This window comes from Leptopilina heterotoma, unplaced genomic scaffold (assembly GCF_015476425.1).
Source record: "Leptopilina heterotoma isolate Lh14 unplaced genomic scaffold, ASM1547642v1 Lhet_65, whole genome shotgun sequence".
NCBI lineage: Eukaryota > Metazoa > Arthropoda > Insecta > Hymenoptera > Figitidae > Leptopilina > Leptopilina heterotoma.
Window position 1 is genome coordinate 2,911,431 of NW_025111152.1, and position 133,509 is coordinate 3,044,939.

General features: G+C 28.7%; 5 protein-coding genes across 10 annotated transcripts; 1 reads left to right on the top strand and 4 right to left on the bottom strand.

The window, feature by feature from the left end:
* Nucleotides 1-34,960: 34,960 nt before the first annotated feature.
* Nucleotides 34,961-84,785, bottom strand: LOC122510021. 6 transcript variants are annotated; one of them, XR_006302405.1, is made up of 4 exons: nucleotides 84,566-84,785; nucleotides 65,540-67,112; nucleotides 37,145-37,267; nucleotides 34,961-36,309 (listed from the first exon to the last, which is right to left on the bottom strand). XR_006302405.1 is itself a non-coding variant. In XM_043624408.1 (3 exons), exon 2 carries the CDS (start codon nucleotides 67,059-67,061, stop codon nucleotides 65,571-65,573), a length of 1,491 nt encoding a protein of 496 aa, XP_043480343.1. In that variant the 5' UTR covers nucleotides 67,062-67,112; nucleotides 84,566-84,785; the 3' UTR covers nucleotides 37,023-37,267; nucleotides 65,540-65,570. The 6 variants fall into 6 exon arrangements, 2 of the variants coding, with proteins under 2 accessions (XP_043480343.1, XP_043480342.1); XR_006302403.1 differs by having other exon boundaries at nucleotides 34,961-37,012; XR_006302402.1 differs by having other exon boundaries at nucleotides 34,961-37,012; nucleotides 37,084-37,267.
* Nucleotides 67,735-69,697, bottom strand: LOC122510030. Its single transcript, XM_043624417.1, has 2 exons — nucleotides 68,843-69,697; nucleotides 67,735-68,767 (listed from the first exon to the last, which is right to left on the bottom strand). Exons 1-2 carry the CDS (start codon nucleotides 69,212-69,214, stop codon nucleotides 68,372-68,374), a joined length of 768 nt encoding a protein of 255 aa, XP_043480352.1. The 5' UTR covers nucleotides 69,215-69,697; the 3' UTR covers nucleotides 67,735-68,371.
* On the bottom strand, nucleotides 74,562-76,253 carry LOC122510032. The gene is made up of 4 exons (XM_043624419.1): nucleotides 75,661-76,253; nucleotides 75,360-75,546; nucleotides 75,068-75,204; nucleotides 74,562-74,869 (listed from the first exon to the last, which is right to left on the bottom strand). The coding sequence occupies exons 1-4, from the start codon at nucleotides 75,856-75,858 to the stop codon at nucleotides 74,678-74,680; spliced, it is 714 nt and encodes a 237-aa protein (XP_043480354.1). The 5' UTR covers nucleotides 75,859-76,253; the 3' UTR covers nucleotides 74,562-74,677.
* A 13,034-nt stretch (nucleotides 84,786-97,819) lies between the features above and the next one.
* LOC122510020 lies at nucleotides 97,820-101,558 on the bottom strand. Its single transcript, XM_043624406.1, has 2 exons — nucleotides 100,546-101,558; nucleotides 97,820-98,386 (listed from the first exon to the last, which is right to left on the bottom strand). Exons 1-2 carry the CDS (start codon nucleotides 101,491-101,493, stop codon nucleotides 97,820-97,822), a joined length of 1,515 nt encoding a protein of 504 aa, XP_043480341.1. The 5' UTR covers nucleotides 101,494-101,558.
* Nucleotides 101,559-105,779: 4,221 nt separating this feature from the next.
* On the top strand, nucleotides 105,780-113,584 carry LOC122510015. The gene is made up of 2 exons (XM_043624399.1): nucleotides 105,780-105,869; nucleotides 109,178-113,584. Exon 2 carries the CDS (start codon nucleotides 110,519-110,521, stop codon nucleotides 113,501-113,503), a length of 2,985 nt encoding a protein of 994 aa, XP_043480334.1. The 5' UTR covers nucleotides 105,780-105,869; nucleotides 109,178-110,518; the 3' UTR covers nucleotides 113,504-113,584.
* Nucleotides 113,585-133,509: the final 19,925 nt, after the last annotated feature.

A 133,509-nucleotide genomic window follows, 5' to 3' on the forward strand; every position in this document is an offset into this window, starting at 1 on the left:
AAAATCTCATGATGTCAGAGGTAATTCAAATAGAAGCTGAATTAGCAAGACAAATAATGAAGAAATTCCTGAGTTACAATTACTGTTCACGTTGAAAAAAGGCTTTGATAAAAATAGATACAATTATCAAAGTTTTAATGAAGTTGCTGCAATTTTTAATACAAACTCTGAAGGAGAAATACCAGAATCTTATGAAACGGTTTATAATAAATCTACAAAGGAATTAAAATTGGTTAGTAATTTAGATCCGAATGTTTAACCATGGATTTATCCCATATTTTATCCACTTGGAAATAAGGGTTATAATATTAATATGATTCGTAGTGATGGTGATTACAGAATTGAAAATCATATTATTTCTAGGTCTGCCTACATTAAATACAAAATTGCTGTAAGAGATAAAGAATTTAATCAACTTTTATATGGAGGTAGATTGTTTCAACAATTGGTGGTTGAAAATTATGTAAAAATAGAAAAAGATAGATTAAGATTTTGTGCAAATAATCAAGTTCAAGTGAGAAGTGAAAGATATAAAGGACTGATGGATTATTTACACAATCATGTGTTGGAAAATGATGTACACGTGTGAAAAACGCTTATATTGCCTTCTACTTTTATAGGATCACCTCGCAATATGATGCAGCAATATCAGGATTCGATGGCTATTGTTGCTCGTCATGGTAGACCAAATTTATTTATCACAATGACGTGTAATCCAAATTGGAAAGAGATACAGGAAAATTTATTCCCTTATCAAACTGCTGCTGATAGACCTAATATAGTAACTAGGGTTTTCGCATTAAAAGTTAAACATCTACTTAAACCTATTGTTGATAATAAATTATTAAGAGAAGTCAAATCTTATGTTTATGTTATTGAATTTCAAAAGCGAGGATTGCCACAGATTCATTTGTTAGTTATATTGAAAGAAAATTCTAAAATATTAACAGTTGAAAGTGTTGATCGTTATATTTCTGCAGAAATTCCTGATGAAAATATCAACCCTTTTTAACATAAAATAATAATGCAAAATAATATTCACGGACCTTGTGGAGATTGGTGTTTAATTGTTGGGAAATGTTCAAAAAAATTTCCAAAAAGTTACCAAGAAGAAACTACAATTGAAAAAAATTGCTATGTTCATTGTCGTCGAAGAAATAATAATAAAGCGAATGAACGACCAAATGGATTTATTGTTGATAATTCTAATGTTGTTCCGTATTGCACTAAACTTTCAGAAATATTTAATTGACATATTAATGTAGAAATAGCATCTATTGTTATCACAAATGCGAATGGTGAGGTAACTGTTAATCATAATGAAATACATCATTATAAAGAAAATATATATGTTGGTCCAGTTAATGCAGTTTGGAGAATTCTAAGTAAACCTTTAGAGAAAAAGAGTCATAGCGTTAATAGCTTACCCATATATTTGCCAAATGAACAGAATGTTATTATTCGAGAAGAAAAAGATAGTAACGGAATTTCTTTCGATTTAAATACAAAACTTTTGGATTATTTTAAACTTAACCAACGAGATAGTAATGCTCAAAAGTATTATTATTCAGATATACCAGAGCATTATACATGGCACAGTGGGGCAAAATGTAGTAAGAGGCGTCAAAATTCTGTAACCACGTCAATTTTTATTGAAAATGAATGCACCTTAAGGCATGAAGCTTCAAGTATCACATAATTTGAAAACCCTTGCCGCATTTCCAAAATTCAAAATGGCGTCTGTGCTGTAAGTGCCTAAATTTGGTTATTTTCGTATTTTTTAAAAGTTATGAACATTGAAACTGAAACAACTTGCACAAATAAATTCTAGAAATGTTGCTAAAGGTATATTTTGGGACTGAGGCCTATAGTCGTTAAGAATCTGCATTGCAACTTTCAAAATTAAAAATGGCCGATCCAATATGGACGATCAAACGATAAAAATCCTTATAAATGCATATTAAAAGGAATTCTTTTCATGAAAGTCTATACTCCAAGGTTATTTTCGCCGCTGATTACGAATCTGAGGTCAGATTTTTTAAATTCAAAATGGCCGATCTAATATGGCGGTCGCAATTATGAAAATTTAGTCAAATCATTCTGATACTCAGTATTCCAACAGTTTTCAAGTCGCTGAATACGAATCTGAGGTCAGATTTTCAAAATTCAAAATGGCCGATCTAATATGGCGGTCGAAATTATGAAAAATTAGTCAAATCATTCTGATACTCAGTATTCCAACAGTTTTCGAGTCGCTGATTACGAATCTGAGGTCAGATTTTCAAAATTCAAAATGGCCGACCCAATATGTCTGTCGAAATTATGAAAAATTAGGCAACTGATTCTGATACTCAATATTCTAACAGTTTTCGAGTCGCTGATTACGAATCTGAGGTGGGATTTTCAAAATTCAAAATGTCCGATAGAACATGAAGGAAGGATTTGTTGAGTATTGATATTTGTTTCTAAGAATCAGTTTCTGCACTAATGGAGGTTGTCAAGCTGATCTTTGTTACGTTGTTTGAGTACATCATTTTTATTTGTTGCATGAATAACAAAAATTATAGATTCAAAATTCTTAGAGTTGTATACAGATGAATTTATATTCTAATTTTTCCATCAGAATATCTTCCGATATTTTTTATTTTTAATTCAAAAAACAAAATACAAACAATAAAAAGTAAGCAGTAAACATTGAGATGCTTCACTTTGAAAATAAGATAATTCCAAACTTTTTTTTTTTGCTTCGGGACTTTTGGGAAATCTGCCTACAGATACCTCGGATTCCGCACTCCAAGGTTATGTGGGGTTGGTAAAATGAAACAAAAGAAAATATTTAAAAAAAGATAAATAAATAAATGTTATAATAAATTTAATAAACTGGTGACCTACTACCAGCCCGACCCACTAAAACCCGTAACACTAATTAAAGATAGGTTGTAATTAAGAAATAGCATAAATGAGAAAATGGAAAATAAAATTTGAAAACGTAAACAGCATCAACAAAGTCAACTCTAGTTTAACAAAAAAGACTGTCTGAATACATGAAGTTTCATACAAATAAAAAATAGCTATCAAGACATTCTTTTTTTTCACTTAATTTGTTATCATGGTGAAGCCATGATTTTGAATATCCGACCTTAGATTCGTGATCAGCGACTCGAAAACTGTTGGAATATTGAGTATCAGAATCAGTTGCCTAATTTTTCATAATTTCGACAGACATATTGGGTCGGCCATTTTGAATTTTGAAAATCTGACCTTAGATTCGTAATCAGCGACTCGAAAACTGTTGGAATACTGGGTATCAGAATGATTTGACTAATTTTTCATAATTTTGACCGCCATATTAGATCGGCCATTTTGAATTTTGAAAATCTGACCTCAGATTCGTAATCAGCGACTCGAAAACTGTTGGAATACTGAGTATCAGAATGATTTGACTAATTTTTCATCATTTCGACCGCCATATTAGATCGGCCATTTTGAATTTTGAAAATCTGACCTCAGATTCGTAATCAGCGACTTGGAAACTGTTGGAATACTGAGTATCAGAATGATTTGACTAATTTTTCATAATTTCGACAGCCATATTAGATCGGCCATTTTGAATTTTGAAAATCTGACCTCAGATTCGTAATCAGCGGCGAAAATAACTTTGGAGTATAGACTTTTATGGAAATAATTCTTTTTAATATGCATTTATAAGGATTTTTGTCGTTTGATCGTCCATATTGGATCGGCCTTTTTGAATTTTGAAAGTTGCAATGCAGGTTCTTAACGAGTATAGGCCTCAGTCCCAAAATATACCTTTAGCAACATTTCTAGAATTTATTTGTGCAAGACGCCATTTTGAATTTTGGAAATGCGGCAAGGGTTTCAAATTCTGTGATACTTGAAGCTTCATGCCACCAAAGTGCATTCATTTTTATTAAAAATTGACGTGGTTACAGAATTTTGACCCCTCTTAGTACATTTTGCCCCACTGTGCATGGGTAACAAAATCTCTTGAATGGAAACAAAGAATTCGTAAAGTAAAAGTATAGGGAAGAATGTATTCAGTTAATTCACATCAATTGGAGTTATTTCATCTTAGATTATTGTTGCTTACAGTAAAAGGAGCAACTTCTTTTGAAAGTTTGAGAACAGTTAATGGAGTTGTTCATGAATCTTTTACAACTGCTTCTTTGGCATTCGGACTTGTAGAAGATGATAGTGAGTGGATTAGGTCAATCGAAGAAGCTGCATTATGGATGATGCCTCATTCACTTCGCCAATTATTCACAAGAATTTTAATTCAATGTCATCCTGTACATCTGGATAAACTATATATGGGAACAATTTAAGGGTTAAATGTCAGAAGATTATTAAAAAATAAACGACACTGAAGCTGAACAAAGGGCTTGTAGAAATATTAAATCAATATTATTCAACGAAGGATATAATTTAACTGACTTTCAGAGGTTATTAGATATACAAGATGAAATTTTTACTAAACAAGTTAATGATATAAATATTGCAGAACATACTTACATAGGAGAACAAAATTATGCTAAATTAAATGTAAAACAAAAACTTGTAGTTGATTATGTACTTGATGTCCTAAAGGATTCTTCTTTTGATGGTTCTATGGCAATTGTTGAGAAGTAAAGGAATAAATGTTTGCAACATGGCATTTACAGGTATAGCTGCGACTCTGCTTCCTAATGGAAAAACTTTTCATAAAGTTTTAGGCTTACCCGTTCCATTATACAGTGATTCATCTTCATACATTAAAATTCAATCTTTAGAAGGCCTCTTTTTAAAAAATATAGATGTTTTTATTTTGGATGAAGCATCAATGGCTCCAAAATATGCTTTAGAAATTATGGATTATCTATTCCAACGAACCTTTTGGTGGTAAAATTGTAATTCTAGGCGGAGATTTTCGACAAACTTTACCAATTAAAGAACGGGGTACTAAATACAGCCCAGAAACGCGCAGCGGCTGTGAACTGCAGAAGTAAATGTTTATTTTGACCAGTTAAAAGTTCTTGTCCCACGTTTTAACCTACACGTTTTTAGGAAAAAATTTTACCTTTATGAAAAAAATTTTAAAATTAATAAAAATATCCATTTGATTCAAAAATGAAATTTTATTTTTTAATTGAATTTTTCAAGGTCAAAATTTTTTTTTTAAATTTGTTTACACCATTAGAAAGTGCTGAAAACAGCAAGAAAACCCATAATAGAAAACACCTTTCCTTTTTTTTAAAGAAACTACAAATTTTTCAAATATTCCATGTAAGACCAAAAATTTAAACGGTTTTTCAAGAATTTTTTTTGACGAAAATATTGAAGATAAGACATTTTTATTGTTTTTTAATACATATTGTAAGCTATGTAAATGCGAAATAGTTTTTAAAAAAATTAAAAATGTCGGAGATACACGCATTCCAGTGCATCAGTACATTTCTTGGTGGTGGGCATGATTGGCATTTTAATTTTGATCTGAAACAAGTAAAAACACATTTTTACTAAAAAGTGGTAAATTTCGAATAGAGTGACGTAACCGTTTTGAAAAAAAAATTGTTTGTGTAAATGGGAGCACTTTAAAGTTACACTCCCGCTCAATAACTTTTGCCCACCCTACAGCGATTGAAGGCTTTACAAAAAGTTTTGTATTTTGTTTATTATTAAAGATAAAAAGCTCAAAAAGGTCTCTTTTTAAAGCTCTTTTCCTGAGCTTTAACACTGTATAAAACAAAAATTAAAAAAATTAATTTGTTAATGTTTAAAAAATGTTATTGCAACATAAAATTTTTCGTTTTTTTTTGTTTTTTTTTAAAGTGATACAGTTTGATAGGAAATGGTCGCATTTTAATCCCACATATATTTTCTGAAAGCTAGTTTTATCACCTTTAAAATGCATTTTTTAAAAATTTTATACGATAATTTTTAAGAAAAATATGATTTTTTGTTTAAAAAAATAGCCATTTTTTTCAATTGTTAATAACTCAAAAACGGTTACTTTAGGAAACAATTTTTAAGAACATAAATTATTCCTTTTTATGTGCAGAATTAGAAAAAAAATATTAAAAATTTTTTTTTCAAAAAAATTTTTTTGACTTTTTTTGAAAAAAATTTTTTTTTTCAATTATTTATAACTCAAAAACGGTTACTTTAGGAAAAAATTTTTTAGAACATAAATTATTCCTTTTTATGTGCAGAATTTGAAAAAAAATATTAAAAATTTTTTTTTCCAAAAATTTTTTTTGACTTTTTTGGAAAAAAATAATTTTTTTTATTTTTTATATTTTTTAGTTTTAATTGTAGAAACTCGCTTTTTACACTTACTACAACAAGCATTTTTTTTAATTCTGCACATAAAAAGGAATAATTTAAGTTTTTAAAAATTTTTTCCTAAAGTAACCGTTTTTGAGTTATCAACAATGGAAAAAAATTCTTTTTTTCAAAAAAAGTCAAAAAAATTTTTTTGAATAAAAAATTTTTAATATTTTTTTTGTAATTCTGCACATAAAAAGGAATAATTTATGTTCTTAAAAATTTTTTCCTAAAGTAACCGTTTTAGAGTTATCAACAATTGAAAAAAATGGCTATTTTTTTAAACAAAAAATCATATTTTTCTTAAAAATTATCGTATAAAATTTTTAAAAAATGCATTTTAAAGGTGATAAAACTAGCTTTCAGAAAATATATGTGGGATTAAAATGCGACCATTTCCTATCAAACTGTATCACTTTAAAAAAAACAAAAAAAAAACGAAAAATTTAATGTTGCAATAACATTTTTTAAACATTAACAAATTAATTTTTTTAATTTTTGTTTTATACAGTGTTAAAGCTCAGGAAAAGAGCTTTAAAAAGAGACCTTTTTGAGCTTTTTATCTTTAATAATAAACAAAATACAAAACTTTTTGTAAAGCCTTCAATCGCTGTAGGGTGGGCAAAAGTTATTGAGCGGGAGTGTAGATTAAATGTTTTGATAAAATACAATCTAACTTTAAAGTGCTCCCATTTATGTACGTAAAAATTTTTTTTTTAATCAGCTACGTCACTTCATTCAAAATTTATTACTTTTTAGAAAAAATGTGTTTTTACTTGTTTCAGATCAAAATTAAAATGCCAATTATGCCCACCACCAAGGAATGTACTGCTGCACTAGAATGCGTGCATCTCTGTCATTTTTAATTTTTTTCCAAAACTATTTCGTATTGACATAACTTACAATATGTATTAAAAAACAATAAATATAAAAATGTCTTATCTTAAATATTTTCGTCAAAAAAAAATTCTTGAAAAACCGTCAAGTTTACATGCGTTCAGGGTGGCGCACCTTAAGTGCCTATTAGGAGTCCAGTGATATTTTCTACTTACTCTTTTAAAGAAATTGTAGTAAAAATTACAAAGACAATTATTTAAAAATCTTCAGGTACTTTACATAAAAAAATTATGAGACTAGTTTATAATCAAAGGAGGCAAATAACTATTATTAGCACCCCTGCGAAAGATAAAAGGAGAAATTGTTTTTTGACAAAAAAGGTAAAACTAGAATATATTTTTACAGCAAGTGAAAAAATCATTTAGAAATTCTGCTTGTCATTGATAAGTAAACTGAGAAGACAGTTGAGAGATATATAATATTTTTCTGGAAGAAGAACAGTTGTTCTTCTTTGAGGTTATACTCAGAATACGCACATTTTTTAAAAATATTAATTCTAAAAAAATACAATATTTAATGAATCATATGAACCCATTATTATACTATAGAATTAAAAAAATAGATAAAATTATGTTTATGAGAGTTGTTTTATTTTATAAAATTAATATGTTTTGAATGCTTGATATGAAATCCAGCAATACACAAATTTTCAAATTGTTTTTGTTACATTTTTGTTAATCATTAAGGTTATTTTGAAATTCCCATTTTTATTAAAAACTGTTTAAAAACTCAATTAAAAAGAAAATTCTTTTACAAAAATGTGTAAATGGATTCACTTGATTCTTGAATTGAAAAATTTTAATTTAGAAACATTTGTGCTTAAATCCTGTTTTTATGCTGCCCATTAATTCTTCGTGCTTGGATGTAGAAACTGTTTTAACCTCTTAATAATAGCCTTATATTTCGTAAGTTAACTTGCCTATAAAATTAACAAAAAATCACCAGAATCTTGAAGATCTTCTAGTGCTTAATTTCTAATTCTAAAGGTTACATTCCCTGAGAAATTTAACAAGAGATTTTTTCCCGAGATAATCTAGGAAATTTCCTAGGAATAAGTCCCGAGAATTTCCCGAGAACATTTTCACGTCTTTTGTTTAGTTTTCAAAACGAACAAGTTAGGATAGGTCCGATTTAAAAGTAATCTTATTTTAGGACACTAAAGTTCTGAACGTTCAAATGAACGAAATTTTTTTTTTTTAATTTCCCGATTTTTTTTCAATAATCTTATTCAAAATAGTAAATAAAACAAATATCCATTTCAAAATTACAGAAATTTTATTATTAGGGGTGAAAAACATCCCCTATGTAAATAACACATATAAGTAATAATACAAATCGCTATTTACTGTTCGCCTTTTTGGCCAGAAATATTTTTAAAAATTCCCTAAAAATATACCAAGTCATTTCCACTTTGTTAGATGCGGCGCGCGAACCCCCAAAAACCACCCTTAATTAATTAATATTCTCAATGGCCAGAAACAGCTATTTACTGTTCGCCTTTTTGGATAAAAATATTTTTAAAAATTCCCTAAAAATATACCAAGTCATTTTCACTTTGTAAGATGCGGCGCGCGAACCCCCAAAAACCACCCTTAATTAATTAATATTCTCAATGTCCATAAACAGCTATTTACTGTTCGCCTTTTTTTATGAAAATATTTTTAAAAATTCCCTAAAAATAAACCAAGTCATTTCCACTTTGTTAGATGCGGCGCGCGAACCCCCAAAAACCACCCTTAATTAATTAATATTCTCAATGTCCATAAACAGCTATTTACTGTTCGCCTTTTTTTATGAAAATATTTTTAAAAATTCCCTAAAAATAAACCAAGTCATTTCCACTTTGTTAGATGCGGCGCGCGAACCCCCAAAAACCACCCTTAATTAATTAATATTCTCAATGGCCATAAACAGCTATTTACTGTTCGCCTTTTTGGCCAGAAATATTTTTAAAAATTCCCTAAAAATATACCAAGTCATTTCCACTTTGTTAGATGCGGCGCGCGAACCCCCAAAAACCACCCTTAATTAATTAATATTCTCAATGGCCAGAAACAGCTATTTACTGTTCGCCTTTTTGGATAAAAATATTTTTAAAATTTCCCTAAAAATATACCAAGTCATTTCCACTTTGTTAGATGCGGCGCGCGAACCCCCAAAAACCACCCTTAATTAATTAATATTCTCAATGGCCATAAACAGCTATTTACTGTTCGCCTTTTCGGACCGAAATATTTTTAAAAATTCCCTAAAAATATACCAAGTCATTTCCACTTTGTTAGATGCGGCGCGCGAACCCCCAAAAACCACCCTTAATTAATTAATTTTCATTATGGTCATAAACAGCTATTTACTGTTCGCCTTTTCGGACAGAAATATTTTTAAAAATTCCCTAAAAATATACCAAGTCATTTCCACTTTGTTAGATGCGGCGCGCGAACCCCCAAAAACCACCCTTAATTAATTAATATTCTCAATGGCCAGAAACAGCTATTTACTGTTCGCCTTTTTGGATAAAAATATTTTTAAAAATTCCCTAAAAATATACCAAGTCATTTCCACTTTGTAAGATGCGGCGCGCGAACCCCCAAAAACCACCCTTAATTAATTAATATTCTCAATGGCCATAAACAGCTATTTACTGTTCGCCTTTTTTTATGAAAATATTTTTAAAAATTCCCTAAAAATATACCAAGTCATTTCCACTTTGTTAGATGCGGCGCGCGAACCCCCAAAAACCACCCTTAATTAATTAATATTCTCAATGGCCAGAAACAGCTATTTACTGTTCGCCTTTTTGGATAAAAATATTTTTAAAAATTCCCTAAAAATATACCAAGTCATTTCCACTTTGTAAGATGCGGCGCGCGAACCCCCAAAAACCACCCTTAATTAATTAATATTCTCAATGGCCATAAACAGCTATTTACTGTTCGCCTTTTTGGATAAAAATATTTTTAAAATTTCCCTAAAAATATACCAAGTCATTTCCACTTTGTTAGATGCGGCGCGCCAACCCCCAAAAACCACCCTTAATTAATTAATATTCTCAATGGCCATAAACAGCTATTTACTGTTCGCCTTTTCGGACCGAAATATTTTTAAAAATTCCCTAAAAATATACCAAGTCATTTCCACTTTGTTAGATGCGGCGCGCGAACCCCCAAAAACCACCCTTAATTAATTAATTTTCATTATGGTCATAAACAGCTATTTACTGTTCGCCTTTTCGGACAGAAATATTTTTAAAAATTCCCTAAAAATATACCAAGTCATTTCCACTTTGTTAGATGCGGCGCGCGAACCCCCAAAAACCACCCTTAATTAATTAATATTCTCAATGGCCAGAAACAGCTATTTACTGTTCGCCTTTTTGGATAAAAATATTTTTAAAAATTCCCTAAAAATATACCAAGTCATTTCCACTTTGTAAGATGCGGCGCACGAACCCCCAAAAACCACCCTTAATTAATTAATATTCTCAATGGCCATAAACAGCTATTTACTGTTCGCCTTTTTTTATGAAAATATTTTTAAAAATTCCCTAAAAATATACCAAGTCATTTCCACTTTGTTAGATGCGGCGCGCGAACCCCCAAAAACCACCCTTAATTAATTAATATTCTCAATGGCCATAAACAGCTATTTACTGTTCGCCTTTTTGGATAAAAATATTTTTAAAATTTCCCTAAAAATATACCAAGTCATTTCCACTTTGTTAGATGCGGCGCGCGAACCCCCAAAAACCACCCTTAATTAATTAAAATTCTCATTGGCCATATAAAGCTATTTACTGTTCGCCTTTTTTTATGAAAGTATTTTTAAAATTTCCCTAAAAATATACCAAGTCATTTCCACTTTGTTAGATGCGGCGCGCGAACCCCCAAAAACCACCCTTAATTAATTAAAATTCTCATTGGCCATAAAAAGCTATTTACTGTTCGCCTTTTTTTATGAAAGTATTTTTAAAAATTCCCTAAAAATATACCAACTTATTTCCACTTTGTTAGATGCGGTGCGCGAACCCCCAAAAACCACCCTTAATTAATTAATATTCTCAATGGCCATAAACAGCTATTTACTGTTCGCCTTTTTTTATGAAAATATTTTTAAAAATTCCCTAAAAATATACCAAGTCATTTCCACTTTGTGAGATGCGGCGCGCGAACCCCCAAAAACCACCCTTAATTAATTAATATTCTCAATGGCCATAAACAGCTATTTACTGTTCGCCTTTTTTTATGAAAATATTTTTAAAAATTCCCTAAAAATATACCAAGTCATTTCCACTTGGTAAGATGCGGCGCGCGAACCCCCAAAAACCACCCTTAATTAATTAATATTCTCAATGGCCATAAACAGCTATTTACTGTTCGCCTTTTTTTATGAAAATATTTTTAAAAATTCCCTAAAAATATACCAAGTCATTTCCACTTTGTTAGATGCGGCGCGCGAACCCCCAAAAACCACCCTTAATTAATTAATATTCTCAATGGCCATAAATAGCTATTTACTGTTCGCCTTTTTGTCCAGAAATATTTTTAAAAATTCCCTAAAAATGTACCAAGTCATTTCCACTTTGTTAGATGCGGCGCGCGCACCCCCAAAAACCACCCTTAATTAATTAATTTTTCTAATGGTCATAAATTTTAGTACAAAAATTTTAATTTATGACTAAAAAATACACAAGATTAAAATATTTTTCGTCTTCCTGAACTTTATTTTTTAATGCATAATTTTAATAAAAATATAGAAAAATCTTCATAATTTTAAATTTCTGATAAAATACATACTTTTTAACAAATTTTAGTTTTTTATTCAAAGAAATGAATTAAACTAGCATGATTTATATTAGGCAATTACAATGTTTATTACAGAGTATTAGTTTTTTTAAAAAGGAAAAAATTTGGAATAATATATTTTTTCTCAATAATTACATTGTTAACAATTTGTACAATTTTCTTAAATTCAATAAATTTATACTTTACTAATGAACACGATTTATATCTCAATCAAAGGCTTTATACCCGTAAATGCAAGAAAGTAATAATATATTTGACATAGTAATTCTCTGCAAAGTCTGACTTAAATGTAAAAATGCGTCAGAGTGGGGAGGCATTTCCTCCGCCAAACGGCATCTCTGCTAGCGCAGAAAAGCAAAAGAGGCTTAGGAACAAGAGCAAAAGTATGGCTAATGGTTGTATGCCTAATAATGCATGGAAGAAGCAGGGCACGGATTGTGCGACTTTTTCTACTTTTTTCGACTTTTTTGTGAAAAAATGCGACTAATCGACTTTTTTGACTTTTTTTTAGTAAAATGCGAATTAAATTTAAATTTTTTTTGAAATTTAAAGGAAAAAGTTTGCGTCAAAAAAATGTTCTGTTACATTTATTTACAAATTTTTTGAAAACATCAATAACTTTTTTTTAAAATAAATATTTAATTATTATTTTTCCATACACGGAGAGAAGAGAATAGTGAAGGCGACTATCGGTTCAGTTCCGATAACTAAACAGTCTTGTTAATTTTCGACGCACAAATTTAACAGTCGCATCTACTATACTATAGTAGGAGCGACTGTCAGTTTAGTCAGGGAAACTAAACAGGAACTAAACCGCCAGGGGCGCTACAATCGCTCTCCATGTGTTTCTGCTACTAAACGCGTTTTGTTGTCACGACAATAACTCTTCTCTCAGTGTAGGAATTAAAATTCTTCAAAAGATTTAAATTCAAACCTTTTTCAAATTAATCAACTTTAAAAAAATTGTTATTAAACAAGAAGAAATCGATCACTCCGAGTCTTCGACTCGGAGCAATCGATGTCTTCATGTTTTATAATAATTAAAGATGACCGAGTGATAAAATCATTAATTTATATTAAAAGACTTCAAAAAAAAAATTTTTTTAAATTATTTTTTATGCAAATAATTGAATTATTGGGAAGAAATTTATAAAACATTAGTAAGTAATTGAATTTTGCAGAAAAGTGTTGATATTTACAAAGATAATTGAAATTTTGAAGAGAATTAAAAAAATTTTTTGAAAATAATTGAATTTCTGTGAAGAATTTTTTTACTATTGAAGATAATTGAATTTTGCAAAAAAATTTGATCACAACTTTTAAAAATAATTAAATTTCCAGTATGAATTTTATTATTTTTGAAGATAATAAAAATTTTAACGAGAAATTAAAAAAAAATTGAAAATAATTTAATTTCTGCGAAGAATTTTATTACTTTTGAAAATAATTGAATTTATAGGATAAATTATATTATTTAAAAAGATAATTGAAAATTTGACAAGAATTTTATTAAAATTCTTTGCAAATAATTAAATTTTAGAAAAGAATTTTATTACTTTTGAAAATAATTGAATTCATGTGATTAATTTTATTAATTTTGGCAAATAATTGAATTTCTGTGGAGAATTTTATTAAAAGTTATGAGAATAATTGAATTCTTGCAAAGATTTTTATTAATATTTGAAAAAAATTAATTTCCCGTAAAAAATTCAATTTAATTTTGAAAATAATTAAATTTTTGCGAAGAATTTCACTAAAATTCCTTAAAATAATTAAACTTTCGCGAAAAAAATTTTGTATTAAAAACAATTTAATTCTTATCATTAATTTAATTAAAATTTTTCAAAATAATTGAATTTCTTTAGAAGTATTTTAGTAATATAATATTTTATTGAAAATAATTGAATTCTTATGATAAATTTGATGAATTTTCGAAAATAATTGATGTCATGCGAAGAGTTTAATTATTTTTGGAAAATAATTCAATTATTCCTGTGAAGAATTTTATTGATTTATAAAAAAAAAATTACTAACAAGAATTTAAAAGTTTTTAAAAATAATTGAATATTCTTGTCAAGAATTTTATTTTAATTTAAAAAAATAATTGAATTCCTGTGAATAATTTTATTAATTTTGGCAGATAATTGAATTTCTGCGTAAAATTTTTTTAAACGTTTTGAAAATAATTGAATTATTACAAATATTTTTATTAATATTTGAAAATAATTGAATTCATAAGAAGTATTTTATTTCAAATTTGTGAAAATAATTGAATTTTTGCGAAGAATTTTATTACTTTTGAAAATAATTGAATTTCAGAGAAGAATTTTATTATTTATAAAGATAATTGAAACTTTGACAAGAAATTCATTAAAATTTTTGTCAAATAATTGAATTTCGGAGATGAATTTTATTATTTATAAAAATAATTGACATATTAAAGAGAATTTTTTAAAAAAATGTTAAAAATACCTAATTAAAATTTTGCTATGAATTTTATTTAATTTTTAAAAATTTTATTGATCATTATTTGATATTAATGTATCTGTTGTCGAGAAATGTGTTTTTTTTTTACAATATTGACAATTTCGTATTTCCTTTTTGTCGTTTTTCCTAAAATTTCATGCGACTTTTTTCCGACTTTTTTTGGAAATTTTATGTGACTCTTTGTGACTTTTGTTGTAAATTTATGCGACTAAAGCGACTTTTTTTGAGTTTTAAAAACGATCCGAGCCCTGAAGAAGCAATTTGACCGCGAGAGTGGGAGCCGTTTGCCGCCGCTGTCTGTCACAACAGCTGGGAACAGAGCGGAGTGGGGAGACTTGATTTTGTCGAGACTTCGAAAGGCACGATGCTCAAGAAAGTCCCGTGAAGGAATCGAGAGAATGTAGCCTTCCCCACCATGCGGCACACGTTGATTGTTGAAAGCGCTGACGATTCTCCTTTCACTTCGCGGTATATGTGAATGAGTCGAGGCGTTGAAGCCGACAGAAGACGAGATTTGCCGAATATACTCGAAACAGGACACAATATAACTTGAGTGCGTTCGGCAAAGCTTGGCTCAGCTTCAGGTTTTTAAAGTCGCTGCATTCTCTCAGTACCAACTCGGTTCAATAAAATGCTTTTCTAATAAAAATCTTCATAAACTTTTCTTTTATTTAAAAATATATTAAAAATTATTGTTGAAAATTTTTGAAATATATATTATTTGATTAAAAATATTAAAATAATTGACTTAAAATTTATTTAAAAATTTTAGAGTAATAATTAAAAAAAATTTAGGAATTTAAAAACCTAATTAATTTTTTTTAAATTTAAATTGAAAATTATGAAAATAATTATTACAAATGTTAATAACAGGTTTTATAAAAAATTTGAAATTAAAACAATTTTGAAGTAATTATTTAGTGCAGATATTCAAAATTTAGGAAATTTGTTATTTTATTTCATCTCATTTACTTTTAGTAGAGAAATATGTATTAAAGTCCGTTTTCTTTAACATTTAACATATAGGATTCTTTGTAACTTAAGGGGAGGTTCTCATTGCAGAGGCCAAAATAAACACAAACTTTGACAATTTTTTGCAAAGAACGGCTATGACTTAGCGATTTAGTTTTTTTTCTAAATAAAGATACATTCTTGAACTTTTACAACATATATTTCATTTTCAAAAAAATGCAAAATGGCGGCCAATATGGCGCATCTAGAAAATAATGTTTTTTTAAATAAGGAAAACGGTGGGCATTCTACACTGCGCAATTTTTAGTCTAAAACAGAAACTCAAAATTTTTTATAAAGATGACATCCTAAAGAATAGGTTATACCTATAAAATAGTTAAAAAGTTAACAAAATGACAAAATGGCGGACACATTTTTAAAAAAACTGCGTTTTTGCATTATTTTTCCATATTTGACCTCTTGTAAAAATCTGTATTGTTAACAATTTTATCATATTATAGGTATAACCCCTGTAGAATTTAGTTACCTTTAATAAACCACAAACCCGAAGTTGATTGATTAAATAGTTTAGACGCTACGATGCCCACCAGTTTAAAAAATCTTGTTTCGAGAAAAACGCGTTTAGCTTGAAAAACATTTTTGTGCAATAATTGTATTCTTTGCAATTCTTTGTTCAATTTGCGTATATGATAAATATCTATAGGTATTTAGGGTCTCTCTTTACGATTCTGAGGTCAGATTTGCAAAATTTTTAAAAATTGATGTGATTTGCCTGACATTTGTTACTTAGTGCTCGGGACGTCATTTAGTTCAAGACTCTATAAAATCGAAAATATTCTTCGGATCAAAAAATCGGTATACACACATATTCTACATATATATAGCTTTCAAAAAATACAATAAAAAAGAAATCAATTTTTTTGACTCCCGCGATGGGAACCTCCCCTTAATGCATTTCCATGAAGTTGGCTTCGACGCTCGGCGTCGAAAATTTCGTTCTCCTCAAATAACATTGCACGTTATTAAAATAAGGCGAAAAAAGCCACAAAATTATAGAAAACTAAGAATATTCAAAACAGTTAGAAAAAATTACTTCTCAAACTTTTCAACCCCAAAAAAATAGTAAAAAAAAATATTCCAAAGACTAGAAATTTTATCGATACCCAAAATTTTATTACAGTTTTTCAAAGATTATAATACATAAATGCTAGAAAAAAATATAAGCCCTATCGAGATAGGGGAATATAAATTTTTGAGCCCTTAAAATGCCAAAAATCAAAAAAATATTATTAAAAAATTCCAAAGATACAAAATTTTCTCGTACCCAAAATTTTATAACTGTTTTACCAAGATTTTGATCTAAAAAGACAAGAGAAAAATACCAGCCCCATAGCGATAGGGGAACAAGAGTTTTTCATCCCTCAAAATATTAAACTAAAGAAGAAAAAATCAAAAAAAATTCTAAATTCTCTACTTTTGCTCGATACCCAAAATTTTATTGTATATTTTGGATCATTATGATCCAGAAAGACGAGAAAAAAAATATTAACCCCATCGAAATAGGGGAACACGATTTTTTCAACCCTTAAAATGCCAAAAAACATGAAAAAATCGAAAAAAATTCTAAATTCTCAAATTAATCACACAAGCAAATCTGTTTAATAAAAAATAAAATTCAAACTTTTCTAAACACATTTTCTTCGAATCTAATCTTATCTTAATTTTTGAATAATCAAACAGGTTTAGAATTTTTAAATACAATTTATTGATTCAATTATTCAAGTTTAACTGGTTTTTCAGTTATGTTTTACTGAATTCGAAGTCTGTATTTCGAGAGGAGCATTAAATTTTTTGACTTTCTTTCCGCGCTCAGGCATTGCAGCGAGTCTTTAAATTCATTAATAAGCCGAGCTATGCCGAACACACCCGAAGTAAATCTTCTATACAATACACTCAACGTCGCGTCGCCCGTTCTCTCTGCGAACTTGAGTGGCTTTCCTATAGGGTCCTAGCTCGGGTGCGTTCGGCAAAGCTCGGTTCACCTTGAGATTTAAAACCTCGCTGCATGCATTGCCCAGCACAATGAACGAAAATCGGAAGGAGACAGCGAAATTATATTTTGGACAATCAGCCCTCACATCGATAGCGCGACAAACTGCAACTCTTTGAAAAAAATTCTGTTGTAATTATTGGTTCTAAAATTTATATTTTCGTAAATTTTCAATTTTAAAGTATTAATAATAATTTATTTTTATTTAATTATAATAATAAATTTAGAGATATTGATATAGCATTATTCAAAAAAATGTCAATATAATTTTTATTGATATTCATTTGATAGTTTCATTTTTGAACATTTTTTATTTGATAAGGGTGATTCTCTAGAACGATTCACTTTTGTTAGATGAAAATCAAGAAAGGAAATAAATTATTTTTTATTATCGTTGAATCATATTTAAGGTCTGAAATATTAAAAATTTCTCTATCGTTTTCATGCAGTATTAAAAATATTAAAAATTAAGTTTTTTTATTTTAAAGATTAGAAGAAACAAGGGAATCGTTTAGGAATATTACTCTTATTTAGTGAAAAATCATTCTTCAAAAAATAATAATTTCAAAAAAAATAATTTAAATAATTTTGAAAAGTTCTTTGAGAAATGAATTAATTATATACTAACGAAAATTCAATGCTTTATAATAATTTGTAAGTGTTCATGTTTTTTTTGTTGTTTATTAAGGTATAATATTTTCAAAAAACAAAAATAGTCAAATGTTTAAAGAATTCGAATCATAAAAATAACTATAATTTTTCCGAAATTTTAATAAGTCTAAAAATTTTAAATTTTTATTTGCCTTATTCAAAGATAATTAAATTTTTAAAAAATATGTTAAAGAAATTCTAAGAATGAAGTAGTTTTTAAAAATATTTTAATGTAATTTTTCGAAAACAATTGAATTTCTTAAAAGATTTTTTGTATGTTAAAAAAAAAACTAATTTAATTGTTTCATGAATTTTAATGAAATATTTTGAACATGTTCTATGAACAAAAAGTTTTGAACGTTCAAATGAACGAAATATTTTTTGTTAAAAATATTTTCATAGATTATTGATTACAATTCAAATTAAAAACTCAAATTTTACATTTAAAAACATTATAATTAATTTGCCTAATAGTGACGCAAAATTATAGCAAAAAAAATTTAATTTGAAGAAGAAATAAATAAATTTCGTTCATTTGAACGTTCAAAACTTTAACCTCCTCATGTTCTCCAAAATGATTAAAAATAATTCTAAAATGTTATTCCTTTTTTGTAATTTATTTGGATTTACGGAAATATGCGTAATTAAGCACTAAAGATACTGAATTTTAAACAGTTAGAAGCTACACGGAAAGAAAATTATATTAAATTTTGTAAAAGTGCTTCTCAATTTAGGGAAAAAGTGCACCAAACCGAAATTTTGGTATAAAAAATACGAAACAGTAAAAGGAATAATATGAAATTTAGTATAATAATATCAAAAATCAAGAATTGAAGGGCTACATAAAATAAGGGGACGAACGCGTGGTTGAAAGGGATAATATCAGTCAGGTAGCAGCGAGCGGCTCAAGGCTTGTCACTGCTACCCGACTGGTAGTATCCCTTCCAAGCCTCGCGTTCGTCCCCTTATTTAATGTAGCCCTTCAATTTTAATCTAACTTTACTAAATTTCAAATTATTTCTTTCACTGTTTATTATTTTTGATACCAATATTTCGGTTTGGTGCACTTTTTCCCTAAACTGAAAAAACTTTTACAAAATATATATGATATGGGTATATGATATGGTATATTTATGTGTCATAAATTTTCACTCCGTGTAATTTTCATTTTTAAATTTACGTTTAAAGATTTTTCATTAAAATTTTTAATAATTCAATTATTTTGAAAATTTGCAGTTAAAATTCTTCAAAAGTTGACTTTCAAAAATTGTTCTAACAAAATATCTTGAAGCAAATTAATTAGTTTCGATTAAATTTTATAATATTCCAATTATTCAAAATCTTATTAATTGAAGATATATTTCGAAAATTTAAATATGAAAAAAATTTGTTTATAATATGTTTTTCGCAACGTAAAAATAGAAATGAGTTACATTTAATACTAAAATTAGTATATTTCGTAACGAGTGCGAGCAGTTGTCAATTTTTGAACGAGCGAAGCTTCGCTTCGCCTACAGTTTGTTCCAAAAAAGTGCTCGTTCAAAAATTGGCAACTGCTAGCACTAGTTACGAACGATATTTTTCATAACAAGGTGCAAAAAAGGGCACTATTAAAAAAAAAAAAATATGAAAAAAAAAGATATTTTATATTTTTTGTTTTAGATTAAAAATAGAAAAAGTCGCAATTTTTAAGAATAAGACGGAAAAGTCTTAATTTTATAAATTTTCCCCACAAAACTTTTTTCCTGACATTTTCCTGACTTAACTGACATGTGACCACCCTGAATAAAAAATTTAGATAAATCGCATTATTAAAAAATATTTTAATATAATTCTACTGCTCAAAGTAAAAACCCAGTAAGTCGCATTTGCCGTTGAGGCGAAAGTCGCTTGAACGGTAAGCGATTTTGAACCTTATGGCAAATGCGACTTACTATATTTTTACTTTGGGCAGAAGAATTTCTGGATGATAATTTTTATTGACAATTTTTTTGATATTATCATTTTTTGAAAAATGATTTTTCACTAGATAATAGTGATATTCCAGAACGATTCTCTTGTTTTTTCTACATTTTAAAATAAAAAATCTATTTTAATATTTATTATAATATTTATTATACTGCACTGAGAAAACATTGTACTTCATTTAAGTAGAAAAATAATTTTAACTGATTTTGTTTAATTGAAATTAGTTTGTATGCTTAACCCTTTAACGCCCAAATGGACAAAATTTTGGCATAAAGTTTGAGGACTTATTTCGGTACTTAAAAATCAATAGAAAAATTCACGAATCATCATTTCTTATGTTTTTATATGCGCTCCATTGAATGTCCTTAAAAAAAGTCAAAAATTTATAAACAAAAATGTTATTAATGTTTTTTTATAAAAAAAGTCAGATTTTTTTCCAATTTTTGTTTAATTTTCAATTTTTTTTACTATAAAATAGCGGAAAAATATTTCTAAATGTTACAAATAACGTGACATAGATATATAACCTAGAAGATAGAACTATAAAGAAAATTAAAAATTAAAATGGCTGCTCAAAAATGGAGTTTAAAGTTCAAATTTTTTTTCAAAATTAGATTCGAAAGTACGAAATTGTTGACAGTGTTTAGATCAGCTTGAAATTTCATACTCGGAGGTTTTAGAGGTCGCTGATCACGAATCTGAAGTCCAATTTTAAAAATTCAAAATGGCGGATATATAAAATATAGGGGAGACTGGGGCGAAAAGTTAAACTGCCAAAACCGTTAAAATTCATTATCTTTCGAACGGGAATAGTTAGAGCATGGCAATTTTAATTATAGAAGGGTGTTATCACCCTAAATACTTGTCCGGAGTTGTGTGCAATTCTGTTAATTTTTGTGGTGTCTATATTGAATGTTTTTTTTCAACCTACTTTTGAAAATTTTTTCGAAAAAGAAAATATCAACTTTTAAGTATATTTTTTGCATTTATCCTCACCGCGATTTTTTTACTTCATTATTTAGGTCCCCTGAAGAGATACCTGAAGGTATTTGCTAAATATCTCTAGTCAGATTTTTTATATTTGTTTTTAATGCCAAAAACGCACCCTGGGGCGAAAAGTTAAATGTATTTTTACATGTTATTAAAAAATTTTTCTTAATTTTTTTTCATTTTTTGGGTTTATTTGTTTAAAAATTATTTATTTAACATTGGGCAAGTACTCTGTCAAAAAACAAGACCGTTCACATGAAAAAAACCAAAAAAATTTTTTTTTTTTGAAATTTCAATTTTTTAACTTTACAACTATTCTAAAGCTTTTGTTAAATAAACAAAGATCTTTTGTTTACTAAATTACTTGTTTACGTTTACTTTAACTTATCTACTACTTAACACCTATCAGAAAATAGTTTTAGTAGGCTAAAAATAGAATTTAACTTTTCGCCCCAGCATGGGGCGAAAAGTTAAAAAAAACAAAATTTTCATAAAAGGACAAAACATGTATTTTTTGCGAAAATATCAGGAACTTTTTTATTGAAAGTTGTAGGGGACAAGTTGCCCTACAATATTGATATACAAATATTTGCATCTAAGCGGATTATATTGCCAAAAAAAAATCATTTATGCAAAATTTGACTTTTCGCCACAGTCTCCCCTATATATTTGGGGCCTTCATGTATATTAATTAATTAAGAGTGGTTTAAGGAGGTGCGAGCGATGCATTTAACTAATTGGTAATGACATGGTATGTTTTTAGGCAATTTTTAAAAACAGTATTATAAAAAAAGGCAAACATAAAATAGCGATTTGGGGGACTTATGTACATTAATTAATTAAGGGTGGTTATTAGGGGTTCGCGCGCCGCATCTAACAAAGTGGAAATGACTTGGTATATTTTTAGGGAATTTTTAAAAATATTTCTGGCCAAAAAGGCGAACAGTAAATAGCTGTTTATGACCATAATGAAAATTAATTAATTAAGGGTGGTTTTTTGGGGTTCGCGCGCCGCATCTAACAAAGTGGAAATGACTTGGTATATTTTTAGGGAATTTTTAAAAATATTTCGGTCCGAAAAGGCGAACAGTAAATAGCTGTTTATGACCATAATAAAAATTAATTATTTAAGGGTGGTTTTTTGGGGTTCGCGCGCCGCATCTAACAAAGTGGAAATGACTTGGTATATTTTTAGGGAATTTTTAAAAATATTTCGGTCCGAAAAGGCGAACAGTAAATAGCTGTTTATGACCATAATGAAAATTAATTATTTAAGGGTGGTTTTTTGGGGTTCGCGCGCCGCATCTAACAAAGTGGAAATGACTTGGTATATTTTTAGGGAATTTTTAAAAATATTTCGGTCCGAAAAGGCGAACAGTAAATAGCTGTTTATGACCATAATGAAAATTAATTATTTAAGGGTGGTTTTTTGGGGTTCGCGCGCCGCATCTAACAAAGTGGAAATGACTTGGTATATTTTTAGGGAATTTTTAAAAATATTTCGGTCCGAAAAAGCGAACAGTAAATAGCTGTTTATGACCATAATGAAAATTAATTATTTAAGGGTGGTTTTTTGGGGTTCGCGCGCCGCATCTAACAAAGTGGAAATGACTTGGTATATTTTTAGGGAATTTTTAAAAATATTTCTGGCCAAAAAGGCGAACAGTAAATAGATGTTTATGGCCATTAAGAATATTAATTAATTAAGGGTGGTTTTTGGGGGTTCGCGCGCCGCATCTAACAAAGTGGAAATAACTTGGCATATTTTTAGGGAATTTTTAAAAATATTTCTGTCCGAAAAGGCGAACAGTAAATAGCTGTTTATGACCATAATGAAAATTAATTAATTAAGAGTGGTTTTTGGGAGTTCGCGCGCCGCATCTAACAAAGTGGAAATGACTTGGTATATTTTTAGGGAATTTTTAAAAATATTTCTGTCCAAAAAGGCGAACAGTAAATAGCTGTTTATGACCATAATGAAAATTAATTAATTAAGGGTGGTTTTTGGGGGTTCGCGCGCCGCATCTAACAAAGTGGAAATGACTTGGTATATTTTTAGGGAATTTTTAAAAATATTTTTATCCAAAAAGGCGAACAGTAAATAGCTGTTTATGGCCATTGAGAATATTAATTAATTAAGGGTGGTTTTTGGGGGTTCGCGCGCCGCATCTAACAAAGTGGAAATGACTTGGTATATTTTTAGGGAATTTTTAAAAATATTTCGGTCCGAAAAGGCGAACAGTAAATAGCTGTTTATGGCCATTGAGAATATTAATTAATTAAGGGTGGTTTTTGGGGGTTCGCGCGCCGCATCTTACAAAGTGGAAATGACTTGGTATATTTTTAGGGAATTTTTAAAAATATTTCGGTCCGAAAAGGCGAACAGTAAATAGCTGTTTATGACCATAATGAAAATTAATTAATTAAGGGTGGTTTTTTGGGGTTCGCGCGCCGCATCTAACAAAGTGGAAATGACTTGGTATATTTTTAGGGAATTTTTAAAAATATTTCGGTCCGAAAAGGCGAACAGTAAATAGCTGTTTATGACCATAATGAAAATTAATTATTTAAGGGTGGTTTTTTGGGGTTCGCGCGCCGCATCTAACAAAGTGGAAATGACTTGGTATATTTTTAGGGAATTTTTAAAAATATTTCGGTCCGAAAAAGCGAACAGTAAATAGCTGTTTATGACCATAATGAAAATTAATTATTTAAGGGTGGTTTTTTGGGGTTCGCGCGCCGCATCTAACAAAGTGGAAATGACTTGGTATATTTTTAGGGAATTTTTAAAAATATTTCTGGCCAAAAAGGCGAACAGTAAATAGATGTTTATGGCCATTAAGAATATTAATTAATTAAGGGTGGTTTTTGGGGGTTCGCGCGCCGCATCTAACAAAGTGGAAATAACTTGGCATATTTTTAGGGAATTTTTAAAAATATTTCTGTCCGAAAAGGCGAACAGTAAATAGCTGTTTATGACCATAATGAAAATTAATTAATTAAGAGTGGTTTTTGGGAGTTCGCGCGCCGCATCTAACAAAGTGGAAATGACTTGGTATATTTTTAGGGAATTTTTAAAAATATTTCTGTCCAAAAAGGCGAACAGTAAATAGCTGTTTATGACCATAATGAAAATTAATTAATTAAGGGTGGTTTTTGGGGGTTCGCGCGCCGCATCTAACAAAGTGGAAATGACTTGGTATATTTTTAGGGAATTTTTAAAAATATTTTTATCCAAAAAGGCGAACAGTAAATAGCTGTTTATGGCCATTGAGAATATTAATTAATTAAGGGTGGTTTTTGGGGGTTCGCGCGCCGCATCTAACAAAGTGGAAATGACTTGGTATATTTTTAGGGAATTTTTAAAAATATTTCGGTCCGAAAAGGCGAACAGTAAATAGCTGTTTATGGCCATTGAGAATATTAATTAATTAAGGGTGGTTTTTTGGGGTTCGCGCGCCGCATCTAACAAAGTGGAAATGACTTGGTATATTTTTAGGGAATTTTTAAAAATATTTCTGGCCAAAAAGGCGAACAGTAAATAGCTGTTTATGACCATAATGAAAATTAATTAATTAAGGGTGGTTTTTGGGGGTTCGCGCGCCGCATCTTACAAAGTGGAAATGACTTAGTATATTTTTAGGGAATTTTTAAAAATATTTTTATCCAAAAAGGCGAACAGTAAATAGCTGTTTATGGCCATTGAGAATATTAATTAATTAAGGGTGGTTTTTGGGGGTTCGCGCGCCGCATCTTACAAAGTGGAAATGACTTGGTATATTTTTAGGGAATTTTTAAAAATATTTCGGTCCGAAAAGGCGAACAGTAAATAGCTGTTTATGACCATAATGAAAATTAATTAATTAAGGGTGGTTTTTTGGGGTTCGCGCGCCGCATCTAACAAAGTGGAAATGACTTGGTATATTTTTAGGGAATTTTTAAAAATATTTCTGGCCAAAAAGGCGAACAGTAAATAGCTGTTTATGACCATAATGAAAATTAATTAATTAAGGGTGGTTTTTTGGGGTTCGCGCGCCGCATCTAACAAAGTGGAAATGACTTGGTATATTTTTAGGGAATTTTTAAAAATATTTTTATCCAAAAAGGCGAACAGTAAATAGCGATTTGTATTATTACTTATATGTGTTATTTACATAGGGGATGTTTTTCACCCCTAATAATAAAATTTCTGTAATTTTGTAATGGATATTTGTTTTATTTACTATTTTGAATAAGATTGTTGAAAAAAAATCGGGAAATTAAAAAAAAAAAATTTTGTTCATTTGAACGTTCAGAACTTTAGTGTCCTCTTATTTTTTTATTCTTTGTAACACTGTGTTATAAGTAATATTTCCTACTGGTGTTATTCATTACATAAATATTTATTATAAATTGTATCTATATCGCACTTTTTGGATCGTTTGTCGTGAAACAGTTTAGCTTCTGTTACGGAGCCAAGAAAACGAATAAGTCAATGTCACCGAGCAAGTTCGTCGTCGTTTGTGTCACGTTTGTTAAGTCACGAGGTAATCTGCTGTTACTTTTTTCTCCATTCCCCTCTATTATTAACTTTGTCAAAAAGAAAAAATTGTAATAGACGAAGAAAAGACCATTTTGTAAATTTATTATAAAGGACTAAAAATATGGCAAAATTTCACTTACGTACAATTTACACTTTACTTGAATCAATAACATGCATATATATATAGGTATATAATATGGTATGATCAAGAAGACTAGAGACAGGAGGTAAAACTTCGCCGCAATAGACCACATGGACTTCTGCGCATCTAAACACGTAAACACGGGAAAATATATTCTATACAAATACAATATGAAATATAAAAATTTATATTTTTAAACATCTTTTAGTTATTAAAAAAAAGTTTCAAAACCAAAAAAATGTGTAAACTGTAGCATGAAGTGTATTAAAAGTTAACAAAAAGTAATAGTCATAGTGTTGTGTTTATCTTTCTTCTTGTTACAACTTTTCACACAGCACGTTTTCGGAATTTTTAACTATTTGAATAACACTTCATCTAATAGTCACTCACATTATTTCTATATATATATATATATATATCCGTTATGACACACATTGTTTCTCGATTGCACTTTAAAGTTAACCTCAAATTAAAATCATATCATACACATGTGAAACACACGGTATACAAGAATTTGAATGTGTGAGTGATGTGCAGAAGCACCGCGCCGGCGACTTTTCGAAACGAAAAACGCCTGGTTAAAGAAAGGCTCTTGACTCATCCCCACTACCGAAGTTTCACCTCCTGTCTCTAGCCTTCTTGGGTATGATATAAGTATATAAATATATACCTATATCATTTACTGTCTAATTAAAAACTATTTATTACTCAAAGGAAATATTTTTTTCATGTAATTTTATAGAAATAATTTATAATACTAATTATTCACACTCCTTTTATACTTAATTATTAAATTTTTTCTCTAAATTAGAAAATAAATTAATTAAAACATGTTTGGTAAATTATTAATAATTTTGTGTTGTTAAAAATTCCACAAATCAAGCAAATAGCAGATTTGGACGATATTGATCAGACAGAAAGTCAAAACCATGTAGATGCATCACTCTCAATCAGTTGGATTACAAAAGTACAGGATTTATGAAAGCACACGATACCTCTTCATTTTAATTTCAAGTCTCTAATTACCGATGAAAATATTCACAAGACAAAAATTTTGTTTCGCTACCATCGTTATTTCTTTTATTTTTTTCTAGAGGAAATTTTCCGAAAATTTTATTTTATTATCTATATGTTTATAAAAGGAAGTCTATAAATAGCTGCGGAGAAGTGGAGAAAAATTTGTGTGAAACGGTAGAATTTTTTTTGTCAAAATGCAATAGTTGGGAAAATTTAGATTTAGGTATATAACTCCTTTATAAAGATGTTATCAATGTCACTAACAAGATTTTAAATTCAGTAGTAGACCATAACGAAATTTGGAGAATGGTTCTCGGCACGTCATGAACTTCCTTTCTGGAGTAGAAATGTCCTGGAAGACTTATCGAGCTTTTGGGATAACTGGTTCTATTCCCTTTGGCTAACTGCAGTTGGTTTTCGTATATATATGTATATATATACATATATATATTAAAAAGAAGGTTTAGTGCGAGAACGGTATCGTTACAATCACCATGCCAGTATCGTCTTATCGATCTCGAAGAAGCTTGGCACAAAATTCGCTCCAACGAATTTATTCTAGTTCTCTGGCTTAACACTCGGGTCGTTAGAGAGCGTTCACGTGGGAGTCGAATTTATTGGTGAACTTCTTCACGTTTATCAGAGACCACGAAAGGTGCATTGGAAGACGAGTCCGTAAGCTGTGGAACAAGGAATGTATTGATTACAATCTAAAAAGTCGTAATTCATGTACAGATTGAAGAAAATCTTAAAGATTTCGACAAAAATTCTCTTCTCACATAATAGGTTTATAGCGAATTTAATGAAAATAAAGTATCGGAATAGTTCGACGATTAAGGGTGTTTAGAAAGTATTAAATTTACATCGCAAAAAATTAGAATTTCTTTATTCTCTTCCAGAAGAATCATTTAATGAATGTATAGGAAAAATGTAAAGCGCTGATTAGTATATAAGTAGAATTCATTTATTCTTGCTGTTTGGTTGTCATTAGTAGAAAGCCTCGCCACTTATACAAGGTCTACCGAACATACCTATGATGCACATGATTTTGGAAATATTGAAATAATGGGACGCATGAATAATCTCTAAAAATTATTAGTTAGAAGTTTTAAATGATTGAATTTCATTTATTAGAATTTTCTTTTAGCAGAATTTCATTTTTTTCGAATTTTTGTTTAATCGATTTTAAATTGACCCGAATATTTACATTAACAGATTTATAAATACTGGAATTTTTATTTATGAGAATTATCATTTAACACAATTTCCATTAATGGTACTTTCCATTAAAATGAATTCTTATTTATACGAATTTTTATTTACAAGAACTCTTATTTTACATTATTTCTACTTAGTCTAATTTTGAAAATCTAATCTTTATTTGTCCAAATGTTTATTTTCATGAATTATCATTTGACAGAATTCTTAAAAGAATAATGGTTTACTTCATTAAAAATATAAATATTTCTTAACTTATAATGTTCGTTAGAATTAAATGAATAATTTATAGTATTCCCATTTCATTAAGGAGTTCTTTTTTATGATAGTAAATATAAAAAAAAGGAAAAAATTTTGTTTGATGAAAAAAGCTAATTAGCTTTTTTCATCAAACAAAATTATTTAAAAATTTTTTTTAAAACAAAATTATTTGTTAAAAAATGAAAAATTTGTTTATAACAAATGTAATTGTTTAAGCAAATAAATTTTTTAAGTTTTTGAAAGAATGTACATATGATATAAATATTTAAAGTTTGAAAAATGACGAAAATGTTTACAAATACAAAAGGAAGTTGATTATTGTTTATATAATTGTTAATATTAATGATAATTTTTAACTGTAAAATAGTTTTTTACTAAATTAGACATAAATTTTAACTTGTCTGCAAAAAAACCAATTTTTTTTATGAAGAAGGTGCGAAGTAATCTATTTGTTAATTAATATTGTTTGCAACAATTTAAATAAATTGTATTATGCTTTATTAATTGTCCGGTAGTCATACTAGACTAATTTAAATTGATTTCGATCATGTGTAATGGAAAAATAAAAAAACTAACATGATTTTTTCTAAAAATATTGTAATTTGTCAAATTTTTGAGTAACAAGAAAAAAATAAACAATTAAAAATTCAAAAATCGACTTTGATGGATCTCTTAGTAATTTTAAATCAAGAACATCAACATCCGATAAAATTTGTAGTTTCTAGACAATTTTCAATAGTAAGTTGAAAAAAAATCCCACTGTTCATCGCGCTGGAGTGCGCGAGCGGACGGACAAATTTTACTTATTACACTATATCTTTGGCAAATTGTTTCGGCCCATTTTCAGACTTATATCTTCTTTTAGGGGAATTCCCAAGCTTTCATTTGAGATTATTAAAAAGAAAATAAAAACTACCGAACTTGCACAAAATTGCAAAAAACTATTTATTTTAAAAAATTTTTGCAAAAAAAATTTTTTTTTTATTATATAAATAAAATATTTTAAAAGTACACAAAAAAACCTTTCTAAAACACTACTTACTTTTTTTAATTGAATAATTTAAGTAGAAACTACAAATGTTTAAAGAATGCATGTTCGAGTTGAAGCTGAAATTTCAACCCCCCACCCTTTTGATTGGGGTGGGGGGTTGGACCTGTAAATTGGTGTAGTAACTTGTACCTACTAGGGTAACATATTTCCAAAGTATAAAGGAAATCCAAAAACTTTTTTTTATTTTTGGGGCAGTTCAGGAATAATGCCTCGTATACAGTGTAAAAAAAACTTTAATGGGATGAATAGTTTTCTCTCCAGGACTAAAGAATAGTTACGCCCCGCGAATCTGTTATATAAACTGTAAGTAAATAATTTTATCCAAAATATTTATCTTCAATAAAATTCAATTTTTTTTAGTCTTTACTATCGGCTTTTCATTATGAATAAAATTAATAATCATTCATGTAAAATTACTACACATATAAATGGAAAATTTATAAATATAAAAAGAAATCACAGTATATAAATTTTAACAAGATAAACTTTAATCGAAAATTTATATATAAAAAGTTTTTCTAAGACAAACCTGATCTCTCTTATGGAGCGATTTTCTAAAATGTTCTAAAAAAAGTGACAACGAACTAATAGTTATTTTTAAGAATAATTAAATGAAGTTAGTAAAAAAAAGAATAAATGTTAAACTACCGTCAACCGGGGCTATTTTGTGCACCAAATAGCTTTTTTTTACTCAAAGATTTATTAAAATTCATAATTAAATGAGTAAAGAAAATCAACTTTTATATGTTGTGGACATCCTTCTGAAGGTTTCCTATAAATTTGACAAAGAAAAAAATTTTTTTGTCTTAGTTGTAGTCATTGAAACTTGTGCACACAATAGTTCCCGGGATGGGGCTATTTTGTGCATCAAACTTTGTCTTTCTATAATGTTGCGTAAAAATTTTTTTTAATCGTTTCTGCTTCATTAAATCTTTTGTGTATATATATTTGAGAGTAAATTAAAAAAAGAATGACCTAGTAAAATTTTTTTTTGTAGATATTATACAAAAAAATGTAAAATAAAACACTAAGATTTTGCTAAAACCTGGATTTACTAAAAATTAACAATCTTTCTTTAAATTGTATATTACGCAGATATTAAATAACATTTTTTTCTTTTTTAATATATATTTTATAATAATATATTAATATAATTATAAATTGATCGTTTAAACACTTATAAATAACTTTAAAACATCATTTCAATAGGAGCTTTTTTAATGGTTTTGAATGATATTTTTAAAAAACTTGAAATAAATATTATTAAAGTTAAATAGATAACAATTTAATATCTAATATACTTTTCAAGTTATTTTAAGAGAAACGAGAAAATAGTTTTAAAACTAATTTGAAAAACTTATAAATATTAATTAAAGTTCATTTTTTGAGGTTACGTTGCGCACCGGTTGAGGTTTTAATCGTTTTAATGATTTTAATTAACATATTTACAGTCTTTTGACAGAAAAGCAAGACAAAAATATATAAAAATGATACACAGAATCTTCTTTACTTACTAAATAAAACATTTATGAAAAATATTTGATTTTTTTAAGTGCACAAAATAGCCCCATGGAATCCTGGTTTTTCAGTTTTTTCCACTTTTCTCTTAAAATAATGAATAAAAAGTTAGCGCATTACGTATGTATCATCACAACACAATTGACAACAAATATCTAACTCAGTTTATGAGATACATTAAAACTCTAGAAGATCTGGTATAATTTTTCCGAACTTTCAAAATTTTTGACACAAATTTTCCGTTTTTAGGAATTTTTTTCTCTTAATTGACAAAGAATTAAATAATAACATTTAGTGCTCTCTATTACCAAGACGCTTTTAGTGTCTAAGACACCAAAAATGTCTCTAATCAAGACACCTCTTTTTGCAGTGATTGTCATGTAATCAAACTTTAATTGTACAAAATACCAGATTAAAATAATTCATTTTAATAATTTTATTCATTAAAAAACTCGCGTGCACAAAATAGCCCCCGGATGCACAAAATAGCCCCAGTTGACGGTATTTAAAAATGACATCTGCAATGTGGCTCCATATTAGACTCCCTATTCGATACTCGTTATTCGAGGGGTTTGAGGTCGCTGATTATCAATCTAACAAAGAGCTGACATTGAATAACTCCTAATCCTTATTTGTTACTTGTTACATAAAAAACAACAGGTAATCTATAAACATTTTTAGCTTTAACATATCATTTATTATCTTTCATTTTTGTTACATGTGGTCAAAAAGTTACAACCCACATAGCATCGAAACTTTTCAAAAAATTGAAAATACCTTGACTGCAATGTTCAAAATCTTTAATTACGAGGCTCTTTAAAGTTGAAGTAATTCTTTAAATTTCGACTGTTTTTCAATGTTTGACGCGAAAATTGACTGAACATTGAATAACAGCGGACATTTAAAGAACAACTTCAAGTTTCATAAGTTTTCCAACTAAAGATTCCAAAGGTTGCAGTCAAGTTAATTTAAACTTTCAGGAAATTTTCGGTGCTATGTGGGAAAAAACTGCAGAGCATTTAAAAGTAATTTTCAAAAAGTCTCTTTTCGTTTGAGATTTTACAATGTTTTGTACTATTCTTGACAAAAATTTAACTTTCCTTTGAGACGAGACTTTCTCTTTTTTAATTCTTCTTTCATATTCATTCTTAGTTATTCTTTTCATCAGCAGCAAAGATAGTGAATTAATTTTAGTTTTTATATGTGGACGTCCACATGAAAGAAGAAGACTTTGGCACTATTGGACTTATCTATATGGGCGAATTCCTTGCAAAATTTGAAAAATTTTGAGTGGTCTTAGAACCTTTTTGGTAAAAAATTCGATGAAAAGGTTTTGAATTTTTCCGTCCCTCCATTTTGCAACACATCAACAAAGTGGTCCCTTTTTATTTTTTTATCTAATAACGAAGTAAAATACTTAAAGTATCAATAAATTAATTAAAAATGCATGATTCGACGTGTGAGACCCTGTAGATTAAGAAAAAAGAATAAAAAAAGTTTCGATATTTTTTTCAAAATTAGTAAATTGCGATTATCTCCGAATCTCCCGAGTCGAACTTTTAGACCTGCTTACCTCCTGGTAAGTATAATTTAACCCTAACCTGCACCTAACAAACCCTTGGTGTTTTTTTCCTCCTGCGTAAGTTCTATTTAACTCTGACAACTCCTTTTTAAGTCCTAATTGAACCTTAAACCCTGTATTGCTTCTACCACATTCTTACGCAATAGGAAATGTTACGCGCGGTACAAGATATTCAACTTATTATTGTTTTGCAAATTACAAAATTTTTTATTTTGAAAATTTCACGAAAGAATTCAATTATTTTCTAAAATTTTAATAAATCCTTCGAAAAAATTCAATTATTTTTATAAATAGTAAAATTCTTCCGAAGAATTTAATTAATTTTATAAATAGTAAAATTCTTTGCAGGAATTCAATTATTTTCAAAACAATTTTAATTCAATTCCTTAGATGAATTCAAATATTTTAAAAATATTTTCATAAATTGCAATTATTTTCTTAAACTTTAATAAATTCTTCGAAATAATTCAACTATTTTTATAAATACTAAAACTCTTTGCAAGAATTAAATAATTATGAACCCAATTAAAATAAAATTAAACGAAAGAATTTAATTATTTTCAAAAATTCCCATAAAATTTAGTTTCAACAAGAATTTAAAATTTTTGAAAAACAATTTAATTATTCTCAAAATATTTTAAAAAAATTCTATATAAGAATTAAATTACTAGCTCAATACAATTTTTGAATATATTCGTCAAAAGAATTGAAATAATTTTATTATTTTCGAAAAGTAATTAAAATTCTTATGATGAATTCAATTATATTGAATATACTTAATTTTATAATAAAATTCTTTAAAGAAATTCAATTATTTTCGAAACAACTTTAATTGAATTTTTCGAAAAAATTTCATGATTTTTAAATATTTCTATAAAATTCTTCATAAACAATTTAATTATTTCTTAAAATTTTAATAAATTCTTCGCAAGAAATCACTTATTTTGAATACAATGTTAATAAAATTCTTCTTCATAAAATTCAATTGCTTTCGAAATTTCCAATTAAAATTATTAAAGAAACTCCATTAGTTTAAAAAAAAATTCAAAGAAATTTTTCAAAAAAATTTAATTAGGATTTTTAAAAATATTAATAAAATTCTTTGCGAGAATTTAGTTATTTTTCTAAATAAAGAAATTCTTTGAAGGAATATTCTATTATTATCAAATTTTTTGATAAAATTCTTTGCAACAATTCGAAGATTTTCAATACATTAATTTTAAAATTAAAAATATTTGAAAAGAAAAATTAAAAAAAGATTAAGAAACTAAAATGTAAACAACAATTAACTTCAAACTGCGAATAGGTTACCGAAACATGTACTTTTTTATTATTAATTTATAAATATTATTTTTAACTGAAATGTTTTGACATTTTTTTTAAATAATAAAAATATTAATTTATGAATGTTTAATGGTTATTATTATTAAACAATTTATTTATTTGCTGTAGTGTATTAGTGTCAATTAATGCTTAATTAAATCACTCAACAAGTCACTGAAAATAGAGCGCCTGTGTTCAGTTAGGTTCCGTAGCATAGTGGTTAGGGCGTTAGTTTCGTAGTCCGTAGTTCGTAGGTCGTTGGTTCAAGTCTCGCGTGCGTTAGATTTTATTTATTTCGTAGGTTTGCATTTATTCCGATTTTTCTGTATTGTATAGGTATAAGTATGCAATTTAATGATTATATGCACCGTTAAATAATTTAATTAACAAATATTAAATTAAAATTTTTTTTATATATATAAATGGATATGTATTAATCCCCACATATATACTAACATTATTTATGAATTCGCTATTGGTCACGATTAAATTAAAAAAAAAGTAAAAATCATTAAATAATAATGCCATTTATTAATAATTAAAGTTATTATAAAAATTAGTTAAAAATGATCTCAAATATGCTATGAGCAGTTTTTCCAGGGTTTTTGGAGAGGAAAGAATTCTGTAAGTAAGGGTCAAGCAGTATTTAATAAGGTTCTAGGAACACCTGCTTTCCCCCTTTTACCATCTAAATTTGTCGCTAACCAGGGGTTTGCAGGAGGTAATCAGAGTTAACTTGCAATGCAAATAAACTCTGCTTTCATCCTATTACATCCTTACAAACCCTCAGTTTTAAGGAGGTAAGCAGGTCTAAAAGTTCGAATCGGGCTAGAACCGACAAAGTGGTTCCTTTTCATGCGGACGTCCACATATTATTCCTATTACCTCAAATATAACGAATATTTTCGTACATTTTACTGACATAGATTTCAGTTTTATTTAATTTATTTATGTTACGGTCTTCGTCATTCAACAAATCATTTGACTTTTCATTAGAGAATTTCTCTACTCTGTCATTTAATATTTTTATTTCTGTATCTGGAAACAATACGTCTTCGGTATCATGCAAGCAAACTTTTGTTTTTGCTGCAAATGAGAAACCTACAACCTGGAGAGATTTCTTGTTTATGCTGCTAATGTTATTATGGGCAAGAATTTATAAAAAACCAAGTGAAAAACCGAAGATTTCTGAAAAATGCTGTAATGTATTTATTATTGAATTTTGTTAATTTTTGACATGAAAACAGTTAAATAATTATTATGTTTTTAGAAATGAATGTCATTCGTTTTTAGACAGTCGATTCACGGCTTTTAAAACGCAGGAGATGCTTTAATAACGTCTGCATAGTATTAATAGATAATTTCCCCAAAGCCTCTCTTCGTTTCAGATTTTTTAAGGTTTTGTATTTTTTCTGACAAATCTCTAATTTTCTTTCGAGACGAGATGTTGACAACTGTAATTATTTTATCATAAGTATTCTTCGTAATGTTTTTCATCAGCAGCAAACATAATAAAATTAATGTCTTGATCTTTGTATATGCAACATTGACAAGAGCTTCAAATCCGTAATTTAATATTAATATTTTATTTGACTTTAATATAAAAGCACTAAATTTAATTAGTTTTATTTTATTCGCATAATTTTTCTTCACAATTAACTTTTTCAAACTAAAATCAATTCCTTCCAAAATTTTAATTTTAACCTGTATATCAGAATCATTATTATTAACACTAGTACGAATGTTTCTGTGCATGTTTCTAAAATAGAGTTTAGTTTCCTTTAATTTTTCTATGTTACGGCCTCCGATATTCAACAAATCATTTGACTTTTCATTGAAGAATTTCTGTACTCTATCATTTAATATATTTATTTCTGTATTTGAAAACAATACGTCCATGGTACTATACAAGCACACTTCTGTTTTTGCTGACAAGGAGAAACCTACATCCTAGAGAGATGTATTGTTTATGTTTCTGGTGTTTCTAATAGCTTGAATAATATTTTCATCGATAGAAGAATTCACTTTACCTATGACTTCTGCGTTCCTAAAGAAGGCAACTCGATTGTTATGATTTACTACATGTTGTATAAAGTCTTTTGAATCTTTAGATAGATTAAATTCAGTTCTTGATTGTGATAATAAATTGTTTAATTGGTTGTTTATGTATTCATAACGGATTGGAAATCCACGGAGATTGTAAGGTGCTCTTGAGAAAATTACTGATATACTTGGAAAAATTTTGTTAAACTTGCCATTGAAAAACTTTTCCAGATTCTTCAAAAGACTTAGAAAATTTTCTATGATATCACTTTCAATGTCATAGAAGTTAACAACTAAAATGAATTTTACAGATTTCATTCTTCTTGTCAAACGGTACAGATAAAAAGAATTTTTTAAATCTTGAAGTGGGCCTCTAATGTCCTGAAATCCAGAAGTATTCCAGATTGTCAAATTCTGTAATTCTGTCCTTTTTGAGTTCCATTTTGAGGGAATATTAGTCACTGGCAATAATCCACTACTAATTTCTGGTCCTGTAGAATTTACGTCAAATTTTCTTATTATTATTCAATCATATCGACTAGACCCTCTGTAACCTGCCAGTTGATTGCCCATTAAGTAATTAATTAGTGTAGAGGAGAACGGGGCGAGGCAGCCAAGACTTACTTTTATTTTGTTGGTAAACTTCAAAAATTTACATTTGAATTATATTATAATAATAACATTAATTAAATTCAATTTAACATTTTAAGGAAATATAAATTTGTTATTCTTAAAAAATGGTTCCTAAAATTCAATGTTAAGTTTAAAATGTATTGGAGTAGGAAAAAAAGAGAAAACATTTAGAAGAACCAATAAAGTCAACACAAAAAGGCGAAAAATTTAGTGTTGGCTGCCTAACCCTAAGAGTACTTTTTTAAGAAAACATCCACAAAACCCGTAATATTAAAAATATCGCAATTTCATTAACACCATCGTCTTCAGCACTAAATTCTGCATTAAAAATCACTTTACAAGAATTTTATTCGTGTAACTCTATTAACTAAAATCACCAAAATAACTCTTAGAAAAGTTACATCCAAAAAGTCTGTTTTCATAAATGATACTGTCATTGCTAAACTGCTGCAGCAATAATGCCCATCTGTTAGCAACTAAAGTAAACTACCATAAGCAGTGTAAATTATCAATAGCGCACGATTTGAAAAAATTATGCAGAAATAAGAAGCAATTGGCTGCCTCGCCCCGTTCTCCTCTACTTTTTCCACTCATTGCGGTTCCAATGACAATTGCCGCATTTTTCCTTCCACCTCGAGATTCTATTTCCATTTGCTTATCCGCATCAACAAAAGCTTGTTTTAATTCATTCACCTCATCAATACTGAACTCGCATTTTCGGCTTCTGGTCATTGAAATTAATAAGCGGATTATTGCTATTCTGATCATGATTGATAAATGATAAGTTGTAACGCTTTTCTGTTGGTATTCAATGTCCTGAAACGTTGACAAAGATATTAGCTGAGCCGTGTGAAAAAATTTAGCTGTTTGTTAGGTATTAGTCTGTCTTAAAATATTAACCATAACAGATTAAGTGGGGGAAAGGCTTGCAGGTTGCCATATCTAAGAATTGCATTAAAAAAAAGAAAAATTATTTATATTAACATACCATCAGAAAGAGGACCTAAATAGCTACAAATTTGGCCAATAGATAATTTAAGGAGGAACTGGATAAATATTAGAAATTCTCAGAAATTCTTGAAATTTTGAGGTTTTTTTTCTTTTGATATAATAAATAAGTACCAAAAATTTCAGAATTTTTCACTGCATAGTTTAAAAGTTATAAAATTATAAATTTAACACGGTCTCTTATGGAGGAACCAACAAATTGAATCTTAACAAACGAAAAAATACTGTTTAAAAATCTCAACTTTTTTAAATATCTTTATAAATAAGATAAGACTTTTGTCTGTACATTGCATAGAATTTGAAATTTCATGTTTAGTTTTTCTATTCGAGTAGTAAGAATTCCAAAAATGACAATAAAAAAAATTATGTATGTATGTATGTATGTCTGTACGCAATATTTTGTCCGGGATAAACACAAAGACTACTTGACCGATTAAAACGAAACTTTACAGTCTCTTTGGTCTGAGTCTAACTTAAATTTATAGCCATATCCGATTGAAAAATATTAAGCTGAACGAAAGTTATAGCTTTTTTCACAAAATTCAAAAAATCAAAAAAATGCAAATTTTTTAAATTTTTGTCAAATTGATGTGACACTTTTTGTAGCTACTTTTTAATGTAAACACAACTAATTTTTACTATAAAAATGAAATATAAATAATTAATCCGAATTTTTAAGCCAAAATCATATTTTTGATTTTCGACAAAATTTTTAATTAATTTTTTTTGTTGAATATTGTTTAATTTTTTATTAAGTTGGTAGTGATATCGATTGATGTTTTTAAATTTTTAATTACATTCATTACATTTATTTTATTAAAAAGTTTAGAGTCATGAATTTGATGCCGATTACAAATTTTCTAAAATCAATTAACGTGAGAGTTTGCAATCAATTTCTATATTCATATTTTCAGGTTTTAAGTTTGAAAATTTCATAGTATGTATTATCATATTTAACGTAGAAAATAAAATATTTATGTTCAATATAAAGGGTATACAGTAAAAGTATCAATAATACTGAAATTTGACTTCAGCGGGCACTAGGACACAGAAAGTCCTTAAGATTTATGAATTGGGATTTATGAATCAAAATTTTCTTTTTTTGAATTCAAGAAATGTTTTAGAAATGACTTTGAAAATAAATAACAAATTCCTATTTATGAATTAAAATTGTTCTTCTTGAATTTTAGAAATGTTTGGGGTATGGTGTTGCTTTCCAAAATTCTATCCGGGCATTACACAAAAACGGGTAAAATGTAAAATCCCATGTGGAAATTTTTAATAGGGATATGGAAAAATTATACCATACAGTTTTACATAGGAATCAATATGGTTTCCTTTATAAAAGTAGATCCCATGTAGATTTCCCATGTGGGAATCAAAAACGTGTTATAATTTCTACTAATACATTTAACAGAGTGTCTATTAATCGGAAAGGTATCCCGAGAAATAGCCGGGAATTTAATTCGACTAGAAAAATCGGGAATTTTCTTATCTAATTAAAAAAAGTTTTATTATATTAATTCATTTTTAAAAAATTGTTTTTGCTTTAATTTCTATTGATGTAATATTTTTATTTGTCAAAATTTAAGACCTACTTTCAGATTACAATATAGGTCTTATTTTTGATTTTAGCAGTCGTAACGTGGGGACTACTTGCGATACAATTAGTTCGAATTAGACTCTTATATAACTCCAAAAGCTGGTGGAAAATTACTATTAATTATTAATGCATTAATTAAAATACTACGAACGCATAAAGTACTACAAATTGACAAATACTGTTCTGTAAATCTGAATTAGTTGAAAATAGTATTTGATAGAAAAAGTCATTTACTGATTTAAATGGTAATATTTTGATAATGAAATAGTTAATGGTAACTAATTATTAGTTTTTCCCAGTCAAATTAAATTCCCAATTGGTAGACACCTGTTCAATTATATTAGTAGAAACTAAAACCCGTCGAAGACGGGTACGACAGCTAGTAAATATATATGAAAGCTAAAGATGCCAGTTTTAATAAATAATTAATTTTGTGTGTCTTCACAAGCTAGTTTAACAGAAAATAATAAAAATACGAAAAGAAACACAAGTTTCTCAAAAGTTTTAGTAGAAACCAAGAAGACTAGAAACAGGAGGTAAAACTTCGGTAGTAGGGGTATGGCAATGCTGAGTCACTCAGCTGATGTATGGTCAGGCGTTTACTTTCAAAAAAGTTTTCGCCGCAATAGACCACATGGACTTCTGCGCATCTAAACACGTAAACACGGGAAAATATATTCTATAGGGTCAAACCATTTTATTTCAACTAAAGTGGTCGCGACCTATTTTTTAAAAAATTTGGTTTTGAAATATATTAAAAAGTAATGTTTTGAGATTATATTTCTGGTATTAATTTTTAAAAATATTTAATAGTTTATTCAAAAATTAATTTTTTATCTTTGGAGGTTTAGAAAAATGTCAAATTTAAGCACATTTTCACTAGATTAAAACTGTTTAGAATAAGATAAAATTAAATTAAATTTATACTGTATCATTAAAAAATGATTAAATTTTTATTTTTGACTAATCAAAGTGATTCTAATAACGAAATAAATAAAGAAAACTTAAATTAAAGCAGAAGACAAAAGTGTCGATTTAGCCACATTTTGAGAGCTTAATTTAGAGCAATATTTATAATTTTTTAAATTGAATTTTACCTTTTTGGATGTATTATTTATTGAAATTTTAAGATTTCTTGGTTTTATCTTTTAAATTGCAGCTGAAACGAAGAAATTTTCGATAAAAAAGTCACTCATTTGGAGGTTTTGTCAATTTTGAAATCCTTATATCTCTTTTGGAGAAAAATGAAAAATCCAAATTCTCTTGCCATAATTAAATCAATTCTTCGCTTATTCTCTTCTAAAGTTTGACGTTGGTCCCAAAAATAGTTTTTTAAATAAACGCATTTTAAAATTTGTGTTTTGATTCTGCTTTTAACAGGTTAAATTATCACTTGTTTTCAAACTGAAGTTTGCTTTTATATTGTCGTTTTATATTTTCAATAAAATTCAAATTTGTAAGATAATGAAAAGGCCTATTTTACGGTTTGTTTAGATAACATTTATTTTGAAATCCCAACTAGTTTCGAACCATACATGGTTCCTCATCAGGGGATGAATAATTTTCACAAATACATTATCCAAAATTAAGACAAAGCACAAAAGATTTCAAAAAGGATTAAATTATAAAATGATCTGAAAAAGAAAAATTAAAAAATTGTTTCAAATCTAATTGTAATGTATTTTAAGGTTATATTTTAATTTATGAAAAAGAGAAAGTAAAAAAGTTTCTTACCCTTTAGAAAAAAAATAAGCATATAATAAAAAATTTTTCAAAAAATTTTTTATAATCCATATTGATTTTTTTTAATATATAATTAATAAATTTTAAAAATTTTGTAGAAGCACATTTTTTTAGAAATGTGTTTCTATGATTAAAGAGTTTTGACAGAGAGGTTGGGTTATGTAGTAGGGTCCAGGTATTGTTGGTAAAGAAGAAATCTATGTTATTGGACTTTTTAAATTATGTTTTATAAGAAGTAATTAAATTATAATATACTTTATCTAAATTATCAATATCTGTTCTATAATTAATACTATTAGTATTATTTTTTATATAGAACATTTCTAAATTTTTTCTTTTCCAATTATTTGTTTCAATATGTAAAATATTTATATTGTCAAAATCAAAAGAATGTTTATTATCAAAGGTATAATTAGTTAAAGCATTAATATTTTGGTTGTGAGTAACGTAACGTTTATGCTCTTTTATTCTAGTTTTAAGATGTCTTAGAGTTTCTCCGATATAACAACTATTACAATTTTTGCATTGAATTTTATACACACATCCAACCTTCTGAAATTTCTCTGTTGGATCTTTAAAATTTGGAAAGATACCATTTTTTAAATTATTAGAGTTAGTGAAAACTAAATTGAAATTATGTTTTTTGAAAATATTAAAGAGAATTTCATCAAAATTTTGAATATATGAAATGCTTATAATTTTTTCAATTGGAAGATTGTTGTTGTTTATTTTTCTCCTATGTGAGTAATTAGTAAGAGCACTATACCTCTGTGAATCTTTCTATTTAACAAATCAATTGGGTATCCGTTAAGTAGTAAAGTTCTTTTAACAATATCAAGATTTTCGAGATGGAATTGTTGATCTGACAATTTTATAGCCCTATCAACTAGAGTATATATAATGCCAATTTTATAACTTAGAGGATGATGTGAATAGAAATTCATATATCTGCCAGTCCAGATAGATTTACGAAATTAATTTGTTATAACAAAGTTATTACTGTCAATTGAGAGGGAAAGATCTAGAAAATTAATTTTATTATTATTATATAATTCTAAAGTAAATTTTAGGTGTTTATCGATGGAGTTAAATCTACATAATATATCATCCACCTTATTTGAAGGTGCACAAATTAATATATCATCAATATATCGAAAGTAAAAAATAATTTTATATTTAATTTTGCTTAAAATTTTATCCTCAATACCCTCCTTGACAATATTAGCTGCACTTGAGGATATTGGGGAACCCATTGGTAAGCCAAATATTTGTTTATAAAATTCTCCTTGAAATTGACAGTATGCAGAGTTTAAACATAGATTTAAAGCTTCAAGAAAATCACCCTGCGAGAGGTTTGTATGTTTTTCAACTTCTGACCATTTGTTTTTAATAGTGTCATTGATAAGTGTCCAAGATATGTTTGTATACATGGAAACAACATCGAGTGAAAAGATAGTAAAATTTGGTGGAATAAAAATATTGTTAATTTTATTTTTAAAATCCCAGCTGTCTTTAATATAGTGATTATTATCAGTATTTAGGGATTTTTTAAAAATATTTGATAAAAGTTTTGATAAATTATATATTGGATTGCCTAAAAAAGATGTAATTGGTCTCATAGGAATGTTATTTTTATGTAACTTTGGTAGTCCATAAAACTTTGGAGCGACACCGTTTGTGCAATTAAGAAAATTATAAGTACTTTTTTTAAAGTATTCTTTATTTAAAAAGGATTTTAAAAGATTTCGTAAACAATTTTGAATGGAGATTGTAGGATCAGAATTCAATTTTTTGTAAGTATTCGTATCAGTTAAAAGATTAAGTGTTTTCAAAATATAATCATTTTTTGTTATAATGACAGTTTTGTTACATTTATCGGCCGTGGTTACAATAATATTTGTATTTGAGTTCAAAAATTTTTTTGTTTCATTAATATTATTAATTAAATTTTTTTGTGTGCAATTAAGATTAGATTTATTAAAAATTAAGTTTTGTAACCAATAAGAAACATTTCCTCTAATGGTATTTTTAGTATCAGAGGGAATATTTCTCATGCCGTATTCTATATTTGAAATTATATTGGGAACTGGTATTTGCTTCGAAGAGTATGGAAATCCAAAGCTACCTCCCAGAGCCAAAATATTAGAGACATTTTTAGGTATATTTAATGAAGTTAAATTTTCAATCTAATTTGCGTTTGTTTTTATTTTAATAATTTGCTGAATTTTTAATTTTTTCGATTTTAAGTTTTGAAAAATTTTTTAGTTTTAATTGATATTTATTGAGATTCAAATAAACTTGTTTTTTTAGTTCTGTAAAAATGTCATTATTAGTTAATCGTAAAATTTTAATGTTGAAAAAATGTAAATTTTTATATAAATATTTAATTTCACTTGATATAGTGTTTATTAATTAATTAACATTTAATTGTTCGAATTCAAAACGCAAAAATTAATTTTTAATTGAAACATCTTCATATAAAATTGAAGTGGAAACTCTTTTCATTCGAAGAATGGAATCTGATATAGGTGTCAAACTGTGATTGTTTCTCGTTCCTGGAATTGTACGAGCTGAATTAAATCTTCGATTTAGGTGTCTTTCGTTCCTTTTTACTTCCTTTTCATCGGTTTTAATAAAATATATTCCACGAATGTTAGTGTTGCAAAACTCGAACATTTCTTCGACATTTAAAATGCATTTCCCATTAGTCATTTGCAAGCTTGCTTTTCTCACGAGACGTTTAACAGTCCCACCTACCCCATCGCATGGACTTTTACCGTGGGATGTTCCAAAAAAGTTCCATGAAGCTCCAATATTAAAATCTTCTTTATGAAATGCCAGATTAATAAAATTTTTCCTGTTTTTATATTGACTAGCGGCTCCGTCAGAGAAATAGTGAATGAACTGTAAATTTGGAAATGTTGTTTTTAAAATATTTAAAATTTTTGTCTGGAACGTATAAACGGCGCTGGTTGAGTGGTCATTGCAATCTGAAAGAATGCAGAAACTGTCTGTTTTGGTTATATTTTCTTCCTTATAATATATAACAAAAGGATGTAAAGTCGCTTGATCGTTAACCCAGTGTCGTGATTGAATTTAGTCTTGAATAAGAAAAGAATAATTTTGTGCAAAGTCTAAAAGAACAATGATATGATTTTCCTGAAGATTTTCTTTCAGCCATTTAAGATAGGATGTTTGAGATTTTTATACATACTCGTGTTGCTTTAATGAGAGAAGCTGTTGTCTTAAGGACTCGATGAACTCTAGGCGAGATTGAGAAACAGTTACCAAATCAGCCCTATATACGGTAATCCATTGTTTATATTTAAATACCTCTTCGTTACTCATTGACGATTCTATTACACTATAAACATCTTCAAACCCAGGACAAGTTTCACAATTATTAATCATACATTTTTTATTTCCGACATCACATACGCCCAATTTTAATAAATCATGAATCGTAGTTTTTTCTTTCATCGCGATTAACATTAATTTAACGTTTTCATGCTGCACGCAGACGCAAACAGAATGTGTATTACTTGGTCTCAATTCTGCAAATTTCGAAACCCCTATTTTTCCATTTGGCTCTATTTCTTTAAATCGAATATATAACTCCTTTAAATTTAGTCAAATTAAACGCTTCTGTTTCTTCTCTTTTTCTCCCAATTCATTTCGAATAGACACATAGTCTTTTGCACCCGGACAAAGTCTACTATTTTCATCGCTTTGGTAAGATTCAATTGCTTTAGATTTTATTTCTTCCTCTATTCCACTACGTTGTTTATGTAAAACTTCTGGTAACACACCGAGATCTTGCGTCAACTTTCTGGCTTTCTTAGCTTCGTATTCACTAATATTAAATTCCTCGCACAAACGATTAATTGTCCAAAATTTAGGTGTTAAACTCAATATCTTTATTCTTTCTTCCATTCTACTACACAATTTAAATTTCGCTTTTAAATTTTCTATTAAATCTTTGTAACTTTTAGCCAGTAAACTTTCTTCCGAGTCTAGGTTCGACGTTTCTAAATCAAAAGATTCATTTAATTTTTCTCTCATTGATAATGATGCATCATTTATTGCTTTTTCAATAACCCTATTTCTTTTTTCTAAATTCATTTTACGTATTTTAGGTAAACTTATTCCCAACGATATTAACATTTCATCTTGGCCAGTTTTGTCTGATAGTTTGTATGCAGGATCATTTGAAATTTGTAATTCGAAATTTTTTTCACTTACTTGAGAATAAATTTTATTTCTACATCTGGCACATAAACTTTTACCGGGAATTAATTTAATAAAATCAACACTATTTGAAAATGATAATGTTACTTCTCTTAAAGATTTTGTTATAGGTTGAGTATGAGAATCAAAAGGATTGCAACAATTTTTTCCAAAATACTGGTGATATTTTTGGAGATATTTGTATTCGTGTCCATCACAGATTATACTGATAATTTCTTTAGTTCTTAATTTCAATAATAATTTATCATTTTCAGTAAAATCTCTTATTGATTTAGTTAATGGGTTTAATGAACTTTTACAGGGTTCGTTAAAATAAAGACCAATAGAGCACTGCATTTTTTAAGTCGTCAATGAATTAATCTACAGGCATAAATTTATATTTAAAATTTTACAACTGTCACATAAAATAAATGAAAAGCATAAAAATTATTTTTGAAATTAATACTTCTTTTATTTTATGTGATAGTTGTATTGAACGATGCTGAAAAATGGTCAAAATTTGCCCCCAAAGGGGATTGTAAAAGAAGTATATGTTTTTATAGATTTTAACCTGCTGAATCCGAAAATCAACCTAAGAAAGTTCTAAACCTTGGGGAAAGGGTTGAAAAACCACCCTTAACTCAGAGACACAATTTTCAATAAAAAATAGTAAAATATGATAAAATTATTAAATAAGAAATGTTTACACTATAGTTTAATAAACTAAGGTAACAGTAATAATAACCGCATAATTTAAATCACGATTACGACCCTTGCAGTTTAAAAAACTACCCCCTCATACATCAACACTTATGCCAAACCCCCAAAAAGGTATAAAACGGCAATATATTGATACATAACAAAGCAATAATTAATCCTTTAAAAATAAACAACGTTTACCACTACTGCAGGAATATCGGCCACCCTAAATATGTTAAAAAACCACCCCTAAACAACCAAAACCGAAGAAAAACTTAAAATGTTATGGACTAAGTTTCTAATGTTTTTGTTAAAGAGTTATCCCTACCAATGACAAATAAGCCACTATTGTTACATCTACCATTAACTCAACAACCCTTAATCATGATCAGAAACTACCCCTATATCATCTTCAAAAAATAACCTCCGAAGTTACAAATTACAAACCAAATTATTTTGCTATTTATGACACTTAAAATATATTTATTTGATATGATGATAATCAATTTATTGCAATTAATAAAGAAAACACATAAAATATTCAAACCTTGAAGGTACAGTCTTTGGTGGTCCAATCAATGAAGATCAGGGTCATGGGACCCAACCACTGAAGGTAAAAAACATTGTTGACCACTCAATGAAGATCAATGTTATCAGGTTCAACCACTGGAGGTGAGAAACATTGTCCAATCAATGAAGATCAGGGTTAACAGATTCAAACCACTAAAGGTAAGATACATTGTTTTCCAATCAATGAAGATCAGGGTCATGGGATCCAACCACTGAAGGTAAAAAACATTGTTGACCAATCAATGAAGATCAGGGTTATCAGGTCCAACCACTGAAGGTAAGAAACATTGTTGTCCAATCAATCAGTGGTTGGACCTGATAACCCTGATCTTCATTAATTAGTTAACAATGTTTCTTACCTTCAGTTGTTGGATCCCATAACCCTGATCTTCATTGATTGGACAACAATGTTTCTTATCTTCAGTGGTTGGACCTGATAACACTGATCTTCATTGAGTGGTCAACAATGTTTCTTACCTTCAGTGGTTGGACCTGATAACTCTAATCTTTATTAATTGGACTACAATGTTTCTTACCTTCAGTGGTTTTATCTCATAAACTCTGATCTTTATTAATTGGACCACCAAAGACTGTACCTTCAAGGTTTGAATATTTTATGTGTCTTCTTTATTGATTGCAATAAATTGATTATCACCATATCAAATAATTATTTAAAGTGTCATAAATAGCAAAATAATTTGGTTTTTAATTTGTAACTTCGGAGGTAATTTTTTAGGAATGATATAGGGGTAGTTTTTGATCATGATTAAGGGTTATTTGTTATTGGTAGGGATTACTCTTCAACAAAACATTAGAATCTTAGTCCATGACATTTTAAGTTTTTTTTTCGTTTTTGGTTGTTTAGGGGTGGTTTTTTTTAACATATTTAGGGGTGGCCGATATTTCTACAGTAGTGGTAAACGTTGTTTATTTTTAAAGGATTAATTATTGCTTTGTTATGTATCAATATATTGACGTTTTATAACTTTTTGGGGTTTTGGCATAAGTGTTGATGTATGATGGGGTAGTTTTTTAAACTGCAAGGGTCGTAATCGTGATTTAAATTATGCGGTTGTTATTACTGTTACCTTAATTTATTAAATTATAGTGTAAACGTTTCTTATTTACATAATTTTATCATATTTTACTGTTGTTTATTGAAAACGGTGTCTCTGAGTTAAGGGTGGTTTTTCAACCCTTTCCCAAAGGTTTAGAACTTTTTAAGGGTGATTTTCGGATTCAGCAGGTCAAAATCTATAAAAACATATACTTCTTTTACAATCCCCTTCGGGGGCAAATTTTGTCCATTTTTCAGCATCGTTCTTTATTTTAAATATGAATTCATGACTATATATTAATTCACTGTCGACTTAAAAAAATGCAGAGCTATATTAGTATTTATTTTAACGAACCCTGTATAAATTTATCAAACCAATTAACAAAATCAGTAAGATATTTTACTGAAAATGACGATTCATTATTGAAATTGAGAACTAAAGAAAATATTAGTACAATCTGTGATAGACACAAATGCAAATATTTCCAAAAATATCACCAGTATTTTGCAAAAAATTGTAATCCTTTTGATTCTCATACTCGACATATAACAAAATCTTAATTAGAGGTAACGAAGTACGAACTATCAGAGAAAATTGGCCAAGATGAAATGTAACAGAAAATTTAAAAACGAAATTTAAATTGTGTTGTAGAAAGGAAGAAAGAATAAAAATATTAAGTTTAACACCTAAATTTTGGACAATTAATCGTTTGTGAGAGGAATTTAATATTAGTGAATAAGAAGCTAAGAAAGCCAGAAAGTTGACGCAAGATCCCAATGTATTACCAGAATTTTTACATAAACAACGTAGTGGAATAGAGGAAGAAATAAAATCTACAGCAATTGAATTTTACCAAAGCGATGAAAACAGTAGACTTTGTCCAAGGGCAAAAAACTGTGCCTATTCAAAATAAATTTGGAGAGAAAGAGAAATGACAGATCGTTTTGAATTCGAACAATTAAATGTTAATTAATTAATAAACACTGTTCCTTTGTTTAAAAATCGATAATTATTTGTCTTTTAATTAAAAAAAGAATATAATTTGAATACAGAAAAAATTAATTCATAAAATTGTTTAAATATATTTGAAATTACAGTTTGAATGGAATTATAAATACTTGGTTTTAATTTAAAAATCAATAATATGTGATTTATAACTAAAAAGGGGGAAGAATTTAAATAAGAAACTTATTTCTAGAAAATTTTTAAATATCAATTTGAAATTAAACTTTGAATTTTATTGAAAATATAAAACGACTATATAAAAGCTAACTACAGTTTGAAAACAAGTGATAATTTAACCTGTTAAAAGCAGAATCAAAACACAAATTTTAAAATGCGTTTATTTAAAAAACTAATTTCGGGACCAACGTCAAACTTTAGAAGAGAATAAAGGAAGAATTGATTTAATTATGGCAAGAGAATTTGGATTTTTCATTTTTCTCCAAAAGAGATATAAGGATTTCAAAATTGACAAAACCTCCAAATGAGTGACTTTTTTATCGAAATTTTCCTCGTTTCAGCTGCAATTTAAAAGATAAAACTAAGAAATCTTAAAATTTCAATAAATAATACATCCAAAAAGGTAAAATTCAATTTAAAAAATTGGACAAGTGCGAGTTGAACTCGCACTGCAATGGCGGGTTCCGTACACAAATATTAAAACAATACTTGCAACATTTATCGGTAATTGGTAGAATTAAAATAAACAATTAAAAAAATATATTAATATCATTTGATAAAAAAAATAAATTAAAAAATTAAAGTATTGTATATATCTAATATTGTAAACAATAATAAGTAGAGGAACAAAAAAATTTGTTGCTGTTTTTATTGTTTTATTTTTAAAGTTTTCTAAAAAATTTAAAAAAAATGTAAAAAAAAATTTTTTTGTTAAAAAATCTAAAAAAACATTTTTAAAAATTTTTTTTTAGATTTTTAAATATATTTTTTGTGATCAGACTGTAAAAATAGACTAATAAACCCATTTTTAGTTAATTAGATCAAATAATGTTGAAATTAGAAAAAAAAATTTCAAAATTTTTTTTAGTTTTTCCTTGACAACGCTATGGACATTAATACATAGCAAGTTCTCTATATTTTTCCTGTAATATTCGCGATAAAATACACCACTATGCCAAATTTTAGCCCTCCATGTTGAATAGTTTAGAAGTTAAAGGGGGGGGATTGGTCACTTTTTATGCATTTTTGGCCAAAAATCTTGTTATTTTCTTGACAACGCTATGACCATCATCTCCAAACACATTCTCTATATTTTTCCAGTAATCTACGTGTGAAAATACATATCTGTACCAAATTTGAGCTCTCTAGGTCAAATAGTTTACCCGTTGGGGGGGGGACACGATTTGGCTGCGGACAACAGAGTCTCACCAATAGGGTTCCGCCGATACACCGTAGGTGTACGGAACCCTAAAAATTATAAATATTGCTCTAAATTAAGCTCTCAAAATGTGGCTTAATCGACACTTTTGTCTTCTGCTTTAATTTAAGTTTTCTTTATTTATTTTGTTATTAGAATCACTTTGATCAGTCAAAAATAAAAATTTAATCATTTTTTAATGATATAGTATAAATTTAATTTAATTTTATCTTATTCTAAACAGTTTTAATCTAGTGAAAATGTGCTTAAATTTGACATTTTTCTAAACCTCCAAAGATAAAAAATTAATTTTTGAATAAACTATTAAATATTTTTAAAAATTAATACCAGAAATATAATCTCAAAACATTACTTTTTAATATATTTCAAAACCAAATTTTTTAAAAAATAGGTCGCGACCACTTTAGTTGAAATAAAATGGTTTGACCCTATACAAATACAATATGAAATATAAAAATTTATATTTGTAAACATCTTGTAGTTATTAAAAAAAAGTTTTAAAACTAAAAAAATGTGTAAACTGTAGCATGAAGTGTATTAAAAGTTAACAAAAAGTAATAGTCATAGTGTTGTGTTTATCTTTCTTCTTGTTACAACTTTTCACACAGCACGTTTTCGGAATTTTTAACTATTTGAATAACACTTTATTTAATAGTCACTCACATTATTTCTATATATATATATATATATATATATATATATATATATATCCGTTATGACACACATTGTTTCTCGATTGCACTTTAAAGTTAACCTCAAATTAAAATCATATCATACACATGTGAAACACACGGTATACAAGAATTTGAATGTGTGAGTGATGTGCAGAAGCACCGCGCCGGCGACTTTTCGAAACGAAAAATGCCTGGTTAAAGAAAGGCTCTTGACTCATCCCCACTACCGAAGTTTCACCTCCTGTCTCTAGCCTTCTTGGTAGAAACATAGCAACGTCGCAAAAAAATACAGATAGTTGACGATAAAGAAAATCGAACCAATCATAATGATGCGCGTCAAATTTTAAAACAAATCTCTTATGAATAATATTGAAAACGAGAGTTTAATGAATTTATTAATAATAATTGAAATTTAAAATTATTTATTGTACTAATTAAGAATTTAAATAATTAATTAATCAAATTTAAATATTTTTTAATTTTAAATTATTCGAAAATCTAATTATTAGCCATTTTGTTTTAATTTTCGTTTCTTAATGGTGTTCCGCAGTGATCGCCTTTTAAAAATGGCTGCTTAAATGTATACTTGATTTGAAAATGATTTTTCTTCCAATTCGGGCAGTTATTGCAAAATCGGAGAAAATACAAGATATCCTGAATATTTTATCTTTCATTTGCGCGCAAGAAGTAGAAGATTTATTTAGATTTACAACGACAGGAAGTAAAATAGGAAAAAGTTAAACAAATGCGCGATACATAAAATTACCACCAGAGGGCAGCACCTAATGGGCACATCTAATTTTCTCATTTTACTTCCTGAAGTCGTGTATTATATTGGATTTTCAATTTCTTGTGCACAAATGAAAGAACAAAATTTCAGGATAACTGGTATTTTTCCCTATTTTGCAATAATTGTCCAAATTGGGAGAAAAATCCTCTTCAAAATATATATAAACACTATAACTTAGAAAATTGAAAACAAATATCAATTATTTTCATATCTCTCATATTGCGCTTGCGCTTGAAGTTGCTTTCAGTTGAACTGTCGCATCGCCTCACACTTGTGTAAAAATAGTGCTAACTCACTCGCTCATGCAGTTACTAGACTATTCGACAATGCTGCCAACGTTTGCAAAAAAAAGTTTTCAGATTGCAACGTTGCCATGTTTTTCAGTTGATTAAAAAGTTTCTTAATTAAAAAATTACAATAAAAAAAATCATTATATAGCATAATATGCTATATTTTAACTAATTAAACATTTTAAAAACATATTTACAGCCTATTTCCTAATAGATTAGAAATTATTTTTTAGTAACTTTTATTTTCTTAGGTTATAAACTCGTACATTCTCGACCAAAAATTTCATTCAGCATTGTTAAGAAATATGAATTTCTTTAAAAAAACATTTTAATTATTATATAATTGATATTTTTTAGACATATTCAATTACTATTTTATTTATTCGCAACATTTAGACATTCCTATATTGAATACTTTTAGAAATATATATTTTCCCTAAATGTCATAAACTTTTTGCCCGATTCACCGTCCAGTTCCTCCTTAAGTTGTCAAAAAAGAAAATTTTTACATCAATTTTTAAAAATGATGTAAAATCAACGTTTCGAAATTTAGGCTTGCAGGTTGAGCCACCTTGAAAAATTGGTAATAATATGGAACAACTTTAATAAATTTATTAAATATCATTTATATTTAATGTTTCTGAACATAATAATTTGAATTCAAATTTTTTAAACAATTTATTAATAAATAAATTTTTTTTTAAATAAAAAATATTTTTGAACAATAAACAATTTTTTTTCAATTGAAAATTAATCGAAAATCAAGATATGGGAAAAAAGATGAAATTTCGAAAATCGTGTAAAGGTAGTATTCGCGCTGCTGGCTCTGGCCAAAAGTTTACCGGGCCGCTTACCAGAGTGGGGCAGTGAGAGTGAGAGAGACAGTTTAACTCCCTACTCTATTCGTTCGTATGAAAATTCGTATAATTTAGTTATTTTTTTAACTTTCTGTCAATATATTTATAGTTTGGTGCGGTCAAAAAATGTCATGTTTTTTCTATTCATTTGTTTCATCTAATTGAATACTTTGGTAGTTTTATTTCAAAATCTGACGATTAGTTATCATATAAATAATTATTAAACAAAATTAATACATGCATTGAGTGCTCCCTCCATGCAAAATGTATGAACTTTGAATTCATTTTTTTAAGCTTTGAAACGGTCAAAATTAATGAAATTGGTCTCATTCTGTAGATAAATACTTCAGGAATAAGTATGCAAAATTTGAAAAAAATCTGACAAAAACCATTTTACGCGACTAATACCTTAATTTACTCCAAATTATCATTGCGGATTCGCATTTCGAACCTGCAAACCGTTAGGTGAGTCAACCTGCAATTTTGAAATCTATTTTTAAATCGATAAAAAAAATATTAATTCATGATATTTTGAAAATTTTTTTTTGATTATCAAAAGTAATTAAAAAAGCAACTCAAAAAAAAATTGTAACTTAAATTATCCATAAAAATATTTCATTTGTAAACACATGAAAAAGTAACATTTTTAATTTTTCCACAAGTCAATTTCAGAATTTGTTTAATAATAACAATTTTATTTCTTCTTTTTGCTCCAAAAGATGATAAAAAGTAATAACTAATCATTTGACAACAATATCAGTCGCGTTTAGTATATATTATTAAAATAACTATGACATTTATTTTTAAAATTTCTTTTACATCCACTGAGAGACCTTTTGAACTGTAGCGGAACAACATATGCGACAGCATTTCCACTATGGTTTTTGGTGCGCTGCAGTACAATTTTGGGCGCGTGACTGTCCAAAATGTTGGTGAGCAGCTCACCGAAGTAGTAGGGATGCCGCCTTTGGTTTGCAGCTCAACAACTTTTGGACTGTTTACGCGCCCAAAATTGTACCGCAGCAACCCAAAAGTATAGTCCTGTAGCATACCACCAAAATGGTCAGTAGCAGCCTATCGAAAGTCTGCTACTTACCCAAAGGTCTCTCACTGTGTGACAATTTATTTAAGAATATGCAAGAAATTTTTTTTTATTTTTACTTCAAAATGGCGGCGATATACGCCATTTTCAAAAATGTCCATTTTCTATGGTAAGATCTTGGGTAAGATCGATTCTAAACTTTCTAAAACAGATAAAACCAAAAACGAAGTGACATTCTCTTCGTTAGATATTTCTTTAGTGTAAATTATACAACAATCTTGTAAATAGTATAATGTCAAATAATCTGACTGACAACCAGGAAGTTCAAGTTCACAACGTTGATCAACGAAAACGGTTTTTTAATTTATTCAAATATTATATTTTTGTAAAATATACAACAATTATTATAAAACTTTTGAAATGACAACTATTTTATAGAAATACTAAAATTTGTTATACTAATAAATTTTTACTCCATGAGTATACAAGACAGATGTATAGTAACTAAAAAGATTGATACACAAATGAAAAAGAAATATTGAAGCATTTTATATGTCTAATACACTGGAACTCCCAAGAGAGTCCATCGCAGAGTCTTATGTGACTCTCTTGGAGAGTGTCCTTGACCTTTTGAAAATGTAAACATTAAGGGCCGTAGAGTCTATGAAAACAATATTTGTACGTCCATATGAAAAGGGCCCATTTATTCTATTTATATAAATGAATATAAATTTTTATATTTTTTACAATTTTATATTATAAATTAAATAAATTTTATCAATATGAAAAGAAATGTATAATGTTTATTTATAATTTAAAACTTGGAGTACAATATTCTTAAAAAAAACGTGTGTTTCACATATTTAGGATCAGAGAGTATAAAAACAGAATTTTATTATTATTATTATTTAAATTAATTATTCTTCAATTAACAATTTATTTATCTCGTCCAGTTTTTTCAAAATTTTTTTAAATAACAAACAAATTTTAACAAATTTTAACAATTTTAACAAATTTTATGTTCAAATAAAGTATATTATTTGCATTAATTAAATAAACCGTTTTCTCAAAAATATTAAATAAATACAAAATTTGATCAAACTATTACTAAAAATTTGGATTAAATTATAAAAAAAAATGTTTGGTATCAATTCATTGCAATTTGATCAATTTTATTTAACAGTGAAAAAAAGTTTGAAACAAAAAAATCTTAAAAAAATAGGATTTAAATATGTAAATAACCAGGGCCTTGAAGGAACACTTAAAATTTTCACTCCTGCTTTTCGTTAGTTGATTTTGACCCCGTCCATCTGTACCCCCCTGACGTCTCTAAACGCCGCGACCACAGCTGGTGACTCTCTTGGGTCGGACTCTCTTGGGAGTTCCAGTGTATTATAAGCAATAACACTGTAAAAAGAAAGGTTCTAATTTAGTACCAATTTTGGGTACTAAATCGTCATTTGATTCTATTTTAATACCGAAAATCAGCTCTAATTTAGAACCTTTTATTTACAGTGTAAGTAAAGGAACTAATTTTAAAAATTTATTCCTTTACTTATTACATACTTTAACTTACAATATTAGATATATAATACATACTTCAATATTTTACTTTCATTTATGTTTGTGTACCAAAAGATGTTCCTATTGGTGTACGGTAGCCAATTTTTTAGGGTTCTACCTAAACCATGTGGCCGTCGACGAGATTTCAATTATTTGGGTCTAAATCTAAGGTTTCCGTGGTTGCTGATTACAAATCTGACCTCAGTTTTTCAAAATTCAAAATGGCAGACAACAAAACAAAAAATTAACCGGATTGGCTTAAACACCAAGTTTCCAGCAAATTCAATCATTTTAGAAAATTCGTCTGACATATTGGATCCGCCGTTTTGAATTTTGTAAAACTGATGTTAGATAAATACGTCTACAGCTCACAAATAATTTAGAGGTTATGTGAGCGAAAGTACTGAATAAAATGGAAAATTGTGAATATATATTTAAAAATATTCAAGAATGACATAAAAATATTTTCTTCATCCATAAAAAGACATGAAACTATACTTTTGGAAGGTAAATAATTGTTTTTATTTTCGACTATTGATATAGCCGATTTTTTAAACACAATTGTGACTTTTTCTTATTTTTCGGTAAATAAGAAAATTGCGAGTTCCATGTAAATTTAATGAATAATTTTTATTGCAGCGTTTATCGACATAAAGTAAACTTCCTTCCGTAACCGCAGTAACTTCTGAATTTTGTTAAAAAAAATGATAAATATTATTAATAGCTTTTCTAATATTTTCTTTTATTTTATTCAAATATTGCAAATACTATTGACTATTTGTTTAAAAAATATATTATAATAATATTAGGATTATAGCATATTTTCGAGCTGTCAAGGAGACAAAACTACACTCCGTAACCACCGCCAGAACTTCGGCCAGAACATTTTTAAGTTTTTGGTAAAAGCAAATAAAAGAATATAATAATTAATAAGTCTTGAAATAATCTTTTATTTATAAATAAGGAATTGCAAATACTATTAGCTGCTTTTTTAAATTATTTTTTCATTATCAAATTCTATTTCGCATTTTGTCTAAGAAAGCAAAAATGCTATACTCTGAAACAACCAAAATTGTTTTAGTTTCTTAGTAAGTAAATAATTAAATTTGAAACTCGTTGTACAGGGGTTATTGGGGACGCTGAATACGAATCAAGTATTAGTTTTTTAAAATTCGAAATGGAAGATCCAATATGGAGAACAAAATATTTAACATAAACGCCTGTCTATATCCATATCCACAGACACAAAGGTGACACGATTTATTCTGACTTTATATTGGCCATGGACTGTCAAGGAGTTAAATAAAGTGCAGGGAACTCTACAACACTTTTAAAACTACTCAGAACTTATACAAATAAATTTATTTTTACAAAAGAGAGGGATGGCGTAACGTTGTCCCCCAGGAATAAATTGACTTTTCATCATTTTATTATCATTTGTGTAAAGTGCAAGGAGCTATAGAACTATGTAGAGGAAGTTAAAACCCTAAAAAAATTTAATTTTTTGTAAGTGGGGGGCCAATATCACAAGCATTAATCAACCACTATTGTAATTGACACAGGGATTTTATGACCAGAATAGTAAAATGACTATTTATGAATTCAATACCTATGTCAAATTGAAAAATACAAATTTCAGAAAAATTAGGATCTAAAATAATTCTAAAAGATTGTATTCAAAATTTATAGAGAACAGTTAACTATTAACTAGTAGGAATATTTAAATATATAATAATTAGTTTTTTAAAGTAGTAAATGCTTACCGTCTTCCCGTCAAACTTATTTGTGTATTTAATACAAAAGAACAATCAGCTAACTTTAATATATGTTTTAAACGGAATGCTACGTCCTAAGAAAATAATGCAACGAATAAAAATATTTCGTAATTTTGAAACATTATATTACTGTTCACCTTGAATATTATACTTTAAAAATATTTCTAATTCTTATGTACTGTCGACGAATAAAAAAGCTACAGGTGCAACGTGTATAGATTAAAAGAAAGAAATTTTTTTATTAGTTGGTAAAGTGAATCATAAATTGAAAACAATAAAGTTTTTATTTCAAAATTTGAGACTTAGAACTGAAAGTTATAATATTGCTTCCCAAGAAAAATTTTATTTGATAGGAGAGACGGCTAAATGTTAAACGCAGTCAAAACAGTTAGAATTCATTATCTTTCGAACGGAAATAGTTAGAGCATTGCAGTTTCGACTATAGAAGGGTTTTAGCACTCTAAATAAATGTCCATAATGTAAATGTGTTTTAGCCCTACATTTGTAAATTTTTACGTAAAAGAAAATTTTAACTTTTAAGTATATTTTTTGGATTTATTCTCATCGCGAAAAGTATTTTAGCCTATTTGGGTCCCCTGAAGATGTAACTAAAGGTATTTGTTCGCAAGAGTACGGTTTATTGTGGAGTTTTTTCACCATAAATTAAGTTTGAAATCAATACCGTTTTTTATAACTATTGAATCCGTAATTAGTCTGGTTTAGTCCGAAGTTAGTCAGATCATATGCAACTAGTAAATGCAGAAGTAATCCAGTTGGTTTAACCAGTGAATCCGCAGCTAATCCGAAACAGTCTGCTTATGGACAGGTTTTTTCGCTCGGAATATGTCCGGATAAATTCAAACCCAATGCGGTTTGTGTATAACCATCAGTTAATCCGGAGTTAGTCCGATCTAGTCCGAAGTTAGTCTGATAATACACAACTTGCAAATGTGAAATTATTAAATCCGGAATTAATCTGGTTTTGGTCAGGTTTTTGTCATAGAAAATTATAATTATAGTTATAATTCATTTTTTAACTGGATTAAATTCGGATTATTGCGAACTGATTTCGTATTCTTTACATATTGATTCCGGATTATTCCGTATTTATTTTAGATGAGTTTTTTAACGGATATAATTTCGGATTGTTGCGTGATAATTACGGACTTAATTCAGAGACATTTAAGATTACACCAGACTGATTTAGGATTCACAATTTCACTCGGATTAATGTTAGATTAATGCGGATAATTTTCGTACAATTATCGGACTAATCCACACTAATATACCTGGATTTAATCCGGATTAGTCCGACATTTTTAGCAGGGATATAATATGATTCGAGTGGCCGATTATTACCGGATTCTTAGCATACGTATTCGAATGTAGGTTCGAATCCCCAAGCGTTAGAAATTTTAAGTTAATGTAAGTAAAATTGCGATAGGTATATCGAAAAATATGTTGAATCTACCATAAAGTAATAATAATTAATATGTGTAACTTGTATAATTATTTTTCTATTAACATTCATTAAATTGTCCGGTTTAATTTTTGACTATTTCGGACTAATTCCGGATTCACTAGTTGTATACAAACCGTATTGATTTCAGATTTATCTGGACTAATCTCGGGCGACAAAAACCTGACCATAAACCGCCTATTCATTAATATTAAAATAGTTTTATACAGCACTCAGAGCTCTGAGAAAATTAATCATGACTAGAAGCAAAATATTCAATGCTATATTCAGAGCTCTAAATAATTTGTTTTTTTCTTAATGTGCGTAAAAACTCTAATAACTGTCAATGAGAGTAGTGATTAATTTCTTCACAGAAATGAGTAGGGGAGATTAGTCTGGGTTGGACAAAGTTTTGACGGGGCGCATGATTATTCCCCAAATGTCAGTTTTCAGAAATGTCAGTTTTCAGAAATGTCATTTTACCGAACTGCACTTTTGCGAATACTCATTTTTACGAAAAGACATTTTTGTGAAATGTCATTTTTGCGAAAAGCTATTTTTGTGAAATGTCATTTTTACGATTAGTCATTTTTGCGAAAAGTCATTTTTGCGAATTGACATTTTTGCGAATTGTAATTGTTACGTCCCAAAAATAATAAAATTATGGTTCGCAACAGTACTTTGTTTTTAAATTTAAATAAATATTAAATTTTAATTAAATTTAATTATGTTTTATTATTTTAAGCCTAGACTTGCGTTCAATAGCTTGGGAATACTTTCAATTATTACCTCTTTTAATTGATTCAATTAATGAAGAAATGATAACAAAATTAATAGAAATAATTCCATACATTCGCATAAGACGTATGAAACTTTTCTGGAGTTAGGAATGTTTTAAAGAAAGAAGAAAAAGAAAGAACACAGCAAGATTAATTTTGTACTCACTTTTTAATATAATTAAAGTTCAATCGCAGAATTGAACTGGAACTGGAACAGAGATGAAGTCGAGATCCATTGAGTAAATTTTAAACTTTGATAATTTTAAGATTCGAATTGGAACTTGATTTGAAAAGATTTAGAAATTGAAATTGAAGATTTAGAATATTTGAATTTGAAGATTAAGAATATTTTGAACTTGAACTTGAAGAATTAGAATATTTTGAGAGAACTCTTATTTGAGTTGATAGCTTTTCGAGAACTGACTTTTCCTTAAGGAACACGTATATTTATGTCAATGTTCCCACTACCGATTTTCTTAAGGGAGGAAAATTCAGGGAAGGAAAAGTTATAGAAAGGGAAAAAGAGGTTGAGTATTTTTAGGATTGGTTTAAAAAAAGAAAATAGAGGAAAAATGCATTAAGAAATGGGCCTGATAGGCGAATTTTGGGTCTGTCCCATTTTTATCAGTTTTAAGCGTAGGAGGATCTTTGAAAAGGGACTGAGTCTTATCGTTCCTCAACTTCATCTCCCTTCCAACTCCAATTTCTAGAATTTACAGAAATAGCATGTTTCCTTAATTTTAACATATTTCTAAATTTTAAATATTTAACATAATAATATACGGTTGTTTATAATAAATAATTTAACAATTGCAATTATTATTATTAACAATTATGAAATTATTAATTATTTAGTTAATACAAACAATTCGATGAAATTTACGTTATTCAATAATTGTCTAATCAATTTGTTAATTAATACAATATTTAAGTATTGATTGTTAATAATTTGTTTAAACATTCATAATTATTAAAGTTAACAACAATAAAATCAATGATTACAATAATTATTTGTTAATTATAACTAATTCGATAACATTTCGATTATTATTTTATTACTTAATAGTTATAATAATAATTTGTTAATTAACATTTTATTTAACAATAAACTATATATATATATATATATATATATATATATATATATATATATATATATATATATATATATATATTGTACTCTCCCAGCTACAATCATGCAGGGTTCGAGGATCCTTTTTACATTAATTTCTTAACCTAACTTAACCTATTACATCGTCGATATTCTGCTTACTTAAATCTATCATCTTACTATTAACTAATCTTATCTATCTATATTAATCTATATCGACCAGTGCCAGGGCTTCCGTTTCCTGTTCCTTTATGCCCTTTATGGCTTCGTCAATACTTTAACTTTAATTATTTAAAATTACTCAATTTCCTTTTTGCTTCTAATTCCCTCATCCATTCCTCCCCTTGTCCAAATTCATCCAAAATCCATCTCACTCTTTCATCCATTCCCATACACTCTTCTTCTTTCCTTTTGCATCTATCTAACACATGTCCCCAATCTTCCAGTTCAAATGCACACACTCTACACAGTTTCTCCTCTTCATTCATCCAATATCTACATTCACTCATACCCTCACCCATTCTAAACCTTATTACACTTTTCCATTTACTCTCTTTCCAACTTCTCCTCAGGTACTTCTGAATGCCCACTCCCTTTACCATCCGGTACCACCTGTTGTACCTTGACTTCCCGATTTTCTCCCACCGATTTTATCCCTTTTTTCCACCTTAATTCCATTACCCCCTCCACCCCTATTCCATTTTGACCCTTATCTTTTCTCACTTTTCTTCTCATTTTCTCCCATCTCGTCATTTCCTTTGCACCCCTTGCCTCCCTTTCCTCTATTTTCTCTAAACACATTTTTGCCAAATCACTTCCTCCTCCCTGTCTCAACTTCTCTTCAAACCTCCATGCTCTCTTTCTCTGTCTTACAACCATTTTCTCTTTCTCTAACTCCTCTCTCAACATATACCCCGGACAATACATACTCACCCCCATCACCCATCTCAACAATCTTTCATGCATGCTTTCCACTTTCTTTTATTCCTTCCATTCCCACACTTCCGCTCCATAACTCACTATTGACCAAATCAGTACATCAAACAACCACACTCTCCTTTTCCAATTATCCTTAAACCTTCTTTCTCCTATTCCCCATACTTGCCCCATCACTCTACTCGCTCTTTCCACCCTTCTTTTAACATTCAATTCATGCGTTCCATTCCATTCAAACCAAAAACCCAAATAACAAAACTCATCTACCTCTTCTACTTCCCTTTTATTCATTTTCCAATCATACTTTTTCCCCCCTCTCCTCTTTCTAAATCTAACTACTTTCGTTTTTTCCACATTCACACACAAATCTTTCTCATACCGACAGATTAGCTCGGTCGGATAAATGCCTGGCTCGATGGGCGGACCAAGGGTACTTGGTTCGCGCCCGTTAGCCTGGGATTTTTCCGGCACGTGAGATAATCTGAGCGGGAGGTTTGACGTCGAGGTATAATGATGTGCACTGTCGATTATTGTCCAGTACACACCGTTAAAACTCGGCTGTCGATAAACCGGTTGTACTCAGGAGAGGTTTTCTACAGTTTTCCTCTTCTCTGGCGAGAAAACCCATTGACGGGTGGTCCAGGCAAATGCGAGTACTCCTAACCTCAAAAAGTCGTTCTGTAGAAACGCAAAAAGTAGTTGGTATATAAGAGTGTGTGTTCTGACAGTTGGCCTAGCTTCAAGTCATTTAAGAAAAAAAAAAAATCTTTCTCTCTTGCATACTTTCCAAACTCATCCATCAATAGCCTCATAGCCGCCTCGTCATCCGCCATCAGCACCACGTCATCAGCATAAGCCAATGAATACACCCTTCCTGCTCCCAACACTACTCCTCCTTTTCTTCTCCTTTTCAGCTTCTCCAACAATAAACTATGGATAATTTGTTTAAACATTCTATTTATTAATAAAACAAATAATCAAAATTGTTATTTAATAATTTCGGTTTTAAATATTTAAACTGTTTAACAATTAACTCTAATTGTTGTTAATTGTTTATTGTTAATTATTTGTTTATAATATTCAAAACATCAAAATTAATGAATTAATTTATTTCAATTTTATATAGTTAGAAATATTTGTAATTTGTTAAAAACAATTATTTTGTAAATAATTTTTATTGTTAATAATAATAATTAATTAATTTGACATTTTGAATCTTATTAACATTATTCAAATTCAAACATAATATATTTTTAAAGAATGTAATATTATTTTCATGAAAACATATTTTGATGAAGTTGTGTAAAAAGGGACTGTTGTAAAAAAATAAGGTTTATCTTAAAGGAATTTTATCTTCCTTTTAGCGGTATAGACTAAAAGAACATAGTTTCAAGAAATATCTATTTGTGTGTGGAGACGAAGATAGTATACTCTAAGATTAAAACTCCAAATTTCAGAGTATTGATTTTTAGGCTTACAACTATCTTCTCTCAGTTTAGATATTTTCCTGAAAATATGTTTTTGTATAAAATATAGAAATTCGAAATATTTTGAATATGACATCATCGTTACAGTACGTTACATCATTTTTGAGAAATGTCATTTTTGCGAATTGTCACTTTTGCGAATCGCCATTTTTACGAATTGACATTTTTACGAATTGTCATTTTTGCGAATAGTCATTTTTTCGAAAAGTTATTTTTCCGAAAAGTCATTTTTGCGAATTGTCATTTTTACGAATTGTCAAATTTCCGAAAAGTAATTTTTGCGAATTGTCATTTTTGCGAAAATCCCTATAGTGAATCTATATATGCATACAAGTTTACTATAGGAATTTTCGCAAAAATGACAATTCGTAAAAATGACTTTTCGCAAAAATGACTATTTGCAAAAATGACAATTCGTAAAAATGGCGATTCGCAAAAATGACATTTCTCAAAAATGACAATTCGCAAAAATGGCAATTCGTAAAAATGACTTTTCGCAAAAATGACAATTCGCAAAAGTGACATTTCGCAAAATTGGCTTTTCGCAAAAATGACTATTCGCAAAAGTGCAGTTCCGTAAAATGACATTTCGGAAAAATGACATTTGGGGAATAATCATGCGTCCCCAGAGAATACAGACGTTTTTGAATGTCAGCTCGCTATCTGTTTACTAAACGTTTGTTTTAAACTTCTTAAAATTAATTAAATATCTTGTGAACTTACTTTTTACGGCTTTTATGTTAACCACTTCGGCGGCATGGCGTTCCAATTGGCGTTCCATGAGTAAGTGGCAGAAGCGGCACAAAATGCGAAAATGGCGTTCCTACTTGAACTCGATTTTAAAAGTCTGTAGTCAAGTTAAACTTGCCAAAATTGAATATTCTTATTATTTAAGATAAATGAAGATGAATAGACCAAAAAAAATTATTTTTTGGAGGTGTTAAATGGTTTTATAAAGGTTTTAATGTAGCCAATTTTTAACACTTTTTACGAATGGCATTCCAATATTCACCCAAAATAGTTCACAATATTGGATCCGCCTATTTGAATTTTTGAAAATCAATTTAAGATTCATAATATCAAATAATAAAAAACATTTGGTTTGGTAAACTTAATTTGTTTACAGAGTTTAGAAATCAAGTTTAAATTGGAACGCCATTTTCGCATTTTTTGCCGCTTCTGTCACCTACTCACGCGACGCCAATTGGAACGCCATGCCGCTGAAGTGGTTAAAGCAATCTGTCCTAATAAGGATAAAATATTTTTTGTTGTTGTTTGCTTGTGAAAGTGAAAAGTTGAAAAGTGCAATAAATAAAATTTTACTGTTACTGTTTTTGTTTATAAGTGCAGAATGTGAAGTTTTTTCTGTGATGTGTTTGTTTCAAGTGGACCTAACTATATGTTTATGGAATTTCGTACTCGATATTTTATTTAAATTTGTTTTATGGACAAACGGGTCATTTATTTTCTTTTTGAATGATTTTCGCCTGTCTGTAATCTGTGATTCTGGTTGATAAACTTCTATCACTGTCTCTGGTGTTTACATTGTCAACGGCCTTGTCGTTTACTAATTGTGAAAATGACCCAAGATGAAGAGAGATGGGACAAGTTGTTTTCGACTATAACTAAGATTGAAAATAATCTTTCCTCATTTGAATATTAACAGAGACGTGAAAACATTGTTCTTTTTAAATTGGAGGACTCTGTTATCATTAATACACTGTAAAAAAAGGAGTTAAATTTTAACTCCCCAGGGGATTCTATAAAAGTCGCACCCATTAGGGAGTAAATAAAGAGAGTTAAAACTTCACACCCAAATGCTAACTCCCCAAGGAAAAAATAACTCGCGCGGGTGTTGATGAAGGGAGTTAGTAAATTAACTCTCTTTTGGAGTTGATTTTTAACTGAAAAAATTCCACTCCCAACTCCCGTGTCCGTTAACTCCCTAAATTTTTTACAGTGTAATAATCTGTTTACAACTGTTTAAAATATTTTTACAAAAGTGTGATTAATAATCCCTGATGCAGCTTTCGATGAGATCTTTCGCTTAGGTAAATTTCCTGGAAATTGCCTGGTATTGATTAAATTTAATGGGGAGAGATGGGTGAGAAATGTTTTTTCGAAAGTCAACAAAGTCAAAAAATTAAATTACATTATCATCAATGATCGATCGAAGGAGGAGAGGGAGATGCGTCTTCAGCTACACTCAAAAATATAGTTGCGTGATGCTGGTCATAAGGTGTCTCTTAGAGGTAATAAAATTTATCTGAACGATTTAATAATTAATAAAGAGAAATTGGAATCTCTGTTAGACTCTGTAGGACCACCAGCGTCAACTGCTACACCTGGAGCTTCTCATTCCTCGGATTCGACTACTACAACGCTAACTAAGAGAAAAGGTCGTTCTTACAAAGACTTGCTTTTGAGCAATGGAAAATCTCCGATTACTAAGACACTGGAAAATTATTTTTCTCCTGGAGTCTTGACTAGGACTGGGGATGGAAATGCCACAAAACAGCGCACCTAAATGGAAGAGGATTCTTCATCAGAATTGTAGCAGCGATCTTCAGCTTTGCCCCTGGGGTATTCTAGAGCCTTTTCTTCTTCTGCTGAGACTAAGACAGATTCTGGGGAGGCGAGGATAATCTTTTAGAATGTTCATGGTGTTAGGAATATTTCAGACATCGTTAATCAAGTGAATAAGGGTGATATTTGTGAAACGTGGTCTATTAAATCTGACCTTAAGTGCCAACAGCTTTCTGACTTTGTTTCAATTGTTTCACCGGCGATTAAATCAAAAATTCTTGGAAGAGCAAAAGGTGGCCTTTTGCTTTTATTTAACCCTAAAAGATATCAGGTAACAAAGATATCTATTTGTGCAAGTCATATTATTGTTAAAGTACGCTCGTTTAACATGTGCTTTGTGTTAGGTCTAATTTATTTTTCTCCGTCTGATAATTTTGTAGAACTTATTGACAATTTTAAAACTAAATTAAATTTTATCATTCAGACACACCCCGAGCTGCCGCTTAAAACCCAGGTGAAACTTAAATAACGTCTGCACATTGTTGAAAAATAAATTCCCAAAAGCCTTTCTTTGTTTCAGATTTTTCCAGGTTTTGTGTTTTTTCTGATAAATCTCTAATTTTTCTTTGAGACGACTTGTTCACATCTGTAATTACTTTATCATAAGTATTTGTTGTAATGTTTTTCATCAGCAGTAAAGATAATGGAATTAATTTCTTGATTTTTGCATGTGCAACATTGAGAAGAGCATCAAATAAGTAATTTAATATTAATATTTTACTTGATCTTAATATAAAAGCACTAAATTTAATTAGTTTTATTTTATTCGCATAATTTTGCTCCATAATTAATTTTTGCAAACTATAATCAATTCCTTTCAAGCTTTGAATTTTAACCTGTATATCAGAATTTTTATTTAAAGCAGGACTAATATTTTCGCCCATTTTACTTAAATAGATTTTATATTCATTTAATTTATTTATGTCACGGTTTCCGATTTTCAACAAATAATTTGACTTTTCAATGAAGAATTTCTTTATTCTAACATTTAATTTTTTTATATCTGAATTTTGAAACAATAAATCTTCGGTATCACGCAAGCAAACTTCTGCTCCTGCTGAAAATGAGAAAGATACATCCTGGAGAGATTTCTTGTTTATGCTTCTGGTGTTTCTAATAGCTTGAATAATATTTTCATCGATAGAAGAATTCACTTTACCTATGACTTCTGCGTTCCTAAAGAAGGCAACTTGCTTGTTATGATTTACTACATGTTGTATAAAGTCTTTTGAATCATTAGATAGATTAAATTCAGTTCTTGATTGTGATAATAAATTGTTTAATTTGTTGTTTATGTATTCATAACGGATTGGAAATTCACGAAAATTGTAAGGTGCTTTTGAGAAAATTACTGATATACTTGAAAAAAAATTTTTAAACTTGCCATTGAAAAATTTTTCAAGATTATTTAAAAGACTAATAAAATTTTCGTTGATATCACTTTCAATGTCATAGAAGTTAACAACTAAAATAAATTTTACAGATTTCATTCTTCTTGTCAAACGGTACAGATAAAAAGAATTTTTTAAATCTTGAAGTGGGCCTCTAATGTCCTGAAATCCAGGAGTATTCCAGATTGTCAAATTCTGTAATTCTGTCCTTTTTGAGTTCCATTTTGAGGGAATATTAGTCACTGGCAATAATCCACTACTAATTTCTGGTCCTGTAGAATTTACGTCAAATTTTCTTATTATTATTCGATCATATCGACTAGACCCTCTGTAACCTTCCATTTGATTGCCTATTAAGTAATTAATTAGTGTACTTTTTCCACTCATTGCGGTTCCTATGACAATTGCCGCATTTTTCCTTCCACCTCGAGATTCTATTTCCATTTGCTTACCCGCATCAACAAAAGCTTGTTTTAATTCATTCACCTCCTCAATACTGAACTCGCATTTTCGGCTTCTGGTCATTGAAATTAGTAAGCAGATTATTGCTATTCTGATCATGATTGATAAATGATAGGTTGTATTAACTGTTTTCTGTTTTTTTTCAATGTCCTGAAAAGTTGACAAAGATATTAGCTGAGTTGTGGACACAAAACATATCATTTGATGATGAAGTGAAATGTAACATCTAAACAGCAAAGAAGTCTAATTTCGACATGTCAAAAAGATTGTTTTTAAAATATTTGATATTTTAATTAATTTAGGGCATTCTCTGTAAAACGGACTTCCCCCCCTGCCCAAAATGGGTTTAAGAGGGTAGTCTGGATGTTTTGCACGTATTTTAAAGAATTTTTTTATAGTGAAATTTATTTAAACATTTTACAATTTTTACATGTTATTACACATATATTAAACAAAATATAAAAAATTTCTTTCTATATTTTTTGTTGTTAGTAGTAAAGAAATGGCAACTGTAGAAGAAATCTCGAAAATCTGGTGGACATGATATCTCCAGTCAGAGCAGACAGAATCAAAAAATTCAAAAGGATTATTAAAATATAGGTAAGTGGTTACAGCCTGAACTAAAATAAAAAGTTTTCATTGAAAAATAACAAAATAGCGGACTTTTTACTTTTTTAACCATTCTTTTGCAACTAAAATTGTTTAAAAAACAGGTTAAAAATTATTATTTGAGTTCAGGCTGTAACCATTTACCTATATTTTAATATGCCGTTTGAATTTTTTGATTCTGTCTCTTCTGGCTGGAGATATCATGTCAACCAGATTTGCGAGATTTTTTTACAGTCGCCATTTCTTTGCTATTAACCCTCACAGGCTCGAGTTCGATTTTTGAAATGCGCGCACAAGGTGGGTCCGAGGGACCCGGATGTTTCAATGCAATAAAAAATAAAATTTAATAGCAAAGTGCTTCATATTTTCCATATTTAGTACAATTCTAATGATATAATTGCATAAAACATTTTAAATATTAAAAAGTAATCAAGTTATAACTAAAATTACTTATTAAGATTTTTCTAATTTGTATTTTTTGTTCTATTCAATTCACTGATGTATTAAGCATATGTAATCACCCAGGTAGAAATTGACTATAGGCACATTACTGGTTCAGTACGAAAAAATTTTAACAAGTATTGACTTTCATATTGGCCTATTACGTGTCCAACATCGGCAGGTAACGCTTCTGGCTTGGGCTAAGTACTGAAAAGATTGGGGTACAAAAGATCCAATCCGAAAGATCCAAGACGAAAGGTCTAATCCATAAGGTCCAAAAATTTTTTTATCCAAAGTACAAAAAATCCAAGAGTACAAAAAGTCCAAAATTGCAAATTGTCCAAAATATGTAAAATTATTTAAAAATGCAAATGGTGTCCAAGCGCTTTAATGTAATCTATTTCTCGATTTTCATCAACGTAATTTTGATACTGTGATACAATACTAATAACTTTTTCCTCCATCTTTTGAAAGTGCGTTGTAGGTAGTGTTCGTATTTTTTGACCCAGATTGAGCTGATTAATCATGCATTCTGTGTCGCCCTGTTCTTGTTGTAATTCATTTAGAAAAGCATAGAGACTAGGATGATATCGACCAAGAACAACTTGAAATCTGTTATGCCAGCCCTCTGACGCGTTATTAGTTCTTGAAATTCTTTGATTGACAGCTTGATAATGATTCCATAATATAGGGGCATATCGAACGGAAACGGCTTTCCTTCTGCCTCTTGCAGGTTTTCCACGAATATACCACACCTAAAGAAAAATTGCAATGTATTAAATAAAATATTTCTTTAATTTAATTTTTAAAATTCAGATTTAATTTTTAACCTCAAAGTATTCCGCTATAGGTACAAAATCCTCCGGTACTTGATCCAAGAACAAGTCAAAAACTGCAGGCACATCTTCCGGTCGTACAAACGCCAAAGCGCACATGCTTCGTGACGCTTCTCGAATACTATCGTCGTTTGGATTGTTGTACATTTCCTGTAACATTTCTCCTCCAGAAACAAGATTCAATGTATGTCCGGTAGTAATTGTAGTTGCTCTTGCCCCGCACTGACCCTTACTTCTACATCGCCAATAAATTTTTCCTTCAACGCCACTTGAATGTTTTGTATATAAAAAACCATTTACATGTAAATATCGAACTCTACCCTTCATTATTACTTCAACTTCTAAATTTTGACTCGCAGTAGCCATTTTAAAAATAAACTAAAAATTTGGAATATGTAATGTTCAAAAATGCAGACTACAAATTTAATGACATTCAGATTACTTCTGTAACAACTTCATACCAAAATAAAAACAATAGAACATATATTTTTTTTGCAATTTTTAAATTAAAAAAAATAAAATAAAAACAATAGAAAATATTTTTTTTGTTTGGAGTTTTTGTCCTTTTGGATTTTTAATTTTTTGGATCTTTTGGTTTGGATCTTTTGCATTGGACCTTTTGTACCAGAACGACTGAAAATCAATAATGTAATGGTACGGATTTTCTGTTCCGACCAGTAGTAGACCAGTAATAAAGCAACGCTGCGCTGGAGAAACATAACCCCTAAACATTCACTATATAATTTCGAAATCTAAAATTTGGAAAGAAAAATTAGAAATAGACAAATTAGGAAGTTGGAATTTTAATTTGAAATAAGAAATAAAATTTACTTTTAAGGATTTAGTCTGTAATTTGATATTAGTTAACAACAATAATTATGTATTCACATGAACTTGAAATGTGTTAGAATAAATAGTTCTGTTTTACTTTTTTTCATGCGAATTCGTGTTAATCCATTTATTTTGTAATTTGTATATTTATTAAATAATAATTTATCATAATATTTGGAAACGGTAATAGGTAGTAAAGATTTTCTACCGAATTAAATTTACATATAACCTAAATTCTAAACTATGATGGGATTAGAAAAACATTGACATATTTAAAGAATTGAATATAGAATGTTATTAAATAATAAATTAAAGTTAAAGTAAAATTATTTCAATTTGATGTAATCATATCAACTTATCAACGACTGTATTAGTAGTTTAACCTTAAAACAGTCATAATAGCAGCTGTTTTACTACCGCATTGCACGTACTGAGCCAGTAAAATGCCGGAGTTCCTAATAGTACAAGTTACACGGAAAATCAGTACTGTCGAACAGTATTATACACTGAGAGACCTTTGGGTCGGCGGCGGAACTTCATGTTAGACTGCAGCGCAACTACTAGTTTCGGTGCGCTACGTTCCCAAATTTTGTCGCGTGACTGTCAAAAAGTGAAAGTGAGCAGTGCGCCAAAATAGTGAGTGGGCAGCTGTCAAAAATTTTTGCCCAACACTGAACAAAATTTATTTTAATCAGAAAATTTAAATTATTTTTTAAATCTTGTAAAAAAATGTTGTATAACTGAGAGGCATTTAAATATTGTTCTGTACATAAAAGAATGTAAAAATGTCTAGCTAAAGTTAATAACAGATAAATTTTAAATAGAAATATTAGATAAAATATCATAAATTTAGTCAATTAGTTAAAAATATAGTATATTACATTATAAGGGCAGAAAGTTCGAAATTCCTGCACTGCGCGAAATGATGCCCGAGGCGAAGCCGAGGGCATTATCGCGTAGTTTAGGGCTTTCGAATTTCTGCCCGTGTAATGTATACTATTTTTCTTTATATACGGTCGAAAGTACGCTGGGTAATTTATTTTTTAAGAAAATTGCAATCGAGTTTCATTTGACAGCCGGCCATCTTTATTTACTTTTGCTCCTCGCTTCAACGCCTCTAGCGGACACTCGTGAAGCTCTGGTTTTTTCTCTGTCTCACTCTTGCAAACAATATTCGCCTGCCCCGACATTTGATGCACGAGCGAAGCGAGTGCTTCTGGTCGGGGGCAGGCACGAAAAAAAATGTGAAAGATAAATTAATATTATATTTTCAAAAGAATTTTTCTGGTGGTACAAAATTAATTCTATGTTTCTAAAATTCTAAACATTCTAATGAAAACACTTTCATTATTTCTTCAAATTATTACAATTTTATAATAACATTTTGGCACGTATTAAAAAAGAAATTACAAAATTATTAATTATTTTATTTTTGTTTTTAATGTTTATTAAAATAATTTTTGAAAATAATTATATCAGCAAAAGATTTCGTTCATTTCAATATTCAGAGCTTGTGGATAATAAATTTATAAAGTATAAAAACTTTTCTTGATAATTTTTTTTCTCATTTTATATTGCGATAACAATTACTCGTTAAATTGTCATTGAACTCAAAATTTTCTTATTTACCGACAGTGGTGTTTTTACCGACAGAGAATTCTTTTACTCCCGCTGTAATAGAGGTTGGGTATGAAAATCAACCAAAGCACAAATGTTTGACTTTCTGCTGCGAAATCGCAGCGGGAAATACGTACTTTCGACCGAGGTATGAAGAAAAATTTATTTTTCAATAATCCATTTCAATGGTAGTCAATTTGTTATTATACCGTACATATTAAGACTTACAAACACAAAAAACACATGATTTTTACACACACATACTTCAATAACATACATACATACATTTACAAAATATGTTTCGTAGCAATAAAATGAACTTTATTTTGAATAAGAGACAAACAAGGATCTATAAACATTAAACTGTCACATTTTATAAATTTGTTTTGGACATTCGCCTTAGTCACTACGTATGCGTGAAAGTGTTCATCAAACGATATTTCTTTAAAAAATTTTAACTCGAAAAAAGTATAATTATCTTTATTGAAAATTCTTTCAATTTTTCCGAATTCTTTTTTACTATCTGCTATATCTGTGACTAATACAGTTCCAATTTTATAAGAAATACCATTTACATTTACTTTTGCAGTAGACTCATTTTCGCTTTGAAGATCTTAGTTTTCGTATTCTAAGTCAGTTTCGTCAAAAGTGTCAAGATTAATTAGATCTCTAAATTCTAGAGAATGAAGAATTTGACAATTGTAAAATGTCTGCTTAATAGCAACAGTTTTTAATAAATTAATCCTATTATTTGATGATAATGCATTCAATTTTATTTGTCGATGAAATGCCTCAAATCTCATAGACGAAAAATAAATGCACGGTCCATTCTCTAATAATATTCTAGAGTAATGCACGAGATTATGAAATTTAGGTTTTAGAAAACCGAATAGGTTTAAATACATTTTCAGAAGATTTTCTATAAGTGATTTCAAATTATTAATATCCGATTTGATTATACGCGGAGATACTATAATATCAATAATCTGTCGCAGGCATTTGTATAACTCCCAATATTTGTCATCTGTAGGAATTTTGTCACCAATAATTAACCCAAAATACCTAACAAGAGTAAGCATTTCAGACGCTGACATTTTTAAATTTAATTTATTTTTTAAACATGAAACTGAAATTTTTGGAGGCCTATTGGAATTGTCAGATAAATTGAAATTCTGAATTCTAATATTTAAAAACTCTAATGTAAAATATTCACATTTATACACAAAAATATAAATAATTGAATGCATTATATATAAACATACGCCTTCAAAAAGATTGTGCATAACATCAACACTTAAATTTTGTGTTAAATGAAAATTTTTTATCTCATGAAATGCACAAAGTTCCTTTATTCCAGTGGTGGATACATTTTTTGCAAGAACATCTTCTTCATAATTTTTTTCAGTTGTCAAATCCTCTTTTTTTCTATATTATTTATATGTAAATTATCGGAATTGATTTTACAAAATCTACAAACAAAGTTTGCCTTAAAAGACTCTGTGAATCCTAATATGCTGTTCAAACCTAAATTATCGCCTAAAATTAGGACGAGTTGGAATTTGACAGTATGAATTACATTATTTATATTAATTGTAATTCCTACCTCTCGAAGAAAATTAATTTCTTTAATCAAATGTTCAAAAACTTTCGAATTTTCCGTGTTTTTTTATCTTTGACATAAAATAAAGTTGAAAAGAATATTGTATTTAACTTAGAAGCAATGCACTGGGGCAAACAGGCAATGGAGGCATAAACTGCGCTAAATATATTTTTACCTGAATGGCTACCTAATGCATTACCTACTTCTAGATCGTCATAGAACAAGAAAAGGGGTAGTATTATTTCATTATTAAGTTGCATTGAATATCTTTGTTTCCATAAATTACCTTGAACAATATTGCTTAAGGAGGATGATGACTGTCTTTTCGGGGCAGGCGGCGAGAGGGGAATTCACATGCTTTTATATGGGATTAAAACTGCAAATACCAACTGTTTTAATATATATTTTATAAGTGAAATATGCAATACTTAATATATTAGACATAAAAAATAGTATTTTTAATAATTCCAATTCATTATTCTTAAAAAATATTTTAAAAAATAATTATTTAATTAAGTAAAAAAAATTTTGTAAAAATATTTTATGAGCATGGAGATCGTGACAACAGCGCATTCCATATGCATGCTAGAAACAGTGTTGGTAACACTGAATAAGATTTAGAGAGGTTAGAAAATCTGTAATTTTACGTCAGTTTTAATGTTATTTCTAAAAATCAGGACAGTCGGTTTACTCAATTATTTTTTTAAATTATTCCAAAAGTATTAAACTTTAAAAGAGTATGATTTTTAAAAAAAGTTTAACTTTTTTACACAATTTATTATCAAAATAGTGCACTTCACATAACACTCCCCATAAGAGCCCATATAAAAACCTGAAATTTCAACAATTAAATTCTCAAAAACGGGACAGTAAAAAATTAAAAAAAAAATTGTTCTATAATTTAGACATTCTTAACAACGAGTTTTTCCAAATTTCAAAAAATTCTTAACATTTTTATTTGAGTCACCATCCTCCTTAAAACCCGTTCTTCTTTATAAGGAGATTGTATATTTTGTATAATTTTAGGAAATAGACCAGGTATTTCTAGAAACAGTTTCAAGGTTTTCCTCAAAGGAACACAAAATGCATATAAATTTTTTTTTAAGATCATTTGATTTCCAACCAGATCCTCTTTGAAAGTACTTCCAATTGCAACTTTTTCAAAATCTATTAAACCTTTGTCTTTCAAAATGTTGAACCGTTTTTTCTTTGAAGTCACACTTCCAAACATATTAACATATTTTTTAAAGCATTGTTTTATTTCATCTGCAGAAGTTTCAGTGATCTTTTCTTGACTTAAAATTTGTGAAATTTCACTTTCGAGAGAAGGTATATACATATTTTGAAGAAAATTATGGATAAAAGTAATTACCACTTGAACTATCTTACGAGAAAGAGAAGGTTCACCATATAGGAGTAATATAAAAGATATAATTTGATTATATAATAATTGAAACTCCGTGTTTGATTAATATATATTTTTCAAATTATATGAATAAAATGTATATAACAATTATTACAACAAGATTTAAAATTTATGTATTGAAGAGTCTGTTAACAAAATTTTAAAAGACTTTATAGTAAAGCCATTTTAAAATCAATCGTATACAATATTTAAAACGATTAATTTCAAAAAGATTAAACTTTTCCTAGCTGCACTACGAATTTACTAACACTTATTGGGCAATTAGTAGGTTGAAAGAAATTACCATCCGCATAGATTAACTTGTGGATGAAATTCCATATGTGTTCACAAGCATACGGCAATGAATTTAAAGCAACTAAACATTGGAAGCAATTTTCAATCGCCTCCAATGGATCAGGAATAGAATAAGTTTTTTTTTTAAAACAACTAAGGCTTGGTTTATTTGGTCTATTTTACCACAAAAAACTACGTAAGGATAAACAACTTGTTGCTGACATTCAAGCCAAGATTCGTAATTTTCAATCTCACTCAATAAGTTTTTGCCATCCTGAAATAAATTAATAATACAATGATTAATATTTAACATAAAAATTAAAAAATTTAAATGAATAAAGTTTCAGAATTTAAAAATAATTATTATTGAATTTAGATCATATAAATATTAAAAATTCTTTTTTATTTCATTTAATAAAAAAATAGTAATTTTATATTCATAAAATAGAATAAAATAATGCATAAAAATTACCTCAATATGTAATATAAATGTTTTCGAAATGTCATATTTCGAAAAAGAGACAGATTGATTTCTTGCTTGCCTTTTATTTCTTACAACTGTCAGGCATAACGGCAGTAAAAACAGTGCTAGAATTGCATCATGCTTGCCTGTAAAACGACAAAGTTTGAATATTTTAATTTCTTGAATAATTAAATTAAATTTTAATTAATTGAATTTTAATTAAAAAATTTTAATTTAATTAAATTTTAGTTAAATTAAATTTTAATTCTAAAAATAAAAGTAATGTACTTATATTTCTTACCTTCATTAAGTAAATTTTCGTTTTCAAAAAAAAATTCCTTGACCTCTCTTGTTTTTAGACTGCTGCAAATTTTAATTATTTTAGAAGCCCATTTAGGCCACTTTGCAGAAAATAATGTTGTATATTTAGTGGAAAGATTTTGTGTTGGAAATGCTGCTTTTATAATGCGTTTGAAATCAGACTGGAGCTGCAAACAAAATTTTTAAATAATTATAATTTTAAATCTCTGTAGCAATAAATCTTACATTTATTCATCGGAAACATAGAATATCCATAATTATAGAAAAATTAATATTATTACCAAACTGACAACAAGCGGAGCATTCAAGCTTGGAAAACTATTCAGATATGTTTGCAATGAAGCTTTCTGATCTTTTTTATTTTTCGATAATGTTAATTTTTTTTGTCTTTCTTCAAAATCATCTTCCCAATTTTGAATTGATTGAGTTGTAGAACATTCGTTTGAAATAGAAAGTGTAGAGTTTAATGAATTGTACATTTCTAGATAAATATTACAAAAATGTAAATAAATAAAACAATAAAAAATATTTTTCTACAGTTAATTAAAAAACATCTAACCGATATTAGATTCTTTACTACGTCCTGTTAATATACCACTTTTGCGTAAATTGTTTCTAAAAAACTTATACGCATTATACAAGCTTCCCTGTGGACCAACAACTTCCTTTTGACTTTTATAATAAGGAATGTAAAACACATCCCTCTCCTCAGACGGAAATAATTCAATAATTTGATCTGTCAGAGTTTCAAATCACGATGGTTCAATTCTATATATAATTAAAAAAAATAAAGAAATCAATAAATATAATAATGGCAATAATTAACAATAAATATGTAATATTTATACAATGTAAAAAAAATTATTTGATTAAAATAACCGATTGACTATTATCAATTAAATATTTACTTGAATCAAATAATATTTATTGGAGTTAATTAAATGGTATTTGAACTAATAATTTCAGTATTTGATTTAATTAAATATTTAATTCATAATAGTCAAGTAATCGGTTATTTGAATCAAAATAAATTTTTTTTCATTGTCATATATAACAAAAAAAAAATAATAATTTTTGGTTTCAAATTTTAAATTTATAAAATTTTGTATACATATCTTTTTATGTATAGGAAGTCATAACTTACTTGAAATTTATCGGATCTTGTAATAATTCATTAACGAGTATAACTTCTTTAAGGGCAGTTCCTTTTTTAACCCATTAATGGTCATGGGCACAGAAACGCAGGTTTAAAAAGTAACTATTGGGATCCTGGCATATGGTCTAATAATAATTTTTAACGTTAAAAATTAAAAAAAAAATTTTTTTGAACAATTTGTTATAAACAAATGAAGAAAAATTGATTTTCATAAAAAACTGATAGGTCCATTCGATTCGACGCAAAAACTATTACGAGAACGTATATAACACAGGTAATTTTTAAAAAAAGACATATTATTGTAAAAATGTTATAAACAATTAGCCTGCATTTATACTGTATGAGGTAGAAGAATCGTTTTTTAGGTAAAAATTTTGTTTAAAAAATTGTTAACGTCAAAAACTCTCCTAATTAAACTAATTTGGTTTAAAAAAATTTTTAACTTAAAAAACGATCCTTCTATCTCATACAGTATAAATGCAGGCTAATTGTTTATAACATTTTTACAACAGTATGTCTTTTTTTAAAAATTATGAAATATACGATCGCGTAATAGTTTTTTGCGTCGAATGGAATAGCGCTATCAGTTTTTTATGAAAATCAATTTTTCTTCATTTGTTTATAACAAATTGTTCAAAAAAATTTTTTTTTAAATTTTTAACGTTAAAAATTATTATTAGACCATATGCCAGGATCCCAATAGTTACTTTTTATATTATGCGTTCCTGTGCCCATGACCATTAATGGGTTAAAAAAGGAAAATAATGTTTATAAAAAAGTTAAAAATATATTGTTAAACTGTTTATAATAATAATATATACGTATATAATTAATAAATGTATTAGGGGCGAGCAGTAACGGTCAAATCATCTTTTAAAATACACTGATATAGGCGCTGCTTAGTTAGCGCAACGCACAAAAACTCGTAGCGCAAACTTCAAAAATTTTTTCTCAAAAATATCAAAAATCACTTCATTAAAAATTTAACCACTTATTAAGGAAGGTTCAAATTTTGAGAAAATAATTTTTCTAGAAAATTCCATGATGTCCTTTGCTCTTTTTTTAACAATAAAAAATTATTGTTTAAACAAATTATTGAAAAATTAATTTTTCTTATTTTTTTTAATATTATAAAAAATTGACATTTTTTCTACAATTTTGAATAAATGACTTTTTCTTGTAGAATCAACAGTTTTCAAAATTAAAATTTTCAAAAAAAGTCATTTTTTTCAGTTTCCGATTTTTCAAATCTAAATATCTTGCAAAAAAAATTTTTTTTTGCAAAACTGTTTGGCACAGTTCTTTAGTACCCCAAGTACTACAAAGTTACAAACTTTAAGAAAAATCGGTGATCCACCATTTGCTTTTCGTATGGAACTGCCCTTAAGTCTGATATAATCCAAAACTTTCGTTAACTTATATTTTCCTAAGATCATTTTTCCTACTAAATTATTTTCTTTGTTTAAAAATCTAAACAATTCATTATTTACAAACAAAACATCTGTAAATAGTATTTTGTTATTAACAGCGAATATTTATTTCATTTTTTTAATAACCGTTTAATTTACAATACTTAAAACAAAATTAGCTTATTAAATAAATAATTATTTGCTTTATTATTCTTTCGAAATAAAATTAAAAAGAAAAAAATATATAAACAAGAATAATACTATTAAATAAAAAATAATAAAAATAAAATAAAAATATCAGCTAACGTCACATACTTTCATATTCTGTGCATTCGATTGAATTTTCATTCTGTGTGCACAAACGTTTATTATTTTGCACACTTCTTCCATCGTCGTATAAACTTCTTTTGGATCGAAACATTTGTTTTTCCACATTTAATTCTGAGGAAAAGTGTGAATTTTGAGGTGATTTGTTATTATTACAATATTTATCCTCAAAACAATCACCTGAACAACGAAAATACATTTTTAAATATCTACAATTTCAATTTACCGATTTCTAAATTTGATTAAAATCCGATTTTTAAACAATTTTAAAATTCATAATTAAATATGTAATATTTAATAATAAAAAAATGAAATATATAATTATTAATATTAATAATAATTCTTATATTTAAATTTAATTAAATTCCGATTTTTAAACAATTTTAAAATTCATAATTATATATTTAATATTTAATAAAAATAATAAAATATAGAATAATAATATTAATAATAATTATTATATTTAAATTTAATTAAATTCCGATTTTTAAACAATTTTAAAATTCATAATTAAATATGTAATATTTAATAATAAAAAAATGAAATATATAATTATTAATATTAATAATAATTCTTATTATTACTTATAATTATAAATATGTAATAATAATTATTATTATTAAATAATTAGGTGCATTTGAAAAATTAATGTTATTATAGAAAAATAATTATATTAAATTATTATTTTGGTACTTACTTTCATAACTTTCAAACGAATCCATCGAAAAATGCTCACTTTATTTTCTTTCACTAATATTTGACAGTATGGCACAGCTTTCCCAAACGTTTGTTCTGTCACTGTCCCAACTCTATAGTTAGCTATTGCCCCCCACCATTGTTCCGTAGCTGACTAATTTTTGGTCTGTCACGCACCCAAAATTTTACCGCAGCAGTCCAAAAGTATAGTCCTGTAGCGTACCACCAAAATGGTCAGTAGCAGCCTATCGAAAGTCAGCTGCTGACCCAAAGGTCTCTCAGTGTATTAGTAGTGGATCGGACGTTAACTACGGCTGTTTACGAAAATTTCCGCCTGAGCACTTATTATAGCAGTTATTGATAAAAATACCATAAAAAAATCCAATATTGCATAAAAAATGGAAAGAGTGACGCTAAATTTAGCCCATTTTTCGGACCGCGAATTTTTAAATCAAACATATTCTAAAATGCGCCGTATAAAGGGATATTAATTTCATAACCATTTTGAGTGGAGCATATACTTTGTTTTTTGGATATAGTGTTAAAATGGGGGTTTAGAGGGGTTAAAAGGGGTTAAAATACAAAAAATTAAATATGCTCAAATTCGCTGGAAACTGGTTACTCGGGAGTTTTTGGGGTCGCTGATTACGAATCCAATGTCAGTTTTTCAAAATTCAAAATGGCGGATTTAATATGGCGGACAAATTTTTTAAAATTGATCAGATTCGCTTGAAATAAATTACTCAGGGGTTTTCGGGGTCGCTGGTTACGAATCTAATATCAGTTTTTCAAAATTCAACATGGCGGGTCCAATATGGCGGACGACTTTTTTAAAAATCACATCTTATTGCCATTTTGAATTATGAAAAACTGACATCGGATTCGTAATCAGAGATCTCGAAAACCCCTCAATAACAAGTTTCAAGCAATAAGATGTAATTTTTTAAAAAGTCGTCCGCCATATTAGATCCGCCATTCTGAATTTTGAAAAACTGATATTGGATTCGTAATCAGCGACCCCGAAAACCAATGAGTAATTAATTTCAAGCGAATCTGAGCAATTTTAGAAAAAGTCGTCCGCCATATTGGATCCGCCATTTTGAATTTTGAAAAACTGACATTGGATTCGTAATCAGCGACCCCAAAAACCCCCGAGTAACCAGTTTCCAGCGAATCTGAGCATATTTAATTTTTTGTATTTTAACCCCTTTTAACCCCTCTAAACCCCCATTTTAACACTATATCCAAAAAACAAAGGATATGCTCCACTCAAAATGGTTATGAAATTAATATCCCTTTATACGGCGCATTTTAGAATATGTTTGATTGAAAAATTCGCGGTCCGAAAAATGGGCTAAAAAACAGGTGTTTTTAGCGTCACTCTTTAAAAATTCTTTTTCATAGCCCGGCTCCCTCGGACCCGGCTTGAGCCTTTACGTATGTTCCACTCACAAGGTAATTTTACCAGAGTATTTTATAAATAAAAAATTGTTTATACTGGTGAAAAATGTGTGTTTTTACGTCCCCAAGCCTAATGTGAAGTTGATTTTCCAATAATATTTTCTTAACCGGAAGTAGATCAAGAAACTTTCCTCCGGGTCCAAGGGACCCGGCTCGAGCCTGTGAGGGTTAACAACAAAAAATATAGAAAGAAATTTTTTTTATTTAGTTTAATATATGTGTAATAACATGTAAAAATTTTAAAATGTTTAAATAAATTTCACTATGAAAAAAAAAATTATTCAAAATCCGTGCAAAAAACCCAGACTGCCCCCTTAAAAAAGTATTCATTTTTTAGATTCGCCATAGGGAAGAGTGGGGCAAGACGGGGTACCGGCCTTATTTAAGGTACTACTACACTTTAGAAGGCTCTTAAAAGACCAAATTTAAAAAAAAAATTCTTAGGTCTTTTATTACAAATATTTAAAAAACTTTTTTGCCTATATTAGTATACTAGCTCCTCCGACGGCCGCAAGCGGCCGTCTACGGTGCTAGTTTTTATATGTCCATTGTCCAAGTTCATTATTTCATTAATAATAATATTCAAATTTTTTCAGTTAATAATTTTCTTATTTATATTTGAAATGTTGACGTTTTTTTTGACAATGCAAAATAAGATTTATTATGAGTACTTTCTCTTAACAAAAATAAAATTTATATATTCGCGCTCTTTTTAAATAACATACGACTGCAGCGCCACCTTCACATGTACAAACAATTTTAAAAACACCCTTCTATTAAGATTTTACATTCTCATTGCCCATTCTTTACTTCGATACTTTTCGATACATTCGACCTTTCCACTCCATGTCTTTTTTAAGAAAGGATTTAAGAAAGGATATTTGGAGAATGAAAATAATGGTTTGTTTTTAATTTTTATTTAATATCATAATCTGCAGACATCATTCAGATCGAAACTCCAAAAAGTTAGTTGTCCAATTGCGGACAGTTTATCTCAAGATTGACAAATCGGAAACAAAAAATCCAAATTGCTTTTTAAAAAGGAAGGTGTCTTGCATAGAAATCCTCCACCAATAATGAAAAATCGACTAAAATAAAAAAATAGCAGATTTTGCAGTATTTTTCTAGTCTGCAAAAATGTTTTTTTTAAATTTTTTGACCATTTTCTGGTAAATTGTCACACAGGACATGCTAACAAACAAAACAAGTTATCATTTATTAAAATCGGTTCAGTAGATTCAGAGATAAACTGTCCGCAATTTGAGAAAACGTTATTTTGAGAAAAACGCGTTTAAACTTATATGTATCGTTAGAGGCCATCCATAAATTACCTAAAATTCTTTTGCAAATTGAAACCCCACCATTTTTTTATGTCAGACTTTTATTTTTTACAATTGGTTATAAATACTTTAGGAGGTGTTTTCTGAAGTCATAAGGAGTTAAAAAATACAATAAAAAAAATAAAATTTTTTTAAATTCTAAAGTGTAGTAGTACCTTAACAAACGAATTAACCAATCACGATTATATTTTACATAATACTGCACCGAGACAATAGTTTCTTGTTTATAAAACCTAAAAGCCATGAGAACAAATCTTTTATCTGTTTTTTTAAAAATCTGTTTTCGACGATTTTCTTGTCATTTTTTCACTTTTTTTAGGATGTGTTTATTATTTAATAATAACAGTTAATGAACTATATTAAATTTTTTATAACTGTCAAGGGTTACAGAAGAATTAAAGCATGTTTTTTTTCTTTGTTGAATCATAAATTGTAGTAATTAATCTTTTTTTTCAATTTCGTAGGTGCGGGCAAGATGGGGTAGGGGAGAGTGGAGCAAGACGGGGTACACAAATTAAGCAAAAGAAAAGAGAAATAAAAGAAGTTAAGAAAACTACTAAAATCAAGACTGAATAAAATAAGAGTGACCAAAAAGAAAAAAGCTTGTCAGGTTACATCATCAATTAGCGATGGTAGAGTGGAAAATACACCTTGTATCTATTGTAATGGTTATTATTTAGACTCAAATGAAGGCTGGACTGCTTGTTCTGTCTGCGGCCAATGGGTTCACTGCAGTTGTGCTGGTGTCGATGACGAAGATGAAGATGCAACTTTTACTTGTGAAATTTGTCGACAGAAATAGATTGCTTTCTTGAGTACCCCATTTTACCCCTTAGGGTACCCCATCTTGCCCGCCGGTGGGTCAAGATGGGTGGGTCTCAAAGATGATAATTAAAAAAAATAATAAAGTATATATTCGATAATTTTCGTTTTTTGCGCTTTAAAACTTAAGTACCCCGTCTTGCCCCACTCTCCCCTATTGGACGCAATTTTTTAATTTTTTGAAAATGAAAAATATTCTTTAAGATTTCGAGCATTTGCTTGAAACTTGATACTTGGGAATTTTTAGGGTTTCTGGATACACTGTTGAAAGTTTTTGTTCCAAATTTTATACAAAAATGTTTGAAGCAATTAATACACAATTTTATAAAAACACACATTTTAAATTTAATACAAATTTTCTTATTAAATTTTCAAACTCATTTTTTAAAAATTTTAAAATTATTCTTTTGAAAATTAATACAAAGTGTTCGAATGAAATTTCAAATTTTTCTTTTGTTTGTGCAACGCTGGGAGCAAAAGTTTTTTTTTAGTTTTTTTCTACACTTTTACGAATTTTTTCTCAAGGAAATTCTGAGAAAATCGTGTAATATTTCTAAATATTAGGTCTTAGGTTTTGAAGGTATACAACTCAGGAATATTTACCACCAAAAACTTTGATGAATTTGCAAAGCGGTTTTTTAAACAAATATTAATTCTCAAAATAGGCCTGTGGGGCAAACCGGCCATAAGATATTTTCATTGTATCAGAGTTTCACGAAAATTATTATTAATTAGACTGTTTTTTTCATTAAAATATTTACTTTTAATGAAAAATAATTATCTTCTAATGAGAATTATACTCTTTAATATTGTTTCCCTGATAATTTCAAACATTTTTGTTTTGTTATTAAAAAAAATTATTTACTTAATTTAAATTCAATCCTGTAATATTATTTACATTATTATAACCATTGTCCACATGATTCTTTATGTTTATTGTTATTGTAGATTATACAAATGCAATATTGTATATAAGAAACTCGACTGGCCGGTTTACCACAGGGGGTGGGGGCAAACCGGCCAGTTTGCAAATTTTTTTAAGGGGTTACGTACACTTAGGATTTTTAAAAAATTGATTTTTTTTAAATGCATTTTCTAAATGTATACCATTTCAAAAGTATTCTCTGAAAATTTGAGACAAATCGGACTATTATTTATGGAGATATAGAATTTTGAATGGAGCCGTCTCAGCCGTTACTGTGGCCAGGCGGCGGTATTCAAAACTTTGAACTCGTTTTTCTCAAAATCATGTTTTGGGAGTCGGTGATCACTGTAGCTTGAAAACGGCTTTACCGATCATTTTCGGTTTCTTCTTCACGATTTGATTTTAGATAATCCAGTCAAGAGATAGCGTGATCACCGCGAAACCATTTTTATTTAAGGAGCTCACGCAAATGTTCTATAATTTGCATATTTCTTTATATTTATGGACTATAATTTTAGAAAATTTTCTTGAAATATATATATTTTATGTGGAAAAAGATTTGTTATTAATTATTTTAATGTGTGGCCACGAAAAATTCCTAAAAAACAGCTTTTTTTGAAGCTCTAACTGTACGTAACCCCTTAAAGTTAATACAGCAACTAATCAATAAAATGCGAATTAAATTGTCTTTCAAACAAGCCATCGAAATTTTATGTACGATTTTCTGACTAAAGTAGTAAAATGACTATTTATGAATTCAATATGTCAAATTTAAAAATCCAAATTTCAGAAAATTGAGATCTGAAGTAATTCTAAAAAATTTTATTCAAAGTTTATGGACAGTTCACTGTTAACTAATATGATTTAAATATATAGTAAAGTGCTGTCCATAAACTACGTTACTAATTGTCCATACTTCTTAGAGCCCCTCGCTCCCCTCGTTACCATTGCGTTAAATGCAATTTTACAGATTTTTGAAACACCCCCTAAATTGATAACGTAGTTTATGGATGGCCCCTAATTATTTTTTTTATAGCAGTAAATGCTTACCGTCTCGCCGTCGAACTTATTTGTATATTTAAAACAAAAGAACAATCAGCTAACTTTATTTGTTTCAATCTGAATGCCACGTCCTAAGAAAATAATGCAACGTATAAAAATATTGCGTAATGTTGGAACATTATTACTGTTCACCTTGAATATTATACTTTAAAAATATTTCTAATTTTTATGTACTGTCGACCAATAAAAAATTATAGATTAAAAGAAGGAAATTTTTTTATTAGTTGGTAAAGTGAATCATAAATTGAAAACAATAAATTTTTGTTTCAAAAAGATTGTGACTTAGAAAATAATTATTATTTGTCATTCTAAATGAAAATTTATCCACATTAATCTGTAAGAAGATTAACACTGAATAACACGACCTTAAGGGGGAGTGACACCTTTGAGATGTCTTTTAAACCTGTTTTTAATGAATTTTTTTAAGACACTGAAATAAAGTAAATAAAATTTGTTTTTGAGGACTTTATTTGTTAACCTTTTAAGTTTACGAAAATATATTTATACGTAAAAAAAGTTTCAATTTGTTGATTATAGAGGGCACCGAAGTTGGCCTCGTTTCTTTGCAGAGAAAATCGGTGGTCAAGATTCTGGTTAGACCGTTTAATCTAAAACAAAAATTCAAATGTTTTCTGAATCTGTGATAGATTTTGCTTTTAAGTACGTAGGATATTTTAAAAATATTAATTTTTGTGTATTTGGCAGTTGTTTGAAGCAAAAAGTCGATTTTTAGGGCGACATTTTTTCAAAATACTTATCTATTATTGAAAATGTTATAATTATCAGACAGTCGATTCACGGCATTTAAAACCCAGGTGAAACTTAAATAACTCTTCTTCTCCACTCGAATATTCATTGGTGGTTACAGTGTTTTTTCTGAAAAAGAGTTAATGTAATTGTGATATTGCAATGGAATTATATTCTTATTACATAATATTTTGAAATCTTTTAATTTTGCATTTACATGAGACTTTTCTTTTCACTAGAGTTTCGAAATCTGAGTCAAATGAAGTTTTGTAAAGCAGCTAGTTCTGTTTTTCATGAGATGCTAATATTTGTTTCAACTTTGAAATTGGTAAAGATTTCGTTTTTGCTTAAAATAAAAAATCATATAAAAAGTCACATTTATGACTTTATACTGTGGTTTTGTAAGTTTGGCTGATTCAATAATATTACTCCAATCATTTAGAGTGAACATTTTTCGTCCCTTTGCGTGCCTTTTAATCGTGGCATGTACAGAATCTCCTTCGCTCTAAATGTGGCCAACCTCTAAAAAGGAGTGTTTAATGGTAATATTATATTTAGATGCAGCATAAACGGACATTGAAAATATATGTTTGTTTCTGTATTGGCCACCGCAGTTATCCGACCACAAGAAAAAGTCTTTAATGCCCACAGAAACTTTTTTTTCAATGTAATTAAGTAAGCAACTAGCTACTTTACTTGGAACCTTTCTTCACGTCGTTTCCAGTCCATAGATAGCAATATGCTTCGTAATCTACATCATAGATACGGTAAAATTGTAGATGGACAGTTTGCGCTTATAGTATAAAGTACTGACTTCTGTTTTTGAAGTATAAAGTACTTTTTGAAATCGCATATAATCATACTGGATGAGTTTTTAGTTTCCTTTGCAAAATTTTTATCAGCTTCTTTAGTAATCCCAGGTAGACATTTCAACTCTATAATGACCAGTCACTGGAAAGCTTTTCTAGATTCTGGCCAGTGATTGAACTGTTCAGTTTCTGTGTCCGCAGTTTCTTTTTTTGATACACGGAGAGAAAAATCAAGCTTTTGTAGTAATTAAGGTAAACGCAAGTTTACAATGAGCAAATGCAGAACACAAGTAAAAAAGTCACAGATAATAAACTCAGGAGAGCACTATAACATAAACAAAGATACTCCATCGAAAAAATAAACCGAACATGAACCGGTTAAACTGAATAAAACAATCCGAGACACACTCGAACATGTGCTAAAAATATATTTTATTAGTTATTTATATTTTGTATTATATCATTCTAAATAGTATAAATCTTCGATTCATCAAATTTTTTAAAGCATTTATACAAATAGTGATTATAAAGAGAATTATGTTTTCTTCTTATTAAAAATATTTAATTTTAAAAAAATAGTAAAATTTATTTTTCAATAAAAATCTCCAACATCGAGTCAAGTGATTTCAACTTGATATTTGAAATGTACGAAGTAATGCATTTGAAGTAGATTTGCAATTTCTTTAACAAAAAGAAGAAAAAAAAGCGTATCATGTTTTTATCGGCTTGAAGAGGGTTTTTCCTCTCTCAGTGATGTTTCTCTATCAGTAGACCGTAGCTTAAAAAGAAAGAAGGAGGAATCAGTCGACTCAAAGGGTAGAAAGTTTATAGAAAGCGCCAAACTTGTAAGTGCTTACTGTGAAACTGTGAAGAGAGTAAGAGATGCCTGTCGGGGAAAATGTGCGGAGAACGTGTTTAATGCATATGATGGAGTGTGAGTGGGGGAGGGTTCGATTTTCCTTTAACTCTTCGTATATCCTCTTCCACTTTCATTGTAATTTCAATAAAATTTTCCAAACTATGAGTAAGCGAGACTCTAAAATCATTCTGGAAAAATTTTCTTCCTTTTTGTTTCTAAAAGTTAAATATCTTGAAATTTTTTCAAGGGTATTTATCATAGTTTTGATATTTTAAATCTAAAATTTTTAAAGTAGATGTTTTTTAGAAGTATTACGTTTTTATTTAAAATAATAGTAATCATTGTCAGAAGTGGCTAAAAATTTTCTTGCTAGTTTGTAAGTCTTCCCAAGATAAAATTTTTAGCCAACTTTCAACAATGATTTGAACCTACAACTCTTCATCCCTTAAAATATTCATTTTAAACCGACTTATAATAGATATTTGCTTCTAACAAAGTTTTAATCAGGCTAAAATTTGTCACTTTTGTACAGTATTTCCTATTTTCTGGTTGATTATAGTGGTGTAAAGTTTATTTGGCTATAAATTGGCTTAAATAATACTACTATAGTAACATAAATTAACACCAAGTATTTTATCAAAATTTTTAAAAATGGCGGAGATACGTGACCTTTTAATTTTAAGCAACTTTTTTTTTAAACGCTATAACTTGAGTTCTAATTATTAAATTTTTATTTTCAAAGTGGCTAATGATTTGTTTCTAGATAAACTATTAAAAAAAATTAAAAATTTTTTTTTTTGAAAATTTTGGAGGTAAAATAATAATAATTTATTAGAAAATAATATTGAATTTAAAAAGATTGATAAAGAAAATGCCTTTCTTTCTTTGAATTCTTGTTTGCGAATTCTTGGAGAAAAAAAAGATTAATTTCTCTGAAATAAAAACTAAAAAACAAAAAAAAGACATTTCCAAAAAAGTATGTGAAACACGATTCAACGAAAACTTTTTAATCAAATTATCGAAACAAAAGATGACAAACTTATAACTCATTTGAAAGTATGCTTCAAAACACTGAAAATAAAGATAAACAAATAATTACTGGCAATTTTACCGAATAGTTGGACAATAAGAAGGAGTTTACACCGTAAGCCTTAAATATAAGCCTCCGCCCAGGAGGAAAAGTCGGACGAATGTCGGAGTTTACAACCGCCTGGGATCCGCGCCCGTGCGGACCGCCAGTACCGATGTTTTGTACCGATTCGGATCCCAAAATTCAACCGGCGCGGAACAGATTAGGCTCAGAATTTTGGATCCGCCTTTCTACTTTCGTCAGTACTGGCGTGGTACTGGATTTGTTCCGCCTTCGGATTTCATTCTTCTAAGGGCGTCGGAAGAATGACGGATGTTAGGTCTGTACTGGCTCGGTGCTGGGGCGGATCCGACTGCGGATCTCGTCATATATTGTTATAGTTCACATTATCAGTATAATCATAAATTTATTTTATTATATATATCATAGCTAATTAATTATTACAATAAATAATTGCATTTATTATAATAATATTATTATTATTATTATTATTTAACCAATAAATAAATTAATTGTATTGATGCAAAGGAAGAATATAAGAAACTTAATTTTTTCATTATATTTATAAAAATCCAACTTTATTAATGTTCAATTAAATAAATAATTTTTAATAAATAATAATATTAACTTGAAAGAAAATGTGTTCAATATATAATAATACCTACAATAAATAACACATTAAATAAATATATAAAAAACAGATTATTGATTAATTTATTTATTGTTAATTAATTAATAATCTCTTTTTAATTTAAACAATATATTAAGTAATTATTTATTGACACTTTTCTGCAAATTAAATAATTAAAAAAATGTGTTGTGCATTCAAATTTCATTCAATTATTAATAATTACGTAATAAAATATTAAAAAATATAATAATAAAATAACAATTTTAACAAGTTCTTTTTTAAACGAAATATTAAAATATTCATAAATACCGGTATAACATCAGTCCGTATTTGAAAATTGTTTATTGCCGCGTAGTAATTTTACAATTTTCATTTTAGCTAGTAAGACTTGAAAGCATTTAAGATTTAAGAGTTCCATGCGAGCGTAGCATAGTGGTTAACGTGCGAGATTTCGGTGCGTAAATATTCGGTTAGGCGTAGGTTCGTACCCCCAAGCGTTAGGATTTTTCAAATGTGAATATAAAAAAATACCGTTAAGTGTATAAAAAAATGTGTAAAGTGAACTATCAATGAATTGTTATCAGTATTTATCTTTTGCAATTAATTATTATTTTTTGTATTGATATTTGTTGAAATTATCATTTGGATCCGACCCGGTTGTCAGTCGGTAGAATGCCAGCATTGCCAGCGCACATCTGGCTAGGAAATGAAAGATCCGCAGTCGGTACAGTGCCGGGTCCCAGCCGGTTGAATTATACACGGAACGGCTCTTCGCGCCGGTTACCGGGCGGTAGAATGCCAGTTCCGAGACGGATGGCCAGCCAGCTCCTGGCCAAGTCATCTTTTGGTAGAATACCAGTTCTCGGGCGGTAGGCAGGCGGTTCCCAGCCAGTACCACTACTCCGGCGTCGGTACAGGCGAGGATCCGCGCCGGTTGCAAATTTCCCACTGGGCGCGCGCATAAACGGATATAGCTCCAGGAGCATATATTTGCGCCTGCGCGAACACGTGGTCAAGGCTAACTCTTTCACAACACAGCTGCAGGCAAACACTTTGCGCAGACGCGAGTATATGCTCATGGAGACATATCCGTTTATGCTCGCGGAGGCTTATATTTAAGGCTTACGGTGTAAACTCCTTCTAAGAAAGATTGAACGTGAATTTGAAACTTTATTTCATATGGGTTGTAAATCGAAAGAACTGATTGAATCTAAAGGCTTTCTATCAACTCCAGACCATAAAATAGGTAAAACTTTGTCAGATGAAAAAGTACTGAATGTTGAAGCTTTTTATAGACACGATAACAACAGTGGCATAATGCCCGGTAAAAGTGATTGCGTATCAATTAAAGTTGATGGGCAAAGAAAAAATGTTAAGAAGCGTTTAATTGTATGAAAGTGTTTACACCGTGTGGTATAAATTTATTCTCTACGCGCATAAACGGAAATATTCTCCACGAGCATATATTCGCGTCTGCGCAAAATGTTTAGGGGAGAGTCTCCAGTTGTGAGACGGGTTTTAGTTTTGACCCGTAAATTGTAAACGGGTAAACGAAATTGTAAATAAAATACACCGTTCGAAAGGTAACAGAAATACGCAACTTTTATTAAAAGAAAGTGTAGTGTTTCGATGAACTCAAAAAATTTTACGATACATTTTCCGAGCACATCGCTTTTTTCAAAAAAAAAATGTCTCCAGTTGTGAGACACTCATTAAAAATTGCTAAAATTTAATAAGTTTAACATAAAACGTTATGTTTAGTAGAAATAATTAAATATATTAATAATATATATTATTATATACTAAATAATAATATTTATTCGCCAAAATGTGACTATCAAATAAACACAATTTAATAGCTTCAACAAGAGCATTAAAATTGATTTCTTCTGAATCAATTGACTTTTTTCCACTTGACATGCCTAAAAATACTAGAAAAAAAATCAAAACAACATTTAAATAGTATGCCTGCAAAGTCGTATTTTTTATGCTACCCAGATGGGTGTTGACACCGTCTCACAACTGGTGATATGCTGTGTCTCACACCCAGAAATTGGCGCTATTTTGAAAAAGGAAAATTAAATTATTTTTAACTGTAGATTGGAACAATGCAATATTGCATCACAAAATATAAGGAAAACACTAAAAGAAAATGCATTACATTTGCCTTTTCCAATTAATTAACTTGGAAAAAAAGTACTTTGCATTTATTGAAAAAACGCTTTTTAGTCGATTATCACACACAGTGTTGGTATTTAACAAAAACAGTTTATATATTCGCTTCGGCGTACACGAAAAAGTTGGCTCATATAAAAAGAAATGTTTTTATATAAACCAATCGGCTTTTAACTATTGCATGTTAACAAAAATTGACTGTCTCACAACTGGAGGTGTCTCACAACTGGAGACTCTCCCCTACTTACAGCTGTGAAGTGAAAGGCTTTGTCTTGACCACGTGTTTGCGCAGGCGCGAATATATGCTCGTGGAGAATATTTCCGTTTATGCGCGCAGAGAATAAATTTATACCACACGGTGTAAACACCTTGTATGTAACTTAAGAGAATTGTATGAAGCTTATAAGATGACTTATGCAAGTACCAGTGAGCAGTTAGAAAGAATTAATAGAACAGAAAATGAATCTATTTTTACCGGTAAGGCTGGAATCCCATGACAGCGTTTTGCGTTGCGTTTTATAACTAGGCCATGTGTATGAGAGAGATGGAGATATATGTTCGCTATATTTGCACTCATGGCCTAGTTACAAAACGCAACGCAAAACGGTGTCATGGGACTTCACCCTAAGTGACGTTGAATAAAGTATCATTAGTTTTAAACAACTCAAAAGATATTTTATTGAAAATACAATGTTTTGACGCATCTTTTATTTTTATGTAGTATTTTGTTCCACAGTCTAGATCCTCTGATTGTGAATGACCCCTGCATTTTACAAGATTGGTACTATTCAAGGATTACGTAAGCATTTAAGGGGGAAGGGGGTCTAGCTTTCGCTTACTTTCATTATAAAAAATGGCGCTAATGCATATAAAAAATCTTACAATGGGAGAAGGGGGGTCTAAAAATCTTAAAAATATGAGATCAAACAGATAACTCGGAGATTTATGTTGAAAACTGTTACAAAGTAAGTTTCCAAACATTCAAAAGTCCAGATTTAATCCAGTATTCAGTAATATGCTCATTCTACGGGTAAATTATATATCAAACCAATACAAGCATTTAACCCGTTGACTGTCGCTGACGCATATATGCGCAAAACTAAACTGGCCAACAGTGGTTCATGACGCATATATGCGCAACTTAAAAAAGATGATTAAAAACTTCTTAAATGTTCCTGAAACAGGTTACTCGGAGGTTTTCGAGGTCGCTGATTACGAATATGACATTCGTTTTCCAAAATTCAAAATGGCGGATCCAATATGGCGGACAACAAAATAAAAAATTGATCAGATTGACTTGAAACGTAATACTCGGGGGTTTTTGGGGTCGCTGATTACGAATCTAATATTAGTTTTCCAAAATTCAAAACGGCGGATTTAATATGGCGGACGACGAAACAAAAAATTGATCAGATTGGCTTGAAACTGAATACTAGGGAGTTTTTAGGGTCGCTGAGTACGAATCTGACATTAGTTTTTCAGGGTATTTATCGCAATTTGATTTCACCAAAAATTATCATACTGATGTCAGATTAACCAGTTTCAAACAAATTCAATAAATTTTACAAAAATTTCCGCAATCTTGGATCCGCCATTTTGAATTTCGAAAAACTGATGTCAGATTCGTAATCAGCGACCCCAGAAACCTTAGGGTACCATGTTTCATAAAAATCCATTAAAAATTTTTTCAACACACTTTTGGCCCAAACAGTGGAAATCTCGTTGACAGCCAAGGGGTTAAGGCCCTTTAAAGTTTATTATTCAACTCTCCTGAGATATCGTCATAAGCCACATAATAATAATCAAAGAAGGTCAGAACCAATGACTTGACAAGAAGTAAGCGGGTTGAAGTAGGGAGAGAATCCTTATTCCTGTTTAATTGCTGAAGAACAATGTATATCTTACGCGAAATGCCAAAGACATGGTCCCTCCATGATAGAATAAGATCCAATGTCAGACCAAGATCCTTGACTGTCTTACCAAATAAAATGGGAGTTCCTTCAACCAGCACTGGGGGGATAGATGATTAGAAATCTAATGAAAAGTTAGTAACAGAAAAGATTATCGCTTGCGTCTTATCAGGGTTAAGACGCAAGCCATTCCTTACCCTGTAAAAAAAAAGTATTGGGAGGTACGGGATTCCGCATTGCGAGTGCCAACCTGCCAATGCGGTATTCGCGAATTACCGCATTGGGTGTCGTGGTGAATACGGAAATCAAGGGGTCCCAATGCGGTGCCAGTTTTAAGCTTTAAAAAAACGAAAATACGTGACAGGAGGAAATAATTAGTGTCAGTGGAGAAATATGCGAGTTAAAGGAATAAGAAAATAATAATAGTGAGTGTAAAAATGAAATTTTAAGAAAAAAAGGTAAGTTGAACTGTCAAATATGGGCCCAATGCGGCATAGGCTGATTTCAATGCGCCACAGCAAAAGCAACTTTGACTGGTTTGAATAGCGTGAAATAGGTAAACAAACATTTTCTAACACATTTGTTTCCGTACACAGACACTTTTCACTAAATCTGCCAACGTACAATTGGTAAGCATCTTCTAAATTACAATAATCGAAAATATTGTTTAGATTCATGCAGAAAAGTGGTTAAAAAATAAAAAATTGGAAAGTAATGTAATGCAAATCATATGTCAGCTGGGCCATTGTGTTCGCTCGATTCGCTCTGCTTGCTTCTGCCCTCTACTGGCGACTTGCACTATGTACCGATTGTGTACTGTATTGAAAGCAGCCTACGCCGCATTGGACTCATATTTGACAGTTCAACTTACCTTTTTTTCTTAAAGTTTCATTTTTACACTCACTATTAGTATTTTCTCATTCCTTTAACTCGCATATTTCTGCACTGACACTAATTATTTCCTCCTGTCACGTATTTTCGTTTTTTAAAGCTTAAAACTGGCACCGCATTGGGACCCCTTGATTTCCGTATTCACCAGGACACCCAATGCGGTAATTCGCGAATACCGCATTGGCAGGTTGGCACTTGCAATACGGAATCCCGTACCTCCCAATACTTTTTTTTTTACAGGGTAGTGTTCACTATTAAACAATTTTAATGTCGTATCTCGTATTAAATATTTTTAAACAAGTTTGCAATATCAGATTGCAAACTTATATTTTATTTAGTCAGAAATAAATAAGTTAAACAATAGAGAAGAAAGTGATGCACCCTGTGGAACACCACACTTAACTTGGTCCCAGTTCTAAATGTTGCCATTACCGTCAATAACTCTTTGAGATCGTAAGGTAAGGCACAACCCAACGACATACAGAGTTGGACATATTGAATGAAGCATGTTTATTAATCAGTAGTTGTTAGTCCACAGTGGGAAACGCCCTTGAAAAGTATATAATATATACTAGAACAAACTCTGCGCGCTACGCGCGCCCATTCAAATTTTTTTAACTATAAACTTCTATGCTACAAATTAAATTTTATACCAATACCACAACATAATTTTAAATTTTAAACATTTTTTCAGGTATTTGATTATTTTTATAAAATATAATAAACTCATTCAGAGTAATTCAACTATTTTCAAGAATATCAATATTCGTCACAAGAATTCTTTTTTTTCAAAAGTAATAAAATTTTTTAAAGAAATTCAATTATTCTTAAAAAATGTTATTCTTAAAAAATTATTATTATTTATTATATAATTATTACACAGGTCAACAAAAAAAGACTTACTTTTTTTTTATGAGATAGCGGAATGGTTTCCTATGTATTTTTGGACGCTGAACACGATCCCGACTTCCAAATTTGCCCATCACGTCAGGATTTTGAGAAAAGTGGGGGTAAAGACCCCAAAAACGCTTTTTTGAGGATTTTCAACATTTCTTTTCTCTTTAACCTGACGTGCTAGAGACTTCCACAAGGTCTTAAATTAAAGCTTATAATGTGCACTAAAAGACCAATATCCATAAAATAAAAAAAATAAAAATTTTTTTCAAAAAATGGGATTGAAGACACCAAAAATTTGTGTTTTTGGATTGCTTTAATAGACTTTTTGCAATTGCTTGGATTCGCATGAAAATGGTTACTTGGGGTTTTTGGGGTCACTGATTACGAATCCGATATTAGTTTGCAAAAATTAAAAATGTCGGATTCGTAATCAGCGACCCCAAAAACCCTGAAATAACAATTTTCAAGCGAATCCAAGCAATTCTTAATTTTTACATCTGCCATCTTGGTTTCGCCGTTTTAAATTTTTGGAAACAAATATTGGATTCGTAATCAGCGACCCCAAAAACCCCAAGTACCCATTTTCAAGCGAATCCAAGCGATTGCAAGAAGTCTATTAAAGCAATCCAAAAACACAAATTTTTGGTGTCTTCAACCCCATTTTTTGAAAAAAATTTTAATTTTTTTTTATTTTATGGATATTGGTCTTGTAGTGCACATTACAAGCTTTAATTTAAGACCTTGTGGAAGTCTCTAGCACGTCAGGTTAAAGAGAAAAGAAATGTTGAAAATCCTCAAAAAAGCGTTTTTGGGGTCTTTACCCCCACTTTTCTCAAAATCCTGACGTGATGGGCAAATTTGGAAGTCGGGATCGTGTTCAGCGTCCAAAAATACATAGGAAACCATTCCGCTATCTCATAAAAAAAAAGTAAGTCTTTTTTTGTTGACCTGTGTTATTATTATTAAGAGTCTAGTCTCTTTCAGTATAATCAAGTTATATCTTTTGGTGTTGTTAGCAGAGAGAAATATTTGTATTTTTTAAAATTTACACTGATCTTTCCCTTCAATGTAATGTTTCACATTTGAAATCCCAAAGGAATTCAACATAACAAAATAAACTAAATTAAGAAAAGTCCAAAATTTCTCTATAAACATAATTTTTTATATATATATATTACTTCTATTTTCTCCTAAAAATATTTTTACGGAATCAAATGATTTTACTCTTGATAATGCAACATACATCTGACCATGATTAAAAACATCTCGTCTTAAATCAATGAATATTTTATTAAATGTTTGACCTTGAGATTTATTAATGGTCATTGCGAAAGCCAATTTTATAGGAAACTGTCGTCTTTTAAAAGTAAATGGATATAAGTTTTCACAATATAAAGTTACTCGATGTAAAAAAACAATATTTCCACTCTTATCTCCGGTTAATATTTTACATTTAATAACATTATGTGATAAATCTAAAACAATTAACCTTGTTCCGTTACATAATCCTTCATTAATACTAAGATTTCTAATAAGCATTACAACAGAATTAATTCTTAAATGTAATTCATGTGGTGGTAAAGAAGGTGGAGAGAGAGTGTTTAAATATTCTGGTAATAAAACTTCAGAAAATTTTCCATTATCACAACTTTCAGTTGAATCAATACTTTTATATATTTTTTTACCTTTACTGTCTAAGAGATTTACCACCCTCTTATTAATATCATCAACGTCAACATTTCTTGGTGCTAAAATTGCACACATTGACAAATCTTTAAATTTTTTCTGTTGTATCAAATGACTATACATTTCTTCAGCAATATCTATATTTCCTTGTTGAATAATATGTTCTGGTAATTCGATGTTATCATCTATATCATTTAATTCGCCATTACCAACTTTAAGTAGAAATTCTACAAATTCTGTTTCCTCTGGTAAAGCTCTCATATTTTCTGTTAATGTGTATTTTGTGAAATGTTGCCATAAATGACTATTTTTTATTGATAAATTTATTATTTCTGATCTAGTACCTCGTTCTTTTATCGGTAAAATTTGTCGAAAATCTCCTCCTAGAATTACAATTTTTCCACCAAAAACTTCATTTGATTTCATTATATCTCTTAATAACTTATCCATAATTTCTAAGGCATATTTTGGAGCCATTGGTGCTTCATCCCAAATAAAAACATCAATATTTTTTAAAAATTGTCCTTCTTTTGACTGAACTTTAATATTTGAAGATGAATCATTGTACAATGGAACAGGTAAGCCTAAGACTTTATGTACAGTTTTCCCATTAGGAAGCAGTGAGGCAGCTATGCCTGTAAATGCCATGTTGCAAACATTTATTCCTTTACTTTTTAATAAATGCCATAAGGTAGTATATAAAAAAGTTTTTCCAGATCCTCCACAACCATTAATATATAAGCATTTAGAACTATTAGAAGAAGAATCTTTTATTACTTCAAGTATATAATCAACTATATTTTTTTGTTTAACATTTAATTTAGTATAATTCTGCTCTCCTATTTTTATATGTTCAAAAATATTTATATCATCAACCTGCGCAGGAAAATTTTCATCTATATCTAATAAACCCTGAAAATCGGTTAAACAATATCCTTCATTCAATAACATTGATTTTATATTTCTATAAGCTATTTTTTCAGCTTCAATATTGTCAATTTTTGAATAGTCTTCTGACATTTGACCTTTAAATTTCTCCCAAAGTTTTTCCGGATGTACAGGATGACAATGAATTAGAATTCTTACAAATAATTGTCGAAGTGAATGAGGCATCATCCATAAAGTAGCTTCTTCCATTGTCCTAATCCACTCACTATCATCTTCTATAAGTCCTAATGCCAAACAAGCAGATGTAAAAGATTCATGAATAACTCCATTAACTGTTCTTAAACTTTGGAAAGAAGTTACTCCTTTTACTGTAAGTAACAATAATCTAAGGTGAAATAATTCCAATTGGCGTGGATTAACTGAATACATTCTTCCCAATACTTTTTCTTTACGACTCCTTTTTTGCCATTCAAGAGTTTTTTTATCCACGTATAATGTTCTGGTATTTGTGTATAATAATACTGACGAGCAGTACTATCACGCTCATTAAGTTTAAAAAAATCGAGCAATTTTGTATTTTTCTGTAAATCAAAAGAAACATTGTTATTATCTTTCCTTTCGCGAATAATAACATTCTGTTCATTTGGTAAATGTATGGGTTAACGATTTATACTATGGCTCTTTTTCCCTAAAGGTTTACTTAAAATTCTCCAAACAGCCTCAACAGGACCTACATACCTATTTTCTTCATAATGATTAATTTCATTGTGATTAACAGTTACCTCACCATTCGCATTTGTAATAATAATGGATGCAGCATCATGACCCTTGAAAATATATTTATATAGATATTTAACAGATTTAATACTTGAAACTATTTCCACATTTATATGGCAATTAAATATTTCCGAAAGTGTAGGGCAATATGGAACCACATTAGAATTGTCAACAACAAATCCATTTGGTCGCTCATACGTTTTATTATTATTTCTTCGACGACAACGAACATAACAGTTTTCTTCAATTGTAGTTTCTTCTTGGTAACTTTTTGGAAAATTTTTTGAACATTTACCATCAATTAAACACCAATCTCCACAAGGTCCGTGAATGTTATTTTGCATTATTATGTTATGCAAGGAAGGATTGATATTTTCATCAGGAATTTCTGCAGAAATATAACGATCAACACTTTCAACTGTTAATATTTTAGAATTTTCTTTTAATATGTTACCGGTCACCGTGTGAAGGGAAGGGACCGGGCAAAGAGCGGATTGCTATTTTCGTAGCACCTTGGCAGTGACGTCAGAGTAGCTGGGCCTTAGGGGAAGGCAGCTTCTCCGTAGCCGGCGTTAAACAGTGACGTCAGCGATATATCGATCTCTCGATGTTCGATAATCGAGAATCGATCTCTCGAAGTTCGATAATCGATAATCGACTGGGCACTTCGAGATTTAAAGACTCAGAAGGAGGCCGAATTTAGAGGTTAGCTTTTCTGTCAAAACAAATGCGTCAAGTCGATGTGGAATTTAGACACACAAACGTAAACAAACTTGAAGGTTAGAATGGTTTGTTCACATTTCTGGGGTTGGAAATGTGCATTTACACAGAATTAATTAATAAATCTGTAAATGGATGTTGGTTAATGGTTCACTTATTAGAGTAGTTCAAAATTAAGCAAAGTCTGAAAGTTAATAATTAATTGTTATTAATCATAAAATTCAGGAAAAGTTTACAAATAAAGTTGTGTACTGTAGTGGGAAGGAAGAGAGTTACACAATAGTCATACTGCTGTCGTCTTGAGAAATTGCCTCCTGCACAGAGCTCAGAACAGGAAAAATTCCCGCAAAGTTCTGTCAAAGGTGGTAGTTTTTCTCAGTGACGTCAGACCCATTAACCCCAAAAGCCATCGTCCCGTTCGACCACCTCACGCATTAAGCAGAGCAAGGAATTTCTTCCCGTAGTGCTATAATCAGTGTGGTAGTAAATTGGGGTTAAATAGCTTGTGGGTGTAAGGGTTTCGTCGAAAGTTTGCCTCCTGCACAGAGCTCAGAACAGGAAAAAAATTCCCGCAAAGCACTGTCAAAAGTGGCAACTCTCAGTGACGTATGATTGTGCGTAACTCTCGTACGGGGTGAAATGAGTACTATAGTACCGACTCACGCGCAAAATCAGGAAATAAATCCCGTATAGCCAGTGTGTACGGTAATAGTGCAAGAGCTGGTGTAGTAGTGTAGGTAAAAGAAAAAGGGACAACAGTTTAAGTTGGTCTTTAAAATTTTATTTAAAGTTTTATTTAGGAGGAGACTACGGAAGTAGTTCCGTTACAAGGGTTGGCGGCGAAGTGACTCTCTGACTGGGCATTTTCGTCGCCTTTTATACCCAATAACTCTATGCATAAAAAATCTGCCTCTCGGAAGGGGAAGATTTTTTATACATGTAAGAGGGATAACAAGAGACGAACTTGCTAGTCAGCTTACATATAACTAACTTAATATTAAAATATAAAATAAACTTAATTAAACTTAAAAATCTAATTTTACATTCATTTTACCCTAATTGAGACATAATAATGCATATAATTTGCATAACGTTGTATAATTATATTATAAATAAAGGAATATATTTATCTCTTTATTTAATTTAATATTGATTTATTAATTATTTAATTAATACTAATTTATTTATTAATTAAACAATTAAACAATAATCGAAATTATTACTCAAGATAATATAAACGTATTACTAATAAAATTATTATTTTTAAACATTAAAAGAATTATTTCTCAAAGCCAAAAAATAATTAACATTAACTTGTTAATAAAAGTGAACAACAATTCAATAAAACATAACAATGTTGATAATATTAACAGTATTAATAATACCAACACTCATATAATAATAATTATAATAATAGGAATAATAATATTTATACTTAATCAGTCAAATATTGTTAAACTAATTCATAGTAAAACAATATAAGTATAAGTATAAATGATTAATAAATCATTATTACAATATATCCTGTTAATTTCAAAATTGTTGAAACGAATTTTAACTCGAAGCATATATATATATATATATAGATATAGTGGCTGCTGGGCCCTTTGAATCTTTGCTGGGGAGGAATGCGAAAGAGGAAAAGCGGAAACGGAGAGTAGAGAGAGACAGAGATAGAAAAGACAGAGAAAGGCGCGCGGTCAGGGAAATCGACGAGTAAGGCCCAGCTAGACTAATTTTTTCTACATGTCGATGTCGAAAAAGTCAACCCAAGGGAAGATACCACATTTTCACGAAGTTGAGACCTTCAAAAAGAAGGGTTCTCAACTTGTGCAGTGGTGTTTTTCTTTCGCGGAATTTTCACATACATGTGACCGGTATCAAATATAACTAACAAATGAATATGTGGTAATCCTCGCTTTTGAAATTCAATAACATAAACATAAGACTTAACCTCTCCAAATAATTTGTTGTCAACAATAACATTTAAAAGTTGTTTCACCTTCAATGCAAAAACTCTAGTTACTATATCAGGTCTATCAGAAGCAGTTTGATGAGGTAATAAATTTTCTTGTATCTCTTTCCAATTTGGATTACACGTCATTGTAATAAATAAATCTGGTCTACAATGACGACCAACAATAGCCATGGCATCCTGATATTGTTGCATCATATTACGAGGTGATCCTATAAAAGTGGAAGGCAATATAAGCATTTTTCCAACATGTACATCATTTTCTAACTCATTATTTTGTAAATAATCGATTAATCCTTGATATGTTTCACTTCTCAATTGAGCTTGATTGTTTGCACAAAATTGCAATCTATCTTTCTCTATTTTTACATAATTGTCAACTACCCATTGTTGAAACAATCTTCCCCCATATAAAAATTGATTAAATTCCTTATCTCTTATAGCAATTTTGTATTTACAATAGGCAGACCTAGAAATATTATGTTTTTTACTTCTAAAATCACTATCACTACGAAGCATATTAATATTATAACCTTTATTTCCAAGTGGATAAAATATGGGATAGATCCATGGTTCAACATTCGGATCTAAATTACTAACTGATTTCAGTTCCTTTGTAGACTTATTATAAACTGTTACATAAGATTCTGGTATTTCTCCTTCTGAGTTTGTATTGAAAATAGCAGCAACTTCATTGTAACTTTGATAATTATATCTTTTTTTATCAAAACCTTTTTTCAACGTGAACAATAGTTGTAACTCTGGAACATCTTCATTATTTTGTCTTGCTAATTCAGTTTCTATTTTAATTACTTCTGACATCATCATGTAAGATTTTGTGTATGCGTTTGAAGTTCTCATAATATTTTCTATATTTTGTAAAAGTTCTTTGTCCAAATTTTCGTTACTTTTTAATCTGTATCTGATTGATTCGTCAGGGTCATAAATAAATAATTGACCAAAACATGGATCCTCACCTTTATCCGGATATAAAGCACTATTAATTTGATAGTAAATTTGACCTTGAATTTTATAACAAAATGGCCCTCTTCTTCTGTTATTAAAATTAATTACATTAGCATTTAAAGATGCAAAAGAAAAAGAATTATTGTACAGCCTTATATTCTTTTTAAAATGACCAGATTTTTCATGAAGCCCTTTTAGCAAAAGCTTTAATTCATCTGGATATTGTATGGAAGTTAAAACAACACCTCCATGACTACAACAATCATTAAAACTAACTTTTCTACCAGCAACTTGTTCATCTTTAAAATGTTTAGCTTGACAATGTGTGCAATAATAATTCATTGGACCTAGATAATTTTCAACATTATTTGACTTAAATGTTTCATTATCATCTAAATCTATATTTAATATTTTCTTTGGAACAGAAATATTCAAATTTGAATTTATACTATTATTTACCAGTTTCAACTCATTTTGAATTTGATGATTTAATACTCTTTCACAATAATTTCTTGGACATAGAGTATTTTTTGTTTTTGACAAAGTACTTCTATCACTGTTTATATTTTTTAATTTAAGGTTTTGAGCATATTCTATTTTAGATTCAACTTGAAGTTTTTTCTTAGTTGAAGTGTGCACTTCACCTGAATAATTTACATTATCACTTTTACATTTCAGTTTTTGCCTTTCGCGATAATTTCTTTGAATTTCAGCCTTACTTTGTTTAGGTGTTGTTGATGATTCAACATTTCCTTCATTTATTTTATTTATTGCTCTCGGAAAAGAAAGGGAAGTGTTTGCTTCCTCTGAATAATTTGGATTATCAACTTTACGCTTCAACTTTTGCCTTTCGCGATAATTTCTTTGAATTTCAGCCTTACTCTGTTTAAGTGTTGTTGATGATTCAACATTTCCTTCATTTATTTTATTTATTGCTCTCGGAAAAGAAAGGGAAGTGTTTGCTTCCTCTGAATAATTTGGATTATCAACTTTACGCTTCAATTTTTGCCTTTCGCGATAATTTCTTTGAATTTCAGCCTTACTCTGTTTAGGTGTTGTTGATGATTCAACATTTCCTTCATTTATTTTATTTATTGCTCTCGGAAAAGAAAGGGAAGTGTTTGCTTCCTCTGAATAATTTGGATTATCAACTTTACGCTTCAACTTTTGCCTTTCGCGATAATTTCTTTGAATTTCAGCCTTACTCTGTTTAAGTGTTGTTGATGATTCAACATTTCCTTCATTTATTTTATTTATTGCTCTCGGAAAAGAAAGGGAAGTGTTTGCTTCCTCTGAATAATTTGGATTATCAACTTTACGCTTCAATTTTTGCCTTTCCCGATAATTTCTTTGAATTTCAGCCCTACTTTGTTTAACTGTTGTTGATGCAATACTCCCTTTATTTATTTTATTTATTATTCTCGGGAAAGAAATTTCTTTCTTCATAGAGTTTTTAGAAAAGTTTGATTCTCCATACTTAAGTTGAATATCTTTTTCATTTAAAAGGCAATTCCAGTCATTCACAACTATGCAAGATCTACTATTAGAAAGTTGTTCAGAGGGAAATTCACTTAAACTATTGTTTTTGAACATTAACATTAAATGATTTCTCATATTACAATAATAGTAATTGACAGAATCAGGCATAATATTAAAAAATAACGATGTTGCGAATGCTATTGCATATATTCCACAAGCAAGACTGTTTAATGGTTGTTGATCAACAGTTGTGAAAACTACTGGTGGTTCAAAAGGATATAATCTAATTAAGTAAGCCCTTTGATCGTCATTTAAATATTTTTTATTAAGACTATCAAAAATGTAAAGGCTTTTTCCATCATAATAAGTACAAATCCAATGACCAGACTTATAATATCCACTAAAAAGTATTTGAATGTGCTGCTTATTTTTCTCGATTGGAACTATCAAATCAAGTGTTTGTAAACACAAAGTATTTTGCATATTATAAAAAAAATTTGATTGTCTTCCCAATAGCTTTTGAAATTCATACATATGATCATTATTTAGCATTGCTCCTTCAGTGACAACAATACTTAAATCATCAGTAGTCAAATTAACAGTTTCTCCTTTGTTAGACATTGTTCTTTTATTTTATAAAATTTACTTATATCAAGGAATTAAAAATTTAAAAATAGCAATATTACAGTAGAATTTTAAGATCAAGTTTTATACATTTAATTATAAATATTATAATTTCCTTTTATTCAATGATATTACCAAATTTTGCCTCCTATAGAAAATACAAACAAATTTCCAATTTTGTCTCTTATCCAATATATAACCAATTTACTATTTTTCCTTTAATCCAATTTAACCAATTTCTAGCTTTCTTTTTATCCAATATAATTAATTTCCAATTTTGCTTTTTATCCAATATAACCAATTTTGCCTTTTATCCAATATAACCAATTTACTATTTTTCCTTTAATCCAATTTAACCAATTTCCAGCATTCTTTTTATCCAATATAATTCATTTCCAATTTTGCTTTTTATCCAATATAACCAATTTTGCCTTTTATCCAATATAACCAATTTCCAGCTTTTATCCAATATAACCAATTTCTAATTTTTTATTTTATCTAATATTCCTGTTATACAATTCATCCAATTTCCAGCTTTTTATCCAATATAACCAATTTTGCCTTTTATCCAATAAAACCAATTTAACCAATTTCCAGCTTTTTATCCAATATAACCAATTTTGCCTTTTATCCAATATAACCAATTTTGCCTTTTATCCAATATAACCAATTTTGTCTTTTATCCAATAAAACCAATATAACCAATTTTGCCTTTTATCCAATAAAACCAATGTAACCAATTTTGCCTTTTATCCAATATAACCAATTTTGTCTTTTATCCAATAAAACCAATATAACCAATTTTGCCTTTTATCCAATAAAACCAATTTAACCAATTTCCAGCTTTTTATCCAATATAACCAATTTTGCCTTTTATCCAATATAACCAATATTTATCCAATATAACCAATTTTGCCTTTTATCCAATATAACCAATTTTGTCTTTTATCCAATAAAACCAATATAACCAATTTTGCCTTTTATCCAATAAAACCAATGTAACCAATTTTGCCTTTTATTTAATATAACCAATTTAACCAATTTTGCCTTTTATCCAATATAACCAACTTCTAATTTTGCCTTTGGATTCCAATTACATACGATTTCCAAATTATAACAAATTTTTTAATTTATTAATAAACATAAAAAAAAATTTTTTAACTTTATTAATTAACTTCGAAAACTAAACACAACTCAAATACATAATTATTTAAATGATTGAAAAAAATTAGAAAAAAGTATTTTAATGTATTTCTATTATTATTTAATATTCACTTATTTAATTATATTCACTAATACTTACTATTCACTAAATCACTATTTACTAATTCACGAAGTATTCACTGATAATTCACTTATTTAACTTTTTTATTCACTCACCTATAGTGAGTGAATTCCCAAAAAAATTGTTATACTTCAATTTCGTTGAAGACACGTAGAACGTGCTCCAAGGAAAATAATCGACGATATGATTTTTAAATTAAATTTTCGTTCTTATATTTAGGTGGTAGGCCCTAAACGTGAGTGTCCTCTTCGCACTCATATATATATATATATATATATATATATATATATATATATATATATATATATATATAGGCCTGTATTCGACCCTAAGAAGGATTACGAACCCTTAAACAATAGCCTTTGTAATGGGGATTACCTCGGAGAACCCAGGTAATATTTTCTTTCTTCCTTCATCGCAAGGGAAATATAGAGAAAAGTCTATTATATGTATATATATATATAATATATATAGTAATAGAAACTCCAAAGGTAACGGTCTCGATAACGTCTGGATAACGGCGCCGATAACGCTTTCTCTGGTAACGGCTACCTTTCTTTCTTTCTCTAAAGGCAATGTCAATAAGAATGTCTCTCTTTACCTAATTTGCATATCTGCTGATTTCATATAAGGACTTTTGAAAATACAGTAATGTATTTAGCATCCATAGCAAGTTTGATATCAGATGTAAACTTTAAAGCAGCCGTACATGTACTATGCATTTGACGGAAACCAAATTGGAGTGGTTCAAATAATTTATTTTTATTGAAATATAATGTTATTTGTTTACAGACGAGGCGTTCTAATAGTTTATACAGAGCACAAATTATTGAAATCGGTCTAAGATCGGATGGTTTCTTTGGATCAGTTATCTTGGGAACAGGTCTGACATATTGCTTATCTTATAAATATCAGGAAAGAACCCAGTCTGTAGGGAACAGTTATATACACACTACCGCCGGGAATTATCGGTACGGCTGCAAACGCACGGCCCAAAAACATACCAATCTTTAAATCACGATTTTTTTGTAAATACAAATGTCAGAAAATTAACAAATATACCATTCGAAAGATTATTAAATTCTACGATTAATGGTATATAACTGATATACAAATATTGCAGCAATTGACAAATTTGACAAAAAAATTTTAAAAATACAATTTTTTTGAAAATTTTTTCAACCCCTGCACATTTTTTGAAAATTGCAGAAAAAATTTGAAACTTATATAGGTGTGATCATTCAAGTCTCATCTTTAATTTAAGATCAAAAGAATTCAAAAATCTTAATCGGTTAGCGAGATATCATTATAAACGGACGAGCATTTTCAGCCAAAAACCGTTCAAAATCGACTAATTTCTACTAATTTCTACAATTTTTAAAAAATGTACAGGGGTTGAAAAAATTTCCAAAAAAATTGTATTTTTAAAATTTTTTTGTCAAATTTGTCGATTGCTGCAATCTTTGTATAAATTATTAAAATTTTCAGTTATGTACCATTACACGGAGAAAAATTTATTCGTACTGATTACAATAGTCTATATTACTGCTAGGATATGTGACAACTTTTTGTTATGATTACTATAGCTGTTGTAAGGAGTACAAACATGAAGGTATCCCTTACAACAGCTATAGTAATCGTTCCTACTAAATTCTTAACACATTACGTAGTCTTCGTAATCATTCCAAAAAGTGGTCACATATCCGCGCTGTAATGTAGACTATTGTAATCATTAAAAATAATTTTTCTCCGTGTAATCGTAGAATTTAATAATCTTTCGAATGGTATATTTGTTAATTTTCTGACATTTGTATTTACAAAAAAATCGTGATTTAAAAATTGGTATGTTTTTGGGCCGTGCGCGTGCAGCCGTACCGATAATTCCCGACGGTAGTGTATATATATATATTAATATTATAAATATGTATCAAAATGATTCAACTGATATATATATATATATATATATATATATATAGGGGAGAGTCTCCAGTTGTGAGACGGGTTTCATTTTTGACCCGTTAATTGTAAACGGGCAAACGAAATTGTAAATAAAATATACCGTTCGAAAGGTAACAGAAATACACAACTTTTATTAAAAGAAAGTATAGTGTTTCGATGAACTCAAAAAATTTTACGATACATTTTCCGAGCACATCGCTTTTTTCAAAAAAAAAAAAATGTCTCCAGTTGTGAGACACTCATTAAAAATTGCTAAAATTTAATAAGTTTGACATAAAACGTTATGTTTAGTAGAAATAATTAAATATATTAATAATATATATTATTATATACTAAATAATAATATTTATTCGCCAAAATATGACTATCAAATAAACACAATTTAATAGCTTCAACAAGAGCATTAAAATTGATTTCTTCTGAATCAATTGACTTTTTTCCACTTGACATGCCCAAAAATACTAGAAAAAAGAATCAAAACAACATTTAAATAGTATGCCTGCAAAGTAGTATTTTTTATGCTGCCCAGATGGGTGTTGACACCGTCTCACAACTGGTGATATGCTGTGTCTCACACCCAGAAATTGGCGCTATTTTGAAAAAGGAAAATTAAATTATTTTCAACCGTAGATTGGAACAATGGAATGTTGCATCACAAAATATAAGGAAAACACTAAAAGAAAATGCATTACATTTACCTTTTTCAATTAATTAAATTGCAAAAAAAGTACTTTGCATTTATTGAAAAAACGCTTTTTAGTCGATTATCACACACAGTGTTGGTATTTAACAAAAACAGTTTATATATCCGCCTCGGTGTACACGAAATAGTTGGCTCATATAAAAAGAAATGTTTTTATATAAACCAATCGGCTTTTTAATATTGCATGTTAAAAAAAATTGACTGTCTCACAACTGGAGGTGTCTCACAACTGGAGACTCTCCCCTATATATTCTTAAATTAAGAATATTTTTTTTCAGTGTTGGTCGACTTAGTTGTTGTGTCCAGAAACTTTCTTATTCCAAAAAACAACTCTTTGTATCATTATTTATTCATACGATCAGTCTGTCATGAAAAATTTTGTTATTCTAGCTCACAAAGTATATATTTCTAAACATATTTCCTCTTATAAGTTATATAACAAGTGTAATTTTAGGATCTTATTTATTTTATTTATTATTAAAATATATTTTACGTCAAAATAAGAATAAAAATAAAATAATCTTAATCATAAATATAAAAAAAAGTTTAATGCTTTCAATACAATCAAGTGATAAAGACCTGGTTTTGAATTTTGACGTCTTCTTTTCTTAAAATAATTTTTAAAAACACAGAACCCTGCTAGTTAAATTTTGTCAAAAACATTCAATATTTAGTGATTAAGGCGTACTTGCGTTTGCGAAGGCAAAAAATGGGCCCCACATAAATATTTTTTTTTCACAGTCATTTTATTTAAAATATTAAAAACGATTTTTGCACCTTAAAGTACATTATAAAAACTAAAAAAAGAAAAAATTGTTTCGTTTTTTAACCGTTATTTACGATTCGTAGAGTGCCCCAAAAATTGTCGATCTCAAATTTGTAAGAGTTTGCGGTGCCCCGCATAGAGCCTCTCCTGACTGTCTAAAACCAAACCAACCAAAATTTATTTTTTAGTATACATTAATACCTAGTGGACTAACCTGATGAAATTAAAAAAAAGTAAAAGAAACGAAAATGCGGTACTTTTAAAGTCAAAAAATCAAAAGATCAAAATCATCATTTCTTAAAAATTGACTTTAAAAGTACCGCATTTTCGTTTTTTTTACTTTTTTTTAATTTCATCAGGTTAGTCCACTAGGTATTAATGTATACTAAAGAATAAATTTTGTTTTTTTGATTTTAGACAGTCAGGAGAGGCTCTATGCGGGGCACCGCAAACTCTTACAAATTTGAGATCGCAATGTTTGGGGCCCTCTACAAATCGTAAATAACGGTTAAAAATCGAAAAAAAATTCTTTTTTTTGTTTTTATAATGTACTTTAAGGTGCAAAAATCGTTTTTAATATTTTAAATAAAATGACTGTGAAAAAAAATATTAAAGTGGGGCCTATTTTTTGCCTTCGCAAACGCAAGTACGCCTTAAAAAGATGGCAGTGTGTAAATCGAAACCGTATTTAGACTCAAAAGTTTTACATCATGATCCTCATTATTCTGAGTATATTAACTTGTAGAATTTCTTTTAAATACAGAATTCGTCGACACTAATTTGAACAGACTCTGTGATAAAGACAAAAGAAGGACCTCTGTCGGATGGGATAAGGTCTTTGGTCACTTGGTCAGAGAACAGAAGAAAAAGAAGACAAATCCTAAGAGGATTTTTCAAATTTTATGTATTCGTCCCAACTAGTTGAAAAGAGCGTAAAATGGTAAATAGACAAATCACATATTAGACAAATTTGTTAAATTATTATTAAAGTAACAAAAAAAAGGATTTTTGGATTACATAAAAAGTGTGAGCAATTTTTGAGACAGAGATATTGACAGTTAGTTAAACTGGCGTATGCACTCTCGCACTTGCATAAATTACGCAGTAGTATTCATTATTCCGGCGGCAAATCGTTTGTGAATAATAACGGCTATGAATCTTTTTGGTGGACGTGACCGGTGCATTCGACAGTCGAGCTTATGCTTTTTCTTTTTTTTTACCAAATGTGTCGTTTTAAGTAACTTTTATAAGTAATATATTTTCTCTTTTATAGAGTTAGTCTCAGTTGTTTATTCCCTTTTTTTATTTCATCTTTTTTTTCATTTGGCAATGTAAGAAGAAAAGTGTGGAATTTTTCACAGCAGTTGTTTCTCTCGGAAATTATATTTAATTATTTTCAAACAAAAGGTTTCTATCGTGTAAATTATCAAAGTTGTTACAACGATCTAAAGTCTCCTTAAAACATTACAGTAATTCAATTTTTTTCATTTATTTCTTTATTTTTTAAGAGAGAAAGGCCGTAGCAGTATAAGCATGTAAAAAGTGCCCCCTCCTGGATGAAAAATAATTGTCGACCAAATTCTTACAAAAATCCCTCTGCAGGGAATCCTTAGACAACTTTGTTAATGTGGGGCCAACCAACATTTCCCATGATACTGCTGAAGTTCAATCTAATGCCAAAAAGTTAGATTTTGATAATCTGAAATAGCAAAGTTATCCTGTCCAGCATACAACAAGTAAGCATTCTATTATCAGCTCTTCCGACACGTCTGCTCATTTTTGCTGCGATATCATCTTCTGGAACGTTCACGGGATTAAGAATTTACCGGATATCAGCGAATTCATCAGCTCCCAAGATATAATTTGCTTGTGCGAAACTTGGGCGGAATCAGATAATTTACAACGTTTCATTGGTTCTAATTTTGGCTATGTTGTTGCACCGGCTAAAAGATGTCGCAGCAGGGGCAGAGCTGGAGGCGGATTAGTAATTGTATTTAATTCCGATATATATAATGTGACTGTTCTAACTACTTCTTACAACTATATTTTTGCCAAGGTTGATCATGTTTCTGGTCTCAGCGAATTTATATTGGGTGTCGTGTATATGGCTCCTACAGAAGATCTTGACTCTGTTTTAGATAGTCTTAATTTAAATTTTACTTATTTAACTGAAAATTTTAAAAATATACCAATTATAATGGGGGGAGACTTTAATGGCAGAATTGCAGACTTGAATCAACTAAGTCCAGATATCCTCAATTTTGTATCTTGTGTATCCGCGGAAAGACTTTCTTTAGATAAAGTAGTTAATTCTAGGGGTAAGATTATTACTAGTAACTTCGAGTCCTATGACTTTATATTATTAAATGGTCGAACACGTAGTGATTCCCCTGCTAATTTTACTTTTGTGTCTTCGCAGGGTGAGAGTGTTAACGATCTGGTCTGGTGCTCATCTGAGACCCTTCCTTTTATCCAGGACCTACAAGTTAAACAGATCGCTACCTCCTCTGATCATTTCCCGGTTTTCTTGAGTCTGATCTCTATTAAACATAAGGATGAAATTAATGATTCTGTGAAATTTCTTTTCGACTCGCATCATTCGGACTTTTTTTCTTCTTGTATGTCCTGGAGGAGGGAAGTCGGGAATATTTTTGATGAGATGGATGAATTGAATGATAATATTATTGGAGTGATTAAGGATGTAGCCACGTCTGCCGGTATGTGTAGATATTCTCATTCTGTTAAGAGTTTTTCTCGCAAACCATGGTGGGATAAGGATTGTAAAGAGGTTAAAAAGAAAGTTACACAGACCCTAAAACTTTATAAAGACAGTAGTTTCTCCCCTCTTTTTAAACCAATATACCTTTCAGAAAAGAAAAATTACAAGCTATTTATCAAGGAAAAGGAGAGGAATTATTATCTCGCTAAAATTGAAACAGTGAACAAATGTAAAAATCCTTCACAATTTTGGAAAGCCATCGGTACCTATCGCCGCAGAGAATTCTCTCAATCTTGTATCGATGACCAAGCCTGGTTACTTTATCTTAAGAAATGTCACCCGATTTCTGCCTCCTTCCTTGGAGCTTCATTTCTCGTTAATACTAATCCCTTATTGGATGACCCTATTACTGAAAATGAATTAATTAACTGCCTCACGAAATGTAAAAATGGGAAAGCCCCTGGGATTGACGGCATTAACTACGATTTTTTTAAAAACTTACCTCAAAATTGGATATTGTATTTAGTTCAATTCTTTAATAAAATATTAAATACAGAAGTAGTCCCTAAGGAGTGGGGCAGATTAAGTACAATAATGTTTTTTAAAAAGGGTGATCCTAAGGACCCTGATAATTATCGCCCTATTACTCTGATAAATTGTTTAGCTAAGATTTTCACTCAAATTTTGGGCAATAGACTTAGAGACTGGTCTGTTGAACACGATCTGATTCCGGAGTCTCAGGCTGGTTTTAGAGAGGGCAGGGGCTGTATAGATAATATATTTAGCCTATATGCCATTATAAGAATTCACCTGAACACTCCGAAATCGGTGGTTTACGCGGTATTTATCGATTTTAAAGGGGCTTTCCCATCAATTTCACACAAATTATTATGGAATAAATTGTCTGCGCTGGGACTTAGTTCAAAATTCATCAATATAATGATTAACTTTTATTCTCAAGCATACACATGTATTAAAACTAAACACGATTTTACTGATAGTGTAAAGGTAACTCAAGGTGTACTCCAAGGGGAGGTTTTAAGCCCTATGTTATTTCTTTTATTTATAAGCGATATGGAGAAATTTTTTGTCATGCACGGTTGCAAAGGTCTTTCGATTAATGAATTCACAGAGATTCTAATACTCGGTTACGCGGATGATTATGTGCTTCTGTCTGACTCTCCGGTAGAACTCGCGAAAAAGCTAAAAGTATTAAAAACATATTGTGAATCGAATGGTCTGTGTGTTAATACCAGCAAGACTAAAATAGTTATTTTTACAAATTCGCCCAATTCTTCCGCGCATAAATTCAAAGCCTTTAAATATGGAAACAGTAGCATAGAAGTAACTAGTGAATATGTTTACTTGGGGGTTACTTTTCACAGATCTTGCTCTTTTGCTTCAGCTGCTAATAAAGCCACTAGCGCGGCCAATTCCGCAGTTGGGGCCCTTCGCAAGACACTATCAGTTGCCAAAATCGATTCTTGGGAGGTTTGCTCTAAGTTGTTCCGTAGTCTTGTGGTCAGTATTTTAGCTTACGGCTGCCTGGTCTGGGGACTAAACTTTTTGGAGATGATTGAAAAGGTACAGCTCTCTTTTATCAAGGGGTGGCTTTATTTGCCTTCTTGTACGTCCAGTTTCGCAATTAGACTAGAAACAGGATCTAAGCATCTGGCCTACATTGTTTTCAAACAAGCACTTGCTTGGATTAATAAAATTTTTAATATGAATGATACACGGTACCCCAAGCTGTGCTTTTTGAAATTAATTAAGTTGGCTAGAAAAAATCCGAAAAACAAACTTAATTGGTTTAACCAACTAAAGTTTTCCTTTTTTGAACCTTGTGGGTTGCTGGAGTACTGGAATGGCATTAATTCAGAAACATCTTCCTTAAATGAGAGGGCCATCCTCGATAAATTTGAGCTTTTCCTTAGAAATAGAGACGAAGATCGACTGAATCACTCAAGAAGTCTGTTAATACTCTCGAGCTTGCCCCATAAAGCTGTCGCGCAATCCTATTTACTACTTCGCATGCTTATTTTTTATAAAAGAATTTTATCACAGATCAGACTAATCAATCAACATGTATGTAGAATTACTTTTAACCGAAAAATAATTACTTTTCACTCGGACTCTTTATGTAAATTATGTAGAACCGACTATGAATCCCTATATCATTTAATATTTTATTGCCCGGCATGCAGGCATTTATTTGCTGGTATTAGCTATCAGATCGGAAACGATCTTTCTACAGAAGAGCAATTTTTGAAGGTTTTGTATTCTGAGAACAGAGGAAAGTTAAAGATCTTAGTTAACACCCTTGTTAAAGTTTTTGAGGCTAAAATGAGGTGCGAGGACGTGGCTGGGTAGTGTGTGATTTTGTGTATTTGCGGATCTTTCACTAATTATGCGTTACTCCCTTGTATTCACGACAGGTGAAAAAACAAGTGTAATAAAATAAAATAAAATAAATAAAAAATATTTAGGAAATACTTTTGACCTATTATGAGACTTATTTTCACCAAGTTTCAACTCGAAAAAAATTTTGTTTTTGAGTTAAACGATTTTTTTTTTGAAAAATTCAAAAATTTTGATTTCCTCCAAAATGGTTGAACCAATTTTCATGAAAAAAATTTGTTTGTATAATACAATATGAACAGTTGAAAGGGTACTTCATACTTAAAAAAACCCCGATTTTTGGTCCCTAAATAGTACAGTTTCCTATATAAACGAGGGGCCAACATTTATTGATTTTTTAGTCAACTTTTCGAAAAAATTTTCAAAAAAGTAAAGCTGTCACTGCTGACATTCGTCAAACTATTCCCGTTTGCCCAAGGTACACCACGAGAAGGTTGTCAGTCAGATTATTTGACTTTATACTATATTTACAAGATTTTTGTATAAAAAACAATAGTGTAAATATATATATATATATATATATATATATATATATATATTACAGAAATATTTATTTACAAATTGTAAATACTACTCTCTAAATCTAAAAAAGCGTTAACTCAGTGAGAAATTTCTCACCGGTCTAATATCGGTCCACACGGAGAAAAATTGTAGGTTATACCAACTGGAGACCCCGGTTTAAACTACTTGACAGACACAGGCGTTAACATAACCTCTGATACCCAAGTTAGCACAATTTGACCGCCAGGCAGTTTTGGCTTGGCTGCCTCAACCCAAGTAGAAATGTCCGGAGTTAGGACGGAGTTAAACACCGACATGGTACTGACTCAGTACTGACCGTCGGTACTGACTTTCGGAACCCGATTAGTACTGGGAATATACTGACTCCAAAACCGAATCAGTACTATGTCGGAGTTAAAAAAGTATTAAAATCAGTACTGGCAGAAAACTGGCATAATACCAAATCAGTACTGCGAAGGAGTTAAAAAACAAACAAAATTTGTTATAATGTAATTAAACATTAAACATCGTTTGATTTATTAACAATTAAAATATTTTCAAAGATTTGTAAAAACATTATTCATCAACAATAATATCAAACGTTTTACACTGAGAAAACTGGAGTGTCAAATTCGGAGGTTCAAAAAGTGTATGTTTCCTTTGCTTATGAAGAGAATTAAATAGTCCTTCTAAAATAAATTTTGAATTGGTAATGGAAATCTACTTGTATATTCTCTCCCATTACATCTGAGGGTTAAAAGTTGCGCAGAAAATATGTACGATCTGATGCGCGCGAAATTATTTTTCTGACATTTTATGTATTTAATTTAGGGGTTAGGTTGCCATATTTATTCATTTCGCGCCGGATAAGGAAGGGATTTCTCAAGATGGTTAATTTGTCCCTCTGTTATAAACTCATTTTCCCTCCAAGAGAAATGGCACGAATATCTGTCAATGGTGTATTTGAACATTTAGATTGTTATCCAATAGCTAACTCTCAAATATCAACGATTTGTCCCTCCAGATGTTTAGTCCAATACTCCAGTTTTCTCAGTGTATTAATTTATTATTAACTAATAGATATATTTTAATAATATAATAATAAATTATTATTAATTAATTATTTTTAGAATTATTACGTATTATTAATAATAAAAAAAATTTTATTTTTTAAAGCTGTATATATATTTTTATTTATTTATTTAACAAAAATTTTTCTTAAATAAATTTTTTTTATTATTATTTTAATAAATAATTAGATTATAAATAATAAATAAATAATTATATTAATAATTTTTACCATATTATTATGATGTATCTATTAATTACTACATAATGACTTGATAAAATGTATATAAAGATATATGTATAATAATTTTTCTTGAAATAAATATAATATGCAGTGGATTTATTATTAAAGCACTGTATATATCGGTCCCACAATTCAAAAGGAAGTTTATGCGAGATAACTCCCGAGCTTGCGTGGCTATGCGGTATGTGTATTCGACTTGCGTCCTCGAGGTCTAGGGTTCGGTCCCCCGTGCGTGCGATATTTTTCCGTCTTAGTTTTAAGTGTTTTGTGTATAATTCTTGACAGTGTTACATAAAGTATAAGTTTAAATAATTAATAACCAGTAATAATAATAATTTAGTCATTAATTTAAATAAATAAGATTTAAATAAATAATGAAAAAATAAGAAAAATATTTTTTTAAAACTTATTTTAATAAAAGGAATTCTGATAATTAATTAATAATAATTAATACTAATAATAATAATTATTAGTATTCAATTAATTACTCCCCGCATGCTTTAATAATTAAATAAGGAGCTTATACTGACCGCCGGTAAAAATCAGTACTGGACAGCGTTACCAGCCAGGGTTTTCCCAGTACTGACTTAGTACTGGAGTCAGTACTGCAATACTGGCAGTCAGTACAAGATCAGTACTATGCCAGTATTACATTTCTACTTGGGAAGTAGTGTCAATGGCTGGATCGATATCAGTAGTAAATTGACTGAGATAAATAAATAGGTATATATTATTAACTATTTTAAAAATTTAATTTAACTATTAATTTAATTTTAAAAAATGTTGGCCCCTCGTTTATATAGGAAACTGTACTATTTAGGGGCCAAAAATCGGTTTTTTTAAAGTATGAAGTACCCTTTCAATCATCTTGCAAAAAATATATGTTACTTTTAAAATTACACTTATTTTATAGAAAAAAATGGCGGTGGTGTAAAAAAAATTTCAACCAAAAAAAATGTTTAAAAAAAAAAATTCTTTTTATTGACTTTTTACTGACTTTTTGGTAAGAATTTGGTCGACAATTTTTTTTATCAACTGTTCATATTGTATTGTACAAAAACAATTTTTTCATGAAAATCGGTTCAGCCATTTTAGAGGAAATCAAAATTTTTGAATTTTTCAAAAAAATTGTTTAACTCAAAAACAAAATTTTTTTGCGAGTTGAAACTTTATGAAAATAAGTCTCATAGTTGGTCAAAATTATGCCCTAAATATGGACCCAATCCAGGAGGGTGCACTTTTTACATGCTACTACCTTTGTTTTTCGATATAAAAATTCGTGTTCTCTAAATTTAAATGAGAATAGAAATTTAACTCATTTTCAAAAACTGAAGGCGTTTTCTATTCTAATTCAGTAATTTTTTTTTAATAATCAGTAAAATTCCAGTAATTTATTATAGAAAAATATTGCCAAGAATGGAACTAATTTACATCTTTTGAAAAAATTGTTAGTATTTTACTTCCGTAAAAAGAATATTCTTTACGCTTAATGTCGACGCTAGCATCAGTTTTGAGTCATTTCCGAAAATTTTATCACTTTTTTTTGTAAAATTGTCCCTGCTTTTAAAAAATTATTGTCCCTTCTTTTAGAAATATTTTTTCAGAATATAATTTTCATATTTAAAAAAGAAACAAAATTCCTTTTCTCAAACACTTGAAAAAAATCCCTGTCTACTAAAAAGCTTTTGAAAAATTTCTCCCTAAATCCTTATTTTAAATTCTCGTGCTCATTTGCCAGGAGAGAATATTGCATATAAAATCTTTTCTCTTATAAAAAGAAAAAAAAACTCTTATTGTAAATGGGCGAAAAAAAGAAATTTCTCCTTTTATGTATACATATATATAATTTCTACAATTCGTACAACAACGAAAGTTTTTGAATCGTTCTTTGTAACACTATTATCATAAATAAATGTCGTCCGTTGAAGTTTGTGAAATCAGACGAAGAAAAGAGAGAGAAGGAAAGAATGAAGAGTACGCGTCTCTAAAAATCGCAGGTGCAAAAGCGCCCAACTCATTTTTCCAACAAGTAAGAAATGTTTACCTACGATGCCGTCAGTTTGAGTTGTTCCATCCCTTCGTTTTTTTCACACTTTCAAGAAAAGTTTCGTTACTTACTATGTATGTATATATATATATATATGTGTGGCACTCGTTGGAAAAGCTAAGAGTGAAGAGGCTGTGCGCCACATCGGAAGCTAGAAGAGAGAGAGAGAGAGAGAGAGAGAGAGAGAGAGAGAGAGAGAGAGAGACGTTAAAAAAAGTAGTCGTGTCGAGAAAGTTACGCGTTTGCAAAAGAGGGGTTGAGGTGGGGAAAGAAGGGGGAGGGATATGAAGTTGGAAATAAGGGAGAGAAGGCGGCTTACTCTCAAGATTGAAAGTAAGTAAAGTACGATGATACCTATAGCCTATACCATTATATCCGTGAATTTTGACGCCACTCCCAAGGGATAGATGGATCAACCCTTATATATACATATATGTATTTTATTTTAGACGCATGAAATATTCGAAATAAATTTTCATTCCTTCAGATTCGTTCAAAAAAATGAATTTCGTTTCAAACAAAATTTGAATTTCGCGCCTAAAAAGTGAAGTAGAACGGGGTGAAAAAGCCAAGGTGCAAAAAAGCTATTTGATTTTTATTTAAAAACTGTTAAACCGATTTATCAGCCATTTAGATTATGAATACTATTAGGTAATACGCAACTTTTGATTCTAGTTTGGATGTTGTACCTATAGTAATATAGTTTTTATTAGACCGACAGCTCAGTCGGATAGGTGCCTCGCTTGGCGGACATTTTAGGACCAAGGGTAAGTACCCTTGGTTCGCGCCCATTTGGCTTGGTATTTTTCCGGCACGTGAGACAATCTGAGCGGGAGGTTTGACGTCGAGGTGTAATGATGTGCACCGTCGATTATTATTGCCCGGTACACACCATTAGAACTTGACTGTCGATAAACCGGTTGTACTCGGAGAGGTTTTTTACAGTTTCTCTCTCCACTGGCGAGAAAACCTATTTGACGGGTGGTCCAGGCAAATGCGAGTACTCCTAACTTTAAGCCGTTCTGTAGACGCAAAATTTAGTATTAAGTTTAATAATTAGGAAATTTGTAAAGAGAGATACGAAAAATGTAAAAACACTTGTATAGCCAAGTATGTAAGGCAATGTAAGGTGTATAAACCAATAATATAGTTTTTATTGTAATTTTAATTTTTGAGTTGCTCTGCGTACAATATTTCGATGAACTTTTCGAACATATTACAACCTGTTTAAGTGAACGGGTAATAAAAGTAAATGTTTGTACATAAGGAGAAAACTATACTCAAAACGTATACAATGTTAATTTTTGGAAATTGAACTAAATTTAAAATTTATTTTAGCATTTAGAAAAACTGGTCTTGGGGGTGAAAAAGCCAGGGACAAAAATCCATTGAATATTATGTGAAATTCATTTATTTTTTACTTAAACTAACCTTCTAATTTTGCAAAATTTTCGCGTGTTTACTTAATAAAATTAATTAAACACAACGAAAAAATAGTTCAAAGTGCACTAAAAAAATAAACAACGAATAAACGGTTGCAACAAAATATGAGGGACCGTCCATAAATTACGTAACACGTTTTTAGTGAAATTTTGAACCCCCCCTCCCCCTATATAACAAGTTGTAACAAAATCGTTTTATACCCCCCCTCCTTATCAATGTTACGTAATTTTTAAAAATATTTTTTACTAACGTTTTTCGAAACAAATTTGTTTATTACTGTTATTTTTAGTATTTATATCGTACAATAGCAATACAAAATTAAGTTAAATATAAAAAACATTTAGAGGAATAATTTTATTAATCATACTGAACAACCAAAAATATAACATTGATTTTTTAACAATAAAAATTGTATATTATTCCCAAGAATCGGTTCGCGAAATGATTCGATTTTTACTTATATTGAAGTGGCGGCAAGGGACAGCTTTTCAAAAATTTATCCATTATAAAGAGATTAAGTTCCTTATAAATATTACGTAACAATGATGATTGACCCCCCCCTCCCATGTAACATATGATAACATTTTATCGAACCCCCCCTCCCCCCTAAACGTGTTACGTAATTTATGGACAGCCCCTGACATCTGTGGTGAAATTTAAGGAAGACTTTAAAAAAAGGTACAAAAACTTAATAGTGTAAATCAAAAACAGGTAAACTTAACATAATATTCAATTTTGCTTGCTAAAAGCTCTTTAAAATTTATTAAAATATTTTTAAAATAAGATTATTTGTCATATAAATAAAAGAAAACTATAAAAATACCAAAATAATAAAAAGCCACTTGCAGTGCTTTCGTATAAATCTTATTCCATTTGTAACAACTGCACAGCGTAATAACCGCACCTAGTCTTCCCTAATTATTATTCTTGAAAATTTCATTAAAATTCGTCGAAATAATTCAATTATTTAAAAATTTGTTGATAAAATTCTTTATAAGAATTCAATTTTGAGAAAAATTAAATTATTGATTAAATTATTTATTTTTGTATTTAAATAATTGAATTCTTGTAGAATTTTCCAATAAAAATTGATTTAAAAATGAATTTCAGTTAAAATTTTAGATAATAATTATTCTTTTTGAAAAAATGTAATTGGATTTTTTTTGAAATTTTTTCAAGTTTTTATTTTCTAAATATTTAATTGAAGAATTTTCTAATAATCGAAATTTCATAAAATTAAATTGTAAACAAATGGATTTTAAAATTCTCAAGGAACTTTTGCAAAAATTATTAAAAATAATTGATAATTAAATTATTTCAAAGAATTTTAATCCAATTTTTGATAATAATGATATTCTTCGAAGAATTTACTTAAAATTGCATTAAAAATAATTGAAATATTGCGAGGAATTTTATTATTTAGGAGAAGAATTGAATTCTTGCAATTTATTTTTATTACATTTTTTTTAATACCTAATTGAAATCCTGTGAAGAATTTTATTATTTATTTTTCGAAGTTATTACATTTTTTGATAATTACATAAAAACTGAGTGTATAAAGAAATTGAAAATGGTGAATCCAATAAGGCGGACCTAAAATAGCGGTATTTTGAAAAAAAATTGTTCAGATTTCCTTGAAAACTTGTTACTTCAGGGGTTTTCGAGGTCGGTGATTACAAATCTGAGATCGGTTTTTAAAAATTCAAAATCTCGAATTCAGTATGGCGAACTTGAAAATTAAAAATTCATCGCATTCACTCAAAAATTGTTACTTCGCGATTTTTTGGGTAGCTAAAAAATATTTATACTTAAAAAATATTATAATTAAAAAATATTACATACTTTAATTTAGAAAAATATTTTTTTTTGAAATATTAATATATTTCAGTAAAAAAATTTTCTTTCAAATTGGCACACAAGTTACGTCACTGATAAATTGGCGAGAAATGGGGGTTTCGGTATTGAACTGATATTCGGCTACCCTGAATTCCCAAATTCCCCAAAGGCCAACTTCTTTCCTCTATGGTAACAGATCGTCTAGACGATAATCTTCTTCTTTAAATAAATAGAGTTCCTGTAGAAAATGTAGTAATTTTTTTTATGAAAGATAAAAATAATTTACATGGGTACAAAAATATTCATTGTATTTTCGAGAATGTAAAATAAATGTGAATATTAATATAATAATATAAATATTAATGTATGTCTATTTTATTTTCGTTCTGAGTACTTTATTTCCCAATTTAATCTTGAATTGAGAATATTTTAAAATCACAACTATTAATATTGATTCCTCAAAGAAACATTGTTTTACCGAAAATGTTCAATCTTGATTTTTTTTTACCTTAGGGATTCAAAAATCATATTTTTAAAAAATGTTATTCTCGAGATTATAAAGACCTTAATATAAGGGATGAATTTTTTTTAATTTTAGGTCTTATGTGAGGACATAAAATTAGAGTGAACTCATGTATTTTTTGAAGACCATTGTTATCCGAACACTTGTTTGACGGATCCCTCTAAAGTCATTAAATTGCCTATGAATCCTGTTCTACTTTATAATACACGTGTAGTTTTTTATAATTCAGTAAACTATTTATTATTACAATTTGTTAAGTTGTTGATTACTGTTTGTTGTTACAATTTGTTGATATATGTCAACTACAATTCATTGTTATTATGATTTGTTATTATTTATTATTACAGTTTTGTTATTATTTGTTAATTATTGTTTGTTATTACAAATTTGTTGATTGTAAAAAGTTACAATTTGTTATTTTACAACTGAACTATTAGTTGAAACAATTATAATTGCATATAGTAACCCATTTATGGTCCCCATGGACTGCGGGTAAGAAGTGTAAATAAATAAATATATAATCAACAATATGTGAATAATAATTATTATTTGTTGTTAATATTATTTGAAAGTTAAAAATAGGTTTATATTATTTTTTTAGAGTTTTTAAACGTATAATTTTTTTAAAGAATGTAAAATATATTTAATATAATTTTACTTAACTTAATTTTACTATTTCGAAAGTTAATTTTTGTATACAAATTTTTTCAATGCTGTATAAATTGTTATTAAATATTATTATTTGCAGAATAAAGCTGAAACTCACACCCTATTATCATTGCCACTTAATTTTGTAGAGTAAATTTTATTACTATTGTTTTATAATAATTCTAATATAAAGTATTTTTTTCTTTTTGTTTATGTTTCCTGTTGAGTATATTTTGTAAGTAAACTTACATTTGACGCTCTCCCAAAAGAGGTACCTAAGGAAAAAAGATTTAGGTTATGTTTATAATTTTTGGAGTAAAAATACAGAAAGAAAATCAGTTACTATAACACATTATTGATGCTGAAGTATTTATTAATATCAAAAATATTCTATAAAAACTGGTTTCAAATTTACATAATTAAAAAGGAACTTTTAATCAAGATAAATTTAATACAAACATAACCTATAATTTTTAGGTTTCTTAGGTAATTTTCATGGGAACGCGTCACAAATATATAATTAACTATAATAATTTGAATGTTCTTTCATTCTTTCATTCATTCACTTCTTCTGTCCCTCACACTCTGAAGTTGTGTTTTGTGTATACTTTTGTTTTTTGTTAACTTTAGATAGATTGTATTATATTATTATACCATAATTATTTTTATTTTATAATTAATTAAAAATTTTAATAAGAAATAGAAATCATCAGAATTTTTTTTCATTTCTTTTCGTTAAAAGACTATAATTTTGTTAAATATTATGTGTTTTGTCAAATCGAAATTATGCAGATTTTTTTTACTTCTTAACAAAATTAGAAAATTTACTTATTATTTTCGAAAAAAAAGAAAAAAACTTATATTTTTTATTCTGGTTTAATTACATTTTTCAAGAAAATCTTAAAAGTTTTTTTTTAAAAGGAGTGAAAAACTTGCAGAACTTATATTTTTGAATCACGATTGTTATAGAAATTTTGATTTTTTGAGAAAGTAAATTCCGACCAACTTCGTTATTTTATAAGAACATTAGAATAGTTAATAGACATTATTGTTAAATATGTATTTACATAAAAATCAGAAACTAAACTGCTTATTTTAGCTATTTCTAATTAAATTCATTGAAAATTGAAATTTTATAGAATTTCGAATTAAAACCTTGTGAAATTAATCTATTTATGAATAAATTGTAAACGCAACTTTTTTAAAATTCAATTAATTTTGAAATATTTAAGTAAAATTAAAAATTTTTATTTTATTTTTTAAGAAGTGATAGTTGTTCAAGAATGAAGTTATTTAAAAAGAAATTATTGTCAGAAAGAGAAATAAATAGAAGGTTTTGTATTAGAATTTGTGGTAATTTCATAGTTTATAAGGCAAACAAAAAAGACCCCAAAATTCAGAATTTTCTTATGAATTCTAAAAATTTAATTTTTTCAGTACTTTTAATAAAAATCCCTGACTTTTCCCTGAATTCCCTGTCTTAGAGTATATTATTATTATAGTTATAATAGTATAAAAACTATATTCCAATTCATACCTATATTATTTTTATGAAAAAAAATTTGAATAAAATATTTTTAAATTCTATTATTTTTAAAATTGCTAATTTTATTTAAAAAAGTATATATTTAAGAATTTAGCCGCGTGCTTTAGCGCGTGAATTGTTGCTAGTTATATATTATAGGTAAAATAAATTTATCAAAGGAATAATTTAAAAATTTTAATTTTGCTATAATACTAAATGCTATAAAATGAAAAAAAAGAAATAAGAATTTTTTTTATTTATTTAATTTCACATTACTATAATCTTATCAAGGGGGATAAAAAGGGATCACTGATATATTAGAATCAAAAAGTTATATATAGTGTGAGATAAATCTCCGCTTTCATTTGAACAGCATAATCTTCCAACTTGGATAAAGAATCACACCGCGAGATTTTCAGTGCAAAAAGAGAAAAGGAATATCAGTTTTAGAAATCGCGTTTTGAAGCAGGATGATACGACTTTTTGTTTGCGAGAATAGAACGGAAAGTGAATCAACTTACATTTTCCACTTGACTCCTTCAGAGAATGTAAATGAAAAATTCGCCCTCCCTTCTTTATATTTAATTTCACGGTATTACTTATCTGATATTTTTTTAATCTCACTTTTTCAATTAGTTCCGAATAAAATTAATTTTTTTTTACATTAACGATTTTTATAACATTCTGTTTTCTTTTTTCAAAAATAATTGAAAAGAAAGTTTATGAAAAATTCGTTCAATTAAATGCGAAAGTTTTATACAAGAAAGGGTGAAAATTTTTATTTCCTTCTCTTTTGATTTAGGTTTTGTAAAAGTTGTAAGAATTCGACCTATATTTCTTCTTTTTTATAGTTTAACTATGTACTCGAAGATGAAAGGGACTTGTTTATTGAAGATCGAAACGAACTTGAAACGATAAGTCATGAAAAGCACAGTTTCTCACTTAAATGAAAGTTTCTACGTGATATAAATCAATTTTAAGATAATATTTTGTTGTGCTCTTTTCACGAGGACAAAAAAAATTATTTTCAATAAAGATATTTTTTTCTAAAATTTTATTAAAATCATTAAACTTTTAAAAAAATTTCTTTTAACATTTTATTAAAAATATAGGTCATAAATGCCACTAAATAAACACAATATAGTGGGCAACACCTTGAAAGCTATTTGCGCTGAAAAATATAACAATATTTATATTTTAACTATAATTTATGCGTTAAAAGTGGGATGTAAACTTTTTAAGACTTTTAATTTTTATTACTTCAGCCCTGTTTTTATTAGAATATCGTAAATGTTTTATTTATTGTTATTAGTCATTCTTCTATATTCATTTTAAATGATAAATCATTCGGCGCATTATTTTTGTTTTAATTATATTGACAAAATAATTTATATTATTTCTAGTTCTTCTAGAAATTTATTCAGACGAGAATTTTTTTTAGTCCAGAACACCTTTAAGATGAATAACCAAAATTTTTTATATTTACCTCTTCCTCTCCATTTTTAAAATAATTTGGATTTGACAAAATGAACCATTTTCTAAAAAGGCTATTTTTAATTAATAAACCGGGGTTTATGTTTAGAAAAAGGAAAAATGAATTAGACTTTTAGAATTAAAGATGAATAAGAATTTTTGATTTTATTACAAAAATTATAATTATAATTGAATAATTAATTATTATAATTATTAAAAAATTGTCTCAATAGTTGTGAAACATGAAACAGTTTTAAATAAAATTTTGTCAGAGTTGATCATGGTTGCCAGAGTTGAGCCACTGTAGAAAATCAGTGAAATATTTAGGTAAATGATTAAAAATGACCTTCAAATGATAGAATGACACTTGGGAATGAGAAAAGGAACCATGAAATTAAAATGAAATCCCATATTATACATTTTCATATAACTTTAGATATTTTATTCCTCATGAACGAAACCCAAAATAGAAAAATTGAAAAAAGGTTATCAAAATTTTTTTTCCCCTCTTTTTCCAATGGAAATAAAACTTTTAACACCTCTTTCAGTGAAAAAATGAATTTCTGTTGCAAGTACGCTTTGTACACTACCATCCAAAAGTATCAGGACGATTACATTCGACTCTATGAAAAAACATGCCATCACTTTTTCAATCATATCTCGGAAATAAAAGGAGATACAAAAAAAACTTTAATACGGTTAGAAAGCTGATTAAATTCTGCGTAAAATAAGCTGTCTTTGAAGTCATTTCGTCAATTATTTTTTAAGTTGTAGAGTAAGAAAAAAATAAAAAAAATAATCAAATTTTATCATTTTTGTCTCTTGACTTCAACTTTTTCAAAAATCTAGAAAAATTTTTCTAAAAACACAGAAATCTTCGTTAGAATTTCAGCTTTATAATAAGCCTTCGAAAATTAAAAAAGGTTAATCCGTCTTCGATATATCATTGAAAATGTGAAGCCGTGTTTCGACCGATTGGTGCATTGAAATTCAACTGTGACGACTCGATTGTGGCTTCGCGCGGCAGCGAATGAGAGAGAAAACAGGGACGAATTTATGCGGGAGAACAATAAACCTTCCAGTTTCTTTATATTACTCGTAAAACATATAAAAAAAGCATGGTCTGGTCAATACTTCCTTTAAAACAAATTTTGTGGTCCTGTGTAATTTTTAATGGACAGTGTATATGGGGCATTCCACGCCCAAGTCGGAAATCATTTTGCTTTTGCATCTCAAATTTTTCAAAAATAATTCTTTTCTTTCAGTGCTCGTTAAAATGAGCTAACATGATTTTTTTTCAAATATTTTCATAAAGCGATTTGAGAGATACAGATTTTTGAAAAATCATATTGAACGTGGGTCAAACCATTTTATTTCAACTAAAGTGGTCGCGACCTATTTTTTAAAAAATTTGGTTTTGAAATATATTAAAAAGTAATGTTTTGAGATTATATTTCTGGTATTAATTTTTAAAAATATTTAATAGTTTATTCAAAAATTAATATTTTATCTTTGGAGGTTTAGAAAAATGTCAAATTTAAGCACATTTTCACAATTGATTAAAACTGTTTAGAATAAGATAAAATTAAATTAAATTTATACTATATCATTAAAAAATAATTAAATTTTTATTTTTGACTAATAAAAGTGATTCTAATAACGAAATAAATAAAGAAAACTTAAATTAAAGCAGAAGACAAAAGTGTCGATTTAGCCACATTTTGAGAGCTTAATTTAGAGCAATATTTGAAATTTTTTTAATTGAATTTTACCTTTTTGGATGTATTATTTATTGAAATTTTAAGATTTCTTGGTTTTATCTTTTAAATTGCAGCTGAAACGAGGAAGTTTTCAATAAAAAAAGTCACTCATTTGGAGGTTTTGTCAATTTTGAAATCCTTATATCTCTTTTGGAGAAAAAAAAAAATACAAATTCTCTTGCCATAATTAAATCAATTCTTCCTTTATTCTCTTCTAAAGTTTGACGTTGGTCCCGAAATTAGTTTTTTTAATAAACGCATTTTAAAATTTGTGTTTTGATTCTGCTTTTAACAGGTTAAATTATCACTTGTTTTCAAACTGTAGTTAGCTTTTATATAGTCGCTTTATATTTTCAATAAAATTTAAAGTTTTATTTCAAATTTATATTTAAAAATTTTCTGGAAATAAGCTTCTTATTTAAATTCTTCCCCCTTTTTAGTTATAAATCACATATTATTGATTTTTAAATTAAAACCAAGTATTTATAATTCCATTCAAACTGTAATTTCAAAAATATTTAAACAATTTTATGAATTAATTTTTTCTGTATTCAAATTATATTCTTTTTTTAATTAAAAGACAAATAATTATCGATTTTTAAACGAAGGAACAGTGTTTATTAATTAATTAACATTTAATTGTTCGAATTCAAAACGATCTGTCATTTCTCTTTCTCTCCAAATTTATTTTGAATAGGCACAGTTTTTTGCCCTTGGACAAAGTCTACTGTTTTCATCGCTTTGGTAAAATTCAATTGCTGTAGGTTTTTTTTCTTCCTCTATTCCACTACGTTGTTTATGTAAAAATTCTGGTAATACATTGGGATCTTGCGTCAACTTTCTGGCTTTCTTAGCTTCGTATTCACTAATATTAAATTCCTCGCACAAACGATTAATTGTCCAAAATTTAGGTGTTAAACTTAATATTTTTATTCTTTCTTCCTTTCTACAACACAATTTAAATTTCGTTTCTAAATTTTCTGTTACATTTCATCTTGGCCAATTTTCTCTGATAGTTCGTACTTCGTTACCTCTAATTAAGATTTTGTTATATGTCGAGTATGAGAATCAAAAGGATTACAATTTTTTGCAAAATACTGGTGATATTTTTGGAGATATTTGCATTTGTGTCTATCACAGATTGTACTAATATTTTCTTTAGTTCTTAATTTCAATAATAAATCGTCATTTTCAGTAAAATATCTTACTGATTTTGTTAATTGGTTTGATAAATTTATACAGGGTTCGTTAAAATAAATACTAATATAGCACTGCATTTTTTTAAGTCGACAGTGAATTAATATATAGTCATGAATTCATATTTAAAATAAATTTACAACTATCACATAAAATAAAAGAAGTATTAATTTCAAAAATAATTTTTATGCTTTTCATTTATTTTATGTGACAGTTGTAAAATTTTAAATATGAATTTATGCCTGTAGATTAATTCATTGACGACTTAAAAAATGCAGTGCTCTATTGGTCTTTATTTTAACGAACCCTGTAAAAGTTCATTAAACCCATTAACTAAATCAATAAGAGATTTTACTGAAAATGATCAATTATTATTGAAATTAAGAACTGAAGAAAATATCAGTATAATCTGTGATGGACACGAATTCAAATATCTCCAAAAATATCACTAGTATTTTGGAAAAAATTGTTGTAATCCTTTTGATTCTCATACTCAACATATAACAAATTCTTTAAGAGAAGTAACATTATCATTTTCAAATAGTGTTGATTTTATTAAATTAATTCCCGGTAAAAGTTTATGTGCCAGATGTAGAAATAAAATTTATTCTCAAGTAAGTGAAACAAATTTCGAATTACAAAATTCAAATGATCCTGCATACAAACTATCAGACAAAACTGGCCAAGATGAAATGTTAATATCGTTGGGAATAAGTTTACCTAAAATACGTAAAATGAATTTAGAAAAAAGAAATAGGGTTATTGAAAAAGCAATAAATGATGCATCATTATCATTGAGAGAAAAATTAAATGAATCTTTTGATTTAGAAACGTCGAACCTAGACTCGGAAGAAAGTTTACTGGCCAAAAGTTACAAAGATTTAATAGAAAATTTAAAAGCGAAATTTAAATTGTGTAGTAGAATGGAAGAAAGAATAAAGATATTGAGTTTAACACCTAAATTTTGGACAATTAATCGTTTGTGCGAGGAATTTAATATTAGTGAATACGAAGCTAAGAAAGCCAGAATGTTGACGCAAGATCTCGGTGTGTTACCAGAAGTTTTACATAAACAACGTAGTGGAATAGAGGAAGAAATAAAATCTAAAGCAATTGAATCTTACCAAAGCGATGAAAATAGTAGACTTTGTCCGGGTGCAAAAGACTATGTGTCTATTCGAAATGAATTTGGAGAAAAAGAGAAGAAACAGAAGCGTTTAATTTTACTAGATTTAAAGGAGTTATATATTCGATTTAAAGAAATAGAGCCAAATGGAAAAATAGGGGTTTCGAAATTTGCAGAATTGAGACCAAGTAATACACATTCTGTTTGCGTCTGCGTGCAGCATGAAAACGTTAAATTAATGTTAACCGCGATGAAAGAAAAGACTACGATTCATGATTTATTAAAATTGGGCGTATGTGATGTCGGAAATGAAAAATGTATGATTGGTAATTGTGAAACTTGTCCTAGGTTTGAAGATGTTTATAGTGTAATAGAATCGTCAATGAGTAACGAAGAGGTATTTAAATATAAACAATGGATTACCGTATATAGGGCTGATTTGGTAACTGTTTCTCAATCTCGCCTAGAGTTCATCGAGTCCTTAATACAACAGCTTCTCTCATTAAAGCAACACGAGTATGTATAAAAATCTCAAACATCCTATCTTAAATGGCTGAAAGAAAATCTTCAGGAAAATCATATCATTGTTCTTTTAGACTTTGCACAAAATTATTCTTTTCTTATTCAAGACTAAATTCAATCACGACACTGGGTTAACGATCAAGCGACTTTACATCCTTTTGTTATATATTATAAGGAAGAAAATATAACCAAAACAGACAGTTTCTGCATCCTTTCAGATTGCAATGACCACCCAACCAGCGCCGTTTATACGTTCCAGACAAAAATTCTAAATATTTTAAAAACATTTCCAAATTTTCAGTTCATTCACTATTTCTCTGACGGAGCCGCTAGTCAATATAAAAACAGAAAAAATTTTATTAATCTGGCATTTTATAAAGAAGATTTTAATATTGGAGCTTCATGGAACTTTTTTGGAACATCCCACGGTAAAAGTCCATGCGATGGGGTAGGTGGAACTGTTAAACGTCTCGTGAGAAAAGCAAGCTTGCAAATGACTAATGGGAAATGCATTTTAAATGTCGAAGAAATGTTCGAGTTTTGTAACACTAACATTCGTGGCATATATTTTATTAAAACCGATGGAAAGGAAGTAAAAAGGAACGAAAGACACCTAAATCGAAGATTTAATTCAGCTCGTACAATTCCAGGAACGAGAAACAATCACACTTTCACACCTATATCAGATTCCATTCTTCGAATAAAAAGAGTTTCCACTTCAATTTTATATGAAGATGTTTCAATTAAAAATTAATTTTTGCGTTTTGAATTCGAACAATTAAATGTTAATTAATTAATAAACACTATTCCTTCGTTTAAAAATCGATAATTATGTGTCTTTTAATTAAAAAAAGAAAATAATTTGAATACAGAAAAAATTAATTCATAAAATTGTTTAAATATATTTGAAATTACAGTTTGAATAGAATTATAAATACTTGGTTTTAATTTAAAAATCAATAATATTTGACTTATAACTAAAAAGGAGGAAGAATTTAAGTAAGAAACTTATTTCCAGAAAATTTTTAAATATAAATTTGAAATAAAACTTTGAATTTTATTGAAAATATAAAACGACAATATAAAAGCTAACTTCAGTTTGAAAACAAGTGATAATTTAACCTGTTAAAAGCAGAATCAAAACACAAATTTTAAAATGCGTTTATTAAAAAAACTAATTTCGGGACCAACGTCAAACTTTAGAAGAGAATAAAGGAAGAATTGATTTAATTATGGCAAGAGAATTTGGATTTTTCATTTTTCTCCAAAAGAGATATAAGGATTTCAAAATTGACAAAACCTCCAAATGAGTGACTTTTTTATCGAAAATTTCCTCGTTTTAGCTGCAATTTAAAAGATAAAACCAAGAAATCTTAAAATTTCAATAAATAATACATCCAAAAAAGTAAAATTCAATTAAAAAAATTTCAAATATTGCTCTAAATTAAGCTCTCAAAATGTGGCTAAATCGACACTTTTGTCTTCTGCTTTAATTTAAATTTTCTTTATTTATTTCGTTATAAGAATCACTTTTATTAGTTAAAAATAAAAATTTAATCATTTTTTTAATGATATAGTATAAATTTAATTTAATTGTATCTTATTTTAAACAGTTTTAATCTATTGTAAAAATGTGCTTAAATTTGACATTTTTCTAAACCTCTAAAGATAAAAAATTAATTTTTGAATAAACTATTAAATATTTTTAAAAATTAATACCAGAAATATAATCTCAAAACATTACTTTTTAATTTATTTCAAAACCAAATTTTTTAAAAAATAGGTCGCGACCACTTTAGTTTAAATAAAATGGTTTGACCCACGTTCTTTTAACGAAAATTTTTGTTTTTACACGTAGTTTTCAATAAAAATATGAAAAAAAATTGTTAAAAATTTACAATAAGATTTAAAAATTTTTTAAAAAATTTTATTTTTAACAATGTATGTATCGATCACTTTTTTCAAAATTTTTTGTAAGAAACTAGTACTGAATTAACAATTTTTATTCTATAGAGTTGGAAAACCTGGAGAAGGCATGGAATTTCAAAATCGGACAGGGTTTTAACCCTGTCAGATTAATAAACAAAAATAAATAATCAAGACTTTTTACCGAACATTATAAATTGCGATTATCTCAAAAACTAGAACCGACAACATGACCAAAAGCTCGTAAGAATTATGATTAAAAATAATAAATAAATTTGTCTAAAAATAAGAGTATGTAATTAAATTTGAAAATTAAAATAATTGACGAAATTAAAATTGAATAATAATTGAATTTAAAATTGGAGGATGAAAGGAATTGAATGATTTTTTTTTAAATAAACACTTGTTTTGTGAAGCACATATGACCGTATGGGTTAAAGGAAGCATCGAAAATATAAAGGACATGTAGAGGCCATTTATTTGACTTACGGATATGAATACGAATTCGCAGTTTGTGCTGCTGCCGACGTGAATAGTGTATTCGAGTTTTCGGGGGCTTTTGCAAGAAGTTTTGGGAAATTTCATACTGAAGATAACGATCATACGTATAGTTATATATATATATATTTATATTGTGATATCATACGCCGAGATATTGAACGCGGTAGCAAATAATAATTCATCGCAAAGTTGAATTGTAAATATAAACGAGATGCAAACAATGACTTGCACTCTAATTATACAAAACAAAGAAGATCGTTAAGAAACAAATATCACTAAATGATCCATTAACATATTTTTTTAATCGCCATTTTTTCTCTTTACTCTTGCCCCCACCCCTTTCCCTTTTCTTCTTCTCCTTTCTGTTAAAACGTCGAATATAAATGATATTGAAGTTGTAAATGAACACTTGGCAAAAGAAGTGGAATTAAAAGTTTAATGAAAAACTCCGTTTCTGAAAATCACTCTTCCGGTGAGGGAGTGGAAGAGAAAGGGAGAAAATTTTCAAGAGAACAAATATCAGGGTAAAAGCATTTTATAAAAGTATTGACCTTTCTGCTACTATACGATTTCTTACTCTGCTTCTTTTATTTTACAAAACTAGAGTAAATATTCGTAATATATATATTAAATTCCAACTCAATTTTTTTTTTACGTTCAAATGAACAAAAGTTTTGTTCTTTTTTTAATATAATCTTGAAAAATTGTAGTGAAATGAAAGATTGAATAAATTTAATCATTTATGTAGTTAAGAATCAATTTTTGTTCATAAAAATATAAATTTTTTTTTAACCTTTTAAAAGATTTAGAACCACAATAAACTTTGAAAAAATACCTTAATTTTGTTTATTTTAGTAAATAATTAGGTTTACATTAAATAATTAAATTCTGTTATAACTTTCCTCAAGTTATTAATTTTAATTAATCTTCCAATGACTTTACTCGAAATCAATTCCATTTTTCAGAAGTAATTTGATTTTAGGTATTAAAAAAAAATTTCATGAAAATTTTAATTGCTATACAGAAATTAATTACAATAGAATAATTATTTTAGTGTTTAATATTATTTTATTTAAAAATCTAAAAAATTTTTAATTTATTTATTAATTTCAGAATGTTTTGAACAAAAATTTGATAAGATTCAATTAATTTGAAGACATTAATAATAATTAAATATTTATTTAATAAAAGACACTGGTTTACAATGAAACTGTCAATCGAACAAAACATTTTTTTTCGAATAGTAGGTGTTTTTTGAGTAAGAAAATCATAGTTTTAATTTTTTTCCCTCGTGCAGTTTTTCTGTAGTTTCAAATTTTGCATTTTCGACGTTAAACGTCACTTAAACTTACCTGTAGGAAAATTAGCTTGTCAAAATATAATAAATGAGGTATCATTGGAAAGGTTATTAAATTACCTTTCGATCCATAGTTCACAGAATAAAATTCAAAGAAAATTGAGAAAGTTACATTTGATTTTTTGACACTTAAGTAACTTCTACTATTTTTTTCTACATTAAACAGGAAAAAATGTTTTGGTTTTAATTTTTTTATTGATAGACTATATGATTACTGTTGGCATGCAGATTATTTAGAGCAGGATGTAGTCAATAAGAATA

Excerpts from the sequence above, each read along its gene's own strand:
- LOC122510021 (XM_043624408.1), bottom strand. The coding sequence starts at position 67,061 with ATGATCAGAATAGCAATAATCTGCTTACTAATTTCAATGACCAGAAGC.
- LOC122510030 (XM_043624417.1), bottom strand. The coding sequence starts at position 69,214 with ATGGCTACTGCGAGTCAAAATTTAGAAGTTGAAGTAATAATGAAGGGT. Across the intron at positions 68,768-68,842 it reads CTATAGCGGAATACTTTGAG|GTGTGGTATATTCGTGGAAA; the intron begins GTTAAAAATTAA and ends ATTTTTCTTTAG.
- LOC122510032 (XM_043624419.1), bottom strand. The coding sequence starts at position 75,858 with ATGTACAATTCATTAAACTCTACACTTTCTATTTCAAACGAATGTTCT. Across the intron at positions 75,205-75,359 it reads CGAAAATTTACTTAATGAAG|GCAAGCATGATGCAATTCTA; the intron begins GTAAGAAATATA and ends GTCGTTTTACAG. Across the intron at positions 74,870-75,067 it reads CATTTATATTACATATTGAG|GATGGCAAAAACTTATTGAG; the intron begins GTAATTTTTATG and ends AATTTATTTCAG.
- LOC122510020 (XM_043624406.1), bottom strand. The coding sequence starts at position 101,493 with ATGAGAACTTCAAACGCATACACAAAATCTTACATGATGATGTCAGAA. Across the intron at positions 98,387-100,545 it reads CACATATTCATTTGTTAGTT|ATATTAAAAGAAAATTCTAA; the intron begins ATATTTGATACC and ends GTGACCGGTAAC.
- LOC122510015 (XM_043624399.1), top strand. The coding sequence starts at position 110,519 with ATGGCTCCTACAGAAGATCTTGACTCTGTTTTAGATAGTCTTAATTTA.